Source organism: Silene latifolia, chromosome 1, assembly GCF_048544455.1.
Source record: "Silene latifolia isolate original U9 population chromosome 1, ASM4854445v1, whole genome shotgun sequence".
In the NCBI taxonomy this organism is placed as follows: domain Eukaryota; kingdom Viridiplantae; phylum Streptophyta; class Magnoliopsida; order Caryophyllales; family Caryophyllaceae; genus Silene; species Silene latifolia.
In genome coordinates, this window is record NC_133526.1 from 149,578,690 (window position 1) to 149,722,868 (window position 144,179).

General features: G+C 39.4%; 6 protein-coding genes and 1 long non-coding RNA gene across 7 annotated transcripts; 3 read left to right on the top strand and 4 right to left on the bottom strand.

Annotated features, from left to right (window-relative positions):
* Positions 1 to 47,417: 47,417 nt before the first annotated feature.
* LOC141606475 (putative aquaporin NIP-type) lies at positions 47,418 to 49,423 on the bottom strand. The gene is made up of 5 exons (XM_074425655.1): positions 49,139 to 49,423; positions 48,497 to 48,715; positions 48,096 to 48,293; positions 47,946 to 48,007; positions 47,418 to 47,810 (listed from the first exon to the last, which is right to left on the bottom strand). Exons 1-5 carry the CDS (start codon positions 49,307 to 49,309, stop codon positions 47,552 to 47,554), a joined length of 909 nt encoding a protein of 302 aa, XP_074281756.1. The 5' UTR covers positions 49,310 to 49,423; the 3' UTR covers positions 47,418 to 47,551.
* Positions 49,424 to 49,944: 521 nt separating this feature from the next.
* On the top strand, positions 49,945 to 51,492 carry LOC141606559 (uncharacterized). Its single transcript, XR_012526762.1, has 3 exons — positions 49,945 to 50,109; positions 50,972 to 51,024; positions 51,132 to 51,492. It is a non-coding gene; the product is annotated as an uncharacterized LOC141606559 (long non-coding RNA).
* A 26,841-nt stretch (positions 51,493 to 78,333) lies between these two features.
* On the bottom strand, positions 78,334 to 79,176 carry LOC141657869 (uncharacterized). Its single transcript, XM_074465255.1, has one exon. It carries the CDS (start codon positions 79,174 to 79,176, stop codon positions 78,334 to 78,336), a length of 843 nt encoding a protein of 280 aa, XP_074321356.1.
* Positions 79,177 to 79,802: 626 nt separating this feature from the next.
* Positions 79,803 to 80,294, bottom strand: LOC141657875 (uncharacterized). The gene has a single exon (XM_074465267.1). The coding sequence runs from the start codon at positions 80,292 to 80,294 to the stop codon at positions 79,803 to 79,805; it is 492 nt and encodes a 163-aa protein (XP_074321368.1).
* Positions 80,295 to 83,042: 2,748 nt separating this feature from the next.
* Positions 83,043 to 83,462, bottom strand: LOC141657892 (uncharacterized). The gene has a single exon (XM_074465289.1). It carries the CDS (start codon positions 83,460 to 83,462, stop codon positions 83,043 to 83,045), a length of 420 nt encoding a protein of 139 aa, XP_074321390.1.
* A 17,891-nt stretch (positions 83,463 to 101,353) lies between these two features.
* Positions 101,354 to 102,070, top strand: LOC141657899 (uncharacterized). Its single transcript, XM_074465299.1, has one exon. The coding sequence runs from the start codon at positions 101,354 to 101,356 to the stop codon at positions 102,068 to 102,070; it is 717 nt and encodes a 238-aa protein (XP_074321400.1).
* A 1,156-nt stretch (positions 102,071 to 103,226) lies between these two features.
* LOC141657919 (putative mitochondrial protein AtMg00310) lies at positions 103,227 to 103,538 on the top strand. Its single transcript, XM_074465313.1, has one exon. The coding sequence runs from the start codon at positions 103,227 to 103,229 to the stop codon at positions 103,536 to 103,538; it is 312 nt and encodes a 103-aa protein (XP_074321414.1).
* The last annotated feature ends 40,641 nt before the right edge of the window (positions 103,539 to 144,179 follow it).

Below are 144,179 nucleotides of genomic sequence, written 5' to 3' on the forward strand. Positions count from 1 at the left end.
AAAGGTAAAAATTTAAGTAACAAAATAAGACAGATTAAGAGTGATATTACAATTATTAGTTAATTAAACACATAATTAAGGGCTACGTCAAAGCGAGAACGGAAGTTCAGGGACAGAGATCACCTCAGAACAGACGCATCATCTACTGCGTCCCTTAGAAGAGGCGCAGCTATTCCTGCGTCTGTTCTTGGGTTGCTCTCTGACTGTGAAGTCAGAACCGCGGGTAGTTAACGTTCTTTGGTATGTTTTACAATTGATTATCGACATTAGACTCAAGTGAAAGTGATTTAGCATGTTAATTACTTCTGACATCGTCATAAAAGCGATAAACACGAGTTAAAACGAATTAAAACGAGTTAGAATGAATTAAATTTATTTACGAAGACGGAAATACAAAAAGAAAGAACTTTGAAAGAATTTGATGAACTGAAATCAAACAAAGAAAATATGTACAAAGGACGAATTCCAGAAACTTGACATGTACAAATCGAGTCTCTAAAATCTGGGTTTGATTTAATGACGAAAACCCGCAAATATTGATTATAAGGGATTTAAGTCAAAAATAAACGAGATAATTGAAAGAAGAACATTAAAGCATGGTTTATGTACAAAAGAAAGAAAGGAAATAAGAAAATAAAACAAAAGAAACAAAACCACAGAAACCCGAGGAAGAAGAAGAAGAGCAGGAGCAGCGGCAACCTCTGGAAGAGGCGCAGCAGGTGCTGCGATCCTTCGAAGAGACGCAGTTGTTGCTGCGTTTCGTCTCGACGTCTGGTAACTGCTGTTTCGTAAAAACAGTTTTGTAAAGAGGTTTTGAAAGTCGGTTTTAAGTGTACTTTTGACGTGAACCTTACATTAATTGATTCAAAAATATAATACAATAAAAAGACGGGATTTACACCCTCAGATTTACATGTTTGATGAAACGAGATTAACTAAGTTAACGTTTAGTGATTGCTCGACTCGAATGTATGTAGAAAGTGCCCTCGTTGGAGGATTTTAGATTAATTGATTAATTGATGTGTAGTGGTCGGTCATGCAACGTGACTGGGACTCAGAATGATCTGAGCTTACGTGGTCGATTGATCAAGAACGTAGGCGTCGAAAGCTTAGAGCAGGATCTAGAATGCAAAGAGAGAAGAGAAGGGCGGACACTCGCGTGAAAAATATGGAGACCAAGGTGTCTATTTATACTAAACAATGTGAAGAGTTTTGGAATAACACAAACTTTGGAAAGAAATCACGAAAATATTCTGTAAACAGCGAAAACAGGCTGGAGAAGTGGCGCAGCAGCTGCTGCGGTCCTTCCAAGAGGCGCAGCACCTGCTGCGTCATTTCCCCAGAGGTTTCCTCCTGCGGAAGAAAGATTTCCGCGTTTCTATTATGGAATTGCGGTAGATCTCTACTTCCTTATTCCGTAAAATATGATTTATGGATGATATTTTCCAAAAGATATAAAATTTAATTATGGAATAAATATCCGGAATATTCTAGAACATTCCATCTCGGCATTTTAAACGGTTTCTTAGAAAATGAATCGGTTTTTGACCCGGACTCCAAATGAACTCTAATTAATGTAAAAAAACGACCGTATCGGTGTGTAGATGATGACCAAGGGGTAGACACAAGTGTTTGAGCTATCATTTGATGATAAACTTACGAACTGTCATAAATCGTTCCGTGTACCAAACATGCGGCCCAATCATCACTGGGTGGTTGGCGGAAGGTGTAGAAATGAGGTATCTACACAAAGCATTTTAAGAACCCATTTGATGATTGTGTTTGTCATTTAGTCAACTTATTGTCTCACTGTCCTAATGTTTCGTATAATTTGATAAGGCAAATATTCCCTTCCACACTTCACAATTTAAAAAAAAAAAAACGGGGGAGGGGGGCGCACTCCAGAATTTACTTCCACCTACCCGTATACCTACCCCATTCATTAAACCCACCTTAATCCTCTCTCACATCCATTATTTCCTCCCTCTCACCAAAACTACACTATTAACACACCCTCTCTTCTTCAACCAACAATGACACCTAAACAATCTTTCGCCTTTCCTCCTCAACCCACCACTAACCTTAATCCACATCCCACCTCTCCCAAACGGACACCATCTGCCTCACCCCCAAAATTCGAGCCCCACAAGCGAAAATCGGTTCTCGGTCTATCCTCATAATCCGATGAATACATAAAAGAACCCACCACCATCACCTATCCTTCAAAGAACATCACTGCTTCTCACGCTGTTCGAGGAAAAGGTCAAGGTCGTGGCAGGGTAAATCCGTCATCCATGTGCACCCTAAGGTTCTTGCTCGATATGCTACTTGGTATCCAAACCGCCAATGTGTTACTACCTCCGTGGAAACAGAGACCGTTCCTACTTCCAATACTGAGGAAGTGGTAACTGTGGATTATCTTGACATTGAAATTGCTCACCTCTTGGCGCATCCTCCTCAATTAGGGAATCCAATTGAACCGGAAACCGGTAATGCATATGGTCCTAAAGGTCATCGGACGAAACGAAAGGGTCCTCTTGTTGAAGGAAAAGAAACGGAAGTTGAATCTGAAGGTAGTTGAAAAAGGGGGAAAGGTGTTCTACTTGAAGCCGATGAACCTGACACCGTAAATGAACCGTTTCACCCAACAAAAAATCAGATTATTCCTCGCTGGCAAGAGGATCTCATTTAAAATCTTGTTTCCAAATCGGACATACCTAACCCGCAACGAACGCTTACGTCTAATTCGAGATATCGGGTTTTGATCCGGTCACCAGTTCGATCCTTCGTGGTATGATTCCTCTCCGGCCTTTTCTTTCTTTAAAGATAAAATTAATTTTCAAGGATGGGCTTCCTTGTTGTCCTATCAAACTCATGTTCTTCCCCTTGAAGTGGCTCATTTCAACGCCACCGTCTGCGTCTCACCTGACTTCAAAAGTCTTACTGCCTCCATCAATGGAAAAACATTTAACCTTACTCAATCCGAGTGTCAGACTTTGTTCGGTATCCCATCTGTCGGTTATGACCTCATACCTAGTCGTGACTGGCCGACAATGCAAAAATTACCCTACCTCAAAATTTTACAACATTTTCAACCAACTGCCACCCAACCGGCCATCTTTGATCCTGAGACTCTCTCCCTCGAACAACACATTCTCCATAACCCGATTCGAAAAACCCTTACACCCACCCAAGACCGATCCAAATGCTCTATCTCGGATATCATTCTACTCTACCACCTTAAAAATGGCCTACCCATTAACCTTCTCGGTCTCATATTCCGAATCTTTGCAGAAATTCATCAATCTATCTTGGATAACTCTTATACATCGCAATTAAGGCTCTCTTTTGGTATGTGGTTATCCAAGATTTTCAATGAAAAAAATCTGGTGTCAAGCAACAGTGTTGGGGTTGACAAAATGACCGACTCAATGTGGATCTCCGGGAATTTGAAGCGTATGGTATTATTGTTGTTGAGTCCAACCGGTTAATCTCAACCAAATCAAAGGACACCTCCACCGTTAAGCCGCCTGGCGAGACTGAGGTTGGCGGTCCTTTTATGCCTAGGTCTGAAACGGGTCCGTGTACGGGTACAATGGGCTTTGGTTCTGTCGGTCAAGGGACTCCGTCCATGGTGTTAATGGACTCCCTCCGTCAGTTGATTCGGGAGGAGGTTGATACGGCCTTGACAGGTATTTCCACTCGTCTTCTTGGAGAGATGCGCCTCCACTTCAAATCTCTCATGAGTCGCTTGAATAATCTCAGTGCTAATCCTGCGGCAAGCCTTTCCAGTGACTCTGATTCCGATGGATCTCCAAAATTTAAACCCGACTCGGCTCTTGCTTAACCCCAAAAACAGCCCTTTTTTTTGCCTATTTGCCTTATTATCTTACCTTATGTATTTTGGGTTGTTTTGCTCTAACTTGTTTTTATGTGTTTAAATCCTTCTATATCCTAACCTTGGTGTTTTGTTGTGCCCGTTTTTTTTTTTTTTTTTTGCCTTCACTCTCTTGATGATGTCAAGAAGCGGAAATGAATCTCTAAATGTGTGCGGATGTTATTTGTATCAAACTCTTGCTACTAGTTACATGTGTTAATAATAGTAATTTTATCCTTCGGTTTGCTCTTTTTAATTCCTAATATTATCTTTTCTTATTTCTCATGGATTCAAATGATAGGTTGATCTTGATTATCTTATTAAGGGGAAACCAAAGGGGAAGCACACATTATATTTGGCTTGTCATCATCAAAGGGGGAATTTTTTGGGTATTTAATGTTGATGATGACAAATCAAATGTTACTAATGTTTTTCCACTATAAGAATTTCGTTCTCGGGCTACCAAACTAGGCTACGGAAAAGAATGGTCGCGAAATTGGCGACTGATAAAAAATTCGGGCGACTGCGTTTCGTCGCCAAATTGGCGACGCCTTTATTCCGTACAATAATAGTACCTGGCGACCGAAAATTTGAAAATATCGACAGCCATTCGTCGCTAAAATGGCGACTGCTCTTCACTCCGTCGCTAAAATCAGTCGCCCGCCCAAATACCATATACACCAGATTTCCTTCCACTCTCTCTTACTTTACCAATTCATAAAAAAAAAACAAAGAAAGAGCACCACGAGACACGAGATCCGACCCCGACGCCGCTGCCACCCCACCACCGGCGACCAGTAAGACCCCACCACCGACGACCACTAATTTCATTTGAAGGTATATATTTTTGTTTATAATTTCAATTTCTTAGATTAATAATTTTAGTTTTATTTGTTTAGTTTGTCATTTTAATTAGTTTATTTAGTATATTAGTGTTCTTAGTATGTTAATCTTAAGGTGGTTTTAGTTTGGTTAGTATAAGTTAATTTTAGTTTAGTTAGTATTAGTGTTGTTAGTATATGTTAATTATAGTGTAGTTTTTGATTTGTTTGTTGAATTTGTTCTTGTAGTTAGTTATTTGGATGTTGTTATGATGTTTAATTAGTTAGGGTTTGTATAAATTGATAATTAGGGTGAATATGATAATTGGGAGTTTTTGTGAAATTGGTAAATATTATTTAAATTAGTGTTCTAATTGACAATGTATTGGTGATTTTGATGATGTTAGTATACTTAATTGACAAAAGTTAGTCTAATGTTAGTATTGAAATTACCAATGAAATTAAAGTTTTAACATTTTATAGTGTTTGTAGTGTGTAACTAAAATTAGTCTAATGTTAGTATTGGTGAATTTACCAAATTAGTATAATGTTAGTACAATTTTGTATTGTGTAATGTTAATATTGTTGAAGGTGGTAAATTAGTATAATGTTAGTATGATATTACTTTAGTAAATTGTTAGTCTTTTTAAAAACTAAGTAGTATAATGTTATATGATTTATTGTTACAAATTGTTGTTTGGAATATTTTTTAGATTAAAATGAAGAGATCGGAACGTAATTGGATGTACGAAGATAGAGTAGATAAGAGAAAACGTCCTCTTTGAGAATATGCACTCATCTCCATCAACAACTTTATGCACAGGTTCTTTTAACCATTTCCTTGTAAATACACTGCTTTCTCCCTCTTCATAATCATCAATCATGACATATGTTGGGTATTTGATGTTGATGATGACAAACCAAATGTTATTAATGTTTTTCTCTTGAGTTTACTTAATAGAAATTGTTGAATTGTTGATTCAAGCCGATTGAAGCATTGGATGAAGACTGCCTTGTATTTAATTTGGGTCCTTAGAATTGAGTTAGGAAAATATTAAGTTTGCTATACCAAGACAACAATGTTGCTCACTGTTGCCTTCCTGGACGGATGAACCATGTTTTTCAAAGATGACTTTTTAATTGTTGAACAAACTAATAAGGAATCTTAACCAACTATTCTGATTGATTGGATTAGTTGGTGAAATGTGAGTTATGCCTAAATAGGTTAAAAGCTTTAAGATTGAGTTGTTGAAAGCAAGTTCAAATCTTTCCTTTCTTGTCTAAGTCACATGTGTGACTCTTGGCAAGGAAAGGAAAGAACCCCTTTTAAGTTTGCTTTCTCTATTTAACTATTTGGTGCAAATTAGAAACTTCAAACTAAATCTTTTGGCATATCCTACTTGTCCTTGATTGACTCTTCAAAGTTGAATATTTTTACATTAAAAGATCCCTCCTTTTCCTCTATAAATATAGTGTTTCATCCTTTGTAAAACACACTCATCCATTGCATAAAATCTGAGAAAGAGATATAAAGTATTTGCAAAAAGCTTTTAATATTTTTCAAGTGTTTAAAACGTTAATTTGCAAGTTTTTCTTATTTCTTAAAAGTCTCAAAGATTCATCAGTTAAGTATGGCATAGCTTAAATGTCTTCCTTCTCTTAGTTAGATCGACATTGAGTCTCTCCCGTTCTTAAGTGAACAAATTAGAGACAGTTGATCTTGTAACTATTTGAGAACTAGATGAGCTTTAGAAACGGAGTAGTTTCTTAAATAGCACAATCGGAGTAGATTGTGGGAAAATCTCGTTGTAATAGGATAATTGTAATTAGAGCTAATTACATTATTGAATTATTAATGAGAACTAGATTGGCGTAGGCCTATAGAGTATAGGCCGAACTAATTCAAAACCGATTGTGTTGAAACTTGTTTCATTTGTTTAATTCCGCTGCTTAATTTAGTTCGTCGTTTTATACTATCTTTGAAGCAACCGTCTACTATATTGTCACGTTGGTCTGCTGTTTACAGCATATATAAAGACAACAAGTTACAGTCTGTCTGTTTCATTGTTGCCTTATTCATAACCAACGACACTTCTTTTAATCTTCATTTAAAAGAGGTTGTGTTAGGTATTTGAGGTATTACTTCACTTAACTAACTTATCAATTAAGTTTAGTTAAAAAATTTTAAAGGTAACTAATTCACCTCCTCCTCCTCTTAGGTATTTTGGGATCCTAAACCCTTCAACATATGTATTGTATTTAAGTCTATATAAAATATGGTAGGAAATTTGAATTGATCACTATATACCGGAAACACCGTAATATTTAACTCATAATCATAACAAACAATATTTTTTTTTTTTTGGTATATATCATAACAAACAATATTAAGATTGGAATGACCCGAGCCCAAAGAATAACCGTTGGGCTGGTAAAACAATGTCTCCTCAATGGTACCGAGGTTGTGGGACAATTGTCTCTCGCGATAGATAGTTACGTTTCTTATATTGCTGTACTTCAAACTTGATAACCAAGGAACTCTTATGCATAAGAGCCACCCACCACATCGAAACAATTCCACCGGCTTCACCATTAGTTGTACTTGTTATGTTCCTAGGATGAGCAAACATGCTGGTTAATCATCCTTTCTACATAGTCGTTGTCAATGAACATCTACTTCAATTTGGCTAATTTTATCACACCAATGAGATGGTATATTGAAATTGGTCATAACTTAAGTTGGAATCAGGGGTAAAGAATTCATCTTCCCTTATCCAGGAAAGAACAGGGGCAAAGAATTCATTTTTGATAAATGGCTTGATGGCTTTCTTATCCATGTTCTACTGACAATATTCAACAGCCTGCAGCATTTAACGGAAATACTTAACTGGAAAGTTTTAGAGTTCAAGTCCTTAACTGGAAAAATAATGTGAGGAGTCTATTGATCGAATACGAAAGGGGGGGTGAATTGAGTATTAAAAACGTTGACCGCTTTTTCGAAATATATGATGTAGAATTAATTATTTGATTTTATTGATTAAAATCAACTAATTAATTATACCAATAAGCGCAAAATCGAAATAACAAAAATAAAGAGAGAGAGAGAAAGAGAGACACACAGGATTTTGAAGTGGTTCAGTTTCACAAGTCGAAACCTACGTCCACTATTCTCGATTAATAATTTTTAGTACCTTTCTTCGGATTACAAAAATTATCAATCCACTCGTATAATCAACTATATGATTATAACTCAGATTGAGTATCGCTAAATACTCTAGGTTGCTCTTACGTTAATAAGAAAAATACAACGATAAATACTAATCTCACGTTATGCGAGTGAGTATAATATCTTTGTGTATTTAGTATCCTATAACGATTTTTCTTCGAGTGATTGACAAATATGATGCGCAACTTTTGTATAAGCAAATTGTAAAATAAGAATTATAGCTCAATGAATTTTGCTTAAAATATTTTTCTCTCTAAAAGTGTAGATGTGTGTCACTTTTAAATGATGAATGAATGAGAGTATTTATAGTAGTAGAGAATTAGGGTTTAGGAATATTCTGGAATTAGGGCTTAGGAATGTTCTGGAAATATAAATCCCTAAACGACTTGATGGACAAATAAGAGGCAAAGGAAGAAGGATTTTGGCCTCCTAGGGTTTCGGCCGGCCCTCTAGGCTTCCTTCGGTCCATGCTTGCTTCCACAGCCCACAACAAATCGAGATAGAATTTAGTTAAAGCCCTAGGTTGCATGACGATATAAATATCGTGTTACAAACCAATAGTTTATTCAACTTAAATTCTTATTAATTAATTACAATTAAAATAAATACTCACTTAATTTTATAAATTACTAAAAATATATTTTCCAAAAATTAACGCATCATTTTTGTCTAGCAATGAAGTTATGGCTGTGAGGTCATAACTTCACTAACCTTTAAATCAAACAAAGGAAAACCATTACCGGATGACGACCTATACTATCTAATCTTCAGTAGATCTTCAGTAAATGAATCGTCTCTTCACAAGTCTCTCATCTTGAGTCTCGTGGTTGTTTATTTGGTCTTGATCTTGAACATTACGATCAAATGTCTTTGAAGTAAAACCTCCTTGGTCCAATACTTCAAGCTTGCGTCATTGTAATTGTTCCTTTCTAAATTAAGACTTAAGCACACAATTACACGCATATGTTTATAATATTAAGTCCACATACAAATCATTACTGTCATTATCAAAACAATTAATTCGGACTAAAGGTCCAACAAATTCCCCCTTTTTGATGATGACAAGTCTTCTATGATTTGTGTCTAAGTCTAGTTCCCCCTCAACATAATACTTCCCAAATTATAGAACAGTTGAGCGCAGAAACTAATGATCTTTTCAAAGTTATAACTATAGAACGCCTTGAGAGAATTAACTTGAGACGGTCGCAAATCATAAAAACAATTCCCCCTCTTGGCATCATTAAAAAGATGAGAACAAACATAAAACAACTAGAATAATATATTATGAGACAAGAATTAATCATGAAAAACATATTATATTAAACGCAATCTAGTTCTTAAGTAGCATAATAATATTATAAACCTGCAATCACATAAGGAATAAAATGCGGAATTGAAAAAGCTAATATCCATATGAATGGATTTTTATTGTGAGCAAAGGAATTAAAAAGATAAGGCTAGGTTGGATGGGTTAGGGCGAGATGGTCAAGGGTAGCGTGGGCTTAGCGGGTGTGACCTAGGACGAGTTCGATATTCCAAGTCCTCGAGTCGCGCATGACAATGGTCTAGGAGTGCAGCTTGGGCAGTCAATCGAGTATAGAAGTTACCAATCCGCAAAGTCATAGCTTTAACTGCTTCATATATAGTTTGCATCTCAGACCTCATCTCCTTTCCAGATTGCAAGAGCTCATCACCAAACTTAACCAAACTATCCAAACCTTCCCTCATATGAGTAGACTCGGTGCGTGTTCGCACAGCGGCCTTAAGAGCATGGTCAATTTTCGTGTCAAACCGTGACAAGACGGTGTTTAGACGGGCCAGGCTAATTTTACTTGGTAACGGTAGTCCAAAGAAAGTTCAAAAAGAACCTCAAAGTGGGCGACAACTTAGTTGTTAAAATAGTCTCAGATGAAGTCGCATCTTATTTGAAATACCGTTTCACTAACAACCTTTTTTCAGGTGACATACTTCCCCATTCTACGCTTGGATTGATTTCGATTCCTCCTTCAGGAACTCGAGCCAAGTCGCAAAAATCACCATGTGAGACACGTATAGATGTCTCATTAACCACAGCAAGTAAATTTCCTTCCTTAAATTGAACAGTAGCATAAAATTGATATACCTCAATAGGAAAGACAGGACCACTTACAGCAACAATATTTTCCCATCCTTGATCTTTGAGAAAATTCCTGAAGAACCGAAGTGCTTTCTATTTCTTTAACCAATCAATCGAATAAACTCGTCCTGCGTGAATGCGATATTGAGCAACTTGATTGATATTCCTTCGTTCTACTTGAGTTAATCGAAGATTATTCAGTCCAATGTTAGTGTAATCATCCATATGCTGTGCGTAAAGAATACGTGAAGAACCTGTAGATACCCAGTATCTGTTGAGACTCAACAAACACCCGATGATTATCAGACTACAACATGTTTTGGGATCGCAACGTTTGATCGACAGTTTGTGTACAACTTTACGTCGGAAAACTTAAAACGATTTCAAAAACAAAACATTTCTAAACATTTCAAAAATACCTGGAGTATTTAATGCACGACGACGGGGTCGCGATGACACTAACTAGAGTCAAAACCGACACCGGACCAAAAACCGACTCGAAAATTCAAATCCCGACTCCAAAAACGAGTCAAACCGAGTCAAACACAAAAACCAAAATATCTCAAACCTTCTATGCTAAGTTTTCCCGGATTCATGTTGGTCAAGTACCAAACATGTGACTACAAAACCTAGGATAGAACAAATCATGACTGCGTTTGTTGTGAAAGAGACAACACAGCTCGAAGACCTGCGACGTGGCTCGCGCCTCTTTGAGCAGCCCAAGTGGCCACGTCGCTCAAAACTCACACAACCACTCATTCTCCTATAAATACCCCTCAAATGCCACCCATTTGAGAGTTACGCGAGTGTCCGTCCCCTCTTTTCTCCCTTAAAATTATCGACTCGACTTCTTAAGTCACAATCCGACGCGTATTTACGACCTACCGATCGTAAATACAAGCCTTACACATTGTTTGGTACCGTCATCGTGCATTAAATCACTTGTCCGACCACTTTGACCACTACACCATCACTAAACATTAAAACACTCTTTTTACTTACCAAAACGGTTTTAAACCGAGTTTTTTCCGATCAAACGATTTGTTACACTTACGTCGGTCACTCGCCATAACCAAACATGTAAGTATGAGGGTGTAAAAATCCTCTTTTATTATGTTTTCATTTGTTTCATGACTTTAACATGCTAAAACATGCATAACATGAACCAAAACATGGAATAAACGAGCCAAAACCGATTTTTGGTCTGAGGCAGAAGCCCCTTGGGTCGCCAACAGTCTCGCGCCTAAATGGGGTACTCAGACCAGAGATCAATCGTGTTTGTTCTCGTCATTTCCCTTAATCCATTTTTCACATTTGTAATCGGTTTTTACCATTTCAAGTATTTTCGAAACCTTTTTGTTTCATTTCACATGTTTTAACCATAAAACATTTTTCACCCTTGGTTCTTCATACCATGACGGTTAAATCCGTGTTTCGGTGATAATATTTGGTTAATGACATTGAAAAGGTATTTTAAAGCCTTTTATTTCATTTCTTCATATTTTCAAACAAACATATTAGTCACCAACACGAAATCATCCTTGGTTCTACATACCATGCCGGATTTTAACCCGGGTACGATGATGAGTATCGACTAATTACATTCAAAATGGACTTAAAACAATTAGTCCAAAATCATTTTCAAAACTATTCATGTCAAGTTTGTCAAATCGAACCCGACACCGAATATTATCAAATAATGATGATTATTCGAGTCTAGTTCTTCAAATCAACAAATGCGGTCTAAACGACCCCTTTCAAGTCAAATCGGATTCAAACACCCATTTTTTAGCATGTTTTACAACGTTTTCTAAATAGTCAGAACACGGCATACAACCGTTAGCTAACCCGCGCCTCAAGCAGGCTCCCCATTTCTCATTTTCAAAACCAGAGGGAGGCCCCTTACACCGCCGGCTGGCTCGCGCCTCTTATAGCCGTCTGGTACAGGGCATGTTTCCTCTGAAGGAAATGTAGATTCATATACATACTAACATACTCATATATGTCTAAATAAATTTGTCATAAAATTAAAATGGATTTTATGCATGCAAACAAATAATATAATAGAGGAGAAATCATGTCCTTACATTCAATATTTCGGTTATATTGGGCACAAGAGAGATCACCTTTCTCTCTTGTTCTTGAGCTTTTCCCTTATGGATGAACAAGATCTAAGTATAAGATCTCTCCCCAAGCTTTATACCCAAGGCTCCTCTTAATTTTAATTAATATTACAATACTAGTATAATATTAATCAAGGTAGAAAATCGAACCAAAATATTTATAAAACTCTTATATATTTCGGTTTTTAAGAGAGAAGAAGAGAGGATTTTTCTTCTCACTAGAACTCTATATTTTTGGATGAGTTGAATGAATGAATACACTAAAACATTTTAGTGTTATTAGGTGAAAATTATAGGAAAAACAATGATGGCATTTGCCTTCTCCAAACCGTGTAAGAGGAGGACATTAGGGGAGCCAATGCATGGAGAAATTGTTCTTCACAAGGAACAATAGGCTTGCATGGCTAGGTTTGCTTTTAATCATTGTGTTTTCCACTAATTACAAACAACATATAATTAGCTTAAATCCCTCTATTTTTTGGCCCACTCAATAATATGGATTCCATATTATTTTTGTCAATTGTCAATATGTCACATGTCATATGTGACATAAATTTGTTATGTATTTTTAACATATTAAAAATCAACGTATTATCAAAAATACGTCACATACAAAAATCGACTTAGTAATTTTATAATTACTTGTGCCAAAATATTTTACCATTTATAAATTACAACTGATTGCATTTATAACAATTCATCCAATTTAATTGTTACATTAAACAATTATTTCATCCGAGTAATGATACAATTCAATTACTCAGACCGTATCTTATTTAATCACATTTCAATATGATACGTAAATTTTACTTCCAAAATCGTCCGTCAATTTTCAAGCAATTTAATTAACTCGTAACATTATACGATTAATTAAATAATCAATTAAGAGTATTGCCCTTTAGGTATGACCTAGGGGTCAACTCGATCACCACCGTCACACGACAAAGAATGTCAAACTCTAGTCGACCAATCATTACCGATATATGTTGACCGATTGACAAGAAACAATATTACTTCCCAATTGTATTCATTTTAATGAGACTTAAACATGTGATCATTATGATCAACAGTCGTGATCGCATTATTGTTGGAGGACACATATTCCAACAATCTCCCACTTGTCCTCGACAAGTGTGCGTCACCAATTCTCTTGTCCTATTACTATCTCCCACTCAATACAAGGTGTCTTTCAGGTCGTACTTGCAAGTGATCATATCGAGAGTGGTTTCCTCGATCTGGAGAATAACTGATTGACCGGACTTATCTGTCATAGATACTTTCCGAGCGTGGCCACGCATTTCCAGTTCATTACTCCTCGAGTGGCCCTGAGATATTGTTATAACCCTGACTAGGGGTGGACAATTCCTATCGCACTCATTCCCTTCGACTAGCCACAGCCATCATAACACAAAATATGCCCATTTGACCCCATTTACGAAGGTCGTAGTAACACAAATCAAAGTTAATCTGAAATTGTGCTATCTTAGGAGAATAGTCTTTAGTCAAAAGAATCGACTCATTTGAATACTATAGTAGTTCTCGCCACGACCAGGCTATATAAATTTGCCAGAACTCTATAAGCGGTCATTAGGCCCGACAAAATGTTCCTAACAGTCTGCCTATGTGATCGACTAGTCATCTCACATGACTCTATGGCACTTGAACTTGCCATCAATCGCATCACACTCTAGTCACTTCGAGACGTCACCTCATATAAGTAACTATGGGCAAAACAATGTTAATCCATGTTCACTTTAACGGGGTTCAATTGTCTCTACAACCCATTTGGATATAACAAAGTACAAAATGAGTTAATAATAATAACTCAAACGACAAATGTCGACATCACACTCGGGTAGTCAATATCATATTACAACCTTGTGATGTATATCATAAGTGTAAACACTCATTGATTGCAATAGAAGTTTAACATCCCATGTGTCCATGTGTTCAAACTTCTTACACTTGCATTTTCCTTCACATTCATATTCTCTCTCATAGCATGAATCTTACCAAGTACACATCAAGGTTCCCAACCTTGGTTTCGGTTCTTTAACTTGAAAGAACTTTCTTATCGATCATCTCATAACGAACGAATTTGCGATGAATAATACAACTTGCACCGATCAAGTATTTCATCCACACACAATGCACTAGGTATATGTTTTGTAGAATCTTGTAACAATTGACAAGATTATTTAGCTTAGCACTTCTCATAAGTCCTAGCTTTTACTAGGAAAGATTGTTTTTGAATAACCTCTTATTCAACCAAGCATCTTTCAAAAACTTCTCATTTCTCTTTCTAGGCTTGAAAGAATTGGGATTCTCATAAATCCTCATATGTGCTCGGATTTTCTATAATATGTGCAACTTCTTGACACACAATAGAGCATTCCGTCAAACATCGAAATCGCTCATCGGATTCTACTTGAGAATTCATGATGTTTCTATTATGGCTTACCAATCAATCATCATGCTCTTATGCATATGATTCATAATTGGACATGTATATGATTATTCTAATGGCGGAAACATTAGTTACTAATAATCATGAGATCAACCGTTCATAGGTTCAATGAACGACCATGACTGCTAATGGTAATTCCATTTTCATCTATATGAATAACCTATGTGAATGTTGATATGATGTGTATCTCTTAATACTAATCCAACATCCCTTGATGTAATTGGATTCATCATAGTCCATTTTCATCCAGAATTGAAAACTCAAATGCTTCTTTTATGAAAGAAGGTATTGACTCGTCATTCTTTAATGAGTAATGAGTTTTATACATTCAAGGATGATAGCTCCCACTAAATTCCATGTCTTCACATGAGAATTTCCTAACTCCCACTCAATTCAACATATTTCGAAATTGACTTCTCAATCGAAATTTGTCAAGAATATAAATATAAATTGCTTTGCCAAGTTACTAGGATAAAACCATATATGTTCCCATCATATCCTTTCAAAATGCCTATTTTGAAGTGGTCTTATCTCAACCTTACGGAAAGAGATTTTAAATCTCTAACACACTCATATCATAATGATGTGTAGCAATGTCATTATTCAAATACAAATACTATTTAGAATACGTCCCTCGCAAATACCCTTTTGGAAGGAGATTTAACCATTTCATAGGGAGGTTAAGCAATGACATTTGTATGGTTAAAACGTTGGCTATAGAAGATATCGGAATATCAATTTTTGCAACTTGATTTTGATCATAACTAGTATGTTACTTCGATTCATTTAGGCTCTTAAGTAAAACTCATGATTGAAACTATTTGGTCAAAATTTATCATATAGAACTTAGTCAAAAACTTGTTAAGACTTTGCATTAGTCATTTTCATCCAAAACTTCTTTTGGTCTCCTCGTGTAGTTATCTTGAGAATATACTCTTATGATTACTACACTTGGTCTCTTTAGTCATATAGAACTAACTTGAGACCATAGATCTCATCTATTCGGCATACTATGTAAATAGATATACCTTTATTCAAATCATTCTCTCTTGCGTAGATCTTTATTTACACAAGTACACAATTTTGATCTTTGTCTTGTGTGTTGTGATGTTGTGTCCTCATTTTTCTCCCACTCTATCTTTAGAATAAATACACTAAACATTCAAAGATAGCATATGAGACACAAATTAATGATGTTGAAGTATAAGGAGAACTATCTCATAGATAGACTAATAGTTATTGATTTCATATGAGTTCTTGGTGATTGACATTCCTTTAAGAGAGTTCATAGACTCAAAATCGCTTCATAAATGATCATACACAAGCCTTAAGCATGTGGAAATATAATGAAACCCGTCATTATATTTGTCTATTAGATCACTTTAAGTGAATAATCTTATGTTTCAAAACGCAAGCAATTTAAAGATGAAATTTAGAACATTAAAAGGATAAATGATTAAAACGGGTGACTTGGGTTGCAAACCAAGTCACCATCATCCAAAATACAAACCATTATCCAAAATACCTTTCCATGTCGAACACGGAAACTTAAAGTTCTAAAAATTCAAAACATAATTTAAAATAAGACAATGAAAAACAAGGCTCCACAAAAGCTATCCTTAGCTTCTTCATGGTTTCTCATGCTTGTTTTTCTTTTCCCTTGTCTTTGCTTGGTGGAGGCCCTATTTACAATAAAAAGGGAGATACATTATCACAACTTTGCATCATAATACCATAGTTGAATTAGAAACACAAAAGAAGGTTAGTCATTTACCTCTTTGGAGTGATTTTTCCAGCTTTGATATCACCAAGGTATTTGGAACAATTTCTTTTCCAATGACCCATGCCATTACAATAATGGCATTTATCAAGAGGACCCTTCTTGACTTTGGATGTGCTAGCTTCACAAGACTTAGCTTTGGTGAATGTGGGAGCTTGCTTTTTACCCTTTCTTCCACTCTTCTTGAACTTCCCCTTACTCTTTGCGCTTATATTAAGCACATCCTTGGGGGGGTTCACATTTAACCCCATGTCCCTCTCGGCTTGCACAAGTAACTTGTGCAACTCCTCAAGAGACACATCCTTGTCTTGCATATTGAAATTCACCCGGAATTGCACATATGCCTTGACCTTAGACAAGGAGTGTAGAATCCTATCTACGATGAGTTCTTTGGGGATTTCAACCTTTTGAATCTTCAAGGTCTCGACAAGCTCCATGAGTTTGAGCACATGAGGGCTAACCTTTTGGCCCTCTTTGAAGTCGAGATCAAAGAATGCCGCGGCCGCCTCATATTGGACGATCCGCGGAGTTTGTGAAAACATGGTCACAAGTTTGGAGTAAATCTCATTAGCATTGCCCATTTTAAAGGCTCTCCTTTGGAGTTCCGCCTCCATCGCAAATATTAAGACATTTTTCATTGCGGCGGACTCCTTTTGGTAAGTCTCATAGGCTTCCCTCGTGGCCGCGGTGGACCTAGTGGAGGGTTCGGGTGGAGAGGCCTCGGTAAGGTAACGAAGCTTGTCGTCACCTTCGGCGGCTAATTTGAGTTGGGCATCCCATTCGGAGAAATTTGACCCATTCTTTTCAAGTTTACATCGATCCATAAAGGATCGGAGCCAAGATGAAGTAGCGAGTGGTGTAGCATTAGGAGTTGGTGTTGATGTTGCCATTTGTTATGAAAAAGAAGTGGTCTACAAAACAAAATATAAGGAGTAAAACAAATGTCGTTTTAATTATACTCGTAAAAATGTATGATTTAAACAAGTTTTATGCATTTTTCTAGTGACCTCTACCCAACTAGATAAATGATTCCAAGACCCAAATTCATATCGACTTAGGCACGGTATGGCCGATGAAACCTTTATCAATATAACTCGGTGGATTAACATTTTAATCGATTCTACTTTTAGAACTCTTGGTCGATAAAATTACTCTAATAATTATCTATAGCCCGGAACACATGCAACTACGGTCGCGAATACTTCCGTTGAGCTCAATCCAAATTTCGAATAAATGTGTCCATTATCCAAATCCACATCAACTTGGGCACGGTATGGCCGATGAAACCCTCATTAACATGAACTCGGTGGATTAACACTCATCACCCACTTCCCCTACGTAACAAGGTTTGTACCCCGGTAGGGCCGAGCGCACTCCCTCGCGAAATAGGTTTTCATGGTTTCTACTATTTGGTAAGGCTATGTCTCAATTGTTTGTTTTAGCGAGAGGTCATGTCAATTTATTATCTATCACGTTTTAAGTGAACTAAAGCGGTGAACTACGATAATTCTAATTGACACGGTCGATAAACTCGATAAAAAGACAATGCATGTTTAGTTATGGCGATTTAGCGATGCATGTGACATAAAATAAAATGCAAGCATAAAGATAAATAAATCCTAGTATGGCCTTTCCTAAAATAGAAAAACTATTTAACTATTACATATTCGGAAACCAACTCCATTGGTCCCTTGAACTTCGGTTGTGGCACGCATCTCGAGGTAACACCGTCTTTATGTATCGCCATCTTGATGAAATCCGTCTTTGGGAACTCCGAGATAAATAAAATTACATAATTTCCTATTATACATTTGTAACTAAAATAAAATAAATCTTATTAAATTACAAAACGGTGATACGAGATCACAATAAAATTACAACCGAATCGATATTCCCATACATTTCGGGAAATACCAATTAAAATCTAAGGCCATACTAAGTAAAATTACATAATTCAAAAAATACATAAATTAAAATTATGACAATCATAAAGAAAATGCAGCATTATAATATGTATGAACATGCTCAAATTATGCTAAATCGCCTTTAATTAGCCAATATCGTATATTACTCGGTTTTTACGGATTTGCGTGATTTCAACATTTTATAATCACAAAAATGCATAAACTCATATTTATGCATAAGTTAATTACCCTAACCTTTTAGGACTCAAAATTTAGTTTTCACTAATAATTTGACCATAATTAACCCATATCTTATAAAATTGTTCATAAATGGACCAAAAATTACAAAATAAGCTATTAAACTTCAAATAATTCACAAAATTTCAAATAAATTCAAAATTTGAAATTTAAACTCATGAACATTCTGGAAAAATTCCATGACACTCATAATGTTCAAAATCTTAGGTTAAAAATTTTGAAATTTTTCCGGAAAAACAATGTTGCGGTTTATCGATTTTTAATAAAATAATCATAAAAACATGGAAAAATTATTTTCATTAACTTTTCAATTTTAGATCTGAAAAATATAATAAAATGCAACATTAGACGTTTTTCCTAAGTCATAGATTATGTTTTATTAATTTTCCACTAATAATGTCACTATTTATGCTATTTTTCTTCAAAAATTCATAAATCATGCAAAAAGACTTCTTTATAGCCAATAATTTTACACACATCCTGTAAAATTGTATGTGACAACATATTAATTTTCTATGACCAGATTCGAAATTTAACTCATATTAACCTATTTTTCACTTAAATCCGAATTTAATAATGAAAAATTCATTTTTCGAGCATAACAAGTCCAAAAATTATGAAAATTTACAGGTTATCTCAAAATAATATATGTGACAACATATCCAAAAACCAAGTGAAAATTCGAAGTATAGCTAATTTTAGACCAAAAATGACATTTTTACTCGTAAAATCACATTTAAATGCCATTATTGTAAATTATGAACAATAAAAATCCGAAAAATTAACCAAAATATCCTAAAACATTTTAGGACCAGAAATATTAACATGCATGTAATAATTTCGTGATATATCATAATAACACAAATTTTACAAGTTTTATTTGTTATTCATATAACTCGGAAAAACTTTTAACCAATTTGCATGCAAACAACCGTGGCTCTTGATACCGATTGAAGGAAATGTAGATTCATATACATACTAACATACTCATATATGTCTAAATAAATTTTTCATAAAATTAAAATGGATTTTATGCATGCAAACAAATAATATAATAGAGGAGAAATCATGTCCTTACATTCAATATTTCGGTTATATTGGGCACAAGAGAGATCACCTTTCTCTCTTGTTCTTGAGCTTTTCCCTTATGGATGAACAAGATCTAAGTATAAGATCTCTCCCCAAGCTTTATACCCAAGGCTCCTCTTAATTTTAATTAATATTACAATACTAGTATAATATTAATCAAGGTAGAAAATCGAACCAAAATATTTATAAAACTCTTATATATTTCGGTTTTTAAGAGAGAAGAAGAGAGGATTTTTCTTCTCACTAGAACTCTATATTTTTGGATGAGTTGAATGAATGAATACACTAAAACATTTTAGTGTTATTAGGTGAAAATTATAGGAAAAACAATGATGGCATTTGCCTTCTCCAAACCGTGTAAGAGGAGGACATTAGGGGAGCCAATGCATGGAGAAATTGTTCTTCACAAGGAACAATAGGCTTGCATGGCTAGGTTTGCTTTTAATCATTGTGTTTTCCACTAATTACAAACAACATATAATTAGCTTAAATCCCTCTAATTTTCGGCCCACTCAATAATATGGATTCCATATTATTTTTGTCAATATGTCACATGTCATATGTGACATAAATTTGTTATGTATTTTTAACATATTAAAAATCAACGTATTATCAAAAATATGTCACATACAAAAATCGACTTAGTAATTTTATAATTACTTGTGCCAAAATATTTTACCATTTATAAATTACAACTGATTGCATTTATAACAATTCATCCAATTTAATTGTTACATTAAACAATTATTTCATCCGAGTAATGATACAATTCAATTACTCAGACCGTATCTTATTTAATCACATTTCAATATGATACGTAAATTTTACTTCCAAAATCGTCCGTCAATTTTCAAGCAATTTAATTAACTCGTAACATTATACGATTAATTAAATAATCAATTAAGAGTATTGCCCTTTAGGTATGACCTAGGGGGTCAACTGATCACCACCGTCACACGACAGTAATGTCAAACTCTAGTCAGCCAATCATTACCGATATATGTTGACCAGTTGACAGTAACAATATTACTTCCCAATTGTATTCATTTTAATGAGACTTAAACATGTGATCATTATGATCAACAGTCGTGATCGCATTATTGTCGGAGGACACATATTCCAACATCCTCCTAGCATTAGTCTAGGACGATCCCGACTCCGGTTAACCCGGATATCGGACGGATCAGACGACTATTCGATTATTCAAAACCATATTTGCAAAATGTCATACTAAGACAAATGGATCATGTTATGCACCCTAAACCTAATACGGTAAATGGATGTTTAATTTCCGTCTTGCATGCAAATAAATCATTAATCCAACTCGACATCTTATACTTGATACTTGGATTAAATCAATCGACTTAGAAAGCTCTCACATGTTAGGTTTAAATCATTGGATGCGCATTCATGCATTTAAACCGTTTTATCAACCTTTGCATTCAACCAACCAAGATCGATTAGTAGAGGCCGCTAAACGCGGGCGGGATTGGGTGTCTGATTAAAGGGTTTCCCAATACGTACCTTCACCTCTTACTCAGAAACTTTGGATAGTGGACGACCTTATCCAGGGCGAACGAGAGTCATTCTAGAGATAGGATGCTAAGGAGGGACGATTTCCTTATCTTTAGTACCTATGTCAAAACGCTGCTTTGTGCTTCGATTTGACCGACGTAAAAAGTGGAATTCGAACGGGTTCCAGGCATCCCACAAATGCTTGGTGGCGACTCCGAACATCTCTAATCATTTTAAGACCCTTACCGAGACGAAACCGGCCGATCTAAAACGATCCGGTCAAAGGCATCTTTACGCCGCCGAGCGTGGCTTTCAAAAGACCGCTGCATGTCCACATATCGACTGGGTTTGCAGGTGGCCCGCGACTATGGACCGGTAGGTGGCCCAAAATCCACAGACCGAGACATGGCCCATGTCCACAGATTGGCGACTCCGCTGGGGAGAACTAGGACACTTACGTCTTTGTGATCCCTAGATGGTGAGACTCGAACGAGGTCTTGGTTAGAATGCATTGATTGATATTACGGTCACGGTCGGGTTCCTTGTCCGGGCCCACAACCTAACCCCTTTCGACCAATTGGCTCGTTTCGTCGGCGTGAGTTTTCTCATCCCCGCGTTTCGAATCCCGATTGAGTCAAGCATACCATTGACGTTACACATTTCTGTTTTGTCAAAGAGCTTTCATCAGTTTCGAGCACGAGGCTAGGACACTCTCCTTACACATTTTGTTTGGATTGGTATCCCTCTCGCAAATCGGGGTTTGATTGCTTAGTGTGTAACCCACCCTTTTAAGCCAAAACCCGTGTCAGCATAATGCATAATATAATGAAACTGTGAGCGCTTATGTGCTACTTGATCATAAGTCCTTCCGTGTCATTTCAAACTTTCCAAACACCTTTTTGCGCCGTTATAATGGCCATTTCAAACCTCGATATTTCGCCGACCGATGCACGCCTTTCTAGGCCGTCGTAATGACGATTTTCAAACCCGGTTTTGTATAACCATTTCAACACGCCTTTCTAGGTCGTCGTAATGACGATTTTCAAACTCGGTTCTGTATAACCATTTCAACACGCCTTTCTAGGCCGTCGTAATGACGATTTTCAAACCCGGTTTTGTATAACCATTTCAACACGCCTTTCTAGGCCGTCGTAATGACGATTTTCAAACTCGGTTGTGTATAACCATTTCAACACGCCTTTCTAGGTCGTCATAATGACGATTTTCAAACCCGGTTTTTGTATAACCATTTCAAATCACCTTTTTACGCCGTTATAATCGCCGCGTCTAGACACGGATTTTAACTCGTTTCGCGTCGACAATGGCTCTCTTTCAAAACCCGAGAAAAGCACACACCCTTTTCTCGAGACACTTTCGGGATCCCGAGGACCATACACCGTCCCCGAGACCTTTTCAAACATTTCAAACTCGATTTTCAAAACATACAATTTTGAATTTCAAAACCGTCTTGGGAAGCAACACACTGTTTTCCGAGCCGACTCAAACTCAAACCGTCTTTTGCAAATAAACTTAAGACAACCCCTTTTCAACTGATCGACTTGCGAAGATTTCTATCTTCGGAAGCCGCCCAATAAAGTGACAAATGAATCTTTTTTGAAAATTTCTATTTTCGAAAACTTCAGTCCACCATTCCAATTCCGCCTCGTGTCTATCCAGTCAAAGCAAACGTACTTATAGGCCTTTACTTATGAGTCGTCTCACCACGAGACCCGTCCAATGGCGACGCGCCGTCATGTTGGACTTGTGTCAAAGGTTCGGTCAAACACCGTCACGTCATAAATCGAGTCAGCACCGAGGGACCACACACGGTCACCCCGTCTTGTTGAGTCGATCTTTGTCTCGTCCTCTGTGTTGTCTGCGTTCAGTCTTGGAACCGTATCGGATTGAGTTGTAATGTGAGCCGTTTTTCTGCCTCAGAGCCATGGCCCCGTCTTCAACTTCTTCTGTCAACCACAACAACAATGATAAGAACATAGATGTCACAACTGATCAGCTAGCCAGCCTGCTTACCGCTCTTAAGGTCACCCTGGATCGCGTCGAGACCCGTATCGACGCCCTGGAGAACAAGGAAATTGGGGAACATAATACCCCACCTCTGACTGAAACTGAGAAGAGGCTGAAACTCCTGGAAGAACAGCTCCTAGCCCGGAGTAACAATATCCACCTTGAAAATAACCGAAGGTTCGAACCTGTTGGGGACCAGTTACCTGACAATTTCACCCTGACTGATGTGCCTAAGTTCAAGGGAGTGGAGGACCCACTCAATCACATTCGTGCTTTCAAAGACTACATGGCCATTAAGGTGGTCAAACAGGAGCTTTTTACCAGGATCTTCCCATCCTCTTTGGAGCCGATTCCTCGCCAATGGTACTACTCCTTGGACCCGAAAAACCTTACCACTTGGGATGAGATCGCAGTTGAGTTTGCCAAACAGTATGCCGACAATGTCGAGATCCAGGCCAACACCCGTACTCTCGAGGTGCTAACCCAAAACGACAAGTAAGGATTCACTGAGTTCCTAACACGTTGGAGGAGGGTGAGTACTCAGTTGGTCAGTAAGCCGAGTGAATCAACTCTAGTGGAAAAATTTGTCAACAACCTCCACCCGGTTTATGCCAACCTACTGAGGTATCAAAACATCAAAACTTTTCAAGATCTGCAGATTCTGGGGACACGTATTGAGGACGACCTCCGAAAGGGTGTCCTAGCAAAGACCACTGGCATGGGTTATCAAGGATCCACCTCAACCGGATCTCGCCCTTACGGTCAGACAAACAAGATTAATGAGGTTAACCTCGTCGAACCATCTGCAAAGAAAACCGAACGCCCCCAGAGAGTGTTCACCAACATAGGGTCAACTTATGCAAGTGCCCTGAAAAGGTTCATGGACCAAGGGAAGCTACAACCGATCGGGCCTACCCCGGACCCGACCGACGCCAAGAAGTCCCGATTTTGGAACCCCAACGCCTACTGCCAGTATCATCGTGGGAAAGGGCATGATACCGAAAATTGCTTCAAGCTCAAGCACCTCATTCAAGACATGATTGAGAAGGGAGATTTGCCTATACCCCCACCAACTAAGCCGAACAACAAGACGAATCCTCTGGGAATTCACGCCATCTCTGACGATGAGCCGACCCTAGACTGCTCTCATCTCATCTTGCCGATTGACGACGAAGTGAATGTTCTGGAAAAGGATCCTTCAGACGGAGTGTTTGTGTTTAGTGCTGCCACTATGCTCACTATGTTTCAGCAAGTTGAGGAGGCCATTGCCAGCCTTTCTGAGAGAATCACTCGACTCGACGACGCCTACCGTCGACTCGTCTTCAATCCACCCACACCGCGTCCGAGGGAGATCTCCACAAGCATTCAAAACTACCCACCTCAGGATGGATTACTCCCGCAACCATTCTGGCATAGACCTCATGAAAATCACCCTCAAAATAACTACCCTCAAAATAACCACCCTCAAAATAACTACCCCCATAAAAATCGCCCTCACAAAAATATTCCCCACAAGAACTACCCACCGAGGAATACCCCTCCAAGGTATCCTCGAGACCCTGAAATTAACGGCATATGGCGGGATGATGTTGAGGATGTCTATGTCATCCCAGGGAAGGAAAAGCGGACGAAGGAAATCGGACATCTCACCCGGTCCGGACGTCCCTATCAGAATCCGATCAACCCAGCGGTCGTTCCAACAACGAATGACCAAATCGTCCCGGAAGCAGACACTCAACCAAAGGCTCCCGAGAACTCAATCCTGAGACAGCTCCAGAAAGCAAAGGCCGAAATCTCAATTTGGCAATTGATCGCAACGTCTTTTGAGCACCGACAGGCCTTACTGCAGGCCTTGGGAAAACTAACCATGCCCTCCACCTCTTCCCCAGAAGAAATAATGGCACACATGACGAGAGACGCCCCTGATCTGAGTAACCCGGTCGTCTTCTCCAACGAGGATATCCCCCTGTTCGGAGCCAACCATAACCTGGCCCTGTACATCACCGTACAATGCCTCCAAAAGAATATACCAATGGTCCTCGTGGATGACGGTTCCGCCGTGAATGTCATTCCTCTCAAAACAGCCCACAGGCTGGGTATCAAGGAATCTGATTTAATCCCAACGAATCAAGGAGTACGCGCCTACGACGGCACTCGTCGCAAGGTCGCTGGGCTAGTCACTTTGACCATCGCAACCGGGCCACTAGAGAGACAAACCAGTTTTCAAGTGGTCGACATCGACGCGTCCTTCAACATGCTCCTGGGACGTCTTTGGATTCACGCCGTCAAGGAAGTCACATCAACGATCCACCAAAAGATCAGGGTCCCCTTCAACGGGAAAACGATCATGATTCCCGCTTCCCCAATCAAAGCAGTTATGAGAAGAGGGGTAGCCTCCCAAGCCATTGAGGAGGACGACAACGAAATGTGGGGTTTCCAAGCCGTGAACGCCATAACTGATGAATCGGCAACCTCTGATGGTGACCCGTTCACCAACCTCACGATCAACCGTATCACGTAGCGTCAAGGTTATTTCCTGGGTTTGCCTCTCAATCCGCTAAAGGACCCATTGCCTCCCTTAAAACAGGCTAAGGTCCCCAACATTCCCTTTGGGCTGGGGTACGAACCTACCAACGAAGATATCCAGGAGATGAACCTCCTAGTCCGAAAACGCAAGAAGCACGGAGTCATCCTCCGTCCATACCACCTAACCCTCAATGGATACTTTGTCCCTGAGGGAGAGTCTGAACTCTACCACGGCTTTCCGGAGCCAATCTATGACTATGTGGCCAAGGCTAGGTACCCGGGAGTGGAAGTCTTCCAGGACTGCTACTTTATTCCCAACAACATCGAAGCTGCATCAAATGAGTCCAAACCGTCACCATGCCTCGACGGACAAGCTGTCACACTACTCTTTGGGGAAGATAATGTCAAACGCCTCGACTATGAGGACATCATCAACATCGCCCTGAAAAACAATCAGTTTGATCCAACCGCCTTGATCTCCGATACTGACCCGGAGAAAGCCACCCAGGGCTGGAGGAAGACCATCAAGTGGACCGATCGCCAAGGCCGCATTCTTAAGATCACAACTGGAGAAGGCCCTATGTTCAAGGAGGGAGATGAAGAAGGATCTGAGTCTGAGTCTGAGTCAGAGTCAGAGTCTGTCATAGCTCCTAACACTCCGGAGGTCCCAGTCAAGGTCCCCTTCCCACTGTTTTATCACAAAATCGTGGCTGATTCAGAGGCTAAGGTCACCCCCACTCCCATGAATGGTGACAACCTGGAGCCTGTTCCAGGGGCCACTTCTTCTGTCGTGTCGCCTCTGACTGACCACGAGATGTCTGTCCTTTCCGAGCTTTTCGCTCATGTCAACTTAATGAACGCTAAGTTTGCTTATGACTCGTCTCAATTTAACTGCAATGCAATTCTGACTACCCACCTCACTTAGCCAAAGAACTTGACAAACGGGAAACCAGAACCCCCATCATTGAGGAAACCGAGCCTATTAACGTAGGAACCGACAATACACCTCAAGAACTTAGGATAGGGACAACCCTGGACCCCTCGGAAAGACAACAGTTCATTGACCTCCTCCACGAATACAAGGACGTATTCGCCTGGTCATACAGAGACATGCCTGGGATTGACAGAGAAATTGCAGAGCACCGGATACCCATCAAACCCGGGGCTAAACCTGTGAAACAGAAGCTACGCCGGATGCGTCCTGAGTGGGCCTTAAAAATCAAATAAGAAGTGGACAAACAGTTCAAGGCTGGGTTCATCAAAGTATCTGAATACTCGGATTGGGTGGCCAACATTGTGCCCGTACCAAAGAAAGACGGAAGAATTCGGGTTTGCGTCGACTTCAGGGATCTGAACAAGGCGAGTCCAAAAGACGACTTCACTTTGCCACATGTTGACATTATGGTGGACAACACTGCCGATCATGCTCTCCTATCATTCATGGACGGGTATGCCGGGTACAACCAGATAAAAATGGTTGAGGAAGACATGCACAAGACTGCGTTCACTACACAGTGGGGTACATATTGCTACACGGTCATGCCTTTCGGCCTCATCAACGCCGGAGCAACCTATCAGAGAACCGCTACCACTCTCCTACATGATATGATGCACAAGGAGGTAGAGGTATATGTCGATGACATGATCGTCAAATCAAAAGAGCGGGACGGCCACATCAATGCCCTCCGGAAATTCTTCGCTTGCCTGCGAAAATATAACATGAGACTAAATCCTCAGAAGTGTGCATTCGGGGTCACCTCCGGAAAACTCTTGGGACATGTCGTCAGCAAAAGAGGCATTGAGATTGATCCAACCAAAATCAAAGCCCTTCAACAAATGCCTCGGCCTAGGAACGAGAAGGAGATTCGGGGATTTCTCGGTCAGGTCCAGTACATCAGCCGGTTCATTGCCAAGCTCACTATGATTTGTGAACCAATATTCAAGAAGCTTCGTGCCTCCGATCACACCGATTGGGACGACGACTGTCAGAAAGCGTTCGACAGGATAAAGGAGATCCTATCCAAACCTCCTGTCCTCATGCCACCTCAACCGGGAATTCCTCTATCCCTATACCTGACTGTTACCAACACAACCATGGGAGCAATGCTAGCACAAACAGTTGGCAACGAAGAGCGAGCCATCTACTACATCAGCAAAAAGTTCATTGAGTACGAGACGAGGTATACCCAACTGGAAAAGACATGCCTTGCCCTAGTATGGTCAACAAAGAAGCTGCGGCATTACATGCTCAGCTACTCGGTCCACATCTACTCCAAGATGGACCCGGTTAAATATATCTTCGAAAAACCCGTACTAAACGGAAGGATGTCTAGATGGACACTCATGCTGTCCGAATTTGATCTCAAGTTTGTACCCCTCAAGGTTATCAAGGGAAGAGCGGTTGTCGATTTCCTAGCAGAAAATCCCGTCAGCGAGGATCCAACGACCGACACATGGTCACTTCCCGACGAGGACATCCTTTGTGCCGACTCCGACGCATAGGACCTATACTTTGATGGTGCATCTAACCTGAGAGGCTTCAGGGTAGGAATCCTTCTAATTTTACCAGAGGGAGAACACGTTCCGATCTCGGTCAAGCTAGACTTCGCCGTCACCAACAATGCCGCTGAATATGAAGCATGCCTCATCGGCCTACAAGCAGCCATCAAACTTGGCATCAAGAGATTGAGGGTCCACGGCGATTCCTCGCTCATCATCAATTAGGTGTCCGAATCATGGAAAATCCGATCTGACAGCTTAGCTCCCTACCGAGCAAAGATCAATCAAGAGGCCGAGTTCTTCGACCAAGTCGACTACTTCCACTTGCCGCGAGAGGAAAATCAATTTGCTGATGCCCTGGCAAAACTTGCCGCGCTCGTCAACATACCTGACGACATGACATCGATGCCCCTTTGTGTCGAGAGAAGGAGCAAGCCAGCTCACATTTGTGCCATTATCGACGACGAGGAAAGCCATGATGAACCTTGGTACCAAGCCGTCCTCAATTACAAAACCAAAAACGAATTTCCTCCCAACTCTGACCAAAGAGGACAAAGAGCCATCCGTTTACTTGCATCACAATTCCTGATAAACCAAAATCAACTCTACAAAAGAACACCCCAAGGAATTCTCCTCCTTTGCATTGACCATCACAAAGCCAAAAAAGTCATGGGAGAGGTTCACGACGGAGAATGTGGCCCTCACATGAGTGCAATGATGCTTACACGGAAAAGCATGCGGCTAGGTTACTACTGGACAACCATGGAAGCCGATTGCCGTAACTACGTCAAACATTGCCACAATTGCCAAATCTTCGCCAACATACAACACATACCACCATCCCTTTTATACACCATGACGTCACCCTGGCCTTTCTCAACCTAAGGCATTGATATCATCGGGAAAGTCAACCCGGTAGGCACCAAGGGGCATTGCTTCGTCCTCGTCACCATCGACTACTTCACCAAATGGGTGGAAGCACAGTCATATGCAGTCTTGACCGCCAAACAAGTGGCGAAGTTCATTCAAAACAACATCATCTGCCGATATGGGGTACCCCATGAAATCAACAGCGATCAAGGCTCTCACTTCCGGGCGGAAACTCAAGCCTTGCTGGACAAATACAAGATCAAACGACATCGATCATCCCCCTACCGTCCCCAAACCAACGGAGCGGTGGAGGCAGCGAACAAAACTCTTGTCACCATTATCAAGAAAATGCAAGACAACTACCGCGATTGGCCGAGCAAACTCCCATTCGCACTCTGGGGATACCGAACCTCCATTCGAACACCGACAGGCGCCACACCCTTCTACCTAGCATACGGCATGGAGGCGGTTCAACCGGTAGAGTTAGAGGTCCCTTCTCTACGCATCCTACTGGAGAGTCAAGTCCCTGAGGCGGAATGGACCCGTCGAAGGTACGAACAACTCACTCTTCTAGACGAACGGCGACTCAATGCCTTGCACAACGTCCAGCTATACCAACGACGTATACAACGGGCATTCAACAAGAAGGTTAAACCCAGAAACATCCAGGAGGGTGACTTGGCCCTCAAGTCAGTTCGAGCACCATTACCCGTCGATCCGAGAGGAAAATTCAAACCCAACTGGGCCGGGCCATACCTGGTCAAGAAAATACTTTCGGGAGGCGCAGTGAGACTGAGTGACCTAGATGGGGAGGACTTTACAAACCCGACCAACCTAGACCAAATCAAGAAATACTACCCTTGAACCCTATCAACCAACAATCTAGCCTAGTTTTGCAACTAGCACCGACCTCAACCCTTTTCAAGTCAAGTTCCTCAATATGTTCTAATTTGAAATTGCATGTTTTATCGAGTCTAAGCTGCGGCACCTTGCCCGTTTCGAATGTCCTTTGATCCGTCTAAGGCAACGTCCATTTGCACTACAAAAACAAACCCCCTGAACTACAAGCATGGTTTGATTTCACCTCTTCAGGTGAATACGTAGGCAGTACCTCTTATGCCTGAGGGATACAACCACAAAACCCAATTCAAATTCACAAGACATTTCGAACTACGAGCATGGTTTGATTTCACCTCTTTGGGTGAATACGTAGGCAGTCCTTCCTTACAAAAGGAGGATACAACCTTTCCCACCAACATACAAAAAATGAGCCTTTCTCCCTTTCCACAAAATACCACTTTCCCAAGTGCAAATGCTTAGGACAATTCAAATCGAATTGCCTTTACTAAAATGGATGGAAGAAACAAGCGTTCACAATTTTCGACACGGGCAATCCTCTTATTTAATTAATAATGGGAGGGATTACAATTTTAACAACAAATAAAGCTCGACGAGTCTACAACTTGTCAAAGCCAAGGTGACTACTAAAACACCTCACATAATAAAACTAGCACAAAACACACAACAACTAGCTAGTACAACATAATAAAAACCTACAAACAATAATACAACATAATAATAAAGTGGGTAATGGAGGTCTTCACTCTTCCATTCTACCCTTGCCTTTTCCCTCGGGGTACATCTTCCCCTTGTTCTTCTTGTTGGCCCGCCTAGCATGGACTTCTTCCTCGTAACGGATCCTAAACGGATCTAAAACGGCGACGGCCTCCGGTCTAGCACAAGACCCCATATTCGACCCAAGATGAGCCAATGCACGGCCCACCATATTCTTGGGGCCGGAACTCCTCCTCTTTGGCGGTCTCATCACATCGGGAGTAGCTCCATCGACATACTCCTCAAAGAAGTCACGGTTGGCCTTGCCAACCTCTCGATACTTAAAATCAACGACCTCGTCCTTACTAAATTTGGATCTCTCTTCCAAGGACGGAGCACGTGACCACTTGACATAAGCGGGAGTCACCCATGTCGTGGCAACGGGGTTTGGTACCTCCCAAAGTGGCCGAGTGGCCCACCACCTTTCGAAGAACTCCACAAGCTCGGAGTTCCGGAAAACATTCTCTTGGACAAGAGTATCTTGAGCGGGCACCTTTTGTTGACGCCCCATTTGCCTCATGAGCCTTTCGGGATAAATGAAGGAAACAACCTTCAAGCCCACCACCATCAAAGAGCGAGGACTAGCACCCGAAGCGGGCAACCCCGTGAAGGACCTCAAGTGCCACCACGGCACCACCCAACGGATATGAGGACCACCCTCCTCCGCCAATCTTGCGGCCCAATAGGCCTCGGTGGAAGCAAAACTATTCGGGTACAACTTCTTCCTCATGGTAAGGTGACGGAAGGAGTAAGAAGAAGGATTAACCGGAGGCTCTACATACCTTAGCCTCTCCAATAGCCACACTTGGAGGATCCTTGGCGATCCAAAAGAGGGAGCTTCTCCACAAGAGCCTTCCTTGTCCAAAGCTTGGATAATCTCTCCAAGCACCAACCATGATGGATCTCTACCGTGCTCCATTTGCTCAATCACATGGATAAGAGTCATGCTACCATGGCATCTCGGCCCCTCCTTCTTCAAGACATCAACAAAGAGGTACACATGGACAAGGCAAAAGGCAAGAGCCCTTCTCCTAGCAACCTCCGAGACATTAGCATCTAACCGATTCGAGAAGATGTTGATAAGAGCTAACATATCCACACCATGTGGAGCAAGAAGAAAGTTGGTTTGGCTTGTTGATAAGCCCAACATGGAACGGAATTTCTCCTTGTAGCACAACCGAGTCGGAGGAAGCACCGGAGCGCAACCCGGCCACCCACCAATGACTCCAATTTCCTCGGCAAGAGGACAAATTTCCCCTTCGGGAAAACGAAAACATGATGTTTCGAATCCCAAAACCGAGAACATGCTTCAAGAAACGAAGGTTGCACCTTGACTTGACGAAACACCAACAATTGACCAACTCCCATGCAATCGAGTTGATACTTCTCGGGAGGCGACAAATCCCGGCACCATTGTCGCAAGGCGTTCTCAAAAGCATCCATGAAATATTTTTGTGGAAGAAGAAGAGGTTTTGTAGAGATGTTTTTGTGTTTCGGATGTTGAAACAATGAAGCGCAAACGTCCCAATTTATACAAAATGATCAGCGCATTTTTCAGAAAAAGAGGAGAGCCGGCTTCCATCGCCGAGCAGCTCGCGCCTCTTTGAGGCTTCCCCAGGATTCCCGCTGTTGACTTGTCTCTTTCAACATGTGTTTTCTCCTGACACCTCAAACCTCCCGCCAGGAACCTCGCGCCACTTCGGGATGACCCGGGAAATTTTGTGTTTCTTCATACTCACATTTCCTAGTTTTCGTGTTTTACGAAATCCGACACGGTTTCCATGACGCAGCTTTAAACATACGGATTTTTCTTTCTTTTTTTTAAAAGGGGGAAGGGCTAGTCGCCCCGATCCGCTACGGATCGTTTCCATGTCAGTCGAAATTCTGAAAATTTTTCGCTTTTTCGCAAATCAAAAATTCGAGAATTGATAACACGACATCAATTTTCCTCCAAAATTCAAGCACTCACAAATTCGAGTCTTGACCTCAAAAAGCAAATGTACTCGCAAAAATCCTCTTCTAAAAATTATTTCCTGACGGTTTGAGTTTTTATATTTTTTCGAGTCAATTTTCAAAAATTTCGATGCAATTTAATTCACGACACGAGTTAATTGCTCAAATTTTCAAATCAATTCCTTTTGAATTCCAAACGTGACGATTTGTCACGGAATTTTCAAAATTTCAAATTTTAACTTCAAGTCATCTTGGTTAATTTTTGTTTTTCAATCAATTGCTTCTACGTGTTTGCGTTTATGCATATGTGCTATCTGTTGCCTGTTTTCTACACTAACGACGCAGGAACTGGTGCAAAGCAAAAGGAGAATCAACAGCCGACAAGCGCTCCTCCGAAACACAACACAAAAAGCCAAAAATCACAAAACAAACCACAATCCAAAAACACATGTATACAAACCGCCTTACGCAAAATACATCAACAAACGTCTATCATACAGACACTGGCCTAAAATAGGCGTCTATCATACAGACACTAGCCTAAAACAAACGTCTATCATACAGACACTGGCCTAAAATAAACGTCTATCATACAGACACTGGCCTAAAACAAACGTCTATCATACAGACACTGGCCTAAGACAACGAACTGGGGGCTATCCGCCACCTACTGAACTAAGCACCTCTATCCTCTCAAACGGAAAAGACAGAGAGCAACATAGGGAACAAAGGAGCAACAGCGAAAGCAGAGGAGGTTACCATGACGATAACCCTCCGCTCCTACTCCATGACAAAAAAGAAGACAGTGCCTGGCAGATTTTGGATGATAGGGAGGCCAAGAACCATGATGCGATGCACCACTCCGGTGCTGACCCCCAATCATCAGCCATCCCGCCCACGAGCCACAACGAAAAGGACAAACCGGCCATATTAGCCGCCTATCCGGATCTCTGCAGACAACGACCAATGATCGATACCCGATCATTGGCCGGAAAAAGGCCGCCAGGGAGAAACACAACCAAGCCCGTAACAAAAAAACAGTCGACTCTCCCCCTCCAGGATCGACTTCCTCCTCCAAAGCCTCGACAACAGACTCCATCGGTCCCAGACGATACCCTGCGATCAAAAAACAACAAAAAAACGTCCGCTGAAATTTTGGCATTACGACGGCATGAGATGGATAAATCCAAAAACAACAACAACCTGCAATACAAAAACAAGGGGCAATCCCGCCCCAAACCATTCACACAAAAAAACACACAAAAACGACTCGCCCCTCTTTTCAAGCAAAAGACGAGTCAAAACCACAAAAACGGCATTTCAAGACCCACACAAGGTCCGTCAACAACCCAAAATACATTCTCGACGCAATGGGGATTTTTCTACGGCTCAAAAAGGCAATTCATACGCTAATTTGAGCCCAACCCGGTCAAAAATTCAAAAACGACCGCAAAAAGGCAAACGTGATTTTATCACGCCCCACGGTGACCTAAAATACCAATAAGGTCCATTTCAAGGCAAACTGACTCAATTCAAGCCCAATTAGGCGCTTATTTTGTCAGACGTAAGACCGTCGCAAAAGGCAAAAAATCAATTTTGCCCACAAACATCCAACGAAAGTCCTTAGATGGCAAATACGGGTTTTCCCAACTACGATGCAACCTAGTGGGACTCACTACCCAAGCAAATAAACTTAGCATTGTGAAATGAGACGGTTTCTCGCCTCAATCACGTTTTTCGAGCACAGGGAGCGGGAACGGGGACCAAAATGCAAACTAAAAGCACCCCTATACTCCTAAACAGGTTTCTAACCTAATGCAAACATCAATTTCACTCGAAATTGGCTCAATCAAAAACGCCCAATTCGATTTTTAGGGCAACATTTCGCCCTAATTCAATCAAGCTAAAACCGACAAATTTGAAAGGATTCAAGAGGAAATCTTACCTTGAGATAACATTTGTTGACAATGGCACAGACGAAAGCAAGCTAGAAGGTCCTTTAATGGCAATTTTGCGAGATTTTGAGGTTGAAGATGAATAATCATCCGCAGCTCAACCTCGCGTCTTTTTAAAATAGGGAAGTCGGCTTCTATCGCCAGATGGCTCGCGCCTAAACCAGGCCTCCCCTTTTCTTTTTCAGCGAAATTTGGGCTTTGGCCCAATTTCCCATGACAAATTCCAAAATTTTCGTTGACGATATTGAATGTCGTCATTTCCTCGAAAACAAACAAAACCAAATGGTGAAAATTCAAATTCGCTATTTTCAAAAAACTTCAAGCAAACGGCGATCAAAACCGCCAATTTCAAAAATAATGGTGAAATCAAAATTCACCATTTTCCAAAATGATGGCGAAAATTCAAAAACCGCTATTTCAAGCAACGGCAATTAAAACCGTCAATTTCAAAATAGTAGTTGGAAATTAAATTCCACTATTTTCACCACACATGTCAACGGCGGCACATAAACCGTCACTCCAATCAATAGTGAAGATTCCAAATTCACTATTTCTTACAAATGTCAACGGCGGTACATAAACCGTCACTTCAATCAATGGTGAAGATTCCAAATTCACTATTTCCATCAAATGTCAACGGCGGCATATAAACCGTCACTTCAAACGCTATAGAAAAACTCAAATTTGCTATTTTCCTTCAAAATTAGAACAAACGGCGATCAAAACCGCCACTGCAAATTCAAACCGAATTGTAAAAATTCCAAATTCACTATTCCTTCAAATACCAGCAGTAGGCTTCCTCGCGGAACCCGCTCATTCCAAAAACAGTGATAGTGAGAATCCATACTCACTATTTCCCCAGCGACATCACGAGTTCGCTACTTTCAAAACAAGCCCATTCGACGCGGCTACTCCCATGGTCCATTAACCGACCGTACCACTGGCTGGCGAGCCTTTGTCCGCAATCTTTCAAGGTCAGATCCCGAAGATACTTCGGGTACATTTCCTTGTCTTGGCTGGCGAGCCTAACAACGCACCGCGGCTGGCGAGCCCTCCTCATATACGCACCATGGCTGGCGAGCCTTACAACGCACCGCGGCTGGCGAACCTTCCTCACATACGCACCACGGTTGGCGAGCCTTTGCCCGCACCCTTTCAAGGACACATCCCGAAGATGCCTCGGGTACATTTCCTTGTCTCGGCTGGCGAGCCTTATAACGCACCCTGGCTGGCGAGCCTTTGTCCGCAATCTTTCAAGGATACATCCCGAAGATGCCTCGGGTACATTTCCTTGTCTCGGCTGGCGAGCCTTACAACGCATCGCGGCTGGCGAGCCCTCCTTACAACGCACCATGGCTGGCGAGCCTTTGCCCGCACCCTTTCAAGGACACATCCCGAAGATGCCTCGGGTACATTTCTTTGTCTCGGCTGGCGAGCCTTACAACGCACCGCGGCTGGCGAGCCCTCCTCACATACGCACCACGGCTGGCGAGCCTTTGTCCGCAATCTTTCAAAGACACTTCCCGAAGATGCCTCAGGTACATTTCCTTGTCTCGGCTGGCGAGCCTTACAACGAATCGCGGCTGGCGAGCCCTCCTCACATACGCACCACGGCTGGCGAGCCTTTGCCCGCACCCTTTCAAGGACACATCACGAAGATGCCTCGGGTACATTTCCTTGTCTCGGCTGGCGAGCCTTACAACGCACCGCGGCTGGCGAGCCCTCCTCACGTACGCACCGCAGCTGGCGAGCATTTATCCGCAACCGTGGAAGGACATATCCGAAGATGCCTCAAGTATGACTCCTTCTTATGGCTGGAGAGCCTTTGTACGTAGTCTAACGGACTTTAAACGACCCTCACGGACAGTCGACAAACTCTAAACTGTTCCCGACGACAGGTCCTTGACCCGTACCCTCGAGTCACCTTGGCGTCGCACCTCCCGACGGCAGGTCCTTGGTTCGAATCCTTTCGAGTCGCCTCGACGTTGCTTGGGTCTTCAGGTTGTAATCTTCGATTGACCTGGGGACTCTACTTTGACTTTCGCCCTGTCCAAGCCTCAGTCAAAGTGGGGGCTCAGAGATACCCGAGATCTGCTGAGACTCCAACAAACACCCGATGATTATCGGACTACAACATGTTTTGGGATCGCAGCGTTTGATCGACAGTTTGTGTACAACTTTACGTCGGAAAACTTAAAATGATTTCAAAAACAAAACATTTCTAAACATTTCAAAAATACCTGGAGTGTTTAATGCACGACGACGGGGTCGCGATGACACTAACTAGAGTCAAAACCGACACCGGACCAAAAACCGACTCGAAAATTCCAATCCCGACTCCAACAACGAGTCAAACCGAGTCAAACACAAAAACCAAAATATCTCAAACCTTCTATGCTATGTTTTCCCGGATTCATGTTGGTCAAGTACCAAACATGTGACTACAAAACCTAGGATAGAACAAATCATGATTGCGTTTGTTGTGAAAGCGACAACACAGCTCGAACACCCACGACGTGGCTCGCGCCTCTTTGAGCAGCCCAAGTGGCCACGTCGCTCAAAACTCACACAACCACTCATTCTCCTATAAATACCCCTCAAATGACACCCATTTGAGAGTTACGCGAGTGTCCGCCCCCTCTTTTCTCTCTTAAAATTCTGGACTCGACTTCTTAAGTCACAATCCGACGCGTATTTACGACCTACCGATCGTAAATACAAGCCTTACACATTGTTTGGTACCATCATCGTGCATTAAATCACTTGTCCATCCACTTTGACCACTACACCATCACTAAACATTAAAACACTCTTTTTACTTACCAAAACGATTTTAAACCGAGTTTTTTCCGATCAAACAAGTTCTTACACTTACGTCGGTCACTCGCTATAACCAAACATGTAAGTATGAGGGTGTAAAAATCCTCTTTTATTATGTTTTCATTTGTTTCATGACTTTAACATGCTAAAACATGCATAACATGAACCAAAACATGGAATAAATGAGCCAAAACCGATTTTTGGTCTAAGGCAGAAGCCCCTTGGGTCGCCAACAGGCTCGCGCCTAAATGGGGTACTCAGACAAGAGATCAACCGTGTATGTTCTCGTCATTTCCCTTAATCCATTTTTCACATTTGTAATCGGTTTTTACTATTTCAAGTATTTTCGAAACCTTTTTGTTTCATTTCACATGTTTTAACCAAAAAACATTTTTCACCCTTGGTTCTTCATACCATGACGGTTAAATCCGTGTTTCGGTGATAATATTTGGTTAATGACATTTAAAAGGTATTTTAAAGCCTTTTATTTCATTTCTTTATATTTTCAAACAAACATATTAGTCACCAACACGAAATCATCCTTGGTTCTACATACCATGCCGGATTTTAACCCGGGTACGATGATAAGTATCGACTAATTACATTCAAAATGGACTTAAAACAATTAGTCCAAAATCATTTTCAAAACTATTCATGTCAAGTTTGTCAAATCGAACCCGACACCGAATATTATCAAATAATGATGATTATTCGAGTCTAGTTCTTCAAATCAACAAATGCGGTCTAAACGACCCCTTTCAAGTCAAATCGGGTTCAAACACCCATTTTTTAGCACGTTTTACAACGTTTTCTAAATAGTCAGAACACGGCATACAACCGTTAGCTAACTCGCGCCTCAAGAAGGCTCCCCATTTCTCATTTTCAAAACCAGAGGGAGGCCCATTACACCGCCGGCTGGCTCGCGCCTCTTATAGCCGTCTGGTATAGGGCATGTTTCCTCCCAGCATTAGTCTAGGACGATAACGACTCCGGTTAACCCGGATATAGGACGGATCAGACGACTATTCGATTATTCAAAACCATATTTGTAAAATGCCATACAAAGACAAATGGATCATGTTATGCACCCTAAACCTAATACGGTAAATGGATGTTTAATTTCCGTCTTGCATGAAAATAAATCATTAATCCAACTCGACATCTTATACTTGATACTTGGATTAAATCAACCGACTTAGAAAGCTCTCACATGTTAGGTTTAAATCATTGGATGCGCATTCATGCATTTAAACCGTTTTATCAACCTTTGCATTCAACCAACCAAGATCGATCAGTAGAGGCCGCTAAACGTGGGCGGGATTGGGTGTCTGATTAAAGGGCTTCCCAATACGTACCTTCACCTCTTACTCAGAAACTTTGGATAGTGGACGACCTTATCCAGGGCGAACGAGAGTCATTCTAGAGATAGGATGCTAAAGAGGGACGATTTCCTTATCTTTAGTACCTATGTCAAAACGCTGCTTTGTGCTTCGATTTGACCGAGGTATAAAGTGGAATTCGAACGGGTTCCAGGCATCCCACAAATTCTTGGTGGCGACTCCGAACATCTCTAATCGTTTCGAGACCCTTACCAAGATGAAACCGACCGATCTAAAACGATCCAGTCGAAGGCATCTTTACGCCGCCGAGCGTGGCTTTCAAAAGACCGTTGTATGTCCACAGATCGACTGGGCTTGCAGGTGGCCCGCGACTACGGACCAGTAGGTGGCCCAAAATCCACCGACCGAGACGTGGCCCATGTCCACAGAACCATCTTGAAGTATATAGTTCTCAGTCTTTGAACTTACCTCAAATTCCAAAACCAACTTTCCCTTACCCTTAATCAATTTTCGTCGCTTCTTGTCGTTGTCGGGTAGGTCGGCGGACCGTGGGGACGGAGGTGTCTCGGGTGGCGTGACGGGGTTGGTTCTTGGCGGTGATTGGCTTACCTTCTTTCTAACAACAACATGTTTCTTGGATTGAAAACGGGTTGTAGGTTGATTTGTCATTATTAAATTTGAAGGTTTTAGCAAAAGGTATTAGGGTTTTAGATGATTAGAATTGATGAGAATTATGGAGAGATTAAAGGGGTATATATAGCATAAGGAATTAGTGTTTTGGTAACAATAGAATTCTTAAAGATAGAAAATAATACCAATTTCCTAATTTTTAATGCCTTTCCTTTTTTTTTTCGGCACTTTCCCTTTTTTTCTTTTTTTTTTTACGTCACCTTTTTTTTTTCGTGCTTTCTTTTTTTTTTCGGCACTTTCTTTTTTTTTTTTTTGGTATTATCTCCTATTTCTTATAGGATAAGAATAAGAAAGGAATCCTATTTGATGTAAGATTAGGAAAGAATCTTTTGTATTGGAGTTTAGGTAGGATTTGTGTAGGAATATAATAAGATAAAAATATCTTTATTATATTTAGGAATTTATTGTAGATTTTGTCGAATTTTTGTAAGGAAATGTGATTATGCAGAATATTAAATATTACCGTACACATAAGCAAGATATAACACGTAAAATAAACATTATTTAACATAATTAAACTTGCAACAAAAATATACGGACATAATTGTACAATCTCATCTTCCTAGCCAGTCATTCAGGATCCCAGACATAATTATGACGGATTTAATTATCACTAATTAAACCAATCTCTAGTCTCAATAACTCAAACCGTTTTCTAGCTAACGGCTTAGTCAAGATATCAGCCCATTGCCTTTCGGTACTACAAAATTCAAGTGAAATGTTGCCTTTCTCTACATGATCTCGTAGAAAATGGTGTTGAATATCTATATGTTTGGTCCTCGAGTGCTGGGCAGGGTTCTTAGAAATTACTATAGCACTCGTATTGTCACACATAATTGGCATACGACCTACATTTATACCATAATCACATAGTTGTTGCTTTAACCAAAGTAATTGAGAACATACCAGTCCAGCAGATACATACTCGGCTTCAGCAGTAGACATTGCAACTGAATTTTGTTTCTTTGATCCCCATGTGATAATACAAGGTCCAACAAACGTAGCAAACCCAGAAGTGCTTTTCCTATCTAAAGAGCATCCTGCATAATCTGCATCTGAATACCCTACTAGATCGAAATTACACTCAACTGGATACCATAAGTATAAATTAGATGTACCAATTAAATATCTCAAGATACGTTTAACTGCAATCATATGTGACTCTTTAGGACACGATTGATATCGCGCACAGACACATACACTATACATTATATCAGGACGACTTGCAATTAAATATAAAAGTGAACCAATCATACCTCGATATGTAGTCTCATCGACACACTTACCATGTTCATCCATAGTTATCTTCTTTTCAGGTACCATAGGTGTATCGTAAGATTTTGCATTTTCCATACCGAATTTTCGAATCAGTTCCTTGATATATTTCTGTTGGTGAATCTTTATACCATCCTTTGTTTGTTGAATTTGTAAACCTAGAAAGTACTTCAATTCTCCCATCATGCTCATTTCAAACTCAGAAGTCATTAGATCTGAAAAATACTTGCACAATTTTTCTTTAGTAGAACCGAATATAATATCGTCTACATAAATTTGCACAACAAGTAAATTAGAACCCTCGGATTTTAGGAACAAGGTTTTATCGACAGATCCTCTTATAAAATTATTTTGTAATAGAAACTTGGATAATCTGTCATACCATGCCCTTGGAGCTTGTTTCAAACCATATAAAGCTTTGTCTAATTTATAAACGTGGTTTTGAAACTTTCTATCTAAAAATCCGGGAAGTTGTTCTACATAAACTTCTTCTTCCAAATAGCCATTAAGAAATGCAGTCTTAACATCCATTTGGAATAGTTTCATTCCTTTATGAGCAGCAAAGGCAATAATGAGACGAATAGCCTCAAGTCTTGCTACGGGTGCAAAGGTTTCGTCATAATCGATCCCTTCTTGTTGATTGTAGCCTTGGACAACTAGTCGTGCCTTGTTTCTTGTAATAAGTCCTGCATCGTCCAATTTATTTCTGAACACCCATCTTGTACCAATAATAGTTCGATCACTAGGTCGTGGCACTAAGTGCCATACCTTATTGCGTTCGAATTATTGAAGCTCATCTTGCATAGCGGTTATCCAATCAGGTTCAGCAAGAGCTTCTTTAATATTGGTAGGTTCAATGGTTGATAGAAAAGAAAAGAACGAGCAGAAATTATTCAAGGACCTTCTAGTTTTAATGCCTTGTTCTAGATCCCCTAGGATTTTGTCCAAAGGGTGGGAGCTTTGATGTTTCCACTTTTTGAGAACTCTAGGCTCATTATCATTTGATGAACTCGCACCATCTGCAGACGTGGAATCATGATTTGTTCCCCCTGAGTTGGACTCGGGATTTTCTTCAGAAGTATCACTAACTTCATTAGAAATTTCATGATTTGGATCAGAAGTTACAACATCATTAGGTATAACTTCAAGATCTTTTTCCTTATCTAAGGAAGGGTCAATAGTATCATTAACTACGGACTCATCACTTCTCGTAGGATCGTTTGCAGAATTATCTAGTTCATCATTGATACCTTGAATATCTTCATCTTCATTTAAGGGCTCATTTCTTGCTAAAAAGAAATCGGGCTCATCTGGATCCTCTTCTTCCTGTTCAACTTTATCAAGCACATTATCTTCGTCAAAGCGAACATGAACACTTTCTTCTATGCGCAAGGTTCTTTTATTGAACACTTTGTAAGCTTTACTATGATCCGAATATCCCAGAAAAACAGCTTCGTCACTTCGGGGGTCAAATTTTTCTAAATTGTCTTTTCCATTATTGTGAACAAAGCATTTGCTTCCGAAGCAACGGAGATGTGATATATTGGGTTTTCTCCCTCTTAAAAGTTCATAGGGAGTCTTTTTCAAGATAGGTCGGATCATAGCTCTATTATGCACATAGCATGCAGTACTAACAGCTTCTGCCCAAAAACTTCTAGGGAGGCCACTACACAAGAGCATAGTACGAGCCATATCCTCTAGGGTTCGATTCATACGTTCCACGACACCATTTTGTTGTGGGGTACGTGGTGCGGAGAAGTTATGCCCCACACCATTTTCCCTACAAAATTCTATAAACAATTGATTATCAAATTCCGTGCCGTGATCCGTCTGAATCGAAATAAGCTTTTTGTCATATTTATTTTGGCAAGCTTCATTAATACCACAAATTAATCGAAAGTTTCATCTTTAGAGGAAAGAAAGATTGGCCAGACATACCTTGAGTAATTGTCGACTAGAACAAATATATACTTTGATCCACCACAGCTTCTAACTTTCATAGGTCCACATAAATCCATGTGTACCATCTCAAGTGGTCGTTTAGTGCTAACTACTCTTTTAGGTTTAAATGAGGATCTAACATGTTTGCAGCGGGCACATGAGTCACACATTGTCTCTTGCTCGAATTTAATTGAGGGCAAGCCTTCAACTAAATCCATAGACTTAAGTTTCTTTAAAATAGTTGGACTAATGTGTGCAAACCTCTTGTGCCATAAGCAAGACTCATCTGAGGTTGCTTTCATACACGAAAAGGAATTTGTATTGACAACATTTAAGTCAATCATATACACATTCCTCATACGGTGACCCTCAAGTAAAACATTACTAGTACCTTCAATTATGATACGACAAGCATCGGCATGAAAAACAACTCTATTTCCTTTGTCACATAATTGAGAAATACTAAGTAAGTTATGTTTAAGACCACTTACCAGATATACTTTATCGATTGAATGGGAGGTTGAAATTCCAATTTTTCCTACTCCAATAATCCTACCCTTCTTGTTATCTCCAAAGGTAACTTTGCCACCGAAGAAGGGCTCTAGTGAAAGAAAAAGATTTCTGTCTCCTGTCATGTGTCTCGAGCATCCACTGTCGAGATACCATAGATTATTTTCTTTCACTACTACCTGCAAATGAATCAAATACAACTTTTAGGTACCCAAGCTAAGTTAGGTCCTTTATGGTTAGTGACTCTATATATTTGATCCTTTCTAACCCATACTTGTCTTATTATTCTTTTGGCTTTAACATTGGGTTGTCTTTGTCTTTGTCTAACAATCGGAACATAAGGTACTCTAGGTTTTGTTCTAACAAAAGTAGCTCTAGGTCTAGTACCTTCATAAGACGCTCTAGGTTTAGAGTTATGAACTTTAGACTTGAATGTATGCTTTCGATTCTCATTCATTTTGTTTGATTTTGAAGGAACAGATGAGTAATCAAAAGCCATATCATAAGTCCATCTAAACTCGTTATTGCGTTTTTCGTTGTCGTTAGGTTCATCTATAGTAGAGACATCATCTTCTACTATGAAATCACAAGTCTTAGCAGTTTCGTCATTCTTTTGCTTATCCAAAGCAAGTTTGAGACAATTGACTTGAATATGTCCAGTAGAGCCACAGTAATTGTAAATCAAGTATTCTGGAAGATTAACATATTTTATTTTTCTGAAATCGTGATCAGAAGGATTAGATTTGTATTTATCATGGTCTCTACGGCTATAGCATTCATGACCAAGTCCCATCTTCATGTTATTATCAGATTGTTCAGTGAGGAAGTTTAAAACTTTTGTGCTTCCTTCCCATTTATCATGAACTTTGCGTGCATGTAAGAGTAATTCTTTCAAGGACTCAATTTCTTTTTCACATTTTGAATGATCTACACTTGAATCCTTGGAAGAGTTACCTTTCTCAAAGTCTTCACGAAATTTATCAAAACGTTCATTCAAGACACATTTCTCATTTTCATGTTGTTCCTTAAGTTTAGACATACTATCACTAGCTTCTTCCAATTGCTTAGAGAGAAATATAATTTCTCTCTTGTGTTCGGAAACCACACTATCTTTGCCATTAAGTTCATCTTTTAAAATCTCATTGACTTTCTTCAACTCAGAAGTTATAGCATCACTAGCTGTAACTTTAACTTAAAGATGCTTAATGTTAAGTTTGAGCTCTGAAGTTATGGCATCACTAGCCTTAACTTTTGATTCAAGAGCGTTTTTCTCAGCATTTGTCATGTCTGAAGTTATAGCTGGGGTAGCCATAACTTTAGATTTGAGCTTTTTGGCTTTGGCTTTTAGAAGTTGGTTTTCCTCAGCAATGTCTAGAATTTGTTCCTTAAGGTCTTTTAACTCTAAACTTTGTTCATGACGATGATCAAGGGATTGTTCAAAAAACTTAATTAAATTATTCTTAGAAAGTTTCTTAACTTGCTTTTTGAGTTCAAGAAAACTTACCTCTTCATCCTCTGAATCTGAATCTGAATCTGAATTTCCAACAAGACACATCTCAGCATTTGAAGCATTACTTTCATTGTTGCTGTCGAAGAATAGGTCAAGACTGACGCTACTTAGACAAAGATTGGCAGTTTCTTCTTCATCTTCGGATGCGCCATCTTCAGAGTCCAAGTCTCCCCAACAATATGCCATCATAACTTGCTTGAATTCCTTCTTCGTTTTGTCACGTTGATTTTTGTCTTTAATTTTCTTCCATGTAGGGCAATCTTTGATCATGTGATCATTATCACCACACTTGAAGCATCCACGATTAGAGAAAGACCATTTTGACTCAGAATTTTTCTTGGGAGTTTGCTTTGATTTGTTATTTGTTTTATTTTGATTTAGATTGAAAGCCTTTTTCCTAAAACGTTTAACAAACAAAATGGTTTCATCTTCAATATCTGAAGAATCATTAATCTTGCTAGACTCAGCTTGTAAGGCCATCTTTTTGCTTGTTCCAGCTTCCTCCTCATCCTGATTCAGAGTAATCTCGTGAGCCATTAAGGTTCCGAGTAGCTCCTGATAGGATAACGAAGTTAGGTCCTTACATTCCTCTATGACAGATACTTTATGTCTCCATCTGCCAGACATGCTTCTGAGAATTTTTCTAGCAATTTCCTCGGAGTCAAAAGTTCTTCCTAAATTCTTTAGCTCATTGATGATGCTAGAAAAGCGAGAGGACATGCTATCAACTGACTTGTTTTGCTCCATGGCAAACAACTCGTATTTTCGCATTAGTAATGCCATACGTTGCTTTTTGACAATAGTGGTTCCCTCATAGGCTAATTCTAGACCATCCCATATTTCCTTGGCAGATGAACTGGTTGAGAAACGATCAAATTCAGTAGCAATCATACCGTTTTGCAATAAGCTTATTGCTTTTGAATTCTTCTCAGCCTTCTTATAATCCGCCTCAATATAGTCTTCTTCTTTCTTTTCGACGGTAGTGCCATTATTGGTTGCAAGTAAGATCTTATTCGGACCATTCTTGATAATCAACCAACACTCCCAGTCGTTTCCTTTAATGAAATGGGTCATCATATTTTTCCATAAACCATAGTTATTCCCATTGAATATAGGACACTTATGGTGTTTGGAATCCATTTGATAAAAAAATAAATGCAGCGGAAAAAAGATAAATAGACTCAAAAAAAATAGATCAGACTCTAGCTGTTAAACTATCAAGAGCACGAGGCTCTGATACCAATTGAGGAGTCTATTGATCGAATACGAAAGAGAGGGGAGGGTGAATTGAGTATTAAAAACGATGACCGCTTTTTCGAAATATATGATGTAGAATTAATTATTTGATTTTATTGATTAAAATCAACTAATTAATTATACCAATAAGCGCAAAATCGAAATAACAAAAATAAAGAGAGAGATAAAGAGAGACACACAGGATTTTGAAGTGGTTCAGTTTCACAAGTCGAAACCTACGTCCACTATTCTCGATTAATAATTTTTAGTACCTTTCTCCGCATTACAAAAATTATCAATCCAATCGTATAATTAACTATATGATTATAACTCAGATTGAGTATCGCTAAATACTCTAGGTTGCTCTTACATTAATAAGAAAAATACAACGATAAATACTAATCTCACGTTATGCGAGTGAGTATAATATCTTTGTGTATTTAGTATCCTATAACGATTTTTCTTCGAGTGATTGACAAATATGATGCGCAACATTTGTATAAGCAAATTGTAAAATAAGAATTAAAGCTCAAAGAATTTTGCTTAAAATATTTTTCTCTCTAAAAGTGTAGATGTGTGTCACTTTTAAATGATGAATGAATGAGAGTATTTATAGTAGTAGAGAATTAGGGTTTAGGAATATTCTGGAATTAGGGCTTAGGAATGTTCTGGAAATATAAATCCCTAAACGACTTGATGGACAAGTAAAAGGCAAAGGAAGAAGGATTTTGGCCTCCTAGGGTTTCGGCCACCTAGGGTTTTGGCCGGCCGTCTAGGCTTCCTTTGGTCCATGCTTGCTTCCACAGCCCACAACAAATCGAGATAGAATTTAGTTAAAGCCCTAGGTTGCACGACGATATAAATATCGTGTTACAAACCAATAGTTTATTCAACTTAAATAATTCTTATTAATTAATTCCAATTAAAATAAATACTCTCTTATTTTTATAAATTACTAAAAATATATTTTACAAAAATTAACGCATCATTTTTGTCTAGCAATGAAGTTAAGGCTGTGAGGTCATAACTTCACTAACCTTTAAATCAAACAAAGTAAAACCATTACCGGATGACGACCTATATTATCTAATCTTCAGTAGATCTTCAGTAAACGAATCGTCTCTTCACAAGTCTCTCATCTTGAGTCTCGTGGTTGTTTATTTGGTCTTTGAAGTAAAACCTCCTTGGTCCAATACTTCAAGCTTGCGTCATTGTAATTGTTCCTTTCTAAATTAAGACTTAAGCACACAATTACACGCATATGTTTATAATATTAAGTCCACATACAAATCATTACTGTCATTATCAAAACAATTAATTAGGGCTAAAGGTCCAACAAAATGTATAGTTTAGGTCTTATCTTCAACTTAACTCGAATGGCCACTGATCACGGTTGGAGTTTATATAAATAAAATTAGCATGTTTTCTAGAGAACAATTCATTGCTTACATACAGTCTATTTTTGTTTAAAATCGTAGGATAATTCTTACAACCCAATTTTGGATAAGGCACTAACTAATAATATTAACATGAGATATATTAGTACAAGTATTAGACATGCACATCGATGAAAAGGGCCAAAAATGGAGCGTTTTAGTACATGCTTGTAGACTAATGAACTTTGTGAAATGCATCAAATAATGTGCCTTTCAAGATAGTAAGACAATTGACGGACATCTTCTGAATAGAAGTGGTTTCTTTGAGTTTGGATGGTAATTTGTCCATAATTTTGAGGAAGTTATAAGCTATACCACCGGCTATGCACCCAATTATTGGACCGACCACATAAATCCAAAGGCCTTTATAGATATGCTTGACAATTGCCGGCCCAATACTCCTTGCCGGATTCATTGATGCTCCTGAGATAGTTCTGCCAACGTTTCATCCAAATCAAATCATGCTTAATTAATATGATGGGAGTATATAGCTAGTATAACTGCAACAGTAAGTTAATTTTGGAAAAGGAGGGTACATGCATATGCGCATTATAGTACTATAAACTTACCCGGCAACCAAGGCGTTTATGAGTACTGTCATTCCAATAGCAACTCCAGCGAACTGATTATACTGCATCAACAACTTCAAAGGGTTAGTTAACCCAACACATTATTTTTTGGTTAGGTTAGGAGTTAAGAGACTCTAGGATCGGACATACCGCTCTGTCGTCAAAGGCAACGCTAAAAATGACGAACATGAGAATGAAAGAAATGATTATTTCCATAACCAGACACTGAGCATCGGAACCAGATGGAGCACTTCCGAAAAACATCTCAGGAGTTGTGTTAAATAAAAGATCCAAAGTTCCGCTTGCAAGTATTGACCCCAATAATTGTGCACCAATATACAAAGGAACCTACAAAAAACAGGGAAAATTTTGATAACCTTGTAGAATTGCCTACTTAATCATTATACGAGTACCATATTACTTACCAAAATAAGGATAATAATTATTATATACTCTGTAGTTAGCTTAGCTTATCGTCAATTAGTCTTACGTAAAACACTGGTATTCTCGTTCTGATAGCTTGTTAAATTAAGAAATAAAAACCTACCTACCTGCATCCAAGGGAAGCCTCTTAAAATGGCATAAGTAACGGTGACTGCTGGATTAAAATGACAGGAAATATGCTCAAATGTGTAAACCACGATCATTATTATTAGGCCCCAAGTCACACAAATTCCCGTATGAGTAATCGAACCATTCATCTTCTCCACAACAATTGCTCCACATCCTAAGAATACTAGAAAATATGTACCCATCACCTCCGCTATCAACTGCATCAAATATAATATTAACAAAATTAAAATTATTTCAATTTAACCATTATCGATCAATTAGTATGATTAACGATGATTAAGTCTTTTGTAAGATAGTCTTAAATCATAAGCACTCCACAAAATTGCTTTTGAGAAGCTGTGAACCGGAGTGCCTTGAAAATTTCACATAAGTTTTAAACATTAGAGTCTACCCTTAATCTTACAAGAGACTATCTTATAATCTTATACAAAATGTTTTGTTACTTTAAATACTTGTGAAATATCAAAAAAGTGTAAGTCTAGTGGTTAAGACAAAGGTATTGTGAAAATAGCTCATAGATTCAATCCCCTTTTTCTTATATTGAACTGGCTTTGTGCATCATCTAACCCAAAAAATAAAAATAAATAAAAAATACTTGTGAATGTTGTCAAGTAATTTACCTTTTGCAATGTGGACGCAACTAGGTCTGCTGAGAAGCTCGATACGGGAGGGACAATGGTGGGGTCGACGGGAGAAGCCATCACCGCTTGAATGTGGTGGGTGCTTCGAACAGATCCTTCCTCCAACATTGCAAGTTTGACGTCGTCGACGTGACTAACCTTTGATGACATCGTCTAATTAATATCGAGAATAGTAATCGAAAATTTTTTATGCAAAAAGATTATGAAACGATTTTATTGTGAAAAACTGTTTAGTACAGAGTATAAGTGAGATGAAAAGTAATGATTTTGGTGGTAGTATTTATATGGTACGACGTCTCTGAAGCTCCAATTTAGAATATCTCAACTTAATAAGATAGATTATTGAACACTTAATCAAGTAGAGTATTAATTAAATCAAGTAGAGTATTAATTTAATGTGATTACGTGAGGAAATTAGAAACAGTGAATGAAACCATGGTTTTCGTTGTTCTAAGTTGCACTTAGTTTCAGGATTAATTGTAGCCCATGTTTTCTACTATTTGTCTATTAATTTATTTGAGTTGTTAGTCGACTTCTTAATTTTATATCCTACTAAGGCCCTGTTCTTTTGGACTTCAAGTTACTTAATTTCAGTTCATTTCAGATCCTATAAGTTCACTTCAGTTCAGTTTAGATCCTATAAGTTCAGTTCAGATCCTATAAGTTCACACTACAACAATGCATACTTTTAGGGGCATTTATCTAGTGGCAAAAAATAAAAATGCCACCTTTGTTATACTTAAGTGGCATTTAATTTGACAAATATTCTAAATGCCACCATACCCTATACTTGGCTATTCACGCGCACAAAAAAATTCATTTGCCGCTCTTTGTTTTCACCCAATTTATTTCACTCCCACAATTCATAAAAAACAAAGACTCAAAAATTACTTTACTCTTCCTAAATGCTCATAAACCCTAACTTTATCAATTGGTTCTTTCATCCACAGGTTTGCTCTCCTCTTCTTCCTCTTTCTTAAGCATCAATTACGCCATCTATTTTCCTATCTAATTAGTTCAATAATAACTTTTTTGTTAGGTTTCATTTGTTACAATTCAATTTTTTTCAATTTCTCACCGTGTACGATCAATGCTTTCATTTTGATGATGATTGACTACACTAGAAAATTGCAAATTTGCAAAGAGAGATAGGTGTATGTTGGATAGTGATAACATGTGCATTCATATTTATTAGGAGTATAATTGTTTAAAGTGGGTAATTGTGTAATTAACAAAAATCGTGAGATAATTGAGATCACAATATTTGAATTGGGTAATTGAAATCATTGATTATTATGTTTGGGTGGTGATAATTAGTGATTAATATTCATATGAGGGATTTTTAATTTGTGCGGTAGATATTGATTCTTCCTTATTTGAGTGTGTCTTGTTTGTGGTGAGGGATATTGTTTGTTCTTAAGCAATGAATTTTTTGATGTGTGTAAAAGTTTGAAGCTTTTTTGTCATATACTCCTCAATTGTAGAGACTATCTGCTTTAGAAATACATGTTTCAACTAATTAATTAGCAATAGCGATGCAAACACTAGTGACATGGTGTATGTTGTGCGCCAAGATTATACTTGTACTGTTGCTGCTCACTATGAAGTTACTGTTTGTTTATTATGAGTGTCCAATATTTGACTTGTTTAAATCTTAAGACGGATATACCCGTCTTAAGAGAGACTTACTGCTTGTTTATTACGAGTGGCCAAAACCATGTCGTACCACAAACTATGGTTAAGTCTATTCAAATTTGTTACACATTAAAATTTGTTTGATACTTATCGTGTTTCTGGCTTGTTAAATTGCAGGATGCTTTTGAAGGTTACAATGGGCGCGACTTTGGCCACCTCATAAATCTGGTGTATGTACTTTGCAATTGTTCCATGTTTTGTTACATTGAATATGCTGCAATGGTCATGTTAAATTGAGTTTCTGTGATTTTGTGACGTTAATGTAATGTATGTGCAGTACGCAGAGGAGTATATACTGGTCTATGTATCGCAATGAAGAATGTCGCAAGCTATGAACGTTGGCACAGGTGACTGACAAATTGCATTAGTTTTGGTTGAAGGATGATGTATGGCATTTTGCCCAGGTCAGGTCGGATTCTCGTAGAAGGATATATGGCGTTTTGGTTATGACAAAGTAGGAGTAATGGCTCTGCTGCAGGATCCCGACCCAAAATCGAAGCTATAACTCGAGCATTTTTTACTTTTGCACGATACCAATTTATGCTTTAGGTTATCTTTTGATTAGGTGTTAATGAATTGAGTTGATATTTTGTAATGACAATTTTTATTTTCAATATTATATATGCTATTATTTTATATGTTTTGTCCTTTTTTTTTAAGTAGTTACTTTTTATTTTATACAAACAAAAATACCAAATAACAAAAAAAATCTTTTAAAAAAATTGCACGCATATCAATGAACTAACAAGTATTAAAGAAAAAAGAAAAATGGTGAATCTCAAAATTTATGAAAAGGGCTTAGATGGCGTTTATGTAGCCATTTACCAGCATATGTAGCAAATGCCACTAGGAGTTTTAGCGACATTGGATATGGCGGCATTTACACAAATGTCTTTGCTATTACTTTTAGCGGCATTTATATATGCCGCAATAATGTAAAATTAAACGCTACAAGTACACTATGTTGTAGTGTCGATTCGATTCGAGATCCTATAAGTTCGATTCGATTCGGATCCAATAAGTTCGATTCGAGATCCTATAAGTTCGATTCGATTCGAGATCCTATAAGTTCAGTTCAGAAAAATTCAGTTCCTATAAATTTAGTTCAGAAAAGCTATATACGGAGTATTATTTTTAAAGACCAATACAAAAACATTTGACATTAATTATTCGATACATACATTATTATTTTAAAAAAAAATCACTCCTCTCATTAATAGTTTCAGCATCACAATAGTTTTGGACATGTTTGATAAAAAGCGGAATAAGACCATGTATTAGGTACGAAACAACATAGTCAAAAACATTTGGCGAGGCAATGGATCCATTGTTGAGAGTGATAATGAAGATGAAAGTGATGAGGATTATGATAATATGGAAATAAATGGTTAGAAAAAAAGATATAATATGTGATTTATTTGTTACAACAACAACAACAACAACAACAACAACAACAACAACAACAACAACAACAACAACAACAACAACAACAACAATAGTTAAGTTAATGTAACACCAATTTCATGTAAACCTTTTATTTTTCTTTTAATGAAAGTTGCGCGCATTTTATAATAAATAATAATAATAATAATAATAATAATAATAATAATAATAATAATAATAATAATAATAATAATAATAATAATAATAATAATAATAATAATAATAATAATAATAATAATAGTTAAGTTAAGTTAAGTTAAGTTAAATAAAATAAAATAAAATAAAAATAAAGTTAAGTTCGGCTCCTATAAGTTCAGTGACACGTCTGTCGTGTACCTGTCAAAAATAAACTAACTATATAGCTAGGGAAGTCAGGTCGATCTCCACAGGGAGGCAAGATATTTGTAGAAGTCCGTCTATTTGGTCACAAATGGGGGGGAAGGGGTTGTTTGATTTGTTTTCTAAACTACGAAGTTTTAAAGGTAAGAGAAATAAAGACAAGAGCAGTAAAAGCAAGAAATAAGTTTTAAACTATCAGAGAGAGAGGGACATGTCAGGATTTCGGTTCACTACGGTAGTCCAGTGACTCAGCTGTAAATAACTCAGACGAATTAATGTAAGACGGATATTGAAAGGTCCTTTCGGTCCACTTTCTATCCTAAAATACCGCTAACTTAACTTTCATTCTCGTCAGGGTAGTCCACTGTTCATAGCAGGCTTATTTAGTCCAATCTTTCGATCTAGGATTAATTTTAGCCAGATTAAGGGTTAACTTAGAAGCGTGCACTCAACTAAGTCGAATGAATACAATTAAATTGCTATGGTGACAGAGTCTTGTAATCAATTCATCTGTTTCATTTACTACATCGTCACTTTCCTACCGCAGATCCCCTAATCCCAACATGAACGGGGTTTAGCTACTCATGTCGCTAATTAAACTAACAGCAGATAAATTCCCAGCAATAAACATTATGAAATAAACAATAAATTGCATAAAAGTAAATTAGGGCAGAAGAATAAATGTAACGAAACGAAGAATTAAAGCAAACGAGAGATTAATTATTAATAAGAAAAGAGAAGAGGATTACAATCTTGCGAATCCGGCGTAAAGAACAATCGAATCCGAGCAAAATAACCCAAGAAATAAAGTCACAGTGAAGAGAAGAGTAACGCAGTAAAGTTTTACAGTAGTCAACTTTGATAATGAAAGGATAGATAAAAGATCCTAATAACCTAGTTAACGTAGGTTTAAATAGGAAAGCAATAAAGTTTTGCGAAATAAACATAACACGGGCTGTTTTAAAGCCCATAATAGCGAAACCACTCGATTGAGTGGATTAAAACCACTCGATCGAGCAAATCCTCAGCCTAATCTACTCGATCGAGTAACTCGTCTTCCTGCAGCTTAAGGATCGAGTAGATTTCTACTCGATCGACCATCTTGGGACGTAGAAACCACTCGATCGAGTGGTAAAACTGCTCGATCGAGTTCTTTGACTTCAAATCAGCTCAAGTCCGCGCCCGAATGCCTCGTAATCCGTGCCATGACGCTTCCAAACACAGTATCTCACTCTGGAAAATCCTGTCTCCTCTAAATGCATGTAAAAAGGACGAAAAAGAGTACGATTCCACTACTTTCGCGTTCATTTCTACAAAATGGACAAAACGAATCAAAGTAGCCAATTCGGGGCAAAATACCATAAAAACAGTATAAAAGTGCATAGAAATACGTGCTGAAATAGGCTAAAAAGACTATATATTATGCACGTATCAAATCTCCCCAAACCGAACCTTTACTCGTCCTCGAGTAAACTAAAATGCAACTAATGGAACGAAAATGATAACTCAGAGCTAGCTTAACTTGTCTACCTGAACCAATTTAATGCAACAAAAACTAACAGTTAAAGCTAAGCAGTCAATACGCAAACGAATTATAAGCTGTTCAGAAATATAGCCAACCTATCGACCTTGCAAGACCAACAAAATCGGACTCTCTCGTGGTTACTCTTTTCTCGTGAAGCAAGGGGTGAATGTTATATGTAAAAGAGAGAAGAAAAGACAGTCACTCACCTAACTGCGACCTACATAGCATGCATGCAACAAAAATGAAAGACAATTCAAGTACTAATGCACACACTCCAACCAATAATGTCCGTCACAGCCGAAGGCTTACAAATAATTTGGGAATAGTGAGGTTCAGGTGAGAAAGGCAAAACATGTTATGGAAATGTGGAGGTAAAAGCGTCAAGCTAGTTCCTAACAGGACCATAATGAAATCATCCGAATCTCAACTGACTGAAAAACTAAGTACAAGTGCCCCTTATTTGGCACAAAACTCACTAAACTCAAACACAATCTCCTCAAAAAAATATGGGATAAAACGGAGGAGTCAGACGGTCACAAACTTCCCTTTTTTAACACCGTCTGAATGAACTAACTGAAACAACAACCTTTTTTTTTTCAAACTTTTCTTTTTTTTCTTCTTCCTGATTCACGTTTCCGGCTCTTTCTTTTTCATTTTTTTTTCTTTTTTTTTTCACTTTCACTTTCACGTTTTCTTTTTCTTTTTTTTTCAATTCTTTTTTTTTCTTTTTTTTCCTCCTTCCTCTATACTTACACCAACTCCAAAACAAGAAATACGGGCCAAAATGCAACAGAAAAACATACCACAAAAGAACATACTAACTAGCTTGACTAGGCAGGCTTAGTTTTGGATGTAGCTAATGGGTCAAAAAGGCAAGTTTTGGCTTATGTGGAGCTAAATGGGTGAAAAATATAAGGAAAGGGAAATTTGCAAGCACCTTCCTGCATGTGACACCAACCACATACCCGAATATGTGGATTTGACGAGAAATTGAATGTCATAAATGTGCAAAAATGATGAACATGCTATGCAAGGAGTACTACTCTCAATTCCTAATGAACTGGTCATGAATGTCACCAGTTATAAGCTCTAATATCTCAAAATTTTTAAGTGGTTTGCCAATTTATCAGGTCAAGTCTAAACATTCAGCTATATTTGAACAGAAACTCGTAGACTATGCGTATGACAAAGCTAAGAACTATCAATAAAGTGCAAGGCTCAAGCAAAATGACAAGTTATAGTGCATTGTCATCACGGAAATCTACCGTTCCGACTCAACCTATATGCAAAAATAAACGTGAAATTTTTTTTTTGAATTTTTGAAATTTTCTAAATTTTTTGGATTTTTGATTTTTAATTAAAATAAACAACAATGCAAGCTGAAAAATGTAAACGTGAATGCAAAACAAATGCAAATGCATACTCAAAAGGATGCAATACCCTCCCCAAACCAAAACGGACAACGCCCTCGTTGTCCTCCAGCATACACCAGCAGAAAAATACAGGGGAACGGGAATATACAATCAATAAGAAAATAAAAACAATAAATAAAAGGAGACAAAATAAAAGAGTAAGAGATACATACAAAATACGAACTTCTCCAAACCAGCCAGAAAACTGGGGAAGTGAGTAGACCAGTAGATACTCGTCGTCGTCGTCACTGCTGTCACGGATCTCCTCCACCCTGAACTCCGGGTCTCTCTCCTCCTCTCTCCTCCTCTGCTCCTCAGCACGAGCTCTCTCCACTGCCACCTCTGGGTCCTCGTCCTCCTCCTCGTCAGCAGACTCCGGGTACCCCTCAGCTGGGAACCGGAAGAAGGAAGGGTGTGGCCAACCCTCTGGAATCGGATGGTGTCGCCGCAAGTGGTACTCGTACAGAGGGTGTAAAGTAGAGTCAAATCCCTCTCCATACGAGCCTGACGCTCTGCAACCTCAAGCAACAAACCGTAAACGGCGCCCCCTTGGTCCATGACCGCAGGCGCCACAAAGGGAGGAGGTGGTACGAAAGTAGCCGTTAGGTAAGACCGCTCGATGTCTGGTCAGTCGGTGGGAGCGGGAGTAGGAGTAGGAGTGGTAGTAGTAATGGGAGTAGGGGTCGGAGCGGGAGTAGCCGTGGAAGGCTGGGTACTCCCTGAAGGTGTGGACCCCTCTCCAGTCTCAAGACGCCGCTTCTTGGCGGCGGGTGCAGTAGGAGGTGGTCGAGGCTGAAGTGGAAGGAGAAGGTGAGGTAGTGGTGGCAGACGGGCACCCCTAGCAACAGTAGGAAGGAGCTCTAGACGGGGAAGAGTGTCACAGGGTAAGTCAACAGACAAGGAGCCGTCAATCTTCCAAGTCTAGTAGTCTGGGGTCAGCCAATGCTGAGAAAGCATGGCATCCAGACTCAGTAGCCTCTCTCCCCCGAGGTACTGCAGGTCACGAAGCCAAACGGGGAAAAGGCGACGCGCAAGAATGGTGGCTATGCCACCGCAGGCAATGGTTCCCGTCTCCTTCTTCCCCTGGCTCTGAAGGTACTGGGCGGTCAAGTAAGCTATGTTGAGGGTAAAAGGACCCTCGCAGTCAATGTTTAGGTAACCGCCCAGGATGGAGAGCTCGGTGTTGGTCATGTTGTTCGGCTCCTTTCGGCCGAAAATAGTGCTCCCCATCAGTCTACGGAAACAACGGACAGGGGGAAGGTGGACCTGATGGAGCTTTCGCTCCCTTAAAGTGGTATGGGCCAGGCACCGCCAAAGTTGACGGTAGACCTTCCTCGGGGCAGCAGTCTTGCCCGTAGAGGTAAGGTCAAGTAACCTACCAAATTTGACACGTCTGTCGTGTACCTGTCAAAAATAAACTAACTAAACTAACTATATAGCTAGGGAAGTCAGGTCGATCTCCACAGGGAGGCAAGATATTTGTAGAAGTCCATCTATTTGGTCACAAATAGGGGGGGTTGTTTGATTTGTTTTCTAAACTACGAAGTTTTAAAGGGAACAGAAATAAAGACAAGAGCAGTAAAAGCAAGAAATAAGTTTTAAACTATCAGAGAGAGAGGGACATGTCAGGATTTCGGTTCACTACGGTAGTCCAGTGACTCAGCTGTAAATAACTCAGACGAATTAATGTAAGACGGATATTGAAAGGTCCTTTCGGTCCACTTTCTATCCTAAAATACCGCTAACTTAACTTTCATTCTCGTCAGGGTAGTCTATTGTTCATAGCAGGCCTATTTAGTCCAATCTTTCGATCTAGGATTAATTTTAGCCAGATTATGGATTAACTTAGAAGCGTGCACTCAACTAAGTCGAATAAATACAATTAAATTGCTATGGTGACAGAGTCTTGTAATCAATTCATCTGTTTCATTTACTACATCGTCACTTTCCTACCGCAGATCCCCTAATCCCAACATGAAAGGGGTTTAGCTACTCATGTCGCTAATTAAACTAATAGCAGATAAATTCTCAGCAATAAACATTATGAAATAAACAATAAATTGCATAAAAGTAAATTAGGGCAGAAGAATAAATGTAACGAAACGAAGAATTAAAGCAAACGAGAGATTAATTATTAATAAGAAAAGAGAAGAGGATTACAATCTTGCGAAACCGGCGTAAAGAACAATCGAATCCGAGCAAAATAACCCAAGAAATAAAGTCACAGTGAAGAGAAGAGTAACGCAGTAAAGTTTTACAGTAGTCAACTTTGATAATGAAAGGATAGATAAAAGATCCTAATAACCTAGTTAACGTAGGTTTAAATAGGAAAGCAATAAAGTTTTGCGAAATAAACATAACACGGACTGTTTTAAAGCCCATAATAGCGAAACCACTCGATCGAGTGGATTAAAACCACTCGATCGAGCAAATCCTCGGCCTAATCTACTCGATCGAGTAGAAAGTTACTCGATCGAGTAACTCGTCTTTCTGCAGCTTAAGGATCGAGTAGATTTCTACTCGATCGACCATCCTGGGACGTAGAAACCACTCGATCGAGTGGTAAAACTGCTCGATCGAGTTCTTTGACTTCAAATCAGCTCAAGTCCGTGCCTGAATGCCTCGTAATCCGTGTCATGACGCTTCCAAACACAGTATCTCACTCTGGAAAATCCCGTCTCCTCTAAATGCATGCAAAAAGGACGAAAAAGAGTACGATTCCACTACTTTCGCATTCATTTCTACAAAATGGACAAAACGAACCAAAGTAGCCAATTCGGGGCAAAATACCATAAAAAAAGTATAAAAGTGCATAGAAATACGTGCTGAAATGGCTAAAAAGACTATATATTATGCACGTATCATTCAGTTCAGAAAAGTTAAGATCTTATAAGTTTAGTTCAGTTCAGATCCTATAAGTTCAGTTCAGTTCAGATCCTATAAGTTAAGTTCAGTTCAGATCCTATAAGTTCAGTTCAGTTCAGATCCTATAAGTTCAGTTTAGTTCAGATCAGATTCGTTTCAGTCCAAAAGAACAGGGCCTAACAATCACTTCTAATCATCATAGTGGACAATATTTCGACCAAATCAATTCATTAGGGTGTTTATTACAGAGTACGTGTCTAAAAGATTTAGACTAAGCCTCTGCCACCCAATTTTTCACTACTTTTTTATTCTTCAAACTCAGACTCAGACTCACTCAAAAAACACACCTATTCCCAAATTCATTTTAGACATTTACACCTCAACTTTCAACTTCTTACCTTATTTTACTTATTTTGTTTGTTTACTTTCATGTCTATATTTTGATGCGGGTGCAATAGGGTAGTGACGAGGAAAAAGCTAGAGAACACGGTTCCCAATACCGTGTAGCTGAACACGGTTTCCTAAAGCCATGGACTATTAATTAGATATTAGGGCGCATTTGTTTCGTGCACGGGTATGGATTTGGAATCAGGAATCATACGCGGGTGGTATGAGTTTGAACTTTATTCCTCATACCTTGTGTTTGTTTCGATTTTGAGTGGTATGGGTTTTAAACTCAGTTAAGGTTAAAATGCGTAAATTAAAATATTGTAATTAATTATTTTTAGTATTATAAAATCATGAAAATGATTATTTAATCAAATAAGTATATAAAAATTGGATTTACAATATGCTATAATTTATTTTTTCTTATTTTTGTTCATTTTAGTTTCATACTCACCCCCCTCCTTGGGTATAAGAAACCCATACCTCATGGGTTTGAGGTATGGGTATGAACCCCTTGAATTTGTGAAACAAACACTTGGTATGGATTTGGCTCATTCCAAACCCATACCTCATACCTTTTTTATGTGAACCAAACACCCCCTTATTATTAACTATTTTATCTTAAAATAAAAGATTAGGAAATCCCGAGTTATCATTGGATTTTATTTGCTAGTTGTTATTAGCTTATTATCCAAGATAAATTAGAGATAGGGTAGATTTTATTTTATTCTTATCTTTTTATCCAAGAAACCTTGGAGATGGAAATAGTATAAATAGGGCTGGTTGTAAACCCTAAGAGAGACACACGTTGAACTTTGAGTTTGAGAGCAATAAAATTACTTTTCTGTTTGTGAACAACCCTAATTAATCTTGCGAGATTAGTTTGCAGTTCATCCTTGCGAGGCTGAAGTTATAGTAGATTGAGCTATAACCTTGCGAGGATTAGAGCGAGATCGCTACCCTAGTTGTGTGTTGTTTCGAGTTTCTTGCAAGGAACGAGAGCAATTCACTCCATATCTTTCATATTTCGTTCATTTCATAAACATAAAATACAAAAACATCGATTCTGCTGCATATTTTCAGATCACGGTCCGTGTATCTAGATCGTGTTCCTTTATTCTACATCAGGAGCATTTGATAGCTTCATAAGGTGGAGGGCCATGTGATGAGCTATGTTGATGCGGTAAGGCGTAGGCTTTGTGATTAGGTAGGAGCCCAAACTTTCAAGCTCATCGGCCCAGAAATACCATGGCTCATCCCGGGCGAAAACGGTACACCCATAAATCGTTGCCAAGTTCTCATTGGGGCATTGTGGCATGATGTAGCCGCCTTTTTAAGCCAAGTTGATCCTCAAGGCTCGAGATGGCCTTCCAAACATGGGAATAGTGGATTTCCGCGGGCACTCTATGAGACGGGGTGTCGTCTAATCCGAAAATCCAAGCTAGTCGGCCAAGGGAGATAGAACGGTCCCTATTCATTATGCGGAAATGTAGCGTGGCTACCATTCCCGTAGTGCGGGACTTATCAATCCGGAGGGAGCTCAAAAATTCCCAAGTAAGACGCGGGTAATTCCGCTCTTGAAGGTTATACATTGCCTTCATACCAAGCCCATTAAACAGTGCCTCCGTTTCCTTATCTATTCCTAAGGCCCTCATAGAAGGGCGACAAATGAACCGCGTCGGGGTAAGGGGACGATTCTTAAAAAGTACAAATTTACCTTTTTGAACCGCCGTCGCAAATTCAACGGTTGGATAATCGAGATCCGGAGTAGTGGATCAGACGCCGCCTCCGCGACAAATTGTGCTTGAGCCCTTGCGATGTCGCCTCTGGTTCTCCTTGTGCCCATATTGAAGGATAGAGAAGGTTGGTGACGGTGTTGGAGTGGTGGGTTGTGGGTAGGATGAAGATTAGAGAAGGAGAGGTGGTGTTTTAATGGAGATTTGTGTAATACTCCGTATTTATAGTCTTGGGGGTACTCTATCGAGTAGCCCTTACTCTGTCGAGTAAGGGTAAGTGGCGACGCAATATAGTTTCTGACCTGTTGGGCACTCGATCGAGTAGCTGGGGCACTCGATCGAGTAGGGGGGTATTCGATCGAGTACCTTGGGTACTCGATCGAGTGTCCGGTTTTACGGTGGAGTTTTCTCGGGTTTTGTTAATTACGCGATTAGGGTATTTAAACATATTCGTAATTGTTTTAAATCACTTTTTACAAAACCTAAAACCTGTTTAAGAGAGAAAGCAACTAGTTCTTCTTCCCAATCGCGTTCTTGACAATTCCCGGAGTTCAGACGGTCGGTTCGTATCGTAGTTCGTGTCGTTGGATTCCTTGCGTCGAGGGTAAGCTTTTAATATAATTTCTATAATGTTTTGTTAAGATTGATGAAACCCTAATTTAGGAATTGGGGGTTTTTATGAGTAGTAATTGAATGGTAGCATCTATGTGTTGTATGGTAGGAGGAGAATTCGTAGAGGAGCCGTTTTGATACAAATTTGTAGATACCGTCTGCGTGTTGTGCTTTCCAGGTAGGATTTCCTACTCAGTATTAGTCCCATAATGGGATATTGGTGATGTGCTGTAGTTAGTTGTTTAATATGATGATTGTGATTGTGATTGTGATTGTGATTGTGATTGGTTTCTATGGCTCTCGAGATGCGTTCTCGGCTGAGTGGGGTCACTTGCGGGAGTGATCTCACGCCCTAGTTTCGCCCTTCGTGGAACCCGCCACGAAAGGGGATGTGCACATTAATGGACAGGGTTATCGCTCGTACGATGAGCGGGGCTTAGGTGGGAACGGCTGCGGTCGGTCCCCATCTGCGGGCTGGTCCAAAGGACAACATCGATTGAGATGATGGGAGTTGGTGGCCTGTGTGTGTGTGTGACAGTTCAGCTGTATGTTGTCTTATTATTGTTATTTACATTGATTGTGTGATTAGTACTGACCCCGGTGTTGTTTTGTAAAACCTGCGGTGATCCATTCGGGGATGGTGAGCGGATATTGAGCGAGTAAAGAGATGAGTCTTGGGATAGCTGGGATGGCCACGACATGACGATAGAGTCTTCCGCTGTAGTTTAGCATTTATTTCTATTTCATTGAGAACATTAGTTTGGAATAATGTATTGTACTTTCGATTTGGTTTCGAGGATTGTATCTATTCATTAAACTATTTACAATAAATGTTGTTTCTGTTTTGTCTATTTGATTATCATACCTCGGGCGACCGAGATGGTGATGTCTTCATACCTGAGTGGTCCTGGTAAGGCACTCGGAGTATGGGGGTGTTACAAATGGTATCAGAGCGACGATCCTGAAACCTGTAATCAATGAACTTAATGAACATAGGGAGTCAATTAAAATGAACCCGGGGTAGAAGTTGTAGGAGCTAGTGGAAATGCTTGGGAGACGTCCTAAAGTCGCGGGGGTCGCCCTACAACTTTGAACCGGTCACATGGGGGAAATGTGTGTGTTGAGTCATGTGTGTGCTTAGTAACTTGCGTAACAATGTGATGAATGTGTTGATGGTTGGATGTTCGAGTTGGAAGTTGATGAGATAAAAAGAAAAGTGATGTTAGATATATATAGACATTGTTGATGAAATGATAGCATGATGGAATGTTTTACAACGTGGCAATTAATAGCATGATTGTTGTGATATAATGTGATTTATAAAGTTAGCGTGTTAGTATATACGTAATATGCGGGTAGCTCTTACGTATTGGTGGTACTTGATCGAGTGAGGCTGACTCGATCGGATAGGTTTTTGGCGATTTTGAGTCCAGAATCGCGTTTTGGGGCACTCGATCGAGTAACTAGGGGTACTCGATCGAGTATGGGGTCACTCGATCGAGTAGCCTAGATACTCGATCGAGTGGGTTAGAGATCAGAAGGTCTGTTTGGTTCTGGAGTTTGGGTACTCGATCGAGTACATGGGGGCACTCGATCGAGTAGCCCGTTACTCAATCGAGTGGGTTTGGATACTCGATCGAGTAGGTTCTGAGCAACGCGTTTTCGTGTTTTGAGGTCTAGTACGTGTGTTTATGTTTACCCTTTCTTATATAGCTTCAAGATGCCGCCCAAGAGAAATGCTTTGTATGCGAGAGGCGAGCTTATGACTACGGACGACATCGTCAAGATGTTAGAGCACCAGGATGCTCTTACCGAGACCCCAAGAGAGTGAATGAGGACAAGGATAAGAGTAAGGAGAAGGAGGTTGACCATGCTAAAGTCAGCCTCTATATTGCGAGGTTTAACCCGAAGGAGTACAAGGGAGTTGAGGAGCCTAACCTTCTTGATAGTTGGCTGAGGGAGATGGAGAACATACTAGATTTAGTTCGATGTCCTGATGAGATGAGAGTGGATCGACCGCATTCTATCCGAGGGGGAGGCAGTGGCAAGTGGTGGGATTCAGTGAAAGTGAGTGCCAAGGAGATATATACCAACCAGGGGTTACCCGCTATACCTTGGGAGGAGTTTCGTAGGGTCAGTGAGGAAGGAGTTCGTGAAACACGTGAGGAGTAAGTTGAGAGAGGAGTTCGACAAGTTTAAGATGACTGCTTTGAGATGTCTCGTGGGTCGAGTACTACGGGCGGTTCAATGAGAAGTCTAGATATGTTGAGGATATGGGTTTGAGTGAGGAGAATCTGGCTTTGAGGTTTGAGAGAGGGCTAACCACGAAAATTATGGATAAGTTACCCGTGGGAGTCCTTACTGATGTAAAGGAAGCATATGAGAGGGCTGGGAGAGCTGAGAGACTAGTGGAGATGGCTCAGGAGAGGTCAGGTGGAGAGAAGAGGAAGTCTGAGAGCGAGGGTGGTGGCCAATCTAATTTCAAGAAAGGCAACCACAATCAATCTAAGGGATTTTCTTCTGGGTCCGGGTTTAGTCTTTGGAACTTCCTTTGGGCGAGGCCGTGGGAGTGTGAGCAATAGCCGGGAGTGACTGCTTTGGTTGTGGTGGCGTAGGCCACAAGAGACATGAGTGCACGAGCGCACGGATCTTTTCGAGACCTCGCACGAGCTTTGCGAGCAAATGGACCCCGGCGGGATCATGGCCAAACCGGGAGGTCGAGCTACCAGAGTGGAGGCAACCGCAACGGCGGTAATTCTTATCAGAAGACACCGACGAACAACAACAACAACAATCAAGGGTCGGTGCTAAGCCGACCGCGTCAAAGATCTTGTCCAGGAGGTGGGCGGAAGACCGATGGCAAGTTGTTCATGATGGACAAGAAGGCACGGTGAGGAGGATGTGCACGTTATCACCGGTACATTCCTTGTTAATGGTATTCCTACCTTTGTTCTGTTTGATTCGGGGGCTTCTCAGTCGTTTGTGTCTTCGAGTCATGTAAAACAGTTGGGTTTGAGAGTATATGAGTCTGTTAGGGAGCAAGTTTTCATACCTTCGGGTGAGTCTGTATCGTGTGGGAGGTTGTTTAGAGATGTATCTTTGATAGTTGGGCAAGTCGATTTCCCTGTAGACTTGCTAGAGTTTCCTTTTAATGGTTTTGAGATGATAGTTGGGATGGATTGGTTAGGAAAGTATAAGGCTAAGATAGACTGTCATCAAAAGAAAGTGTCCCTAAGAGGTCCTAAGGGTGTTAGTGTGTCTTACCGTGGGTTTCTAGTCAAACCCAAAGTTAAGTTGATTGCAGCTGTCACCTTGAAGTCGTATCTGAGGAAGGGATGTCCTCTGATTTTGTGCCATGTGAGAGATGACCGGATAGAGAGCCCGGCGATTGACGAGATACCAAAGTGGTGGGAGAGTTTGCGATGTTTTTCCGAGGAGATTCCGGGTTGCCACCGAAGAGGGAGATAGATTTCATCCGTTGGGTTGAAGCCAGGGACGGGGCCAATCTCTAAGGCACCGTACCGTATGGGTCCTAAGGAGATAGAGGAACTTAGGAAGCAGTTGGATGATTTGATAGAGAAGGGATACATTAGACCAAGTGTATCGCCTTGGGGAGCACCAGTCCTTTTCGTGAAGAAGAAAGATGGGAGTTTGAGGTCATGCATAGATTACCGGAGTGAACCGTGTGACGATAAAGAACAAGTATCCTTTGCCAAGGATAGATGACCTGTTTGATCAGTTGAGCGGTGCAACGGTCTTTTCTAAGATTGATTTGAGGTCGGGGTACCATCGGTGAAGATTAGAGATGTGGACATACCAAGACAAACTTTCACGTCGAGGTATGGCCACTATGAGTATGTGGTGATGCCATTTGGGTTGTCTAATGCGCCGGCAGTGTTTATGGATTTGATGAATAGGATCTTCAGACAGTTCTTGGATCAGTTTGTAGTAGTGTTTATCGATGACATCTTGGTCTACTCTAAGACTAAGGAGGAGCATGAGGAGCATCTGAGGATCGTGTTGCAGACCTTGAGGGATCATGAGTTGTATGCTAAGCTGTCCAAGTGTGAGTTCTGGTTGGAGAAAGTTGCCTTTCTGGGGCATGTAATCTCTAAAGATGGGGTAGTCAGGATCCGGCGAAGATTGAGGCAGTGACAAAGTGGGAAGCACCAAAGAATGTTGCTGAGGTGAGAAGTTTCTTGGGTTTAGCTGGATACTACAGACGGTTCGTGAAAGATTTCTCCAAGATAGCTAGACCGATGACAGCGTTGATGAGGAAGGAGAACAGGTTTCGTTGGGATGAGAGTTGTGAGACGGCGTTCCAAACATTAAAGGAGCGTTTGACCACAGCTCCTGTCCTAGCATTGCCTGAAGGGAGCGAGAATTTCGAGGTTTATACAGATGCCTCGAAGAATGGGTTGGGGTGTGTGTTGATGCAGAATGGTAAAGTGATTGCCTATGCTTCTAGGCAGTTGAAGCCTTATGAGGAGAATTACCCTACTCATGATCTGGAGTTGGGTGCAGTGGTGTTTGCTCTCAAGATTTGGAGACATTACCTTTATGGAGCAATCTTTAAGGTATTTTCTGATCACAAGAGTCTCAAGTACATCTTCACGCAGAAGGAGTTGAACATGAGACAGAGGAGGTGGATGGAGTTGATTGGCGATTATGACATGGAAATCATCTACCATGAAGGGAAAGCCAATGTTGTAGCTGATACTTTGAGTAGGAAGAGTGTACATTCTTTGTGTACAGCTCTATCTTTGATGAGGCTGAGAGATGAGGTAGCGAGGTTCGGGATTCATGTGATGCAGAAAGGAGATGCCATGGGTGATATGACAGTACAGCTTGAGTTTTATGATGGCATTCGGGATAAGCAGGCTTTGGATCCTAAGATAGTGGAGTGGAGAGCTGGAGTAGAGAAAGGGACAGTGTCCCGCTTTTCTATTCATACAGATGGTAGTCTGAGGTTTGATGGTAGGTGGTGTGTTCCGAATGACGAGGAGTTGAAAAAGACGATCATGACAGAAGCGCATTGCACACCATATTCAGTTCATCCGGGTGGAGACAAGCTTTACAAAGATTTGAAGAAAACGTTTTGGTGGCCTGGGATGAAGAAAGAGACAGCTGAGTTTGTGTCCCGTTGTTTGACGTGCCAGAGAGTTAAAGGGGAACAGAGAAGACCACAAGGTAAGGTTCAGTCTTTGGAGGTGCCTGAGTGGAAGTGGGAATCCATTTCCATGGATTTCATTGTGGGTTTGCCTAAGAGTCAACAAGGTAACAATATGATTTGGGTGATAGTGGATCGTCGACCAAGTCGACTCACTTTGTTCCAATGAAAGATACATGGACTAAGGCACAATCGGCTATGGCCTATCGAAAGAACGTGCTTAAGTTACATGGAGTCCCTAAGGACATAGTGTCCGACAGAGATGCGAGGTTTATATCGAGGTTTTGGAAGGAGTTGCGGGAATCGTTAGGGACAAATCAAGATGAGTACACTTTTCATCCTGCGACGATGGGCGGCCGAGAGAACAATCAAGACTCTTGAGGATATGTTGCGAGCTTGTGTGATGGATTTTGGTGGTAGCCGGGAGCAGAGGTTGGACTTGATAGAATTTTCTTACAATAACAACTATCACACTAGTATTGGTATGGCACCGTTTGAGGCTTTGTATGGGAGGAGATGTAGGAGTCCAATCTGTTGGGACGATAGTCTTTGAGGCGATGGTTTTGGGACCAGAGATGGTACATGAGATGGTGGAACAGTTAAGATGATCGAGGAACGGATGAGAGCGACCCGGATCGACGAAAGAGTTATGCAGATCTACATCGTCGGGACATAGAGTTTCAAGTTGGGGACAAGGTTCTTCTGAAAGTGTCTCCTATGCGTGGGGTTATGAGGTTTGGGAAGAAAGGCAAGCTAAGTCGGAAGTTTATAGGGCCTTATGAGATCTTAGAGCGAGTTGGAAGTTGCTTATCGTCTGGCATTACCAAATGTGCATTAGAGAGAGTGCATAATGTGTTTCATGTATCGCAGCTGCGGAAGTATGTGAGTGACCCGTCACATGTGTTGGAGGCAGAGAGCTTAGAGCTGGATGAGTCTTTATCATATCTGGAGGTGCCTAAGCAGATCCTAGACCGAAAGGTTAGAAAGACCAGGAGTGGTGAGACAGTTTTGCTTAAGATCCTTTGGTCTAACCATGAGACCGAGGAAGCTACATGGGAGGCAGAGGATATCATGAAAGAGCGTTACCCCTTCCTTTTTGATCAGGTATGTAGGGTTACGGGGACGTAACCTTGTTTCTTTTAGGGGGGTAGCAGATGATCGCGAGCAGTTTCTAAGAGTTTTATACACCTTTTGTATGTTGTGTCGGTAGGTTGTCGGGATGAGTTGGGTAAGTAGCGTGTTTTATATTGAGTTTTGTTTTAGAGTTTTGTTTTGGTTGTTGAGTCGGGAATGTTTTGGAGTACCTTTGTTTTAGTAGTGGTTTGAACTTCGGGGACGAAGTTCCTTTTAAGGAGGGAAGACTGTAATACTCCGTATTTATAGTCTTGGGGGTACTCTATCGAGTAGCCCTTACTCTGTCGAGTAAGGGTAAGTGGCGACGCAATATAGTTTCTGACCTGTTGGGCACTCGATCGAGTAGCTGGGGCACTCGATCGAGTAGGGGGGTACTCGATCGAGTACCTTGGGTACTCGATCGAGTGTCCGGTTTTACGGGGGAGTTTTCTCGGGTTTTGTTAATTACGCGATTAGGGTATTTAAACATATTCGTAATTGTTTTAAATCACTTTTTACAAAACCTAAAACCTGTTTAAGAGAGAAAGCAACTAGTTCTTCTTCCCAATCGCGTTCTTGACAATTCCCGGAGTTCAGACGGTCGGTTCGTATCGTAGTTCGTGTCGTTGGATTCCTTGCGTCGAGGGTAAGCTTTTAATATAATTTCTATAATGTTTTGTTAAGATTGATGAAACCCTAATTTAGGAATTGGGGGTTTTTATGAGTAGTAATTGAATGGTAGCATCTATGTGTTGTATGGTAGGAGGAGAATTCGTAGAGGAGCCGTTTTGATACAGCTGTAGATACCGTCTGCGTGTTGTGCTTTCCAGGTAGGATTTCCTACTCAGTATTAGTCCCATAATGGGATATTGGTGATGTGTTGTAGTTAGTTGTTTAATATGATGATTGTGATTGTGATTGTGATTGTGATAGTGATTGGTTTCTATGGCTCTCGAGATGCGTTCTCGGCTGAGTGGGGTCACTTGCGGGAGTGATCTCACGCCCTAGTTTCGTCCTTCGTGGAACCCGCCACGAAAAGGGATGTGCACATTAATGGACAGGGTTATCGCTCGTACGATGAGCGGGGCTTAGGTGGGAACGGCTGCGGTCCCCCACTGGCGGGCCGGTCCAAAGGACGATCGAGATTGAGATGATGGGAGTTGGTGGCTTTGTGTGTGTGTGTGACGTTCGGTTTGTATGTTGTCTTATTATTGTTATTTACATTGATTGTGTGATTAGTACTGACCCCGGTGTTGTTTTGTAAAACCTGCGGTGATCCATTCGGGGATGGTGAGCAGATATTGAGCAGGTAAAGAGATGAGTACTGGGATAGCTGGGATGGCCACGACATGACGATAGAGTCTTCCGCTGTAGTTTAGCATTTATTTCTATTTCAGTTGAGAACAGTTAGTTTGGAATAATGTATTGTACTTTCAGTTTGGTTTCGAGGATTGTATCTATTCATTAAACTATTTACAATAAATGTTGTTTCTGTTTTGTCTATTTGATTATCATACCTCGGGCGACCGAGATGGTGATGTCTTCATACCTGAGTGGTCCTGGTAAGGCACTCGGAGTATGGGGGTGTTACAATTTGAGGAGAGGGATTTTTTTAGAGGCAGGAAGAAGAAGATGAAAGAATGAAATAATGGGGGGGAGGGGGTGTCGTGCGGTGTTTAGAGCTGATTTGGTGTTCCCAGCCGGTAGGGCACCGGCTGCCGCTGAGCCGACAGGGGACACAAGCCTATATTTTCAAAAATCTTGTTTTCTTTTAGAATGGAATTGGTCGCGCTACCGGTGGGGGCACCGGCTGCCGATCCACCGGCAAGGACCTCCAAGTCTTCTTCCTTAACATATTTTGGTCAACAGGTAGGTGCTCCCTGCCTGCTGCTGACCTACCGGTAGAGAGTACTGCTCTCCTCAATTTCCTCAACTTTGCAGCATAATAGGTGCCTCTGCCGGCGGACCGGCTGCTGGTCTACCGGCAGAGGACACTCCTCTCCTCAGATCTGTCATGTTTTCCTCATAGTTAGGTGTCTCTGCCTGCTGCCGGTAGAAGACACTCCTCCTCCACACTTTTTCAATCAAGGGGGTGTTCCCAACCGGTGAGCCGGCTGCCGGCCTACTGGCAGGAACACATCTTCTCTCATTTTCAATTTCTCTTATTAATTAAAATTTGGACGCGCTGCCAGTAGGGGCATCGGCTGCCGGTCTACCACCAGGGACCACAATTTGCTTAATTTCACAATTTTTTTCCCAAGTCTCGTGTTGACCTGAGCTTTGTGCCGGTGGGTCCACCGGCGGCCGGCTTGCCGGCAGAGAGCTCTAGGTGCTAGATTTCGCATATTTTCCACATCGCTTTCCAATAATAAAATCTCGACTTCTTCCTTTGGCCCCTTTTCTCGTGTTCTCTACTTTTCAAACTGACACATCATGTCGGGAATCGAACCAAATGAAGATTATACTTGTGTTCCACATGTTAGAATAAGTGTCCTCCGACAATAATGCGATCACAACTGTCGATCATAATGATCACATGTTTAAATCTCATATTTAAGAATACATGTGGGAAGTAATATTTTACAGTCAACTGGTCCACACATATCGGTAATGATTGGCTGACTAGAGTTTGACATTACTGTCGTGCGACGGTGGTGATCAGTTGATCCCCTTAGGTCATACCTAAAGGGTGACGCTCTTAATTGATTATTTAATTAATCGTATATAGATACGGGTTGATTAAGTTGCTTGAAATTGACGGACGATTTAGTGAGTATAATTGACGTGTCTTATTGTAATTCGATTAAATAAGATACGGACTAAGTAATCAAATTGTTTTATTACTTAGATAAAATTATTGTTTACGAAACAATTGAAATTGAATGAATAATTTATTATAAATACAAGATGTAATCTATAATACGATAAACCGTTTTGGTACAAGTAATTACGAATTACTAGTCGATTTTGTATATGACATATTTTATGAGTATGTTGATTTTTAATATGTTAAAAATACATACATGACAAGTAACATGTGACATTTGACAAATTGACAAAATAATGTATAAAATGGACTTTCCATTTTACATGATATGTACCGAAAAAAATAGGGTGGTTTTAGGGTTTGAAGTGTGCTTTATATTTTATTTAAAATCGCAATCATCACACTAAAAACTTAGTCTTACATACCTATAATTTATGGGTAGAAGGAAAGGCCATGCATTGGCCCTAAAAACCCACCCCACCCGGTTTTAGAGAAAGGAGAAAGCCAAGGGGTTTTGCTCTATAATTACACTACACTACAACACTTTTCACTAGTGTAATTTTATTTTTCATTCACTAAAAAAACTTAGAGAAGTTAAAGAAAGAAAATACTCCAATTTCTCTCCTCTCTTGGCCGAATAACAAGAGACCAAAAATAATATTTTGGATCAATTTTTAAGCTAGATTAATAATATTACTAGTTCATAATATTATTAATTATTAAGAATAACACCTTGGGTATAAGATTTTGGCAGAGGTTCTAATTTGAAACTTTGTTCATCCATTATAAGGAAGCTCAAGAACTAACAAATAGGTGAATTTGTTGGTGCCCTTTTGATCCGAAATCCCAAAGTAAGATTGACGATTTCTTCTCTAATCTTGTTTTTAGTTTGCATGCATAAGATCTAGTTATTATTTTATCTCTAAATAATCACATTTGCATGAAATGTATAGATATGGAATTAATGAATCCTAACAAGTGGTATCAGAGCCTTAGGTTATTTGCATGCAAATCGGTTTATTGTTTTTCCGAGTTAATCTTATTAACAAACAAAACTTATAATTTTGTGTTTATTATGATATATCATGAAATCACTTTGCATGTTAAAGTTTGTGGTCCTAAAATGTATTTGGGATATTTTGGTTCATTTAAGGATTATATTGTTCATTTTGTTAATTTATGACATAAAAATGTGATTTTGTTTATATAAATGTCATTTTTGGACGAAAATTACTTAGACTTAGAATTTTCCAGTGGTTTTTTGATATGTTTTCACATGTAATACATAATGATGGCCTGTAAATTTTCATGTTAAAATAAGTTGTTTTGCTCGAAATATGAATTTTATAAGTTAAAATCGTATTTAAATGGGTAAATAGGTTAATATGAGTTATATTTCGAATTTAATCATGAAATTTTAATATGTTGTCACATGTAATTTTACAAGATGTATGTAAAATTTTTGGGTATAGTGAAGTCTTTTTGCATGATTTATGAATTTTTGATGAAAAATCACATAAATAGTGACTATAATTAGTTATAATGCTAAAACATACTTCATGACTAAAGAAAAATGTCACATGTTGCATTTTATCATATATTTCAGATCTAAAAGTGAAAATTTTAATAAATTTTCTCATATTTTAATGGTCATATTTGTTAAAACCGATAAACCGCAACATTGTTTTTCTCGATATTTTTTCGAAATATTTAACCTAAGTATTGAACATTATTAGAGTCATGGTATTTTTCCAGAATGTTCATAAGTTTTAATGTCAAATTTTGAAATTATTTGAAATTATTTTGATTTAATTTGAAGTTTATGTTATAAAATTGTAATTTTAAGTCCATAATGAATAATATTATCAAATCAAGTTGAATTATTGTCAAAGTGTTAGTGAAGACTAAATTTTGAGTCCTAAGTGAGTTAGGATAATTAACTTGAACATAAATATGAGTTTATGTAACATATTGTGATTTAATAAGTTAAATCACGCAAATCCGTAAAAACCGATTTAGCTCTTTAAAGACGATTTGGCTCTTTAAAGGCGATTTAGCATAAAATTTGGCATGTTCATACATATTATAAATGTTGCATTTTATTTATGATTGTCATAATTTTGGTTTATATAATTTTTAATTATGTAATTTTACTTAGTATGGCCTTAGTTTTTAGTCGATATTACCCGAAATGTATGGGAATATCGATTCGGTTGTAATTTTGGGTTCTCGTATCACCAATTTGTAATTTAATAGTTATTTAATTTTTATTACAAATGTATAATAGGAAATTATGTAATTTATTTTGTAATTTCCCGGAGTTCCCGAAGAAGACGGTGTTGCCTCGTTTTGCGTGCCAAGACCGAAGTTCAAGGGACCAAAGGAGTTGGTTTCCGCATTTGTAATAGTTTATTAGATTTACTATTTTAGGAAGCCATACTAGGATTTTATTTTTATGCTTTGCATTTTATTTATATGTTGCATGCATCGCTAAATCGTCATAACTAAACATGCATTTTTAAATCGAGTTTATCGACCGTGTCAATTACAATTATCGTAGTTCACCGCTTTAGTTCACTTAAAATGTGATAGATAATAAATTGACATGACCTCTCGCTAAATAAACAATTGAGACTTAGCCTTACCAAAAAATTAGAAACCATGAAAACCTATTTCGTGAGGGAGTGCGCTCGGCCAAACCGGGGTACAAACCTTGTTACGTAGGGGAAGTGGGTGATAAATGTCTATCCACCGAATTCATGTTGATGAGGGTTGTATCGCCAAAGCGTTCCCAAGTTAATGTGAATTTGGATCATGGACACATTTATTCAAAATTTGGGTTGTACTCAACAAAAGTATTCTCGACCATAGCCGGATGTGTTTTGGGCTAAAGATAAAAATTAATGTAATTTTATCGACCAAGAGTTCTAAAAGTAGAATCGATTAAAGGGTTAATCCACCGAGTTATATTGATAAGGGATGTATCGCCAAAGGGTGCCCAAGTTGATATGAATTTGGGTCTTGGAATCATTTATCAAAGTTGGGTAGAGGTCACTAGATAAATGCAATAAAACTTGTTTAAATTAAAATTTACGAGTATTATTATTATTTTAAAAACGACAAGTGTTTTATTCCTTCTATTTTTGTTTTGTAGACCACTTTTATTTCTCATAACAAATGGCCGCACCAAACAACAACGCTCACGCTCTCACTAATGTTTCATGGCTCCGATCCTTCATGGATCGTTGTAAACTTGAAAAGAATGGGTCAAACTTTTCCGATTGGGATGCCCAACTCAAGCTAGCCGCCCAAGGTGACGATAAGGTTCGTTACCTTATGGAGGCCTCTCCACCCGAACCTAATGCTAGGTCGAGTACCGCAACAAGGGAAGCCTATGAAGCTTACCATAAGGAATCCGCCTCAATTAAAAATGTGTTAATTTTTGCGATGGAGGCGGATCTCCAAAGGAGAGCTTTCAAAATGGGCACCGCTTATGAAATTTATTCCAAACTTGTGACAATGTTCTCACAAACACCGAGGATCGTCCAATATGAGGCGGCCTCGGCATTCTTTGATATCGATTTCAAGGAGGGCCAAAAGGTTAGCCCTCACGTTCTCAAATTGTTGGAGCTAGTCGAGACATTGAAAATTCAAAAGGTTGAAATCCCCAAGGAGCTCATTGTTGATAGGATTATTCACTCCTTATCCAAAGTCAAAGCATACGTGCAATTCCAGGTGAATTTCAATATGCAAGACAAGGACGTGTCTCTTGAGGAGTTGCACAAGTTACTTGTGCAAGCCGAAAGAGACATGGGGCTAAATATTAGCCCACCTAAGGATGTGCTAAATATAAGTACTAAGAGCAAGGGGAAGTTCAAGAAGAATGGGAAAAAGAGTAAGAGGCAAGCTCCCATGAACACCAAGGCTAGGACTTTTGAAGCTAGCACTTCCAAACCCAAGAAAGGTCCTCTTGATAAATGCCATTATTGTAATGGTGTTGGACATTGGAAGAGGAATTGTTCCAAGTATCTTGGTGACATCAAAGCTGGAAAGATCACTCCAGTAGGTAAATGCATATTCTTTCTTTTATGTTTCTAATTCAACTATGGTATTTTGATACAAGTTGTGATAATGTATCCCCTTTTTATTGTAAATAGGGCCTCCTCCAAGCAAAGACAAGGGAAAAGAGAAGCAAGCTTAAGAAATCACGAAGGAGCTAGGAGTAGCTACCAATGAAGCTTGGCTTTTATTATTGTCTTTATTTTAATGTTATGGATTTTAGAACTATTTTGATTTCCGTGTTCGGCATGGAAATGTGTGATCCTTTTAAACAATGGTTGTATTTTGGATTTTGGTGGCTTGGCTTGCAACCCAAGTCACCCCTTTTATCGTATTTGTTTGTTCTACAAATTCGTCTTTATATGCTTGCACATAGAAACATATGAACATCTACTTAAGTGAACCAATAGAAAATTATAATGATAGGATTCATTATATGTCCACAAGCTTGAAACTTGTGTATTATCAATTATAAAGTGATGTTGAGTTGATGAACTCTCCTAAAGGAATGTCAATTACCAAGTACACTCATCAAATCTAAAATCTATTAGTCAATCTATGAGATAGTCCTCCTTCTACTTCAAAATCATTATTTGTGTCTCATAAGCTATCTTTGAATATATAGTGTATTTATTCTAAAGAAAGAGTGGGAGAAAAATGAAGACACAAAGAATACAAAGAATAATTTGTATGCTTGAGTAAATGAGATCTACGATAGAAAGAATGATTTGTATACCAAAATTGATAATATACATGAATAGATGAGTTCTACATAACAAAAGAGACCAAGTGAAATAATCGAAAGAATATGTTCTTAAGATAACTACACGAGGAGACCAAAAGAAAGTTCTTGAATGAAAATGACTAAAGAAAAGTCTCAACAAGAGATTTTGCTAGTTTATGACCTAGATATAAATAGAGTTTCAAAATTGATACTTACTTAAGAGCCTAAATGAAACAAAGTTGCATCCTTGAATATAAATGAGATTTATGATTGAAAGTTGCAAAGAAAGATATGTCGATGTCTACAAGAGCTAAGTTAATTATTAACCACGCTAGTGTCGTTACTTAACCTCATTATGAAAATGAAATGGTTAAACCTCCTTCCGAAAAGAGTATTTTGAGAAGGACGTGTATTAAATGGGATTTCACGTTTAAGTAATGACATTGCTACGCATCATTATAAATATGAATGGGTTAGAGATTAAAATCTCTTTCCATAAGTTTAAGATTGAAACCTTTTCAAAATAGGTATTTTGAAAAGATATGTTAGAAACATATATGGTTTTATCTTAATAACTTGGCAAAGCAAAATTGATTTCAATTCTTGAAATGTTTCGATTGAGTAGTCAAATACGAAACATGTGGAATTGAGTGGGAGTTTGAAATTATCATGTGAAGACATGAAATTTAGTGGGAGCAATCATCTTATAAAATTTATAACTCATTACTCATTCAGAATGACGTGCTAGTACTGTCTTTCACAAAGAAGTATTTGAGTTTTCAATTGTGAATGAAAATGGACTAAGATGAATCCAATCACAACATGGGATATTGGATAGGCATTGAGATATGCACATCAAATCAACGGGAAACGTAGGTTATTCATATCGATGAAAATGGAATTACCATAAGCAGTCACGGTCATTCATTGAACCTAAGAATGGTTGATTACATGATTAAAGATTACTAATGTTTCCGCCATTAGAATAATCATGCACATGTCCTATAATGAATCATATGCTTAAGAGCATGATGAGTCATTGGTAAGCCATATAAGAATCATCATGAATTCTCGAGGAGAACTAATGAGCTATTCTAGTGTTTGATAGAACACTCTGTTATGTGACAAGAAGTTGCACATATTGAAGTTTCGAAAACGCGTAAGGATTTATGAAAATCCTAAGCTAATTAAGCTAAAAGGAGAAATAAGAAATTTGAAAAGATACTTGGTTATAGTAAGAAGTTACTCAAAACTAGTATTTTCAAATTTGCTAGAACTTATGAGAAGTGCTAGGCTAATCATCTTGACAATTGTTGCAAGATCCTACAAAACATATACCTGGTACATTATGAGTTGGAAGAACACTTGACTAGTGCAATTTATGTCGTCCACCATAATTCGTTTGTTATGTGATAAACAACAAGAAAGTTCTCTCAAAATAAAGAACCTAAACCTAGTTTGGGAAACTAGATATGTACTTGGTGAGATTCATGCTATGTAAGACAAACATGAAAATAAAGGAAAATGCAATTCAAGAGTTTGAACACATGGACACATGTTGTGTTAAACTCATGTTGCAAATGACTAGTGTTTACATACTTACAATATACATCACAAGGTGGTAATATGATATTGACTACCCGAATGTGATGTCCACATTTGTCGTTTGAGTTATTATTAACTCACCTTATACTTTGTTACATCCAAACGGGTTGTAGAGACAATTGAACCCCGTTAAAGTGAACACGGATTAGCATTGTATTCGCCCATATATAGTCACTTACATGAGGCGACGTCTCGAAGTGACTAGAGTGTGATACGATTGATGGCAAGTTCAAGTGCCATGGAGTCATGTGAGATGACTAGTCGATCACATAGGCAGACTGTTAGGAACACTTTGTCGGGCTAATGACCGCTTATAGAGTTCTGGCAAATTTATATAGCCTGGTCGTGGCGAGAGCTACTATATTACTCTAATGAGTCAATTCTTTGACTAAAGACTGTTCGCCTAAGGTGGCACAGTTTCAGATTAACTTTGATTTATGTTACTACGACCTTCGTAAATGGGGTCAAATGGGCAAATTTTGGGTTATGATGGCTGTGGCTAATCGAAGGAAATAGTGCGATAGGAATTGTCCACCCCTTGTTAGGGTTAAAACAATATCTCAGGGCCACTCGAGGAGTAATGAACTGGAAATGCGTGGCCACGCTCGGAAGGTATCTATGATAGATAATTCCGGTCAATCAGTTATTCTCCAGATCGAGGAAACAACTCTCGATATGATCACTTGCAACTACGACCCAAAAGACACCTTGCATTGAGTGGGAGATAGTAATAGGAGAAGAGAATTGGTGACGCACACTTATCGAGGATAAGTGGGAGATTGTTGGAATAAGTGTCCTCCGACAATAATGCAATCACAACTGTCGATCATAATGATCACATGTTTAAATCTCATATTTAAGAATACATGTGGGAAGTAATATTTTACAGTCAACTGGTCCACATATATCGGTAATGATTGGCTGACTAGAGTTTGACATTACTGTCGTGCGACGGTGGTGATCAGTTGATCCCCTTAGGTCATACCTAAAGGGTGACGCTCTTAACTGATTATTTAATTAATCGTATGTAGATACGGGTTGATTAAGTTGCTTGAAATTGACGGACGGTTTTGTGAGTATAATTGACGTGTCTTATTGTAATTCGATTAAATAAGATACGGACTAAGTAATCAAATTGTTTTATTACTTAGATAAAATTATTGTTTACGAAACAATTGAAATTGAATGAATAATTTATTATAAATACAAGACATTGTAATATATAATACGATAAACCGTTTTGGTACAAGTAATTACGAATTACTAGTCGATTTTGTATATGACATATTTTATGAGTATGTTGATTTTTAATATGTTAAAAATACATTACAATTTCACATGACAAGTAACATGTGACATTTGACAAATTGACAAAATAATGTGTAAAATGGACTTTCCATTTTACATGATATGTACCGAAAAAAATAGGGTGGTTTTAGGGTTTGAAGTGTGCTTTATATTTTATTTAAAATAGCAATCATCACACTAAAAACCTAGTCTTACATACCTATAATTTATGGGTATAAGGAAAGGCCATGCATTGGCCCTAAAAACCCACTCACCCGATTTTAGAGAAAGGAGAAAGCCAAGGGGTTTTGCTCTATAATTACACTACACTACAACACTATTCACTAGTGTAATTTTATTTTTCATTCACTACAAAAACTTAGAGAAGTTTTTTTTTTTTTTTTTTTTTGGCAGCAATACATAAAGGTTTACAAACTACGTCCCTCTCATGGCCCTCTTAGCAAGGTCATGAGCGGTCCTATTAAAGCATCTAGGAACAAAAGAAAAACTTAAACAATGGAACATCGGAAATAAAACGCCCATATCATCTAGAATCCCCTTTACAAGGTGATGCATCAGTTCCCTTCCAGTTATTTGGAGCAGTAGCTTGAGGCAATCCGTTGATACATCTAAGTGTCGAATCCCTTGGTCCCTTGCCCAAATCAAGACATCCTTCAGCCCAATAGCTTCAGCCTGCATCGCGGATTGCGCCTTTATTTTGATACCTCTATGAAAAAGAGTGGTTCCATCTGCCGCAATTGCCACCCATCCAATGGCGGCCTCCTTAACCGACTTCCACCTCGCATCAACCATAACCTTTATGGTGGCACAAGAAGATGCCGCACCAACCACGTAAAAGGGGTGACCATCCCTCGGTTCCATGGGTTCCATGGGCGAATAAGTCAAACTGCCCCCAACTTCCTTATCCACACCCCGTACCTTATCCCCCTCTTCCCACGCCTCTAACACTACATCCACTGCACTTCGCCATATACCATAGAACATCTGAGGATGAAAAGTAGCTTCCTGAAACACCACCCTATTTCGAACTACCCATAAGCACCACAAGGTTCCCAAAAATTTAATCAGTCTAGGAATTGCACCCTCCAACTTACCCAGAAAAGACATCCAATTAACAATCCAATCTCCAATATCCATAGACGGTGCGCAATTAACCCGTATGCCCAAATCCAAAGAAGCCCAAATACGCTGAGCGACACTACAGTCCCTAAAAAGGTGTGCTCTGGATTCCATTCTCCCATCGTCAGCCGCACACATCTTACAGCTAGTGTCAGCCTGGAAACCCCGCTTAGCAAGGCTCAACCCCACAGGAAGGGAATCAGAAATAAGCCGCCATAAGAAAGAAAATACTCCAATTTCTCTCCTCTCTTGGCCGAATAACAAGAGACCAAAAATAATATTTTGAGTCAATTTTTAAGCTAGATTAATAATATTACTAGTTCATAATATTATTAATTATTAAGAGTAACACCTTGGGTATACGATTTTGGGAGAGGTTCTAATTTGAACCTTTGTTCATCCATTATAAGGAAGCTCAAGAACTAACAAATAGGTGAATTTGTTGGTGCCCTTTTGATCCGAAATCCCAAAGTAAGATCGACGATTTCTTCTCTAATCTTGTTTTTAGTTTGCATGCATAAGATATAGTTATTATTTTATGACTAAATAATCACATTTGTATGAAATGTATAGATATGGAATTAATGAATCCTAACACCACAATCTTCACCGAGCTACTCTTACGTGACAACCGTCACCAAATTCCATTTGCACAAGATGAAAGTTGTTCCAAATGCTCTCATGATATATCTAACATGCATGCAATATTTACAAAAAATGGTGGTTCTTGAGGAACTCCACCAAACCTATCACTTGAAGTTTCTTTAGACGATTTCCTTATTGGGAAGCGGTTCCCCGAGGTAGAGAATTTCAACGGTTCCTAGCTTATCTCCTTGGTAGTATCTCTTCACCCTTTGGCCATTTACTTTGAAGCTTCCACCTTCTTCGCTCCAAAGCTCAAAAGCATCATATGAAGAGATGTCCATTACTTTGAAAGATCCCGACCATCTAGAGTGGAGCTTGCCGGGGAATACTTTTACTTTTAAATTGAATAGAAGCACTAGGTCTCCCACACTTATCTTCTTTTCCACAATTTTGGCATCATGCCAGTTCTTGGTTTGGTCCTGGTAGATTCTTGAGCTTTCATAAGTTTCCATTCTCAACTCCTCTAGTTCACTCATTTGGAGGAACCTCGTTTCGCCGGCGGCATCAATGTCAAAGTTCATCTCCTTAAGAGCCCACCATGCCTTATGCTCTAGTTCGACGGGTAAATGATAAGCCTTGCCATACACAAGTTTGTACGATATCGTCCCCATGGGTGTTTTGTATGCCGTCCTTAGAGCCTAAAAAACATCAGAGAGCTTATGGGACCAATCCTTTCGACTTTTGCTTGTTACTTTCTCAAGGATGACCTTGATTTGCCGGTTGGAAACTTCCACTTGCCCACTTGTTTGTGGGTGGTAGGCAAGGGCGGTTTTCTGCCTCACTTCATGAGCTTCCAATAGGGCCTTGAAGGCGCTCTTGCGAAAATGGGAACCTCCATCGCTTATTACAACTCATAGAGTTCCAAATTTAGGGAAGATTGTGCCCTTGAATAATAATTTAGGGAAGATTGTGCCCTTGAATAATTTTATCACAACTTTGGAATCATTTATAGGAGATGCTACCGCTTCAATCAACTTTGAGACGTACTCCACGGAGACCAAGATGTATTCATTGCCACACGAATTCGGAAATGGGCCCATGAAGTCAATGCCCAAACAATCAAAGAGCTCAATTTCTAGGATGTTATTGAGCGGCATTTCATTCCTCTATCCAATATTTCCCGTTCTTTGACATGCGTCACAAGATTTCACCAAGTAGTGAATGTCCTTGAACATTAAAGGCCAATAGAACCCACCTTGTAGAACCTTGGCAATTGTCCCTGAAGTGGCCAAGTGTCCACCATAGGCCGAGTTGTGTAGTCGATCAACAATTTCAATACCTTCTTCCTTAGACACGCATCTCCAAAACATTCCATATCCACATTTCCGGAACAAATGTGGGGTCATTCCAAAAATACCTTCTTGAATCATTCTTAAATTTTCGCCTTTCCCTAGCATCTAATTCATCGGGAATGAATCCACTTACCAAGTAGTTTGTCAAATCGGCAAACCATGGCACTTTGATACTCACTTCCATCAATGCATCTTCTCTTAACCATTCATCTATCGGTCCACTCTTATCAATTATCCCATGATCATCCACCGTAAGCCTTGACAAATGATCGGCCACCACATTTTCGGCCCCGACTTTGTCTCTTATTTCTAGATCGAATTCTTGAAGTAATAGAACCCATCTCAATAGCCTAGGCTTGGAATCTTTCTTCACCATTATTTGTCTCAAGGCGGTGTGGTCGGTGTAAACCACCACCTTGGACCCCACAAGATATTGCCGGAACTTCTCAATGGTATGGACGATAGCTAGCATCTCTTTCTCCGTTGTTGAATAATTGCATTGAGCTTGGTCCAAAGTCTTGTTAGAATAGCAGATGACGTGATGTTTCTTGTCAACTACTTGACCAAGTACCGCTCCCACGGCATAATCCGACGCATCACACATTACTTCAAATGGGAGACTCCAATACGCAGCCTGAATTATTGGAGTCGTGGTGAGAGAGCTTTAACCCGTGGAAAGACTCAAGGCAAACATCATCAAATACAAAGGGGGGGTCTTTGAGAAGGAGTGAAGTCAATGGTTTTGCGATTTTGGAGAAATCTTTTATGAATCGCCTATAAACGTCGGCATGGCCTAGAAAGCTCCTCACCCCCTTCACATTAGTAGGAGGTGACAAGTTTTCTATAACCGGAACTTTAGCACCATCAATTTCAATCCCCCTCTTAGAAATGATGTGGCCAAGTACAACTCCCTCTTCCACCATAAAGTGGCATTTTTCCCAATTGAGGACTAAGTTGTGCTCCTCATACCATCTCAAGACATTAGAAAGATTAACCAATCTATGATCAAATGAGTCTTCATGCACACTAAAGTCATCCATAAAGACCTCCATGCATTTCTCAAGAAAATTCGCAAAGATCGTCACCATACACCTTTGGAAGGTGCCTAGTGCATTACACAACCCGAATAGCATCCTACGGTAAGCATAAACACCAACGGGACACGTGAAATTCGTTTTTTCTTGGTCTTCCGGGTGAATTTGTACTTGAAAAAACCCGGAATATCCATCCAAAAAACAATAGTATGCGTGTCCCGACAACCTTTCAAGCATTTGGTCAATAAAAGGGATGGGGAAATGGTCTTTAAGGGTCACGGAGTTTAGCTTTCGGTAATCGATACACATACGCCACCCGGTGACCGGGCGTGTAGACACACAAGTTCCGTCCGCTTGCTCTGCCATGGTCACTCCACCCTTTTTGGGAACCACATAAACGGGGCTCACCCACTTATTATCGGTTATTTCATAGATGATCCCTGCTTCAAGTAGTTTCAAGACTTAATTCTTGACCACCTCGGCCATTTTGGGGTTCAACCTTCGTTGACCCTCAACCGATGGTTGGTTCCTGTCTTCAAGGTTTATGCGATGCATACACAAATTAGGACTTAGCCCCTTGATATCCTCAATATTATATCCCAAAAAGGCCTTGTGAGTCTTAAGAACCTTCAAAAGTTTTTGTTCTTGAACCTCACTAAGATTAGCATTGATTATCACCGAGTAAGTCTCTCCCTCACCTAAAAAGGCATACTTAAGTGAGAGGTAAGGTTTTGAATTGTACCTTTGTAGGGAGCAATCCCTCAACTTTCTTCAAGAGCTCATCATCAACCTCATGGTCTTCCTTCATTTCTTCATCATGGAGGGAAATTTGAAATGCTTCCTCCATCTCCGACTATTCCCTTCACTTCTTTAACCACTTCCTCAATGACTTCAAGCGTGCATGCTTGGTTAAACTTTGGTCCTTTCACAATATTAGAAAGATTAAATTCAACTTTGTCACCCTCGATTCTAAAAGTTCGCCGCCCATCTCTAACATCAATCAACACTCCTCCGGTAGCCAAGAATGGCCTACCTAGGATGATGGGGGTGTGGCTATCCTCCGTAATGTCGAGGATAACAATGTCGCAGGAATCAAGTACTTTCCAACTTTGACGGGTACATCCTCATGCACCCCCAAGGGGCGTTTGACGGACCTATCCGCCAATTGGAGAGTCATATTTGTCGAAATTAAATCACAAATATCAATTTTCTTGGCAACTTTCAAGGGAAGTACACTTACACTTGCCCCTAAATCACATAAAGCTCTTGATATTGGAACAACACCAACCACACAAGGTATGGAGAAGCTCCCCGGGTCACCAAGTTTATGTGGCAATTTGTTTAGAAGTAGAGCACTACACTCTTCTTCCATAGCCATCATTTGTTGGTCACCCAAGGTCCTCTTATTAGTCAAGATATCCTTTAAAAACTTGGAATAGGTTGGCATGTTCATTATCACTTCGGTACAGGGTAGGGTCACTTCAAGTTTTTCCAACATTTCACAAAATTGTATACTTGAATTTTTCCCTAGTTGGTATTAGTTAGGAGGTTTTTAACTGCACATGGAATATAAAATAAATTTCAATGCAATTTGTTCATATATGAAATGGTGACTTCTTTTAATGCTTTTTTATTGGTAGTAATTTGCACTCATATTTCTAAATCCTTTGAAAACAGGGGACGACAATGAAGCGCAAATTCATGTTCCATATTTCTATGGCATCAACATTGTCCATAAGACCACAAGTACCAGAAAGTCCAATCTAACGGACTATGTCCTCGCTTCAAAACAAACAAGCTATTGGAGTGTACTAAATTTTGTTTTAAAATACTGCTCTCTCTATCGTGTTCGTTTATGTACCCTTTTTAAAATTATTTGTGAGTGGTTTTTTAATTAAAAGTAAAAAAATGATTAAAAAAGGGGGAATATCCCATATAAGTTATTCGCAAATTAAACACTTAAAAAAATAAATTATTAATGATCCCGTAATTTTCACGAGCTCCAAAACTAGTTGATAAAATACAACTATAGAAGTACTACTTTCACCTTCATCAAAATTACCGTAGCATAGTTAAGAGGAAGAAAATTAGAGTCTAGCAAGTAGCAACTTAGAATTACTCGCATAATTATATAATAAACATATGTGATAACCAAAATAAGCCCATCACGGAAACACAATGAATAATTTTGTAATTATACAAAGATTATCATCCAATCATCCATATTATGTTTCTACTTTAGTAACCAAAATCAAACCACATGCTGAGCATATATATGCAATACCAATGCTTATAATAATATGTGTTATCACAATTTATATATGCAATACCAATGCTTATAATAATATGTGTTATCACAATTCATAATGATGCAATGAAAAGACGAATAACATTAAGTTTGGCTGAGAAATTTGATGTTGCAAGTCATTACAGTTAACATCTAACCCGCAAATTTTAATAAACAAATATTGCACACAGAGTAGACAAATATTGTACACAACAAAGCTTATTATTCAATAAAATCAAGATCTGAGAGTAATACAAGATTGAATGCTCAAGACTGTAGGCCCACTAATTGAGAAGATTGTGAGTAATATCAGAGGCTTGGGTGCCAGGTAGGTTGGTCTTAGTCAAGGCTGTTTTGAAAAATTTTCATAACTATTGGGCCTCAATATTCATATTGTCTAAAGTGGTCATAGTCAGAATTGAAACAATTTGCAGAAAATATTTATGGGATGGGGATGTGGACTACCTCAGAACACCACTTGGCTTATGGGAAAAATGTTGCAAACCCAAATTGGAAGGTGGTTTGGGACTGAAGAAAGACCACTTATGGAATCAGGCAGCGGTGAGTAAGTTAGTATGGTTGTTCACATCTAAACCTGATCATTTATGGGTTAGATGGGTTAACCATATTTACATAAAAGGAATTGAATGGTAGGATTATGAACCGACCAATGACTCCAGCTGGTACTGGAGAAAAATTCGCCAGACCAAGGATTTGTTAAGAAGTGCCAACCATCAACAATTATGGACTAATAAAAGAGGGCAAGAATACACCATTCAGAAAGGATTTGAGCATCTAAGGAACAAAGGGGATAAATTTGTGTGGTCTAAGTTAGTCTGGAATACTTGGACTATACCGAAACACAGTATGCTAGCCTGGATGTATCACCATAACAATCTAAACACGAATGAGAAACTGCAGAGATTGGGAATAAGTGATGATAATACTTGTTACATTTGTGGGAATGGAGTGGAGGATATGTATCATCTATCATTTGCGTGTGGTCATAGCAAGAGGGTCCTTGATATTGTGAAGAACTGGCTCAAGATAGACCTCCCTAATTCCGGTATACTGAACTAGAGGCTCAATAGATCTGAAACAGAAGCAATCAAAGGAGCTATCAATGCAGTTATTAATGCCTGCATGTATCAAATTTGGATGCAACGGAATAAAAGAATATTTTAGCTTCATATTCTCAGACCAAACACGGTTGCGCACATCATTATCACTGAGTGTCGACTTCGTTTCCTGGGGATGAAAATTAAGATTGCTTCTGAAGATAGAAGGTGGTTGGACCGTTTTAATCTGTAATGGGATGTTGATGGTTGCAATTTTGGATGTTTTGGTTGAAGATTGGGGAAAATCGTAGTCCAGATGAAGGGAAAAGGGGGGAAAGAGACGGATCTTGTTTTTGTTGTCGGTACATTGTGATGAGATAGGGTTCCTATCTCATAATATACCTATTTTTGTTGTCTATTTTGTTTATATGGGCTTGGCCCAAGTTGAGTTGGGTGATGTTAGTCTTATCTCGTTTGTAAGTTCGCTAGCCTGGTAATTGTGACGTTCTTGCGATTTATTCTATACATTTCATCAAAAAACAATTAAGAGTAATTATAAAGTTCAAAACATTTACGATGAATTTTAATAATAGAGACAAATCTACATAAGTAAGATTATGGCTGGGATAATACCGTAGATGTACAATCTTTGGAATTAATTGTTCATACGGTTAGAATCTCATGATGATAACGTGTTTTTTTTTTGTTTTGGTGAAATGTGAGTATTATATATCATAAATGATCAAATATACAAGACGATTACATCAACCGTTGACATTAACACAAAGGCTAACACTCAAACACTATGAAGAAACACTAAGGCAATAAAAAAAAAAAGGACGAAGTCTTAGTCAATAGGAATCATACTTCCCCTTTTCTTAAGCCAATATCTATCACTACGACTCAGCACCTTGCCCACTATGGATCTTACTCATCGTTTTACCTCTTACTTAACTTGTTCAGCCACAATTTCAGGCCTTACCAAGACAGCATTTAGCCTAGCATTGTTCCTCTGAAACCAAATATAATAACAGGCAAAGAGAGGGAAGAAAAAAAAAATATATATATATATATATATATATATAGATTTAGGATCCGGTGAGAACGATCATTCGGTGAAAACGCATATCTACCATTAGATTAGACTAAATATGAATGGTTGGGATTAAATCTAAATTATCCCTCCACGGCTCCACTAAAGGCAAATCACCCATCTTCCATTATTTGATACATTAACCCCTGTTACCTACAACTCCATTCACCGGAGCTCCGGCGAGATTCTCCTCGGCATCCCCTTCAAATGGTCTCCAGCGTTCCGACGAAGCCCACCATCAGTTCGTCCCTCCAAGCGTGCCCCTCCTTTCCGTTGGTGCACAACTACCGTGTTACCATCGTCGCCGTAACGCCGACGATAACATTTTCGACAGACAATCACACTTTCCGAGGAAAATTTCCCGAAATGGGTGGTCGGTGGTATACAACTGGTTGATGACATTCAATATTCATCAAGTCCATCACTGTCGGAGCTAATCGAAATTAGTGTATTGGTTTATATATTGATGTATCTCAAACCAATTTTGATGTACCTAATAACTAATTGGGTGTATCTATGTTAAGATCCATTAAAATAGATGCTAGATACATCAAATATTAGTGTACACACATCAAAAATTAGCGTAGATCAGTTGAGTGGAAGAGAGATTAATTATTTAGTTATGGTAAAATGAAAAACTCAGAAACTCATAGTAAAGTTATAAATTGGTATCGCTGCCTTAAATATTCAGACAACAATATCAACACCAAACAATAAGAAAATAATTGGCATACAACTGCGACGATCTTTTCTTATACGACGCTTGAATCAACCGTTTACTCAACAACTACATCGTTCCGAACAAAAACGAGCAGCATGTCAGAATTGGAGAGCTCATGTGTCGAGTCATGCTCCACCGTTGTTGCCCTCGACGATGGTAGCGGAAGCTGTATCAAACCAAAATGGCATCGTTTAGTTTCCGGAACTTGAACTGGCATTGATCTTGAGTGCGACGAATCGTTTCGAGAACCTGAAATGGAGTTTTCTTTGAGCAATACCGACATTGAAGGATTGATGAATTAATCAATTATTATCATTGTAGTTTTAAAATCGGTGATCTCGACATTGAAGATACAATTATAATTGTAATTAATCAATTGAAGGGATGATCAGGAGGTTAACTACTTAAGCTATCATAATTGATGGAATAATAATTGTAATTGATGGGTTGATTGACAATTTGTTTGGAATACGGGTGTTTGAAATTGACTAGTAATTTGAAAGAGAGAGATGAAGCTGTGGAAGTGATGATTACTGAGTGTATTTTATACTTATTGACATTATAATGTATGTGCACGTGGTAGGAGCGAGAGGCTATTTGTTATTGTTTTCACCGTTCTCACCTAATGATCGTTCTCACCGGATCCTACCGAGAGAGAGAGAGAGATGGATAGAGAGAGATGGATGGATAGATAGATAGATAGATAGATAGATAGATAGATAGATAGATAGATAGATAGATAGATAGATAGATAGATAGATAGATAGATAGATAGATAGATAGATAGATAGATAGATAGATAGATAGATAGATAGATAGATAGATAGATAGATAGATAGATAGATAGATAGATAGATAGATAGATAGATAGATAGATAGATAGATAGATAGATAGATAGATAGATAGATAGATAGATAGATAGATAGATAGATAGATAGATAGATAGATAGATAGATAGATAGATAGATAGATAGATAGATAGATAGATAGATAGATAGATAGATAGATAGATAGATAGATAGATAGATAGATAGATAGATAGATAGATAGATAGATAGATAGATAGATAGATAGATAGATAGATAGATAGATAGATAGATAGATAGATAGATAGATAGATAGATAGATAGATAGATAGATAGATAGATAGATAGATAGATAGATAGATAGATAGATAGATAGATAGATAGATAGATAGATTGATAGATAGATAGATAGATAGATAGATAGATAGATAGATAGATAGATAGAGAGATAGATAGATAGATAGATAGATAGATAGATAGATAGATAGATAGATAGATAGATAGATAGATAGATAGATAGATAGATAGATAGATAGATAGATAGATAGATAGATAGATAGATAGATAGATAGATAGATAGATAGATAGATAGATAGATAGATAGATAGATAGATAGATAGATAGATAGATAGATAGATAGATAGATAGATAGATAGATAGATAGATAGATAGATAGATAGATAGATAGATAGATAGATAGATAGATAGATAGATAGATAGATAGATAGATAGATAGATAGATAGATAGATAGATAGATAGATAGATAGATAGATAGATAGATAGATAGATAGATAGATAGATAGATAGATAGATAGATAGATAGATAGATAGATAGATAGATAGATAGATAGATAGATAGATAGATAGATAGATAGATAGATAGATAGATAGATAGATAGATAGATAGATAGATAGATAGATAGATAGATAGATAGATAGATAGATAGATAGATAGATAGATAGATAGATAGATAGATAGATAGATAGATAGATAGATAGATAGATAGATAGATAGATAGATAGATAGATAGATAGATAGATAGATAGATAGATAGATAGATAGATAGATAGATAGATAGATAGATAGATAGATAGATAGATAGATAGATAGATAGATAGATAGATAGATAGATAGATAGATAGATAGATAGATAGATAGATAGATAGATAGATAGATAGATAGATAGATAGATAGATAGATAGATAGATAGATAGATAGATAGATAGATAGATAGATAGATAGATAGATAGATAGATAGATAGATAGATATATAGTGTTGGGAAATGTGTCCTCAACAATGGTGCGATCACATGATTTAAATATCATTATTAAATCTCATTACAAGAATACGGAAGGGATGATACATAATATATATAGTCAACTGGTCCACACTTATCGGTAATGATTGGTGGCTAGAGTTTGACATTACTTGTCGTGCGACGGTGGTGATCGATTGATCCTTGAGGTCACACCTAAAGGACGATTCCCTTAATTGAAAAGGTTAATTAATTGTATACCGATACAGATTAATTAATTCCTTAAAATTGAACAATTCAATTTGTGAGAGAGAATATTGATATCTTATTATAATGGGATTAAATAAGATTTATTTTAGTAAATAAAATGCTTTATTACTAAAATTGTTTATTGTTTGCGAAACAATAAAGATAAGAATGAATGGTTGATTATAATTACAAGATATTGTGAATTATAATTATATGACCCATTTTATTTATGTGATCAAGTATCACTAGTCAATTTGTTGAATGTAATTTAATTAATTTATAAAATGATATTTATGTGATAAATATGCATTTAATTAATTAGTAACATGTATCATACTGCATGTGACATATTGTGTGACAAATGACAAATTGACAAAAATAAAATGGTAGTCCATTTTATAAAGATGGACCGAAATAAGAGTGTAAAGGGAGTTAGTGGGTGAATTATTTTATGAGATAGAATAAGCTAATGATCACTAACCTACTACTAGCCTTACAAGCCTAAGGTATAGAAAAGAACAAAAAGAAAAGTGAAGGACCAATATTGGTCCCTTTTGCCTCACCCAAACCGTGTGGCCTCTCTACTAATGAGAGGGCTTTTGTTCTTTTATTATTATCACACTCTACCATTCAAAACACATGCAAAAGTTCATGAATTATTTTCTCTCTTTAATCTTCATCAAAAAGGATGAATTTTTGATTCAAATTTGTTCAAAAGATTACTAAAAATTATCAATGTAATATATGAGTATTAGTAATCAATTTTAAGGTAAACCCCAATATAAATATCTAGTACATATTAGTTTGTGGGTTTAAGGGATAGTCTTGGGTGCTACTTATTGGAGGGCTTCTACTTTGAGGTCATGTATGTTCATCCAATATTGGAAAGCTCAAGAACTAACAAGAAGGAGATCTTGTTGGTGCCCATTTGACCGAGTTTCATATGGTGAGAAAATGATTTCTTCATTTATCTATTTTAGTTTGCATGCATAAGATTTGCAATTTATTTTATGACTAAATAAATTTGAAACATATAAGAATATATTAAATAATGAGATATAGATTTCCAACAAGCGGTATCAAGAGCACAAGGTTGTTTGCATGCAAATCGGTTATTGTTTTTCCGAGTTATATGATTAACAAACAAAACTTATAAATTTGTGTTTATTATGAAATATCACGAAATTTATTATGCATGTTAAAGTTTCTGGTCCTAAAATATTTTAGGATATTTTGGTTTAATTTATGGATTTAATTGTTTATTTTATATAATATTGACATTAAAATGTGATTTTTATGATAAAAATGTCATTTTTGGACGAAAATTAGCTAAACTTCGAATTTTCCAGTGGTTTTTGGATATGTTTTCACATATATTATTTTTAGTTGATCTGGAAATTTTCATAATTTTATGAGTTCTTATGCTCGAAATATGGATTTTTCATTTTAAAAATCGAATTTAAATGATAAATAGGTTAATATGAGAAATATTTCGAATCTGGTCATAGAAATTTAGTATGTTGTCACATGAAATTTTACAAGATGTGTGTAAAATAATAGGCTATAATGAAGTCTTCATGCATGATTTATGGATTTTTGATGAAAAATAGCATAAATAGTGACTTAATTAGTGAATAATTGCTAAAACATACTTCATGACTAAGGAAAAATGTCACATGTTGCATTTTATTATCTTTTTCAGATCTAAAATTGAAAAGTTGATGAATATAATTTTTCTCATGTTTTTATGATTTTTATTGATAAATCCGATAAACCGCAACATTGTTTTTCCCGATAACTTTCGAAATTTTTAACCTAACTTTTTGAACATTATGAGTGTCATGGTATTTTTCCAGAATGTTCATGAGTTCAAATTTCAAATTTTGAATTTATTTGAAATTTTTGTAATTTATTTGAAGTTTATAGCATTTTTATTGTAATTTTGAGTCCTTTTATGAACAATATTAAGAAATATGAGTTAATTATGGTCAAATGGTTAGTGAAGACTAATTTTGAGTCCTAAGAAGTTAGGTTAATTAACTTGTGCATAAATATGATTTTATGTAATTTATTGTGATTTTATAAAGTTGAATCACGCAAATCCGTAAAAACTGTTTAATATACGATATTGGCTCCTTAAAGGCGATTTAGCATAAAATTGGGCATGTTCATACATATTATAATGCTGCATTTTATTTATGATTGTCATAATTTTATTTTATGTAATTTTTGAATTATGTAATTTTACTTAGTATGACCTTAGTTTTTAATTGGTATTACCCGAAATGTATGGGAATATCGATTCGGTTGTAATTTATTGTGATCTCGTATCACCGTTATGTAATTTAATAGATTTATTTTTATTTTAATTACAAATGTATAATAGGAAATTATGTAATTTGTTATGAAATTTATTTATTTCGGAGTTCCTTGAAGACGGTGTCACTCAAGAAGGAAATCCATTAAAGACGGTGTTACCTCGAGATGCGTGCCTCAACCGAAGTTCAAGGGACCAATGGAGTTGGTTTCCGAATATGTAATAGTTAAATAGTTTTTCTATTTTAGGAAGGCCATACTAGGATTTATTTTTATGCTTTGCATTTTATTTATATGTTGCATGCATCGCTAAATCGCCATAACTAAAACATGCATTATCATATAATCGAGTTTATCGACCGTATCAATTAGAATTATCGTAGTTCACCGCTTTAGTTCACTTAAAACGTGATAGATAATAAATTGACATGACCTCTCGCTAAAATTAAACAATTGAGACATAGCCTTACCAAAAAGTAGAAACCGTGAAAACCTATTTCATGAGGGAGTGCACTCGGCCATCCCGGGGTACAAACCTTGTTACGTAGGGGAAGTGGGTGATAAATGTCTATCCACCGAATTCCTGTTGATGAGGGTTTCATCGGCTATCCCGTGCCCAAGTTGATGTGGATTTGGATCATGGACACATTTATTCGAAATTTGGATTGAGCTCAACGGAAGTATTCGCGACCGTAGCCGCATGTGTTCCGGGCTATAGATAAATATTAGAGTAATTTTATCGACTGAGAGTTCTAAAAGTAGAATCGATTAAAGAGTTAGTCCACCGAGTTATATTGATAAGGGTTCCATCGGCTATCCCGTGCCCAAGTTAATATGAATTTGGATCTCGGAATCATTTATCATAGTTGGGTAGAGGTCACTATGTAAATGCTTTACTTGTTATTTACAAGTATTAATAAAACGATAAATGTTAAGTTTTCCACTATTTCGTTTTTATATTGTTCTATTTCTTTACCACAATTCATATACGATATCATTTCGATTTTGATACAAATTTCCATTAAAACATCGTACCTAAAGACAAAATTTGAATTTGCTTCTAAAACCTCAAACGAACCATTGCTAAGGATCTCTTGTAAAGAGTATAGATTAAAGTTATTCATTATCAAACAGGTTTTTGATTCTTGACTAACACTTCTACTTACAATGGATTATGTTTCATATACTTAATTGAATTAAGTACCTTGAAGCGATAAATTGTTTTGGTGATTAGATTTTCAGAATTCGTAATTGACCAAAATAACGCAACCACTTCAATGAAAGTTTTAAGACTAAAACGAACAAATGAAGAGTAATCTTCATGAATTCAATTTTGCTTCTCAAAGCAAAGACTCGTTGAAATGAGTGGGAGCATTCTCTTAAACCGTTAAGATGAGGACAAGGTTCAAGAAGTAAAGATAATAATGGAATTGATACAAGGTAATGTTAAAAGTAAAGTCATTGAGAAATGACGATACTAAACCTATCAATACCGACCAATAAAGTTTCCATTGTCTTAAATGTTGGACACAAGAAAGGAAACTACCCCAAATTATTGAAGAATCAACAAGTTAGTTGTGGGACATCTAATGGGACCTTCTTCTTTAAATGTTTATTTGATTAAATATAAATTTTGCTAGTACCACTTCAAAATATTAGAAACCAAAGGAGGTTTTAATCATTGTATTCGACACATAAGATGATTAGAATATGACGACTAGCAACAATAATGTCGAGAGATAGAGTAATTGTGTACTCAACCTAGTTTTTGGATTTAAAGTTGTACTTAATTGTGACTATTAAGTGCATAAACTCTAAATAAGAATATAAACTTGTTAAGATACAAAAGAGGTTTTCACTTTTGTGACCCTATACACCACGATTTGATGTATGGCTAGCCCATTATCAAGGTGATTATATTCTAAACCAAACTAGAATGATATATCATGTAGATGATGTAAGATTCAAATTGGTAACCCAAGATTAAACCTTAAATTTTGGAATGATGAACGCAAAGAGTTATCGAGTACTCTTGAAACCATTAGATTGTTAATGGTATATGCGTATCTTGTATTCAAAGCAAGATGTCTCGTGCCTTTTGGTTGAAAAGGAGATCGAGGTTGTAAATCATCGATCCAAAATAGGTTGATCATTTTCTTTTACCAATGATTTAAGTTGACGCTAATATGTTCACTTAATAAGGTAAATAGAAAAATCTTTGAAGAAGTTTAAAGAGTTCAAGGAATCACGATTTAGTCGTGATGGGATTATCAAAGTGAAGACTTTGATATAAGCCAAAGGAAATGTGATATAGTATCACAAGTTAATCTCTCTTAGCACGCATTATGGAATAATGTGTGGTTGGATAAGAAATCAAACGCTATTCGATATGGTTTGGACTTCAATCAAGTTAGTTTGAGTTACTTGATCCTTTTGGGGATTTTATCATTTTTGTCTAAATTATTTTTCCACTAAATCGAATCATATGAGATATGAAATGGTAAGGGTACCATGTTTGTAAGTTTTCACAAGAAACAAATGCTCATTTTTCCCTTTTCAATTATCACGAGTACGACGGGTTTGCGGCTCGTGAAGCTGTATTTCTAAAATACAAGTTTATTTCTAGAAGACATAGTGGGAGAAATTATTCAAGAGCCACAAAGAATGCCACAAAGAATGTTATGTCGCAAGAAACTGGTCTTTCTTGGCTACATGAGACGTTTTGTGTAAGACATTGTTTCTTCAAAATCTAGGAGGTTAAATTCGTCACTTGTTAAAAATGATGAATTCATGCTACTTTTAAGAAAGTAAAAAGCTTATAACTTACAAAAGAAATTGTTTGATTCAAGTTGATTACTTCTAGAAAGTAATGAACATATGACTTACATAAGAGTGTTTAAGTCACAACTCAATACAAGGCTTAGAGCCATGAAAATCCGAAACAAAAGGGCTTGATTCGTGACAAAGGGTTTTGCACTAATAAAGAGAGATTTCAAAGCACGATTGGTTGCAAAGGGTTTTGCACTAATTGAAATGCTTAAGTATATTTGGATCTTCTTAGGGATTGTATTTCATTATGAGGATACGCATACAGCATGTGAATTTAAAACCCACTTCTTCAAAAGAAGGAATGTATTCAATACATGTCATGAGTTTTATAGATTCTTGCAATCCTAAGATAATGTGCAACTTAAGAGATGGTCTTAAGTAGGACATCAATGAGTTAGAATCAATGTTTTGATCATGTTATAAAACTTTTCTCGATAAGTCGAGAAGTTGTGTTTATACATGGAGTTTAGTGGGAGTTACGGAAATTTTTATTAGTCTTATATGTGGATGACATATTGATCATTGCGAATGATTTAAGACTTTTGGAGTATTATAATACATCTTGAATATCCGGTTTTATGAAGATAAATCCACATGATATTAGCATCAATAAGAAGTCTTATGTTGATAAGATTCACGACTAGTTCAATTAAATTGAACGTATTTGATTGATTTCATTTGCTTCATTTTTGGATCAATTAAATGAGTAATGATGTATAACACTTCATATACTTTGAGTATGATGAGTTGTTTTCAAAATCGAATTTAAGTAATCTTTACCAAGTAAGCCATAAAGATTACCCTTAAGTGCTTGCAGAAGCATTAAGGAAGTAAGGCAAAGTGTTTATGATGCAATTTTGTGTAAGGGTGTTACACAATTGACAATTGACAATTGAGATTGCACATGGTTTCTGACAAAACCATAATCAAAACACATTAGGATGGTTAAGATACCATTGTGGCTATGTTAATTAAGAAATAGATTTTCTAGAATCGTTCTAGGCAATAAAGAACAATGAGAAATATTTACAACGGAAATTGAGTACACTTGCAATCATGAGATATGCAAGAGGATGAGTCCCGCACTTGTGAAAAAACAGTGGGAGCTATTCTTAGGCTAGAGGGCCTATGTCTTGATTGGATCTCGACACGTACTCAGAGAATTTTGTGATGCAAATGTATACATTACAAAGGAAAACGAATATGTAGTAAGGTTGAATAAGGTACAAGAAGTTGATAAAACCTACTAACCAAAGCCTTCTCATAGGCTTAACATGATAAGTCATGTCATTTCAATTAAATTGAGATGAACAACTACATTCAAGATCAAATTAGATTATAGAACATGAAATAGTAATCAGGCATTGACTATTCATATGTGATAATCACATTTGTCGTTCGAGTTTTACTTTAAAACTCTTTTGTTATACTTTGTTACATCCAAACGGGTTGTAGAGACAACATTGAACCCCGTTAAAGTGAACCCGGATTGACATAGTATTAGCCCATAGTCGCTTGTATGAGGTGACGTCTCGAAGTGACTAGAGTGTGATGCGATTGATGGCAAGTTCAAGTGCCATAGAGTCATGTGAGATGACTAGTCGATCACATAGGCAGACTGTTAGGAACACTTTGTCGGGCAGTGACCCGCTTATAGAGTTCTGGCAAATTTATATAGCCTGGTCATGGCAAGAGCTACTATAGTATTCTAATGAGTCGATTCTTTTGACTAAAGACTATTCGCCTAAGATGGCACAGTTTCAGATTAACTTTGATTTGTGTTACTACGACCTTCGTAAATGGGGTCAAATGGGCATATTTTGGGTTATGATGGATGTGGCTAGTCGAAGGGAATAAGTGCGATAGGAATTGTCCACCCCCTTGTCAGGGTTAAAACAATATCTCAGGGCCGCTCGAGGAGTAATGAACTGGAAATGCGTGGCCACGCTCGGAAGGTATCCATGGTGGATAAATTCCGGTCAATCAGTTATTCTCCAGATCGAGGAAACCACTCTCGATATGATCACTTGCAAGTACGACCCGAAAGACACCTTGGATTGAGTGGGAGATAGTAATGGGACAAGAGAATTGGTGACGCACACTTGTCGAGGACAAGTGGGAGATTGTTGGGAAATGTGTCCTCAACAATGGTGCGATCACATGATTTAAATATCATTATTAAATCTCATTACAAGAATACGGAAGAGATGATACATAATATATATAGTCAACTGGTCCACACTTATCGGTAATGATTGGCTGGCTAGAGTTTGACATTACTGTCGGGCGACGGTGGTGATCAGTTGATCCCTTGAGGTCACACCTAAAGGACGATTCCCTTAATTGAAAAGGTTAATTAATTGTATACCGATACAGATTAATTAATTCCTTAAAATTGAACAATTCAATTTGTGAGAGAGAATATTGATATCTTATTATAATGGGATTAAATAAGATTTATTTTATTAAATAAAATGCTTTATTACTAAAATTGTTTATTGTTTGAGAAACAATAAAGATAAGAATGAATGGTTGATTATAATTACAAGATATTGTGAATTATAATTATATGACCCATTTTATTTATGTGATCAAGTATCACTAGTCAATTTGTTGAATGTAATTTAATTAATTTATAAAATGATATTTATGTGATAAATATGCATTTAATTAATTAGTAACATGTATCATACTACATGTGACATATTGTGTGACAAATGACAAATTGACAAAAATAAAATGGTAGTCCATTTTATAAAGATGGACCGAAATATGAGTGTAAAGGGAGTTAGTGGGTGAATTATTTTATGAGATAAAATAAGCTAATGATTACTAACCTACTACTAGCCTTACAAGCTCAAGGTATAGAAAAGAACAAAAAGAAAAGTGAAGGACCAATATTGGTCCCTTTTGCCTCACCCAAACCGTGTGGCCTCTCTACTAATGAGAGGGCTTTTGTTCTTTTATTATTATCACACTCTACCATTCAAAACACATGCAAAAGTTCATGAATTATTTTCTCTCTTTAATCTTCATCAAAAAGGATGAATTTTTGATTCAAATTTGTTCAAAAGATTACTAAAAATTATCAATGTAATATATGAGTATTAGTAATCAATTTTAAGGTGAACCACAATATAAATATCTAGTACATATTAGTTTGTGGGTTTAAGGGATAGTCTTGGGTGCTACTAATTGGAGGGCTTCTACTTTGAGGTCATGTATGTTCATCCAATATTGGAAAGCTCAAGAACTAACAAGAAGGAGATCTTGTTGGTGCCCATTTGACCGAGTTTCATATGGTGAGAAAATGATTTCTTCATTTATCTATTTTAGTTTGCATGCATAAGATTTGCAATTTATTTTATGACTTAATAAATTTGAAACATATAAGAATATGTTAAATAATGAGATATAAATTTCCAACAGATAGATAGATAGATAGATAGATAGATAGATAGATAGATAGATAGATAGATAGATAGATAGATAGATAGATAGATAGATAGATAGATAGATAGATAGATAGATAGATAGATAGATAGATAGATAGATAGATAGATAGATAGATAGATAGATAGATAGATAGATAGATAGATAGATAGATAGATAGATAGATAGATAGATAGATAGATAGATAGATAGATAGATAGATAGATAGATAGATAGATAGATAGATAGATAGATAGATAGATAGATAGATAGATAGATAGATAGATAGATAGATAGATAGATAGATAGATAGATAGATAGATAGATAGATAGATAGATAGATAGATAGATAGATAGATAGATAGATAGATAGATAGATAGATAGATAGATAGATAGATAGATAGATAGATAGATAGATAGATAGATAGATAGATAGATAGATAGATAGATAGATAGATAGATAGATAGATAGATAGATAGATAGATAGATAGATAGATAGATAGATAGATAGATAGATAGATAGATAGATAGATAGATAGATAGATAGATAGATAGATAGATAGATAGATAGATAGATAGATAGATAGATAGATAGATAGATAGATAGATAGATAGATAGATAGATAGATAGATAGATAGATAGATAGATAGATAGATAGATAGATAGATAGATAGATAGATAGATAGATAGATAGATAGATAGATAGATAGATAGATAGATAGATAGATAGATAGATAGATAGATAGATAGATAGATAGACAGATAGACAGACAGACAGACAGACAGATAGACAGATAGATAGATAGATAGATAGATAGATAGATAGATAGATAGATAGATAGATAGACAGACAGACAGACAGATAGAGAGATAGATAGATAGAAGAACTTCCTTATTATTCATATCATATGAGGTATATATATAGTACTTAGATGATGGGGTTATCAACACCCTAGTTATATATATAGTGTGTATAATGGGTATAAGCCCAATGGACAACCATCTAACAAATATTTCATAATAGTTATATTATATTTATTATTTTATTAATATATTCATTATTATTAATATTATTAATAACTGATAAGGCTAAAGTCGTATCACCTTAATCAAAATAATCCTATATCACTATTACAAAATTTTATTTTAAAGACGGTTTAATGCTATTGTCTAGAATCTCCTAGGGTTTTGTCTATTTTCTTCGTAGAGTCGATCCTCCAGTTCGAGGCTCATCTCACGATTTCGATTGTGAGAGTGTTGTTTTTGCTGTGTTTCCTTGTTTGCTTTGTTTTTCTATACAGGGTCAGATAGATAGTTCGACGCGAGGCCTTACTCGGGATGGAAAGCAGCCGATGGGGGCGGTTAATGATGAAGATGGTGGTGTTTTTGAGTGGGAGGAAGGTTTTGATGAGGGACAGGAGAAGGAGCGTTTGCTCCTAGTGGGGAAAATATGGGCATCTAAATCGATTAATGTGAAGGCTGGCATTGATTCTATGATTCGGTTATGGAATCCCACAAAACCGATGATAGGGAACGTGATTGATGCGAAGGAAAAACTGTTTGTGTTTCGTTTCAGTACGGAGCGTGATAAAGCTAAGGTTTTGGAGGGCCAACCATGGCATTTCGACAAGTTTTTTGGTGCTTCAACGAGCCGAATCGCGAAGGTAAACTCACTGATGTACCGCTTTTCTTTTTTCCGATTTGGACACAAGTCTATGACCTACCTATAGTGGGGCGTTCGAGTGCGTCGAATGGGGCGTTTGAGTGCGTCGAATATACAAAAAATTGGTGCATCTTTGGGGACTTTTATTGCTATGGAGGTTAGGCCAAATAATGAGCTTGATAGAGATGTTCGTATACGCGTTTTGCATGATGTCCGTGTACCTTTGAAAACGTCAATGCCAATTAAAATGAAGGGAGGACGGGTGGTCAGTTTTGATGTTAAATACGAGCGACTACCTTTGTATTGCTATGGGTGTGGACATATAGGGCATGGCGAGAAAGATTGTGATGATGGACCATACGAGGAGGGTGAATTGCGGTATGGTGACTGGTTGCGTGCATCTCCGTGGAAGGTGACCAAAACAGCTACTGATGGACCAGGGCGTGCTAGGCGAGATTTGAGGGCATATTTTGAGGCGGAGAGGAAGCAAACGAGGGAGGTGGATATTGCAAAGATGATTGACAAACTGCAGGCTATTGCTATAGATTTGAAGAAAAAAAAGCGGGAGCTAATCCGATTATATCACAAGGTGACAATGGGGTTCTAGTGGTGGGGACAATAAATAAGGGTTTGGTGGAGGGGGAGGGGGTGAGGGGGTGAGGGATGCTACTGGCCCAGCTGGTGGTGATGATGGGGAGGCAGGGAATAGAGCAATGTTAGATGTGGGGGAGACTATGAGAAGGCTAAGTGACGAGAGGGTTATTTCAGGGCCTGAGTTAAGGGGGTTGCAATCAGGGGGAGAGATACAAGGCGAGCCCGAGGGGTGAGGTGTGTCTCATGGGGTGCAGATGGTAGAGCGAGGAGGTAAGACCTAGACAAGGTTGGCGAGGGAGGTCGTTGAAAAGAATCGTGGTGGGGTAATGCGGGAGATAGGGAAGAGGAGTCGTGATGATGAGCTGGCGGGAGAGGGAGAAAAAAATTAAAGCTTTCTACAGACGGGGACGTCTTAATATCTGAGGCGGAGGTTGAGGGTACTCAACCCCGCTGGACCAATGAATCTCCTAAGTCTTAATTGTCGGGGATTGGGCAACCCCGACGTTGTAAATAATCTTTGTGCCTTGGTACGAAGGGAAGCCCCGGCCATGCTTTTCTTGTGTGAGACAAAGTTGTGTGGTCGTGAAATGCAGAGAGTAAGGGAGAAACTGGATGGGTACTTTGGGATTGAGATTGACTGTATGGGGAGAGCAGGAGGGCTTGCTTTTATGTGGAAGAAAGAGCTAGATTGCACCTTTAAATCGGCATCGGTCCATTACATTGATATTGTTGTCCGTGAGGGAGAAAGAGAATGGCGGGTCACGAGTTTCTATAGGTGGCCGGTGGTCGCAGATAGACACTTATCATGGGAGCTACTACGCCTTCTTTATGGGCAATCTGACCTTCCGTGGCTGTGCATTGGCGATTTTAATGAGATCCTCTTCTCAACTGAAATGAAGAGAGGGAGTAGAGAGTAATGACAAATGAACAATTTTCAAGCAGCTGTGGATGATTGTGGTCTTAAGGATGTGGGGTGGGAGGGGTACTAGTTCACTTGGGATAATGGACAAGCGGGTGGAGCCAATCGATAAAGCATGATTAATAGAGCGATATGTACAGGTTCGTGGGTGGAGCTATTTCCGTATGCAAAGCTTATTCATTTAACCCGAGAATGGTCTGATCATGCCCCAATCAAGCTGCTTTTTGACAAGAGGGTCACGGGTTTGGAGGACAAGAGGAATTTTAAATTTGAACAAATATGGCTCGGTGAAGAGGGGTGCGAAGAAGAAGTTAGGTGCGGGGTCAGTAAAGGTGGAGGAGTGCTGGGTGAAGCGATAAAGTGTTGTGCCCGTGAGCTGCAAGCTTGGAAGAAGACTAGCATACGGAAAATTGGGTATATGATTGAGCGAAAGGGTAAGCAATTTACCCGTTTAACTGAAGGGAACCGCACGGAAGAGGAGGTTCGTAAGAGGAAGAAGCTTGTTGCTGAGATTGCTACGCTTCGACGACAAGAAGAGAAGTATTGGAGGCAACGGTCTAGGGCACTGTGGCTACAAGACAGAGATCGCAATACTAAGTTTTTTCATACAAGGGTGGGGGAGAGGAAGAGAAAAAATTATATTGGCATGCTTGTTGATGATAGCGGGGTTAAACGAGTGGGGCATGACGCGGTCGCGGGGGTGGCAACAGACTATTTTAAGGAGATTTTCACTTCGTCACAACCACCAAATTTCGACGAGGTACTGTATGGGATGGAAGGTCGGGTGCTGGATCGCATGAATGCATGTTTTAGGCTCGAATACCGAGAATAGGAGGTTATGGAAGCGTTGAATCAAATGCATCCGCTTAAAGCGACGGGCCCAGATGGTATGAATGCTTTAATTTTCCAATCCTTTTGGCATATTATTGGGTCGGATGTTATCAAAACTGTGTTGGGCATTTTAACGGGTGAGCTGGACTCAGGTGAGTTTAATAAAACCAACACTGTTTTGATCCCCAAGAAAAAGGCGCCGGATAAAATTAGGGACTTTCGACCTATCAGCTTATGTAACGTGGTATACAAACTCGTATCAAAAGTCCTAGCAAATAGACTGAAAGTCTTTCTTGGTGATATCGTTTCTGAAAATCAAAGTGCGTTTAGCCCAGGGCGGTTAATCACTGATAATATGTTTATTGCGTTTGAGATGTTTCATTATATGAAAAACTCGAGACCGAATGACGGCTTCATGGCGATCAAGCTGGATATGGCTAAGGCTTATGATAGGGTTGAATGGCGGTTTTTGAGAAGAGTGCTGGAGGTGATGAACTTTGATCGCGGATGGATAGCTCGGGTTATGGTTTGTGTCTCGTCAGTGTCCTTCTCAGTTCTTATCAATGGAGTGCAGATGGATGGGTTCCGACCTGAACGAGGTTTACGTCAAGGGGACCCTTTGTCGCCGTACCTGTTTATTCTTTGTGCGGAGGCATTATCTAATCTTATGAGGAGAGCAGTGGAACACGGATCCCTTCACGGCCTGCGTATATCGAGTACTGCCCCTGCTATTTCTCACTTATTTGTCGCAGATGACAGTATCTTCTTTATGAGAGCAGCGGAGGAGGAAGCTGATGTGGTGACCAATATTTTAAGACGGTATGAAGCTGCCTCGGGCCAACTTGTTAGTTTGGAGAAGACTACTGTGTCTTTTAGCAGAGGAGTCCCAAGAGCTGCAAGGAATCAGGTGCTAGGCCGTTTAGGGGTGCGGGCCAGAAGTTGAGGTCCAAAATATTGTCGCGGTGGTGGGGAGATCAAAAAAAGTTCTCACTGATATTCTTCGTGACAAGTTAAGTAAACGGTTGCGGAGTTGGCGCGGGAAAATATTGTCGAAGGCTGGTAGGGAGGTTCTCATAAAGGCTGTTGCCAATTCACTTCCTACCTATGTGATGAGTGTTTTTAAGATCCCAGCGAATTTTTGTAACGTACTCTGATCGATGGTGTCTCGGTTTTGGTGGGGGCATGGAGAAGGGAAAAGGGGAATTTCGTGGGTTTCATGGAAGCAACTATGTCGACCTAAATGTGATGGGGGCCTTGGTTTCCGCAATTTTGAGCTCTTTAATGATGCGCTCCTAGGGAAGCAGGCTTGGCGGTTGGTGGTTGAACCTGATTATCTATGGGCGCGGGTGATGAAGGCCCAGTATTACCATATGGGTGAGTTCATGAGTGCAGAAGTGGGGCATAGGCCGAGCTATACCTGGCGGAGTATCATGGGTGCCCGAGGTGTTCTGGAGCGTGGTTTGCGATGAAGAATTGGAGATGGTCGTGACACGAGGGTGTGGGGACAGGCGTGGGCCAAGGGGTGTCAGAGGGGGATGGTAATCTCACCGTGTGGACCGGGGAATGAGGTTATGAGGGTGGCTGATTTGCTGAAGCCACATGGTAGGGGATGGGATGTGGACGCTCTTGAGCGCCTTTTCTTACCTTTTGAAGTGCAGCGTATTCTCAACATCCGGGTTAGCCCTAATATGCCGAGAGATGTGTGGTTTTGGAGCCTCGAGAGAGATGGGGAGTACTCTGTGAAGATGGCTTATGTGTGCTTGGTCGGGGATGGTAGTGACTCAGGGGGTCCGTCAAATTGGGAGAAAGAGCAGTGGCTTTGGAATCGGTTTTGGAAAGTTCGGGTTTGGCCTCGCGTCAAGCTATTTTTCTGGCAGCTGTGTAGTGGAGCATTGGCAACCTTGGACAACATTGCAGCTCGAACTAGAGGTGAGTCTTCTTCTTGTTATTTTTGTACGTCTAACTCCGAGTCGTCTTTACATTTGTTTCGAGATTGCAGCGTGGCAAAATGAGTGTGGAGTGCTGTCGGGTTGGAGTGGGACGGTGTAGGAGCTGAAGTGAGGGGCGATGGTGACGTGCGTGGCTGGGTAGAGAGCAGGTGGAGGGAGATAGAGGCGGGGGATTACGGGAAATTTATGGTTGGTTGCTGGGCGATATGGGAACATAGAAATAAGGTGGTGTTTGAGGGGGTGCAGGTGGAACCGGAGAGAGTTGTACAGCGTATTAGGGACATCTTACAGGAGGAGGTAGTGAGCGCAGGAGCTGGTAGGGGACGACGGAAAGGGCAGGTGGAGGACACGGGTGGGAGGGAGAATGAAACATGGAAACCGGCACCGGAAGGTTATGTTAAAATAAATGTGGATGCGGGGATTAAGGAGGAGGAGGGGGTAAGCACAGGGGTCGTGTGTCGAGATGACCAATGTGTGGTGTTGTGGGGGCTGACGGTGGTGCAGGAATTGGAGTGGGAGCCTCGGTTTGTAGAAGCGGTTGCGGTGTTCGATGGGTTGCAAGAAGCTCAGGCACGTGGACATCGACGGGTGGTGTTGGAGAGCGATTGCCTTCAGGTGATTGACGCGCTCTTGGAGAAACGCAAAGGGCGGAGCACGTTCTTGCTTTTAGTGGACGATATTTTATCTCTTTGTAATGATTTTCAATCGGTAGTTTGGTCTCATATGAGTCGTATTAAATACTCTGTAGCTCATGCCTTAGCTCATGTTTTACCTAAGGTAGTCGAAAAAACTGTGTGGTCGGCTGATTTACCTTCTGTTGCGAATTCTGCTATAGATACCCAGTATCTGTTGAGACTCCAACAAACACCTGATGATTATCGGACTACAACATGCTTAGGAATCGCAGCGTTTGATCGATAATTTATGTACAACTTTACGTCAGAAAACTTAAAACGATTTCGAAAATAAAACTTTTCAAAAGTACCTGGAGTGTTTAATGCATGACGACGGGGTCGCAATGATACTAACTAGAGTCAAAACCGACACCGGACCAGAAACCGACTCAAAATTCAAATCTCGACTCCAACAACGAGTCAAACCGAGTGAAACACAAAAAACAAACCATTCAAATGCTTCTATGTTAAGATTTCCCGGAATCTTACGTAGCCAAGTACCAAACATGTTCATCCAAATCCTAGGATAGAACAAATGATGATTTCCTCGTGTGATAGTGACAAGACACCTCGAAGACGTACGACGTAGCTCGCGCCTCTTTGAGCAGCCCGGGTGGCCACGTCGCTCACTCACACAACCACTCATTCTCCTATAAATACCCCTCAAATGCCACCATTTGAGAGTTACGCGAGTGTCCGCCCCCTCATTTCTCCCTTAAAATTCTAGACTCGACTTCCTAAGTCACAATCTGACACGTTTTTACGACCTACCGATCGTAAACACACGCCTTACACATTGTTTGGTACCGTCATCGTGCATTAAACCACTTGACCGACCATCTCGACCACTACATTATCACTAAACTTAACAAAACACTCTTTTTACTTACTAAAACGGTTTTAAACCGAGTTTTCCGACCAAACGAGTTGATACACTTACGTCGATTTCTCGCCATAAGCCTAACATGTAAGTGTGAGGGTGTAAAACTCTTCTTTTATCATGTTTTCATATGCTTCATGACTATAACATGCTAAATCATGCATAGCATGGTCCAAAACATGGGAAGAATGAGCCAGAACCGGATTTTTGGTTGAGGCAGAGGCTACTTACGTAGCACACAGGCTCGCGCCTAAAGCAGCCTGCCTTACCCTCAAATCCAAACCGTGTTTGGTCTCTTCATTTCCTTTATTTTCATTTCATATTTGTAATCAGTTTTTACCATTTCAAGTATTTTCAAAACATTTTTATAAGTTTTTAACCATAAAACATATTTCACCCTTGGTTCCTAATACCATGACGGTTTAATCCGTATTTCGGTGATAATATTTGGTTAATTACATTATAAAAGGTATTTAAAACCTTTTATTTCATTTATTTACATTTTGAAGGGTATTTCAAAGCCTTTCATAATTTCTTTACATTTTCAAAACAAATGTATTAGTCACCAATACAAAGTCATCCTTGGTTCCACATACCATGTCGGATTTTAACCCGAGTACGATGATGAATTTTGACTAATTATATTCAAATGAACTTCAAATAATTAGTTCATAATCATTTTCAAAACTATTTATGTCAAGCTTACAAAATCGAACCCGACATCGAATATTGTCAAAACAATGACGATTATTCAAGTCTCGTTCTTCAAATCAACACAAAAGCGGTCTAAACGGTATTTTCAAACCAAAACGGGTTCAAACAACCGTTCTTCAAAACATTTGACAAACTTTTTCAATAGTCAGAACACGTCTTCCATCGTTGACTGACTCGCGCCTAAACATGCCACTCCTTTTTTTTTTATTTTCAAACCAGGGGAGACCCTTTTGCATCGCCAATAGGCTCGCGCCTCTTCTGGCTGCCTGATGCAGGGTCTGTTCCCCTTCCAACACTTGTCTAGGACGATCCCGACTTCGGTTAACCCGAATACAGGACGGATCAGACGACGAACTTGCTCATTCAAACGCCATATTTGCAAAATGCCTTACTAAGACAAATGGACCACGTCATGCACCATAAACCTAATTCGGTAAATGGATGTTTAATTTCCGTCTTGCATGCAAATCAACGCTAAATCCAACTCGACATCTTATACTTGATACTTGGATTAAATCAACCGACTTAGAAAGCTCACATGTTAGGTTTAAACTAGTGGATGCACATTCATGCATTTACCCGTTTCATCAACTTTTGCATTCAACCAACCAAGATCGATCAGTAGAGGCCGCTACCGCGGGCGGGATTGGGTGTCTGATTAAAGGGCTTCCCAATACGTACCTTTGTAGATACCTCATTTTTGCACCTCTCGCAAACCACCCGGTGATGATTGGGCCGCATGTTTGGTACGCGGAACGATTTGTGACAGTTCGTAAGATTATCGTCAAGTGATTGCTCAAATATTAATGTCTACCTCTTAGTTGTCATCTACGTGCCGACACGGTCGTTCTGGCAGTAATTAGAGTACATTTGGAGTCCGGGCCTAAAACCGTCTCCATTTTATGATAATCGTTAAATCCCGAGTCAGAATGTTCTGGAATGTTCCGGATATTTCTATTCCATATTTCATAATTTTCATCCTTTAGTAAAGAATTTCCCGAAATATTCACATAAAATATTAAGGAAAACCAAATTATTCCGTCCTACCATAACTCAAACACGGAAATCTTTCTTCCGCAAGAGGAAACCCCTTGGGAACAGACGCAGCAGGTGCTGCGCCTCTTCCAAGAGACGCAGTGGCTGCTGCGCCTCTTCCCAGGTCCTATTCTGCGTAGTTCTCGTATCTTTTTCATATCTTTCCGAGATTCACTTCCAAAGAGTCTCCGAAACCCTATTCCTTCACGTGATTAATATAATATGAGCCTTCGCTCCTCATATTTCTCACGCGAGTGTCCGCCCTTCTCTTCTCCCTTTGCATTCTAGACTTTTGTTCTTACTTTTTGGCGTCTACGTGCTTGAACTTTCGACCACGTAAGCTCGGATCCTTCTGAGTACCAGCCTCGTTTGCATGACCGACCAATTTGACCAACTCCACAATCAATCAACTTAATCAATTTTTTTTAATTTCTCTTACGAGGGCACTTTCTTTGCATTCGCGTCGAGCATCACTAATCGATATCTTAGTCCTTTTCGTTTCGTGAACATGTAAGTCTGAGGGTGTAAATCTCTCTTTTATTTTTTGTATTTTAATTATTGTATCACAATTGTAAGGTTTACGTCGAAAATACCTCTTAAAACCGATTTCTAAAACCGTGCTTTAAAACCCTTTTTACGGATTTTCAGAAGACGAACCGTCGAGAAAGGACGCAAGCAATCGCTGCGCTCTTGAAGGAGCGCAGCCTTCTGCTGCGCCTCTTCATGAGGCTGCCGCAGTTCCTGCTTCCTTTCTTCTTCCTTCGTCCTTTGTAATTCGTTCTTTCTTATTTATTTCCGTTGTTTTTTGTTAATTCTTCGTCACAATAGTTTATAATCTCACATGTATATTATTCATCATCATTCACATATAATTCGTCTTAAAATCCGACTTAAATCCCAAGTAATCAATATTTGTGGGTCTTCGTCATTAAATTCAATCCGGGTTATAGAAATTCGATTTGTTCAATATTGAGTTTCTGTAATTCGATCCTTTGATATATTTTCATCTGTTTGTTGCTTGTCTATCGCATATTCATTGCATGTTTGTCGTTAGTTCATCGTGTTTAGTTTATTTCATTCATCCATGTCACTAATCAATCATTCTTTCATGTAATTAATTAGTAATATTCCGCCTCATCCATGTTTTATTGTTTTATGACCCATTAATCGTATGTAAATAACCCATTAATCACTTTCCTCCGAGTAAATAATTTAATCAATCATTAAATTTACCGACGAGTATTAACAACACGCAATTCCGGCTTCACAACCAGAATTCAGGTCAGGAACAGACGCAGCGTCTGCTGCGCCTATTCCAAAGGACGCAGCTCTGCTGCGCCTGTTCCGGGTTGAATTCTGTCCCTGAATTCCGTTGTTGCTTGACCTAGTTTAATTAGTTTACGTATAATTAACTATTAATCGCATTATCACCTTCTGATCTGTTCGTTATTTCATTCTTTTATTCTTTTTCTCAAATTATCCGTTTTAAAGGTATTTTCGACATAAATCGCCTAATCCGTTGTAATTATTGTAATCTTCTTTATTGCAATTTTCCTATTGTATTTATCATTGTATTTTGTACCATTTGTATGTCTTCACATGTAATTAAACATAAATCCTACTTTGACCCATTTGCATGATTAAATTGCTTGTTCACCGACTTAGTATTAATTCTCACATGCAAGGATTAAAACTTGGATGTTGCATTGCATGCATATAATCGACGATATATCAAGTACGAATAACTTCCCTAATCATTAGTAGAGGCTGCTATCAAGGCGGGCGGGATTAGGTGTTCGATCAAAAGAGCTTCCTAATACGTACCCTCACCCCTTACTCCCGATATCTGTGAACACCCGTGTTCATTGGCATCCACGAGAGTCATTCTAGACATAGAATGCTAAAAATAACGATCGCTTAGTGTTCATGTCACTACTTTGTGTCTTGACATGACACGAGGTATTCGAACGGTTCCAATTTCCCATAAAAATTGGTGGCGACTCCAACAAAAATGCAAACGCTTGTTTCTCTTCTCTCCCAAGCGCCCCCGTGGGCCCCCGCTGTCCACAATTTGGCGACTCCGCTGAGGATAATACACTTACGTGTAGCTAAGGGTGAAACTTGAACAAGGTTAGGGAATAGTTTGTACAAGACAATTGTCGGTTTTCTTAACTCGGTCTTCCTAGACCGTTTTATTCGGCCTTCCTAGGCCCAACCCAACCCATTCGACCAATCGTCCCGTCTAAACGGTCCTAATTCTTATTTGGGCCTAAGGATGGATAGCGATTGACGTCATCCATACCATGATGCTTACTCTTGTTTGTATCAAGGGCCTTCACTACTTGAGGAAATGGACTAGGTATCGGCCTTACTCTTGTTTGGTACGAGCCTCTCCACAGACTTTGGGTTTGATGGTTCGGTATGGCAACCCACCCTTTAAACCAAAACCCTTTTAAATGCACTCAGCATCCCGTTATAATGCTTGTATAAATGCTTGTACATTACATGATCACCATTTTCTAAACAAAACCATGACGATTTTTCAAAAATCAAAACCCTTTTTCTTAATCAAAATTTCGAAATAGGCCATTTGATTAGCGCAAAATCCAGTCGAAACTCTGTCCATTTGTCATTTCAAAATTCGGGCCACAAGCCCATTTTAAAACCTCACTTTGAGTCCATTCCTACAACTACACTATAGTTGACTAGGACACACATTTTCAAAATCTTTGTCTTTCTTCAAAACTCACTCAACACAAGTGGCACACACCCACTTCACAAGTCAAAACATTTCTTCTTTTAGCAAGTGTGTTAGAATGGTCGATCGTGTTTTGATTCGTCGCCGATCTCTTATCCAGTTTTCAAGATGCCTGGATCCAGTGAAACAAACCTCCACCAACTTTCAAGATGGTAATGATCGAATCCTAGCCGCGCTAGCCCAAATGCAAGTTACCCAAGACCAAGTCTATGACCGCCTTGAGACCATCGAGGGACGGATCTATGCCGTAGAGGGGAGATTGCCCCTCATGAAAGTGAAGTAATAGGTGACTCTGAGATTGAATCCAAGGATGAAAATCCTCTCATGGGGATGACTGTAGCCGAGAAAAGACTCCAATACTTAGAGGAGCAATTGATGTACCTTAAGGGGGATGACATTTATAGGGAGAACAATCGCAAGTATGAGGCCGTCAATTCCAAATTGCCAACCAATTTCAATATGACGGATATCCCTAAATTCAAGGGGCACGAGAACCCTTTGAACCACATCCGTACCTTCAAGGATTACATGTCTATCAAAGGCATCAAACCCGAGATATTCTTAAGGATCTTTCCTTCATCTCTTGACACCATCCCGAAGCAATGGTTCTAGTCCCTAGATCATAAGAAGGTCGCTACTTGGGAAGATGCCGCAATCGAGTTTTCTAAACAATATGCGGATAATGCCGAGATCCAAGTTAACATGCGTACTCTAGAGGTTCTTACCCAAAATGACAAAGAATGATTCACCGACTTCCTAAGTAGGTGGAGGAAGACTAGTACCCAACTAGTTGAACGCCCGGATGAAGCTACCCTTGTGGAGAAGTTTGTGGACAATCTCAAACCCATCTATGCCAATCATTTGAGATACCAAAACATCAAAACTTTCAAGGACTTAACTGTACTAGGGACAAGGATTGAAGATGACATCCGTAAAGGACTCTTGTCCAAAACGGTAGGTCGAGGATATCAAGGTTCAACAAGTCATTCATACGGCTCTACTAGCAAGACCGATGAAGTTAACCTTCTCGAGCCATCCAAGAAAAGTACCCCACCAAGGAAATTCACAAATCTTGGGGACACTTACTCCAACGCTCTAAAAAGGTTAATGAAGCAAGGTAAACTCCAACCCATTGGACCTACTCCCGAACCCGAAAGGAAATCCAAATTCTGGGACGAGAACTCGTACTGTGAATACCATAGGGGCAAGGGGCATGACACAGAAAAGTGCTACAAGTTGAAAAACGTGCTTCAAGACATGATTGAAGATGGTCGATTGCCAATACCACCGGGAGGTAAACCCAACAACACTCAGAATCCTCTTGGATTTCTAGTGATTACAAGTGACGAATCTACCTTAGATTGCTCACACCTCATTTCTCCAGTCGAAAATGATATCCATGCCATCGAGAATGAGGGGTTCTACTCTACTATCTCCCCTACCATTTCCGACTTCATTACATGGGCAAGGAGTGTAGATAGGCAAGTTTGGGAATTAGAAAATATGGTGACAACTTTACGCGATCCCAACGCAACACCCAAAGAACATGTGCCGCTAATCTTCTCTCAAAATACTACTATGCAAGAAGTAGTCACCATGGTTGATAAACTAGTTGACCAAATCATACGACTAGAAGATGAAATCACGAGAATGAGAGAGCTAGCTACAATCAATAGAGTTTGGGCCGACGATGATGAGGACGAGTATCTCACTGAAAACTCCCTAGTCAAAGAAATAGTCCAAAATGGCGAAGATCAAGATGTGGACCACCTAACTCGTTCGGGTCGTCCATATCAAAGCACTACTCAAAACGGTCCAACCAACGTTGTCACACCAAATGATAACGAAGAGGACTCCACTGACCATTTGCTCAAGTAATTACAAAAGACAAAGGCTGATCTTTCAGTCTGGCAATTAGTAGCAAGCTCATTCCCACATCGCCAAGCTTTACTGCAAGCTTTGGCCAAACTAAATGTAGCGCATAACTCGACACCCGAAGATGTAGTCAACTTGGTCTTCCAAGAATCACCAAATCTAAGTAATCCTATTACTTTCTCAGACGAAGATTTGCCACCTTTTGGCGCTAGTCACAATTTAACTCTTTACATCACCGTCATTTGTCTAAAGAAGAACGTGCCAATGACCTTGGTAGATGATGGCTCCGCGGTCAACGTCATACCCCTCAAAATGGCATACAAATTAGGCATGAAAGAGTCGGATTAGACCCCTACCAATCAAGGTGTGCGTGCATATGATGGTACACGACGAAAGTTAGTAGGACTTGTTAACCTAACCATAGCCACAAGGCCAATTGAGCAAAAGGTTAACTTCCAAATAGTGGACATCGAAGCTTCCTTCAACATACTTCTAGGAAGACCTTGGATTCACGCTTCCAAAGCAGTAACATCCACTCTTCATCAAAAGATCAAAATCCCACTAAATGGTAAAGTAGTGACGATCACTTTGTCACCCATCAAGGCAATAATCGAAAACCAGTCGAACAATCAAGTCCTTGCAGATCCAATATATGAACTTGGGGGCTTCCAAAGCATAAGTGTCATAGAAAGTGAGTTGGCACCCTTATACTATGATCCCTACTCCAACTTGGTGGTCAACCACATGCTCAAAACCCAGGAATACTTCCCTGGAATGCCTTTAAACCCTACCCGAAGAAACACCTTCGCACCATATAAGGAAGGCAACTCAAAGAGAATACCACTTGGACTGGGGTACAAACCCACTAAAGAAGAGGTTCTCGAAATGCTTGCTCAAGTCCAAAACCGCAAGCATGTAGGAGTCCAAATGCGACCCTATCTCCCTACTCTAAATGGGTACTTTGTTCAAGAAGGAAGTCTAGAAATCTTTCACGGATTTCCCGAGCCTTGGCATTATCTCGAGAGGAAGCTAGCCGGAATCAAGATCTTTCACGATTGCTACTTTATCCCTCCAGAAACGGTTCCTACCATCAAAACCCGTCAAGCACCTTGCTTAGATGAACAAGCTGTTAGCCTATTGTTCGGAGAAGATCGATTTGTTAGGGCCGCGCAGGATGAGATCATTACCATGATACTTCAAGACGATCGCTTCAACCCCACCGCGTTAATCACAGAAACCAACGCAAGTCATCAGAAAGGATGGAGAAAATCAATCAAGTGGACCAACAATCAAGGAAGACTCTTCAAGCTCACCACTGGAGAAGGAGAGATGTTCAAAGGAGAACAAGAACACGTTGAGTTCGAGTCGGAGTCGGAGTCAGAGTCGGAGTCTAGAGAAGTCATTAGAAAGTCTCCTCCTGTCGTCATCCCCACTCCCTTTGTTTCTCCTAGCTTAGCCTCGAGTAGTCACAGCGGTTCGGGAAATGCCCCAACCACTGTCCCTTTGCCACCACTGACCATGGATCAGATGGCTTCTTTGTTTCAACTTTACTCAAATTTTAATATGAATAAATTAGGTTCTGCTTACTCTTTGTGTTATCTTGAGTGCAATTCTGTTTACGATGATACTGAGGATGACCAAGACCCAGACTCGATCGAAATACCTCCCTACGTAGCCAAAGAAATACTACAGGAAGGGTAAGGGGGACCAGTAATAGAGGACACCGAACCCATCAATGTAGGAACCGAACTAGAACCCCAAGAACTTAGGATAGGGACTACCTTGAGCTCTACCGAAAGGGCCGATTTCATAGACCTCCTAAACGAATTCAAAGACGTTTTCGCTTGGTCCTACAAAGACATGCCAGGGATCGACAGGGATATCGCCGAACATAGAATTCCGATTAAGCCAGGTTTCAAACCTGTGAAACAGAAGCTTCGACGAATGAGGACAGAATGGGCTCTCAAGATTAAGGAAGAAGTTGACAAACAATTCAAAGCCGGGTTCATCAAAGTTTTCGAGTATTCTGACTGGGTAGCCAACATAGTACCTGTACCAAAAAAGGATGGGAGAATCCATGTTTGCGTTGACTTTAGGGACTTAAACAAAGCAAGTCCTAAGGATGACTTTCCTCTACCCCATATCAACATATTGGTGGACAATACTGCAGACCACGCGTTACTATGCTTCATGGATGGGTATGCGGGTTATAATCAAATCAAAATGGCCATGGAAGATATGCATAAGACCGCCTTCGTCACTCAATGGGGAACCTATTGCTATACAGTCATGCCGTTTGGATTGATCAACGCCGGAGCTATATATCAACGCACCGCAACTACACTCTTACATGACATGATGCACAAAGAAGTTGAGGTATACGTAGATGACATGATCGTCAAATCCAAGGAAAGAGAGGGGAATATTGCGAACCTTCGCAAATTCTTCGCAAGGCTAAGAAAGTACAACATGAGGCTCAATCCTCAGAAATGCACATTCGGAGTAACATCTGGCAAACTCCTAGGATATGTCGTTAGCTAACGAGGTATAGAAATAGACCCTTCAAAGATCAAAGCTCTGATCGAAAAGCCACAACCTCAAACAGAAAAAGAAGTCAGAGGATTCCTGGGAAAAGTGCAGTATATAAGTCGATTCATATCGAAACTCACCATGATTTGCGAGCCTATCTTCAAGAAACTCAAGAAAACAGACCACACCATGTGGGACGACGATTGTCAAAAGGCATTTGACCGAATCAAAGAGATATTGGCTAAACCACCAGTGCTCATGCCACCTCAACGAGATCAACCTCTTGGTTTATATCTCACAAGAATCAAAAACGACCATGGGTGCCATGCGCTCAAACTGTAGGAAGTGAAGAAAGAGCTATCTACTACCTTAGTAAGAAGTTCTTGGAGTACGAGTACAAATACTCACAACTCGAAAAGACATGCCTCGCTCTTGTGTGGGCAACGAAGAAGCTACACCATTACATGCTTAGCTACTCCGTCAAAATATACTCCAAAATGGATCCAGTCAAATACCTCTTCGAGAAACCCGTCCTCAACGGACGCCCAGCAAGATGGACTTTGATGCTCTCAGAATTCGATCTCAAATACGTGCCGCTGAAAGTAATAAAAGGTCGCGCCGTCGCCGAATTCTTCGCAGAAAATCCCATCAATGACGCACAAACGATAGACACTTGGTCATTTCCAGACGAGGATATACTCCAAACTGATGTAGATTCCTGGGACCTTTACTTTGATGGAGCATCAAACTTGAGAGGATTTGGAATAGGAGTGTTGCTCATTTCTCCTGAAGGCGAGCATACGCCAATTGCTGTCAAACTCGACTTCGAGGTGACAAACAACGCTGCATAATACGAAGCTTGTCTCATTGGACTACAAGCGGCAGTAAGCTTAGGCATTAAAAACCTCCGAGTACATGGAGATTCATCCTTGATCATCATCAAAGTTACAAGATCTTGGAAAATTCGAAGCGAAAGCCTCGCACCTTATCAAGCCAGAATAGACCAAGTTGCCCAATTCTTTGATCACGTGACATACCTACACCTACCTCGGGAAGAAAATCAATTTGCAGACGCTCTTGCGAAACTTGCATCTTTGATTAATATGCCAGATCACATGGTGGAAATGCCTTTGTGCATCGAACGACGGTCAGAGCCGGCTTATGTCCACCAAATCACCGATGAAGAGGAGATCGCGCAAGAACCCTGGTTCCAAGCAATCCTGAATTTCAAACTCAATGGTACCTATCCACCGGATATGGACAAGAGGGGACAACGCGCTATACGCCTACTCGCTTCCCAATACGTTCTCATGCAAGGAGAGTTATACAAAAGAACACCTCTTGGTGTAATCTTACGTTGCCTTGATCATTCACAGGCGCGAAAGGTGATGGAAGAAGTCCACGACGGAGAATGCGGTCCTCACATGAGTGCGCCCATGATGGCAAAGAAAATCACACGTTTGGGATATTATTCGACCAAAATGGAATCCGATTGCAACAAATATGTAAGACATTGCCACAACTGTCAAATCTTCGGGAATGTGCAACATGTCCCTCCTTCATTGCTCTATACAATGACATCTCCTTGGCCATTTTCTGCGTGGGGAATTGACATAATCGGGAAGATAACCCCAGCCGGAACAGGAGGTCACTGTTTCATTCTAGTAGCAATTGACTATTTCACCAAATGGGTAGAAGCAGCTTCCTACACCAGTCTCATAGCTAAAAACGTGGCAAAGTTCATACAAAACAACATCATCTGTCGATACGGTTGCCCACACGAGATCATTAGTGATAATGGATCATATTTCCAAGCTGAGACTGAGCAATTGCTAGCCAAATACAAGATTAAGCATCACCACTCTTCGCCCTATAGACCACAGACTAACGGCGCGGTAGAGGCGGCAAACAAGAATGTTGTCACGATTCTCAAGAAAATGATTGACAACTATCGAGATTGGCCAAGCAAAATACCCTTTGCTTTGTGGGGGTATCGTACATCTGTTAGGACGCCCACTGGGGCTACTCCTTTCTATTTGACCTACGACATGGAAGCTGTACAACCAGTCGAGCTAGAGATACCATCCTTGCGTATTTTACTCGAAAGTCAAATCCCGGAAGCTGATTGGAAGAGGGATAGATATGAAGAACTCATCCTCCTGGATGAACGTAGGCTACGCGCCTTGCATAATGTCCAAACATATCAAGCACGTATCAAATGAGCTTTCAACAAAAGGGTTAGGCCAAGGAACATCAAGGAAGGAGACTTAGTACTCAAATCGGCTAGAGCTCTTCTGCCTGTCGACCCACGGGGAAAATTCAAACCTAACTGGGCCGGACCATTTCTAGTCAAATCCATACTTCCAGGGGGTACGGTTAGAATCACTGACCTAGATGGGAATGAATTTTCCAACCCAACAAACCTTGACCAACTAAAACGGTACTATGCCTAGAATAGGAACCAAAAAAACGCGCCTCGCGTAACCCCACGTGTCGCTCTTGTGGCACTAAATAAACCGGCCCCTGGCCAAGCTAAAATAAGCTAATGTCACTGTACTCTTGTATTTTGACAAATTTGTCATCCTCATATCATCAAATAAACTAAATTTGCACCTCCAGAGTAAGCAAAAAGCTCATGCTTATTTTCTAAGTTCATTACAAGCTCTTGCTTAGAACAATTATTCTTTTACATTTACTCGAACTACGCGTAAGGGTTTGATTTCATTTTTTTAAATGAATACGTAGGCAATCCTTCACAGGATACAACCCATTTATTTTAAAATGTAAATAGAAGGACATTTGCATTGCATATGGAATTCGACAAGAATAATAAATAGAAAATCACAACGGTTTCATAACCATTTAACCTTTTTTTATTTCATTCATTTTCTAATAATAATAGTACGCTACATAATAAAAATAGAAGAGGCTAGGATTCTAAAAACCCCACCTTTTATTACAACAATAAATAATAATAATAATCAAATAATAAATAAAGACTCGGGCTATTCCTCCATCTTCCCCTTGCCCTTGTCATTCTTGTCATATTTCTTGTCACGACCTCAAGCCGGACGCTCTTGCGCCACTTCAGACCTAATCACCAAAGGTCTTTCTCGAGGCCTAGACTTTCCATTCTTGCCAATCACCATTTCCACGACAAGAGTAGTCTTTGGTTTCTTCGAAGGATGAACGACTCGAAACCCGACTTCTTCTTCTCCTTCTGTCAGATGCTTCTCCTTTTCTTTCTCTACCTCGCGCACCTTGTAGTCAACGGGCTCGCGCTTCCTCAACCTCTCGCGCTCTTCCGGAGTAGTAGCTTTTCTCCATCGCAGATAAGAATCCGACACCCACAAGGCATTGGCGGAGAAATTCAAGAACCACATGTTTCTTTGGGCCCATTTAATGGCCCACTCCCTTCGGCTCTCTGAAGTAAGCGCCATAGCAGTCTGCGGGACGGTATCAAGCTTCGGGATTGTCTGTTTTAGTCCGATTTGTCTCATCAGTCTTTCCGGGAAGATACACACCATAAACTCCAATCCGGGAATGCGCATGGACCTAGTGGGATCCAAAGAAGACACTCCAGTGACAGATTTGAGGTGCCACCACGGTACGACCCACCTAATCAAGGGACCATCATCACTCTTCAGTTTGTTCTCCCAATAATTGCAGACCCAAGTGAAGTCCACCATGTACAAGCTCGTCCTCATTGCAATCGAGCGGGCATGGTAAGAAGGAACATGAACTGGGGGCTTGATCAATCGGAGCTGTTCCATAAGCCAAACCTACCAAAAGCAGGTATTAGACATAAAAAAAAACGAAAAAAAAAAAACGAAAACAAAAAAGGGAAAGAAGAAAAATGTCTTTTACCTGCAGAATGACGGGACTTCCCAAAGATGGTAGGTCACGGTTGGCCTTCCTATTATCCAAGCCCAGAAGGATCTCTCCTAGGCACAAACAAGCTGGGCTCCTGCGCAGCTCCATTTGCTCAACAAGGCCCAGAAGACGGGGATCACCTCTCAAGTCTTCATCAACATGCCCTTGGAAGACATATGCATGCAAAAGGCAAAAGCCAAATGCCCTCCGCCTAGCAACATGAGAAACGGTGGGGTCGGCCCTGTTGATAAATCGGTCAATGAAGTCTAACATTCGCACTCCCTTCGAGGTAACTAGACGGTGCACCTCAAGTATAGTCAACCCAAGCAAGTCTCTAAATTTGCTCTTGTACCCTTACGAAGTAGAAGGAATGGCAGGCAAGTGTTCGGGATACCACCCACCAATAGCGGCAATTTCTTCAGGAAATGGGCAAATATCACCTCCAGGGAACGCAAAAACATGGTAATTCGGGTTCCAATAGTCAAGACAAGCATCCAAGAACGGTTTGACAACCTTGATGAGTTTTAAACTCAACAAAGACCCAAAATTATAAGCACCCATATCATGTTTCTCCATGTTCGAAAATTCGTTGGTCCATTCCTTCAAGCGAATCTCCAAAGTATTCATGATGGAAAATTATTTTGAGAATTTTATGTAATTAGATGAAGAAGAGACGGAAGAATTGTGTGAATAAAAGCTCCATCGACTTTTCTATTTATACTAATTTCTGTTTCCAAAAATCTGCCAGAACAGAACACCTTGGGAACAGGCGCAGCACCTGCTGCGCCTCTTCAAAGGGACGCAGCTCATGCTGCGCCTCTTCCTCAGCTTCACTTCTGTGATTTTCGGCGTTGGATCTTTCCTAATTCCATGACGAATAATTTCCTATTCCTACGGGTTATTATTTTGGTAAATACGCGAAGATTACCATGTTTCAGGTTTCCTAATTTCGCGGGCACGCATTTCGAGGCGACATCGATATTATCGCCATTTTACCGCACTCGCACATTCTCATTTTAGGAAATAATTTTCATTCTCATTTTAGGAAATAATTTTCGTTTTAATTCATTTACATTTCTCATTTAATTCATTTATTTTAGAAAATAATTTTCAATTTACCGAATTTCAACATTTATATATTACTTTCAATTTCTTAATTTCATTTCTACATTTCTAACATATAGATTTCTAATTTTTTTTCTTTTTTTAGGGGTAACCCTCCCTACCGACCGGTCATTTCCGGCAAATTTTTTGCATTTTTTTGCATTTTTGCATCTTTTGAGTCATTCGTTTTGCGCTAATTAAGGCCATATGTATATACAAATGTATGTTTTGCGTGATTTTTATGTAAATTTCGGCAGCAAGACGGCGTAAACCGTCATCTACCAAACCTGTTCAAAGCTAACCTGCAGATACAAGCGACACAACCCAGCAGCAAAGGCTCTCAAGCCATCTTATATACACCAAACAAGAAAATGTTCAACAAACTGGGGGCTCTCGCCCCCAAACAAAGTCCAAAAATGTCCAAAATCAATGTCCAAATGTGCAAGTCTACAAAAGCTACACAAAACTACTGCCGGTCGCCCTCCAGCTCTGCAACTCTTGCCGCAAGAGCGGCAATCTCGGCGTCCCGGACCTCGAGCTCCCTCAACAAGCGATCTGTCTCCTCCCGAGACTGGACAAGATCTCGCTCCAGCTCGCGGTCACCCTGTAAACAACAACAAAATCGTTTCAAGCAAAGTTGGAAAATAAAAAATCAAAATAGAATAGGCATAAGGTTCATACCTGACGACCTCGACCGCCGACAAGTGCCTCGACGGCAGTAGCTCGCAGCCGGTTGGCCACCCTCCACAACGCCACGAACCAAGACGGCGCGACCTGCATTTCCAAAAAAAAGTTCTCAATAATCGAACAAATCCAGTCAAATGTGTTCTTACACAAAAGTTATGCAAAGTTAGAGGTTTACCCTCCGAATCAGATGCTGTCAGTCGTCCAGGCCAGCATCCGTCACAGCTACGTCAAAGTCACGCAGCTCGGAGATCGTCGTCCTCCCAGTCGCGTCAGTGTACTCGAGGGACTCGGGGTACTCTGGGGGATCGATGCCCGCCGCCTCAACCTCCTGCAAAACCAAAAGTCTCGTTAACCGATGATCTTTCATCGTAGTTTTGAAAAATCAAAAATAAAGGAGAGAAAATGTACTCACCACTACCGGCCAGTACGCCAACCTCCCGTAGAGGAACGCCGAGTAGTCCTCGCCAGGAAGAAGGAGGGCGTCACCACTGGCACCAGCCAAGTCCGCCTCCCTCTCAGCCTCAGAAGGCTCCCTGAACATCGTCCTGGGAGGATCGACGGGAACCGTCAACACGTCCCGAGAGCACTGACGAGCCAAGCGCTCGCCCAAGTACCACACATGACCCATCGACGTCCTCAACAGCAGCCGGCTCGAGCTCCTAGGTCGAAGGACCTCAGCCACGAAAGGAGGCGCTCCAGTGTACTCCGCCCAAGGCCTGGGCTCCCACTGTGATATGACAAACAAGGATCATTCCTATGATCAATTAAAAGATAATGAAGAAGCAAATGGATATAAGTGAGATACTTACGCTGTCCAGCTGAAGAGCGTTCACGTCCCGCCGGTAAACGCTGTGAGAAGAACGCTTGCTCTTCGTCCTGCACATCACACAATCCCTCACCACGGGATAGGCCTTCTCCAGCGGCTCCGTCCTCTTAGGCGCGAGGCCCGGGAAGTAGGAGTACACCCATGCCTACAAAACAGGATAGTTAATAATGATCTTTCAGGATTTGATAAAAAAGGAATTAACTTCGGTCTAAAGGAAGGTTCATACCTCCAGCAGTAGTCCAGGTCCAACAGCACCAGGAGAAGTCCCCTTCTCCATCAACTCCGGACGAACCATGGCCCTCATGAAGCGGATGAGGACCGCAAAGCCAGCAGTGACCCAGTCCCAACGCCCTAGGGAGCTCAGGTCAGAAAGGAAGGGAAGAAGCTTCGTCGACAGCCTCTCTTCCTTGTCTCCGAGGTAAATCGAAGACAGAAACCACCAGAGCCACAAACGAGCCCTCTGCTCAGCTGTACAGGGAGGAGGAGTCGTCTCCCTCCCATCAATCGTCACCAGCGCCGGGATCTTTCCCGCAAAGTAGTCTCGAACGTAGGAGTTGGGCACCAAACCCGGCACTATGACAGCCTTCGGCGACAAGTTCCAGCCGATCAATCTCCTAGCCTCGGCCGAGTCCACCCTCATGGTAGTCTCCGGCCACTCCACAGCCTCGGTCCCACACGGCAGACCAGAAATAATGCCGTAGTCCTCCAGAGTGGCTCCCACCTCACCGAAAGGCATGTGAAACGTGGAAGTCGTATCCCAAAATCGGTCTAAGAAAGCGCGGACCAGGCTAAGGTTAGCCCGCAGCTTCCTCTTCGCGATATCCCTCCAGGCCTGCACCAAAGGACCGAACGCTCCACGCTCGATCATGGCCCGCTCCTCTACCGACTGCCGCTCGTCGTGCTCCATCGCTGTCGTGTAACCCGAGAACGACCTGATGTTCCCGGCCTCCTATTGTGATTTGAAACAAAAGCTATCTTTAGTTTTGAATGAAAATCGAAAAGATATGAACGAATGAATGAAAGAGGATGAGTGATGAGTAGTGAATTCCTATTTACCAAACTCTTCACCGTCTTGTAGGACAAGTGACCCTCTGCAGCCCACAACAAGTGCCTACTCTCCCAGGTCTCAGCCCACGCAGGAGCTCCTCTCAGCTGACGACCTCCTCGTCCAACGTTGGCCCGTCTCGGGGCCTCCTCCTCCTCAACAGCCTCCTCCTCATGGACCTCGTCCCCAACAGCCATCACCGCGGCGGTGAAGGCCTGCTCTAAAGCCTCCTCAACAGTAGCAACGTCTATCTCCATGGGAGCCTTCCCAGAAGTAGAAGCCACGTCACCTGCGACATTAAAGCAAATTTAGGCCGCGTCACGTGACGACAAGCCTTGGTTAAGGGATTTTCGAGCCTTCGGAAGCCCTGAAATCGCTCTTTTCTCGCCATAGTTGGCCATGTTCTCACCAAACCGATCACTCATGTGATAATTTGGGTCAAGTCAAGCCTAATTTGAAGCCTAGTTCCGGGTTCGAGTCGAAATTTCGGCAGCATTTCGTTATAACAGCGATTATGCCCTAGAAAAGTGTCCTGAAAAGTTGTCACAAACCAAAAATTCCGAGATGGTAGAAAGTTTACCCATCATACAAAGGTCCCAAATATCAAGTTTCATCGCAAATGGGCAGTCCTAAGACTATTTTCGAAGCAATTTACGGTTTAGCTGTGAAACCGTCTCAAATTTCACTCAAAGGCTCAAAACTCAACGAAAATTCAAGACAAATACATGGTTATGTTCCTTATATTACCAATTATCCATTTCTAAAGTCAATTTCACAAGGCAAATGCATTTGGGGGAAAAGCCCCAAATTTTCGATCAATTGGGTCATAAACCCTAATTTTTTCGACTCAAAATTGAGCAAATACGGAAGATTAATGCAAGAATGAGACACATATCTCGATTAGTCATGATTAATGCAAGCTTTTGGATCAAACCTTGGCGGAAATGGTGAAGATTCGAGAGAGAAATGTGTAAATTAAGTTTCGAACAAATGAACATAAACCTTCTGATTATCGCGTTTTTACGCAGAAAAAACACTTTGGGGAATAGACGCAGCAGGCGTTGCACCTCTTCCAAGAGACGCAGCTCTTGCTGCGTCTCTTCCTTGTGTTCCCTCCATACGGATTTTCAAAAAATTCGTTATGAGTTCGTTATTTGTGGGCCCATCTTTGGTGCGCCTCTTCCCCGATGCTATTTTATCCTTTCGGTCCGTTTGACGATTTTCTTTCATTCCGACCCGCATTTTCTCAAGCCAGCAGTAGACTGTTGCATATTATTTATTCCTTCCAAGACCTTTGCTTGTCGCAACGAGCATTTATTCCTTCACAGAATTCGACACGCCTTCATTATGTTTCCCGACGAGAGTAAGCGGATGCACTTTCCCTCTCAAGACATGAAGATTAACATCTACCTAAGCAGATTTCTCCTCAGCAGTTCCCGACTGTGTCCTGCTATTCACCATTATTTCTCGAAGACTACCCAAGCAGTCTTCTCCTCAGCAGTTCCCACCTGTGTCCTGCTACTTACAATATTTCTCGAAGACTACCCAAGCAGTTTTATCCTCAGCAGTTCCCGACTGTGTCCTGCTACTTACAATATTTCTCGAAGACTACCCAAGCAGTTTTCTCTCAGCAGTTCCCGCCTGTGTCCTGCTACTCGCAATTTTTCTTGTTCCCAAACCATGGCCTCCTTTAGGTTCATAAACCTTTAAGCCCCCACACTAACGTCTTTAGGTTCATAAACCTATAAATCCTTTTGGAGTTCTCATACCTCAAGAAAGCTTAAACGCACGCGTTTGAAACAAGAATTAGTAACCCAGTAAGTTCCTAAACTTAACCCTAGGAACCCGAATCCTCTTAGGTTCACAAGCCTTTAAGTTCCCATACCAGCCGTCCTTTTAGGTTCATATACCCAGGTTCGAGTTCATACACTTTTCCTCTTAGAATCACCTCCTTCCTTAGAGTTCCTACACTCAAACCTTGGTTACCCCTAGGTTGAAATTATATTTGGCCTCCTTCCCGTCGATGTTTTCCTTTAGGATCCCACACCCTAGCACAATCTTTATATATCTTTTAGGTCTTACCCTTAGCTCCTACGCTTACCCTTAGCTCCTACGCTTACCCTTTGCTCCTACGCAACTCCGGAAGCATCTCGAGAAAGAAGTCTCAGGTATGGTCTCTTCTTATGGCTGGCGAGCTTCCTTATGTAGTCTAATGGACTTTAAACGACCCTCCCCGATAGTCGACAGACTCTAAAATGTTCCCGACGATAGGTCCTTGGCTCAGACCCCTTGAGTCGCCTCGCGTCGCCATAGTCGTCAGGTTGTAATCTTCGATTAACCTGATGGCTATACTTTGACTTTCGCCTTGTCCAAGCCTCAGTCAAAGTGGGGGCTCTGTAGATACCTCATTTCTGCACCTCTCGCAAACCACCCGGTGATGATTGGGCCGCATGTTTGGTACGCGGAACGATTTTTGACAGTTCGTAAGATTATCGTCAAGTGATTGCTCAAATATTAATGTCTACCTCTTAGTTGTCATCTACGTGCCGACACGGTCGTTCTGGCAGTAATTAGAGTACATTTGGAGTCCGGGCCTAAAACCGTCTCCATTTTCTGATAATTGTTAAATCCCGAGTCAGAATGTTCTGGAATGTTCCGGATATTTCTATTCCATATTTCATAATTTTCATCCTTTGGTAAATAATTTCCCGAAATATTCACATAAGATATTAAGGAAAACCAAATTATTCCGTCCTACCATAACTCAAACACGGAAATCTTTCTTCCGCAGGAGGAAACCCCTTGGGAACAGACGCAGCAGGTGCTGCGCCTCTTCCAAGAGACGCAGTGGCTGCTGCGCCTCTTCCCAGGTCTTATTCTGCGTAGTTCTCGTATCTTTTTCATATCTTTCCGAGATTCACTTCCAAAGAGTCTCTGAAACCCTATTCCTTCACGTGATTAGTATAAATAGGAGCCTTCGCTCCTCATATTTCTCACGCGAGTGTCCGCCCTTCTCTTCTCCCTTTGCATTCTAGACTTTTGTTCTTACTTTTTGGCGTCTACGTGCTTTAACTTTCGACCACGTAATCTCGGATCCTTCTGAGTACCAGCCTCGTTTGCATGACCGACCAATTTGACAAACTCCACAATCAATCAACTTAATCAATTTGTTTTAATTCCTTTTACGAGGGCACTTTCTTTGCATTCGCGTCGAGCATCACTAATCGATATCTTAGTCCTTCTCGTTTCGTGAACATATAAGTCTGAGGGTGTAAATCTCTCTTTTATTTTTTGTATTTTAATTATTGTATCACAATTGTAAGGTTTACGTCGAAAATACCTCTTAAAACCGATTTCTAAAACCGTGCTTTAAAACCCTTTTTACGGATTTTCAGAAGACGAACCGTCGAGAAAGGACGCAGCAACTGCTGCGCCTCTTCGAAGGAGCACAGTACCTACTGCGCCTCTTCATGAGGCTGCCGCAGTTCCTGCTTCCTTTCTTCTTCCTTCGTCCTCTGTAATTCGTTCTTTCTTATTTATTTCCGTTGTTTTTTGTTAATTCTTCGTCACAATAGTTTATAATCTCACATGTATATTATTCATCATCATTCACATATAATTCGTCATTAAAATCCGACTTAAATCCCAAGTAATCAATATTTGCGGGTTTTCGTCATTAAATTCAATCCGGGTTGTAGAAATTCGATTTGTTCAATATTGAGTTTCTGTAATTCGATCCTTTGATATATTTTCATCTGTTTCTTGCCTGTCTATCGCATATTCATTGCATGTTTGTCGTTAGTTCATCGTGTTTAGTTTATTTCATTCATCCATGTCACTAATCAATCATTCTTTCATGTAATTAATTAGTAATATTCCGCCTCATCCATGTTTTATTGTTTTATGACCCATTAATCGTATGTAAATAACCCATTAATCACTTTCATCCGAGTAAATAATTTAATCAATCATTAAATTTACCGACGAGTATTAACAACACGCAATTCCGGCTTCACAGCCAGAATTCAAAGTCAGAATGACGCAGCGTCTCTGCGCCTATTCCAAAGGACGCAGCTCTGCTGCGCCTGTTCCGGGTTGAATTCTGTCCCTGAATTCTGTTGTTGCCTGACCTAGTTTAATTAGTTTACATATAATTAACTATTAATCGCATTATCACCTTCTGATCTGTTCGTTATTTCATTCTTTTATTCTTTTTCTCAAATTATCCGTTTTAAAGGTATTTTCGACATAAATCGCCTAATCCGTTGTAATTATTGTAATCTTCTTTATTGCAATTTTCCTATTGTATTTATCATTGTATTTTGTACCATTTGTATGTCTTCACATGTAATTAAACATAAATCCTACTTTGACCCATTTGCATGATTAAATTGCTTGTTCACCGACTTAGTATTAATTCTCACATGCAAGGATTAAAACTTGGATGTTGCATTGCATGCATATAATCGACGATATATCAAGTACGAATAACTTCCCTAATCATTAGTAGAGGCCGCTATCGAGGCGGGCGGGATTAGGTGTTCGATCAAAAGAGCTTCATAATACGTACCCTCACCCCTTACTCCCGATATCTGTGAACACCCGTGTTCATTGGCATCCACGAGAGTCATTCTAGACATAGAATGCTAAGGGTAACGATCGCTTAGTGTTCATGTCACTACTTTGTGTCTTGACATGACACGAGGTATTCGAACGGTTCCAATTTCCCATAAAAATTGGTGGCGACTCCAACAAAAATGCAAACGCTTGTTTCTCTTCTCTCCCAAGCGCCCCCGTGGGCCCCCGCTGTCCACAACATTCACCTCTTACTCAGAAACTTTGGATAGTGGACGACCTTATCCAAGGCATACGAGAGTCATTCTAGAGATAGGATGCTAAAGAGGGACGATTCCTTATCTTTAGTACCTATGTCAAACCCTGATTTGTGCTTCGTTTGACCGAGGTATAAAGTGGATTCAAACGGGTCCCAAGCATCCCACAAATGCTTGGTGGCGACTCCGAACATCTCTAATCGTTTTGAGACCCTTTCCGAGATGAAACCGACCGTTCTAAAATGATCCGGTCGAAAGCTTTCTTACGCCGCCGAGCGTGGCTTTCAAAAAGACCGCTGTCGTTGTCCACAGATCGGTTGGGCATACGTAGGTGGGCCATGTCCACAAATTGGCGACTCCGCTGGGGAGAACTAGGACACTTGTGTCTTTGTGATCCCTAGATGGTGAGACTTGAACGAGGTCTTGGTTGAAATGCATTAATTGATATTACGGTCACGGTCGGGTTCCTTGTCCGGGCCCATAACCTAACCCTTTTCGACCAATTGGCTTGTCTCGTCGACGTGAGTTTTCTCATCCCTGCGTTGTGAATCCCGATTAAGTCAAACATACCGTTGACGATACACATTTCTGTTTCGTCAAAGAGCTTTCATCACCTTCGAGCACGAGGCTAGGGCACCCTCCTTACACATTTTGTTTGGATTGGTATCCCTATCGCTAATCGGGGTTTTATTGCTTGGTATGTAACCCACCCTTTTAAGCAAAAACCCGTGTCAGCATTATGCATAATATAATGAAACTGCGAGTGCTTATGTGTTATGTGATCATAATTCCTTCCTTGTCATTTTCAAACTTTGAAAAACACCTTTTTGCGCCGTTATAATGGCCATTTCAAAACTCGGTCTTTCACCGACCGCTGCTTTAACATGCCTTTCTAGCTCGTCGTAATGACGATTTTCAAACCCGGTTTTTCCAACCATTTCAACACGCCTTTCTAGGCCGTCGTATTGACGATTTTCAAACCCGGTTTTCTACAACCATTTTCAACACACCTTTCTAGGCGTCGTAATGACGATTTTCAAACCCGGTTTTTTTTACAACCATTTCAACACGCCTTTCTAGGTCGTCGTAATGACGATTTTCAAACTCGGTTTTCTAGAACCATTTCAAAACACCCTTTTTACGCCGTTATAATCGCCGCATCAAGACACAGATTTTAAATGATCTCGTGCTGATGATGGCTCTTTCAAAACCCGAGAAAAGCACGCACCCTTTTCTCGAGACACTTCCGAGATCCCGAGGACCATACACCGTCCCCGAGAGCTTTTCAAACATTTCAAGGCTCGCAAAACATACAATTTTGAATTTCAAAAACCGTCTCTGGAAACAGTACATTGTTTTGCGAGCCGACTCAAACTCAAACCGTCTTTCGCAGTCAAACTTAAGACGACCTTTCAACTGACCGACTTGCGGAGATCCGTATATTCGGAAGCCGTCCATAAAGCGACAAACGAATCTTTTTGAAAATCTCTATTTTCGAAAACTTCAGTCCACCATTCCAATTCCGCCTCGTGTCTATCGAGTCGAAGCAAATGTACTTATAGGTCTTTACTTTTGAATCGTCTCACCACGAGACTCTTCCTAACGGCGTCACGCCACTACGTTGGACGCGAGTCAAAGTGCGGTCAACACCGTCACGTTATAAATCAAGTCGGCACTGAGATACCACACACAGTCATCCTCATCTTGTTGAGTCCAATCTTTGTTCCGTCCTTTGTGTTGTCAGCGTTCAGTCTTCGAACCGTGTCGGATTGAGTTGTAATGTGAGCCGTTTTTCTGCCTCAGAACCATGGCCCCGTCTTCAGCTTCGTCCAACAACAACAACGACAACAGAGATGTTACAACTGCTCAGATAGCCAGCCTACTGAAACTGTATCGACACCCTGGAAAACGAGGAAACCGGAGAACAAAACACTCCGCCCTTGACTAAAACTGAGAAAAGGCTCAAGCTCCTGGAAGAACAACTCCTAGCCCGGGGTAACAACATCCACCTTGAGAAAAACCGAAGATTTGAACCCGTTGGGGATCAACTACACGACAACTTTACCTTGACCGATGTGCCCAAATTCAAAGGAGTGGAGGACCCACTCAACCACATCCGAGCCTTCAAAGACTACATGGCCATAAAGGGAGTCAAGCAGGAACTCTTCACCCGGATCTCTCCACCGTACCTGGAACCGATCCCTCGCCAATGGTACTACTCCCTCGACCCGAAGAACCTCACTACCTGGGATGAGGTCGCAGTTGAATTTTCTAAGCAATATGCCGACAATTTCGAGATTCATGCCAATACCCGTACTCTTGAGGTCCTAACTCAAAACGATAAGGTGGGATTCACCGAATTCTTAACCCGTTGGAGGAGAGTAAGCACTCAGTTGGTCAGCAAGCCGAGTGAGTCAACTTTGGTGGAAAACTTTGACAACAATCTCCGCCCGGTATATGCCAACTTACTGAGATATCAAAACATCAAGGCGTTCCAGGATCTGCAAATCCTTGGAACGCCCATTGAAGACGACCTCCGAAAAGGTGTCCTAGCCAAAACCACCGGTAGAGGCTACCAGGGATCTACATCAACCGGATCTCGCCCTTATGGTCAGACAAACAAAATTGACGAGGTCAACCTCCTCGATCCAACCGCCAAGAGAGTTGAACGCCCTCAAAGAGTGTTCACCAACCTAGGGTCAACTTATGCAAGCGCCCTAAAATATCTTATGGACCAAGGGAAGTTACAACCAATCAGACCCACCCCAGATCCGTCTGATTCTAAGAAATCCCGCTTCTGGAACCCTAATGCCCACTGCCATTACCACCAAGGGAAAGGTCATGACACGGAAACCTGTTTCAAACTCAAACACGTCATTCAGGACATGATCGAGAAGGGGGAATTGCCTTTGCCTCCACCAACAAAACTGAACAACAAGACAAACCCTCTGGGAATCCATGCTATCTCCGATGATGAGCCGACCTTGGACTGCTCACACCTCATCTTACCAATTGATGACGAGTGAATGCCCTAGAGAAGGATGCCTTGGACGGGGTATTTGTGTTCAGCTGTAACACCCCTATTTATTCAGGAGCCTTTAGCTAGACATTCCCAAATAAATAGAACTGTTACCATCTCGGTTTCTCGAGGTAGTAAATAACAAAGTCCAACTCACCAAAGTACTTTAAATTAAAACTTAATGATTACATGTTTATTACAACTTAACCAACTAAAACTTAATATAAAATAATTACAACTCGCAGCGGAAATAAAAAAAGTGATTAAATATTCTATGTGGTCTAGACTTCGAGGTAGATTGGCCAAGTCCTCACGCATTCCCATAAGCTCCCAAGTCAGCTAATCTTTAGTACCTGTCAAATCTACTCCCCATTAAGGTTCACCACAGGTGTTCACGAATACACTGTCAACCACGAGGTTGAGTAGGAATGGCCAAACAACCACAATAAATGGATACAAGAACAATATTAAATGCAAATGCAATGTATCCTCATGATCAATCCTCCGACGCTCCCGTTCATCCCGCCAATCTCTGGCCGGGGTAGTCTCATCATCCCAACCGAAGTTGAGGTAGTCTCATCATCCCATAACAGGTCCTGCAGAACCAGTTCTGAGGTATCCAATGCAAGTGCTCATGATATGAAAAAACAAACAATTGAGCAACACAATTTCTTACCATCTCAGACACGAAGCTGAGGAATCCAATAATCAGTATAATCATCTCAGTCACGAGCTGAGGTAGTCAATAATTAAATCATCTCAGTCACGAGCTGAGGTAGTCAATAATCAAATTATCTCAATACAACCAACCAACAATCATATATCATCCCATCACAATTCCAAATAATTCAATACAATCAGATAATATCATTCTAGTAAACATTAATGTGATTAAGTAGCTATCCTACCTGGTAAGCAAATCCAAATCAAGCAGCTCAAAGCGATCCAAATAATAAAGCAATCCAAACCCGATTATAATTTCTTCACAACCGTCACCTAACCATAAATAATAATTATGAATGTATACTTATTAATTACCTTACTCTTATTTAATAATTAATAAATTATATTTATTCATTATTTTACTCAATTATAATTTAATTATATTAATTATTCAATTATATTTTAATTACATTAATTATTTCCCGAGTAAAACAAACCCGCCATAACCCGTCATTAAACAAATAAGTCAACCCAACCTATTAATCAACCCACGTACCCATGAACAACCCCAAACACCCGTGTATACAATCCCGTATATAGCACATACACACACCCCTTTTGCAGCCACCATATACGCCTTACAAGCCACCTAGAGGCACCACCCCCATCAACCACCACTAGCCTGCACCACGAAGACCCCCGACGACCTCCAACCACCAGCCCAACCGCCACAAGCACTCCAAAATCTCACGCCCTAACACTACCATGACACAACTAATACCGAAAACCCATCACATACAACCCCACGTTTAACTACTACCTACGACCACCACCCGCCTCCGACAACTCCACCCAACCTGGACACCACTAGTATGCAACCCAACAAACACACTCATACCCTAAACGCCCGCCATACCGCCACCTGAACCCCACAAAAAGCCGCCCTAAACAGCCCTCTTCAAATCCCGACACAACCAACATCACACTCTCACTCACCTCTTAAACCACCCTACGACCACCAGTGGCTACCACCGTGGTCTCCTTTGACCCACGGTGGTCCCACCATCAGTCATGACCCCACGCAACAACCCATTACCACCCAGAACCGACACCAAGAACCCACGATAGCCCCTCCCCTGTTCTTGCGTAATTCCAGCCACCACCGCCACAAACCACCATCTTTACTACCCCAACATCTACCAATACGGTCGACCCAACCACCCTGACCCATCCCTACTAAACCCAGGTAAGTCACGTCCTGAATAAGGGTTTAAAATGACACAAAACCCGCAGTACAACCACCCCTCGAAACTCGCCTGAAGCCACCCTCTCCCGTCGGTCAACGGTGGTCAAATCAGGTCACCGGTGATCCCTGGTCATCTATGGTCACAACGGTACTTACGGCCTGATCTATGGTGGTTTAGATAACAAGTTATAATATCGCAAAGTATATACATAACACGGTCTTAAAGAATTACCTTGAGGCGATAATAAAATTAATTCATTTGCTTTTATCTTCCTTAATTCTTCTCTTCTTTCTTTTAGATCTCTTCCTTCTTCTTTTATGAATTATTTTCAGATTTATTATGGTATTTATAGTGTAAGATTAAAGAGTATGTGAGGTCAATTAGGAAACATATTATAATTACCTTATTCTAATTATTATAGGAATTACCATTATAAATTATATTATTATTATTATTATCATATATTACTAGTCTTACCATAACTATAATTTCCACCAATTATCTTATTATTTCCATAACATTATTATTATTATGATAATTATTCATATAATTATTATTTCCATATTATTTATTATTAATTCCCGATACAAATCCCGATCACACTCCTACTAGATGAACCATAAAAATTCGGCCCAACTAAAAATGGCACACGGCCCAATGCTAAATGTTAGCTAAACCCAATTCCCAATGATGCGTGTCTATAATATGATGTTTTACATCTTTATTTCCATGCATTTTATGTCTATTATACGTAGTTTATTCTACTATTTCCCCTATTTCTACCTACTCCCGTATTTTTATGTAATATTGCAGATTATTGCGGAAATGAGCAGAAAATGAACCAAATCTTGATCCCCAAAGCTAAGCTTAGGAAGGACATGAATATTTAACTCGGACTTGAAGTTTAGAATGCATTTCAAGGCCTGAAAGGTGTATTTGCGTGAGTTTTAGAAGCGGATTGCCAGCTACAGTGGTCTATAGACTGACCTACATGGTCTATAGACCGTCAGAATGCTCCTCGACATTGCAGGCTGCTTCAGATGGCTATATCTCGAGTTCTAAAGTAGATAATCGAGTGATTTCAAATGGAGGTGAAAGCTTATCCTCTTAGCTTTCCAACGCCGTGTAGAACGCCTGATTTGACCAAGTAACGAAGAAATGGCAGCTATTTTAAGATCGGTGCGTGCTGCAGAATTCGTCAGAATGCAATTCTGTACAGCGCTCTTGGTCGATCGACTGGTCCAAGTGGTCGATCGATCACTCCACGAGTCTGACGAGAATTTAAAGACGAGATTTAGCTTAAGCCCATTGTATATTAGGTTTAGGAATAAGGGTTGCGTGATATTCCTATATAACGTAGCTTTAGTTTTCAGAATAATCATCCAATTTTTATCATTAAAGTTCTTATCATTAGTTTAGGGAAATAATTAGGGTTTAACATTCAAGTTTAAATCATTCAATACAATTTACTTTTGCATTCGGTTTTGATCTTCCTTCTTGCTTTTACGGTATTCTTCTGTTCTTATATTCTGTTTCATAGTTTTATTCCGTTCATAGATTAGAAATTGATAGTTAGAATTCCCATAGCCAATTTATTGTCTCATGTTATTTGCTTGATTAGTTAATTTAATCATGAATTCAGTAGCTTTATACGTTAATCTTGTTGTTGTTTTTATCGTAATCATGAGTAGCTAAATCCCCTGTGCTAGGATGTAGGGGGTCTATAGCGTAGATGGCGTAGAATTAGGCGACCTGAATTAGGGCATTGGTCAATCGACTGGCTTCTATGGTCGATCGATTGTGCCAGTTGGTCGATCGACTGCCTATAGTGGTCGATCGACTGGCGCGTGTATGATTAGCACCGTTTTAATTTATTAATTGCAATATTTGACAACGAGACCGAGAGGGGACCTGTTAGATGCTTAGTATTGACCAACCCATTAAGATCGAGAGATAGGGGAGGGAAATAATTAATGAATTAGAACGACTAAATTGCCAAGATCGAAAGACAGGTAATTTAGGCTTTAAGAATCACTTTTCAGTGCGAGAGCTAGCATTAGTGAGACTTAGGGGCTAGTAACATAGGCCGAAAGGAGCTACTGGTTAACTTGGACTGAGAGGACTTTTTATTTACCCATCTACACGACTTTATTTCAGACTTACCTAGGATTTTGTGCCATCGCAGCTATAGTGAACCGACCGTCTTAGCATTTCTTCTATCATTGTTCACCTTCTTTATTTCATTTATTGCTTATTTAGTTTATGCATTTAGACTTAGATTTACTTCAATCCAAAACCCCTCAAACTGTTACCTTTAGACTAAAATTAAAAGCAACTATTATCTCCCTACCTCCCTGCGGATCGACCCTTACTACCGCTTGCTAGTTGTAGTTTGGAATTTATAAATATTATTTTTGGTACTCACTTCGACAGGTATCAAATTTTGGTGTCGTTGCCAGGGAGGCAGCGCTAGTTTTAGTTGTTTTTAATTTTAGTCTTTCTTTCTTTTGTCTCAGGGAACTTCGGTTCCTTGAGACCGTTCTCATGTTTTGTTTTCTGAGTTTTCCACAGGAAGAGGATGAAATCTTTGGTGCTTATTTCGCCAGGCTTTGGGAGTTTATTGAGCCCAGACGAGATGCATTCTCTGAATTCCAAATATTCATGACTATCATCCATGGTATGACTGACCCTACGCGAGCATACCTAAAATCTATTGGTAAGGGGGATTTCACAAGACTTCCTGTAAAGGAGGTATTAGAATTTTTTGATTGGTTTGCTGCTGAAACTCTTAAACCCAACTTTTCTCTTCATGTTGACTCAGATGAGGGGGTGGTCGAGACCTTAGAAACCAATCTAGAAAATGCTGACGGAGACATAGAGGAGACCATTAGCGTGGTTGACAATCCTTTTTATGAGGATAGTTTAGAACCCCTTTATGATTCTTGCACTGATAGTGAGGACAATTTGAAGGGTCTCTTTGAGAACCTCCAACTTGACGAGTCTAGCAATAAGGAGAGCGAGGAGGAAAACTTTGATAGTCTTGAGGTTAATTGGGATGTGTATGACGATATTATAGATGAACCTATTATAGAGGACCCGATTGACCCATTTGACTTTACTGCCCCTTGCATTTGGGAAGATTATCCACCTTCTCCTTTAGATGACCAGACTTCTCCACCTCACAGTTCATACCCGTCTGAGCATCTTAATTCTACTCGCGTTATTTTTGAGTCGAATGCACCTGAGCCCGTTAATTCTTCACCTGTGGTTGACTTGAGCTTTTATATTCCGCCCTTAGCTGGAGGGCAGGATTATTTTGTGGATGATTTTAGGAGCTGCCATAGGAAATTTGTTAAGCTTAAACGATTTTACATTTCAATTTCCTATGTTATTACTATCTTATGGTGCTACTTACATATTTATGTAGCACATGCGCAGCTATTTGACAGGTTGCTGCGAGCTTTGAGCTGCTTTGATTGGGCTCAATTAGAGTAATTGGCTGAAGGAAAAGAGGTCGAACGGGACCTGTCTGAAACCAGCGCTAGCCGGGAGGCAACCCGGATGTGTTTTGTTTTTGTTTTGAATAAACTTCATAGTTGTTTAGAAATAAAAAAAAAAAAAAAACTCTTAGTGTGTGCTTAGTTTAATTTCCGTCTTTAGACTGTTACAATTGGGTTTAGCGCAATTTTGGGCGCGTTTTTATGTGCATTTATAGGTATTTAGACCAAGTTAACTCAATTCATTGAGTTAATTCGAAGAAAGAAGTTGTTTCGTTAGGTAGGTCAGTCGATCGACTGACCTAGCTGGTCGATCGACTGCCCTCAGCAGTACAGTACCCTCTGATCATCATGAACTGGTCGATCGACCAGGACCATCGGTCGATCGACCAATGTAGCTGCTGTACTTCTTTCTTCAATTTAATTCTTTGCACGTAATTTCCGCTTCAATTTTGTTTTCTCGGATAATGCGCAGTATATTCTGTCTTTTCAGGTACTTATGGTAGCACTGCTGGCTACTGAAACCTCCTAGCTCACGCTGGTTTGGGGAGGTTTCCCCTTGCGCTTAAAATCTTGCGAGTTTCCGAGTTCCTTTTCATGTCTTATTTAGTTATTTATCGCAAAATCCCATTTCCTTTTGCTTCTTTATACATGATTTCGCACAATGGGGACATTGTGTGATTTGGTTTAGGGAAGGGTTTTGCGTCGCATTTGCATTGTTTTTATTGCATTTCAGTTACACGTTTACATTTTTGTCTTGCATTGTTGTTTATTTTTCCCTATATATACAGAAAATCCAAAAAATTGAAAAATTGAAAAATTCAAAAATATCATGTTTAATTTTGCATATTTGGTTGAGTCAGATTGGAGTATTCATTACTGATAGTTGTCATTTGCTTAAACCCTGCATTTTATCAGATCTTTTAGCAAAAGTTTTTGCAATATCTCGAAATTCGTTTCAAAATTTGTTGAACAATTAGACTTGACTTGAAATTTTGGTAAACTACAAAACTTTCTAAGGAATTAGAGCTTTATAAACTGATGTCATTCATGACCAGTTTCATTTAGGATTGTGAGTAGTTACTCCCTGCATATCGTGTAACATTAATTTGCACAAGTATGACATTTAATTTCTTTTTTTGCCTGCATACATTCGGGTTAGTGGTTGGTATTGCATGTTTGGAGAATGCTTGCGAAAATACCCTTTATTCATTTTACCCATTAGCTTCACATTAGCCAAAAATTGCCAGTTGACCCTTTAGCTACAATCCATAAACTAAGCCTACCCTTTGCTGAGCTAGTTTAGTAGTTTTAGTGGTATTCGTTGTATTGTATCGATTTTGGCTCGATTTGCACTCTATGAAGTTGGTAATGAATGAAGGAAACAAGAAAAAGAAAAATGAAAAAAATTGAAAAATAGTGACTGCCGAGAAAAAAAAACGAAAAGAAAAAAAACGAAAAAAAAGAAAACAAAAGAAAAAGAAACGGCAAAGAAAAAAAAAGAAATTTTTTTACTCCTATGTTTGCTTTATATTATATGAGGAGTGTTATTTGGATTAGTGAAGTGTTTGCCTAATTCATTAAGGCATTTGAGCTGATTTCATTGAGTTAGAAGTGGATGTTTTATTCGGTTTGTTAGGATGCTAGCTTGGCTATTTCCCTCTCATTCCCATATTGTTTTGCCTCTTCTTACCCATAGCCTCACTTATCCAAATCTTTGCAAGTATTCGGCATGTGATGGACCTTGAATGGTTGGAATGTATGTGCACGGTAGCTAGAATTACTTATCATACTATATTGCATGCATGATCATGTTGGTTGAGTCTAGGTGAGCGACTTTTGTCTCTTTCTCTCTTACATATAAATTGCTTACCATTTGCTTTGTTGAGAGAAGAGTGACCCGGGAGAGTCCAATCTTGAAAGTCTTGCAAGGTCAAACGTTCAACAACTTTTCGAAATATGCATAAATTCGTTTGCGTGACATTGAGCTATTAGTAGTTGATTCATATGCATTAAATTGGTTTAAGTAGACGATTTTCAGTTTGTCCATGTTTTGCTCCTTTCTATCTAGATTTAGTTTTGCATTTAGTTTGCTTGGGGACAAGCAAAGGTTTGGTTTGGGGAAGTTTGATGCGTGTCTATAATATGATGTTTTACATCTTTATTTCTACGCATTTTATGTCTATTATATGTAGTTTATTCTACTATTTCCCCTATTTCTGCCTACTCTCGTATTTTTATGTAATATTGCGGTTATTGCGAAATGAGCGAGAAAATGAACCAAATCTTGATCCCGAAAGCTAAGCTTAGGAAGGACATGAATATTTGACTCGGACTTGAAGTTTAGAATGCATTTCAAGGCCTGAAAGGTGTATTTGCGTGAGTTTTAGAAGCGGATTGCCAGCTACAGTGGTCTATAGACTGACCTACATGGTCTATAGACCGTCAGAATGCTTCTCGACATTGCAGGCTGATTCAGATGGCTATATCTCGAGTTATAGAGCAGATAATCGAGTGATTTCAATTGGAAGTGAAATATTATCCTCTTAGCTTTCCAACGCCGCGTAGAACGCCTGATTTGACCAAGTAACGAAGAAATGGCAGCTGTTTTAAGATCGGTGCGCGCTGCAGAATTCGTCAGAATGCAATTCTGTACAGCGCTCTTGGTCGATCGACTGGTCCAAGTGGTCGATCGACCACTCCACGAGTCTGACGAGAATTTAAAGACGAGATTTAGCTTAAGCCCATTGTATATTAGGTTTAGGAATAAGGGTTGCGTGATATTCCTATATAACGTAGCTTTAGTTTTCAGAATAATCATCCAGTTTTTATCATTAAAGTTTTTATCATTAGCTTAGGGAAATAATTAGGGTTTAACATTCAAGTTTAAATCATTCAATACAATTTACTTTTGCATTCGGTTTTGATCTTCCTTCTTGCTTTTACGGTATTCTTCTGTTCTTATATTTTGTTTCATAGTTTTATTCCGTTCATAGATTAGAAATTGATAGTTAGAATTCCCATAGCCAATTTATTGTCTCATGTTATTTCCTTGATTAGTTAATTTAATCATGAATTCAGTAGCTTTATACGTTAATCTTGTTGTTTTTTTTATCGTAATCATGAGTAGCTAAATCCCCTGTGCTAGGATGTAGGGGATCTATAGCGTAGATGGCGTAGAATTAGGCGACCTGAATTAGGGCATTGGTCGATCGACCGCTTCTCAGTCGATCGATTGTACCGATTGGTCGATCGACTGCCTATAGTGGTCGATCGACTGACGCGTGTATGATTAGCACCGTTTTAATTTATTAATTGCAATATTTGACAACGAGACCGAGAGGGGACCTGTTAGATGCTTAGTATTGACCAACCTATTAAAATCGAGAGATAGGGGAGGGAAATAATTAATGAATTAGAACGACTAAATTGCCAAGATCGAAAGACAGGTAATTTAGGCATTAAGAATCACTTTTCAGTGCGAGAGCTAGCATTAGTGAGACTTAGGGGCTAGTAGCATAGGCCGAAAGGAGCTACTGGTTAACTTGGACTGAGAAGACTTGTTATTTACCCATCTACACGATTTATTTCAGACTTACCTAGGATTTTGTGCCATCGCAGCTATAGTGAACCGACCGTCTTAGCATTTCTTCTATCATTGTTCACCTTCTTTATTTCATTTATTGCTTATTTAGTTTATGCATTTAGACTTAGATTTACTTCAATCCAAAACCCCTCAAACTGTTACCTTTAGACTAAAATTAAAAGCAACTATTATCTCCCTACCTCCCTGCGGATCGACCCTTACTACCGCTTGCTAGTTGTGACTTGTACACTTAGTTTATTATTTAATTAATTTATTATTAGAAATGTCATTTAATCAATTATTAAATTACATAAATTATTCTCATAAATTATTATCGAATTACGGGGTATTACAGTATTCCCCCCTTAAAATGAACTTCGTCCCGAAGTTCGCCCACAACTTCTACCACAACACTTATAAACATCCTCGCAACTAAGCACCATCCAACACAATCATCCACAATCATCCATTTACGATTATCAACCACACCAATCTTATCACAAAGTATCACAATAATAACTCAAAACATTCGTAGTATTACATTCCTTCCCCCTAAAAATAAACTTCGTCCTCGAAGTTCAGAATATCAGCAATAGGAATAATCAAATCATTATTGTAATGTCATAAAACATAAAACACACGTTGTAATATAAAACAATTATTGTTTCCAACACGAATTAATGGTTAAATGAATAACAAACCCTTTGATTTACTTCCAAATAGCAAAACCTATATTCGAACTAATTTTTATTTAAACTTCAACTTCCTTACTTAACTATTTGCGAATACATTGCCAAGATAAATAATAATCTATAATAAAAATACGCATAATTGTTTAGTTAATCTTTTCTTAATAATGATATCTAACTTAAACATGGATGCAATTATTGTAATCATATATATAGGCTTAGGGAAACACATTCCGCATATCACTAGACATGATAATCTACTTCACACAATTCACAATATTATAATATCAAGAACAAAACTTTCATTTGTTCAAGACTAAGGAAATCATGCTATAACTAAAAATCATAAATAATTAATAACATAATTAATTCTTGAAAAATTATACTTTTTAGAAAATAAAGAGAGTTAGTAAATCATAAGCGAAAGAATCAAGTCAAAAACTCATAAGGTCAATTTATAATGCATTTTACAAATTGTTTGGTCGAAACAGAAATTTTACAGCAACTTGTCAGAAACTTAGGTCAACTTGTAAAAATCACTATTAATTGTCAAAAATTTAAATTGCGATGTGGCTTAAAAATGTGAAAACTTACATGAGTCTATTAAACAGTGGAGTTGTAATTATAACAAATCATTAAGTAGTTTTTAAATGGCAATTTGTACAAAAGCATGGGACAAATACATCACTGTACAGGAATATTTCGACCATTGGCCACTAAAATATTTATTTCTCCTAAACCATATATTATTTAAACATGAAACTAATGGCATATGAAAGCTAACTCACAAGGGTATCACACATAAAAATTTCATACAAGGATTTTAAACAGACAGTAAATGGCAGTCAAAACAATCAAGGGTAAAATCTTGCAAAATTAACCAAAATCACATTCTTCACAATTCCACACAATAATTAATACTTTACGTGTTTAATCATATTCACACCTTCCACATACATGCCAACACACTTTTCTCATATCAACATGCTTATAACAATGCTTAAAAGAAATCATATCACATCCCTCCTCCGTAAAACAAGGTAACCCCCCCCCCCCCCCCCCCCACCCCCCGCGTAACCGCAATCATCAATGAAAACAACATTCAAATAAGGCAACAAAACTTCCAAATAAAATAAACAATATTCATTTTAAATTACCCCACACTGGAATATCTCTCAAGGTAACTGGTTCAAAACTGGAAGGGCCAGGGTACGAATTAAGGACGTCTACTTAACCGCACTAAGAGGGGCTCCTAACAGTTTCTACCTGGGGTTCATTTTATTTAGACACATCTATGTTCATTATTGCTCATTGGTTAGGCCTGAGGATCGTTTTGCTCTGATACCAATTGTAACACCCCTGATTTTCGGCTAAATAAAAACTAACTTTTACATATAAAACGCGCCGAATTACAGAGATATTATAATTAATATACAAAGTTTTTCCTACAAAATGTGTCTTAAAATAAAATATACAAAATGAACTAAAATTTTAACAAAGCTTTAAATAAAATCTTGGCTTGAAATCAAATCCTTTTAAACAGCAGCGAAAGTCACCTGAAAATAAAATCAGAAGACAGAAAGGAACTACCCCTATGACGAGTAGCCCCGAAGGGAGAAAACACATCAGCCGGAAAGCTGAGTAACAGATAATACCTCAATATAAGCAACTTAGTTTTGGTCATGGCGTGGAAACACAGACATGTAAAAATAAAAATAAACAGAGAGTAATAAAAACACTCCTCGATAACTAATCAGACAAACTCCTTTCTATTTCTATGATATCACACTCTCATATTCCAATAGTTAACCAAGTCTCATCTCATTACTCCGTCTCACTCATTACTCTGTCTCATAAAATAATACTCCAAGTAGCCATGTATCATATTCTCATTGTCGAACCTAAGTCAAGGACAAGGGGTGAGTGAACCGGCGGATAAAAACCGCAAAACAATATTTCCATCTCAATATCGATTCCAAACAATATAACTAACTCAATAACCATGGTCACACTGGACCGTAACACAAAATTCGACACAACGGCCCAATAACTCAATACCAGTAACCAATATTCATCTCAATTTCAATATTGATATTGTCAAAGGTTCATTAATAAACCATGCTCAACACTCAGAGTATAAAACTCCAAGCTACTCACCCACGAGTCTTGAACAAAGAGAACGATAATAAAAACACGGTACAAACACCATAATCTTAGTCCTTCGTTTTATAATACGTACCAACTAAAACCACAAGCCGTTAATATTGTTCTTATAATCATAATCGTCAAACTAGAAAACTACATCCACTAAATAACTTGCAGAGCTTTATTTAACCATTCTTGTTCACATGGCATTACAGCCACTCGCTTTAGATTTCCAATCAACCATCATTCTTTATACCAATATTTAATCAAACATCAAAACTATGCCATTAAACAAGCTACCTCCAACTTAATCGAACTCGACATCCCATCTCACAGAAAGACTAATTCACAAAGTACAAGATATATAAGTATATAACTAATAATATATGTAAGTAATAACAATAATAATATATCTCCATTAAAATTTGAGCACATAAATCAATTAAGCCAATAACAATAAAGCAAATATAGCACACAACCTCGAACAATAATATGAGTATTAGGGCCGGTAGAATCGTGTTACCTTGAAATAAATCGAGTCGAAGAAATTAAAGTTCAAGATCGACCATAGTTGATAGAAAGAGGAAAAGCAATTGGCTAATGGGGACCAGAATCATACTCGAGAGAACAAGGCAAAACCGTGCAATAAGGTAGCAATAATGTATTACGCTTAAAGGATTAATTGGTAATTGATGATGAAAGATCTTGAGCAGCCACAATAAGAAGGAAAGTACGGAGGATTGATAAAGAATGAACATGGCTGAAACTATATATATATAAAGGCTAGGCTAGACGACCAAAATAAATTAGGAAACAAAGACTTTAGTTTAGGTTTTATGAAACGAGATAGAAAAGCCCATGATCAAGAATCAAAGTAACAACCATAAATCTCAACAAAGAATTAAACGGAGAAATAAATAGGGGTTTAAGTTAATAAGAAAAAATTAAAACAAGTTAATGTAAATTTGACACTTAGATATAAATATATTAATTCTCAACAAAATAATATAAGACATAACTAAAATATTAGAGGTATTACATTCTTTCCTTCTTAAAAAGAACTTCGTCCTCGAAGTTCGAGTTTAGAAAAAAAGAGTCAATATAAAATTTAAGTGGTATTACATTCCACCCACCTTAAAAACAAAGTTCGTCCACGAATTTAAATTTAAAAATAAATGACAATTCAAAAGTTAAGAAGAGTTTAAAAAGTTAAAAGAGCAGTGCTAAGATGTGACGATCTCAACACCTGGCCAAGAAAGAACCCGCTCTGATACCAATTTGTACACCCCCATTTATTCAGGAGCCTTTAGCTAGACATTCCCAGATAAATAGAACTGTTACCATCTCGGTTTCCCGAGGTAATGAATAACAAAGTCCAACTCACCAAAATACTTTAAATAAAAACTTAATGATTACATGTTTATTACAACTTAACCAACTAAAACTTAATATAAAATAATTACAACTCGCAGCGGAAATAAATAAAGTGATTAAATATTCTATGTGGTCTAGACTTCTAGGTAGATTGGCCAAGTCCTCACGCATTCCCATAAGCTCCCAAGTCAGCTAATCTTTAGAACCTGTCAAATCTGCTCCCCATTAAGGTTCACCACAGGTGTTCACGAATACATTGTCAACCACGAGGTTGAGTAGGAATAGCCAAATAACCACAATAAATGTATACAAGAACAATATTAAATGCAAATGCAATGTATGCTCATGATCAATCCTCCGACGTTCCCGTTCATCCCGCCAATCCCTGGCCGGGGTAGTCTCATCATCCCAACCGAAGTTGAGGTAGTCTCATCATCCCAGAACAGGTTCTGCAGAACCAGTTCTGAGGTATCCAATGCAAGTGCTCATGATATGAAAATGCAAACAATTGAGCAACACAATTTCTTACCATCTCAGACACGAAGCTGAGGAATCCAATAAACAATATAATCATCTCGATCCACGAAAGAGGTAGTCAATAATTAAATCATCTCAGTCACGAGCTGAGGTAGTCAATAATCAAATCATCTCAATACAACCAACCAACAATCATATATCATCCCATCACAATTCCAAATAATTCAACCAATACAATCAGATAATATCATTCTAGTAAACATTAAAGTGATTGAGTAGCTATCCTACCTAGCAAGCATATCCAAATCAAGCAGCTCAAAGCGATAAGCAATCCAAACCCGATTATAATTTCTTCACAACCGTCACCTAACCATAAATAATAATTATGAATGTATACTTGTTAATTACATTACTGTTATTTAATAATTAATAAATTATATTTATTCATTATTTTACTCAATTATAATTTAATTATATTAATTATTCAATTATATTTTAATTACATTAATTATTTCCCGAGTAAAACAAACCCGCCATAACCCGTCATTAAACAAATAAGTCAACCCAACCTATTAATCAACCCACGTACCCATGAACAACCCCAAACACCCATGTATACAATCCCGTATATA

Bases quoted from the DNA above. Each gene is read 5' to 3' on its own strand.
- LOC141606475 (XM_074425655.1), bottom strand. From the start codon at position 49,309: ATGTCATCAAAGGTTAGTCACGTCGACGACGTCAAACTTGCAATGTTG. The intron at 48,294-48,496 runs GTAGGTAGGTTT...TGTTTTTTGTAG, and splicing joins GAGGCTTCCCTTGGATGCAG to GTTCCTTTGTATATTGGTGC. The intron at 48,008-48,095 runs GTATGTCCGATC...TTGTTGATGCAG, and splicing joins TTGCCTTTGACGACAGAGCG to TATAATCAGTTCGCTGGAGT.
- LOC141657869 (XM_074465255.1), bottom strand. From the start codon at position 79,176: ATGTGTGCGGCTGACGATGGGAGAATGGAATCCAGAGCACACCTTTTT.
- LOC141657875 (XM_074465267.1), bottom strand. From the start codon at position 80,294: ATGGGGACGATATCGTACAAACTTGTGTATGGCAAGGCTTATCATTTA.
- LOC141657892 (XM_074465289.1), bottom strand. From the start codon at position 83,462: ATGAACATGCCAACCTATTCCAAGTTTTTAAAGGATATCTTGACTAAT.
- LOC141657899 (XM_074465299.1), top strand. From the start codon at position 101,354: ATGATTAATAGAGCGATATGTACAGGTTCGTGGGTGGAGCTATTTCCG.
- LOC141657919 (XM_074465313.1), top strand. From the start codon at position 103,227: ATGGTGTCTCGGTTTTGGTGGGGGCATGGAGAAGGGAAAAGGGGAATT.